We start from the raw sequence: 112,045 nt of genomic DNA on the forward strand, positions 1-112,045 counted from the left end.
CTGTGATGTCTCACTTAATATCTGCAACACTTGGCATTAGAGTTGCTGGTCCCAATTTTGATCATTAAGCAAGGAATACCTGTACTTCTGTATTTCAGAATTCAGTGAATGGTTACACATCCCTGCCAGAGCCCACCCACTCAAAAGTTGAGTATTTTCCACATATACAAAAATACACATTTATTTCAAAACATATACAATAGCAAAAAAAAATTACCAAGATATATTATACAATCTTGAAGCTTTTTGAAGATAAATGCATTACTTTCAATATATTATAATAAAGACACATAGAATAATTATGTAAGCTCTGCCTGCAATGCCATCATCATCACCATCAGCAAAACGTAATGCCATTGGAGAGCATCATTATAAAACAAAAAAGGAAACCAATTAAAATTAATAGCCAAATGGAACACAGCATGGTGATATACGTATAACTTGGACTTTTAAGTTACAAAAAAGGTCAAAAGTCATCCTTTATTTTTTTTTCTCTTGGTAAGGGAAGAAAGTGACTGCAACTACTGAACAGACACTTCATAAACTTTAAGCCATCCTTTCTTGGAGAACAATGGAATGGACCATTGGCTTCAAAATAAGAGTACACTACCAAAGCTATGAAAGCCAAGCCAATCTTACACATTACAGCCAAATCACCATGGACACTAAACATAAATGTACAATGTCCAGAATATACACGTTATTTTTAAAAAGTTACACAGCAAGCACGTGTACAAGTGTTTGCTAGTGTTATACAATCAAGTATTTCTCTTAAAACATTTCATGTGACCTTCCCAGATACCAGGAAATGTCTTTAAAAATTGCAAGAATATAGCTAAGAAAATCATTCCACTCATCCCTCAAATAGCACAAGTTCCCTCAGTTCCCTGATGAGACTACATCCCCTGGGATATTAAAGCCACACCAAGTTAAATTGAAATAACATTCTTTTACATCAGTTGCTCAAACATAGGATTCCTCTGTGAAAAATGTCTGGTCTGTATTCTTGAATTTGGGATCACTGCACAACTTTTTCAGCCATTCCATTTTATTAGCATCGGTTCCTTCTGGTGATTTGGAAAAGCTATTATTTGGAGCCATTTGAAATGAACATTCATCCTCAGCCCTGACTAAGTGTGCATTTTCCAAGTTGATGTCAGCATCTTTGGGATCTCTGCTCAATGAAGATTTATCAGTTTGGGAATTTGCTGCTTGCTGGACTGTAACTCCTGGGAAACATGCGGTTTCATTTAACTTTCTCTCAATGACCCACTGATGGTCAGCCCCCAAATCAACATCTAGCTTGGGTTTATTTTGAGACTGTGGCTTAAGACTGGGTGGTGGTTGTTTAGAAGGAAGAAGCAATGTAGAATTCTCCTCTTCTTCCTCTTCCTTGCTTTGCTCTGCTAAAAGCTCTAAGGCCTTTAGCCGCTTCTCCTGGGCTTCCGTGGGGCAGAAAGGAAGCTGCCCAACTTCCTGAAAAGATCCTCTCCCCATGTGCCCCGCTACAGAATTGTCATCTGTTGCACAAATGTTGCCCGTTGCTGGTTGCCCCTGAGCTAAATTATTCTCAGAAGGAAATGCTGCTGACTCCAAAGTTATTTTCACAGAAGTGTTCTTTTTCTCATCCTGCTTGGAGGCTCTTTCCCTTTTCCGCAGAGTCCAGTTTTTCATGGTGGAAGCACCACTTTTCAACCACGTGCTGGGATGCAGAGTGACCGGGTTTTTATGAGGAAGCCATTCCAGGTTCTCTTTCTTAATAGGTATAAAACTACTGGTTTGATTAATGTTGGCTTGGCTAGAAAAAGTGCTAATTCCGGATCCAAGGTGGATTCCTGAAAAAGGATTAAAATCAGGAGAAACGTCTCCAAATTTCCTTTGTGGCTGAGAGGCACAGTCTAGAGGAGAGGAAGCCTCGGTTGGGGTAAACACCGAATAGTCCGAAAACTGGGAAAAAGCACTATCAAGAGAGCTCATGGAAGACCCTGACGGGGAAGTCCCTGGTGATGACAGGCTAGAACAGCTAGTCCTTGAACAAATATTTAATCTAAGTGGTGGCGGCAGGAGAAGACGGTTAGAAACCTCTTTCTTTTCACTGATATGACTTTCGGGACCATCCTTGCTGCTTACTTCTATCCCCATAACCAAATTCTGATTTATAAGTTTCTGGCCTTCTACTTGGAGAGAACGAAACTGCTCGACGTAGTCTTCATTTGTGTGGGACAGAACAGCATCACAGCTGGCTTTGCGCACAGCACTTTCATGAAACCCACTGAGTGGTGTAAACTTGGAGTCCAGAAGACCAATTGTGGGCTCTGAACAGCGCCTGTGCCTTCGTGAGCTTTTCAGAACATCTGAGATGGCCGTTGACGAATAACCTGATGTGATGGAACACAGAGCCTCATTGCCAGAGTGCTCCCGTGATGAAGATTTCTGATGGAAGCCCACAGAAATGGATACTGGCTGAGACTTGATTGGTAATTTAATCTGAGCATCTCCAGCTTCTGGTGAGTCCAAATCACAGTCGCTCAAAGTCAAAACAGAGTCTCTGCTCCTGTTCTCTTTCCCTCGCTTTTTAAAAAGGTTGTTAAATGTGGGGTCTGTGCAGTCATTTAATTCATTTTCCAAACTATCGTAGGAGGAGTCATTCAGATGAAAAGAAGAGAGATCTGCAAAAATATGAAAACGGGTGTTACCAAATTTCGAGGTTTCCTCAGCCCAATCTAGAGCAAAAATACTGAATAAAGCAACAGTAGGTTTATTTACTATTTTTCAGAGGTCAATACTGGAGCATTTAGAAATTGCAGCTGGTGCAGAGTGCAGCGGCGCAGGCAGTTTTTGGGACCCCAAGAATGGCCCATATAATAGCACTGCTCTGCGAACTGCACTGGCTGCTGGTTTGCTTCTGAGTGCAATTCAAGGTGTCGGTAATTACCTTTAAAGCCCTTCATGGAATGAGTCCAGGCTACCTGGATGACTGTCTCATCTCACTAGGCTTGGCCTGCCCTATCCATGCCAGCACAGGAGGCATGCTGCGGGCCCCATAAGCCCAAGCATTCCGGCTAGTGGGGTCCAGGAAAAGGCCTTCTCTGCCATTGCACCTGCCCTCTTCACTTCCCCCACACACACCCCGAAGAGAGGTCGGCTCCAACCCTCCTGACCTTCCATAAGAGCTTTAAAGACCTGGCTGTGCCAGCTGCTTTGGGGCTTCAACGGAGGGGCTTCACATTGGGGATGGTTGATTGATTAACAAAGATCCCACTCTCTTCCCCTCTCATCTTATTCCCTCCCCCACATGTTTTTAGCTAGGTTGATTTTATAGTATTGTCTTTCTATTATTATAAATTATACAGTGTTATCTTTTAATATTGTAAGCTGCCCAGAGTTACCATGTGGCAAGATAGAGATAGATAGATAGATAGATAGATAGATAGATAGATAGATAGATAGATAGATAGATGATAGATAGATAGATAGATAGATAGATAGATAGATAGATAGATAGATAGATGATAGATAAGCAAGCAAGCAAGCAAGGTTTTCAGTTGCTAAACTAATTTTATCTATTAGAGACATCCTGATATGTGGTCCAGCAGAGTGATGGCTATGAGGAAAGTTATTCATTCACCTTCATGCAACTTGTTCCTACGAGTCTCTTGCATTTTTGACCACACAATGACTAGACCCATAATGTGATCTGAAATATATATTGAAATCCTCATAAAAATGCCATTCAATAACTTGTGAAAACTAGATTAAAAAACTAGAATATCACACTCCACTCCCACTATACTTTTTTGCTTTTTCCCCCCTTTAGTTTATGTTACCTGAACCATCTTCCCGGTTCTCATTTTTGGGCAAAATATCTGCAAAGACAGAAGTAAGTTCTTCTCCAAAGATCCTGCAGCAATTTTCAATGAGAAACTGTACAAGGACAGAAACCTGTGAACGAAAAAGGATATTGAGATTAAGGCATGAAGGTCACCATGGAATTCAAGGTGAGTCAAATAGTTCATTAGAAGACTCCAGCTTGCCTCTGTTGGCCCACCAGGTGGAAGGTTTATTTTCAACTTGTTTTTACTTTTACTCCTTTCAATTAATGTCACAGCATCTTCGGTAACAGCATTATGTGTTAGGAAGAAATGTGCAGTTATGTAAACCTTCCGAATGCCCTTTAATGACAAACCTCACCCTATATATAAAGCATGTTCTTTCAAAGAAAAAAAAACACAAGTGAGATTTCCTTCTAGTCCTGCTGTTCTCTTGGCACTGAGCAGGCTTTTCCCACAGATCCTTTTTCAGCTCAGTATTAGAACATTTTCCTTATTATCTCTTGTCAATTATGTGCTCTCTTATGTCTATGCCAGTTCTTTTCCCTCCCACACAAATCCTCCTATTGCAACCTGTTTGTTCTAGGCTGCCTCCCAATGTAGGGTTGGAATCCGAAAATGTCCTACAATGATAAATGATCACATTGATAAAAGAGGAGAAGTGTAGGAAGATGGCTGCTCTTCATTTGATAGTACCTAAGTACAAATTCTTGTCCATGAATGCCTCCACATTAGCAACTATATAATAATTTCTGTGGGGAAACAGAGTATCACCCGCTTGAGGCAAGCTTAAATATTGAGGCAGATGAATATGGAAAGGCAACCTTAAACCAATTCAGATTGGATGCTTAATACAGGAAAACATCTATGTCTTAACACGCACCAATGCTTGTCAGGAAGACAGAACAGCGTGATGTTGGATGGCAGAAAAAAGTAAGCCCTTTATAGGTTGAGTCATTTTGGAGCCACATCCCACATTACCTTTAACTATGTACAGAGCTGTTGTGATTCAGGGTCAGCCTGTGGGTTCGGCAGTTGGGTCGGACGACTCGGAGGAGGAGGAGGGGGGTGTTGAAGTGCTTGCTGAGGGGGTTGAGGATCTTGCTGATGAGAGCCCTCAGCCAGGCCCCTCCCACCTGGTCACAACGGAGACCCAGCTGTGTGAGCCTGACAGCGTGGATGAAGATGACCCAAAGCTGGCCCTGTTCAAGGACGCCCGACGCAGGAGGCAGTCAATCAGGAGTAAACAGAGGAAGGCAATGGGGCACCTCGGAAGGAGGCAGAGAGAAGCCACACCCTTAACTGTATCAAAGGGGAATGCGTGGGAGGGCTGGTTTGCTGAAGGCAACCGCTTGATTAGTTCCTGTTTCATAGCTCTTGTTTCATGGTTGGTGTCTTGTTTTGCTCTGTTTTATGTTAATAAATTTGGCAGGCTTAATTCCAGCCTCTTGCCGTTTGTAAAGGGGTTGTCCCTGCCTTTTCTGCAGGGCCGGTAGCAGGCTGGTACAGAACAAGAGCTTTCTGTACGAGTGTCAAGGAAGGGATCTAGGTTCACTCAGAAATTGAGATCTACGGGCCTATTTCCCAAGAAAGTAGAGAAGTGTGAATAAATCTGCACACTCCCAACTCTTTTTTTAAAATGGACAATACCTACCCTACTTCCCCTCTTTAGACATGAATTGAGAAGAATTGAGAAGGTGCTGTACTTCCTCTTCTACTGGATCCTTGAAACATCTGAAGTGGCTCCAAGAAAAGAACCTGAAGAATTATTGCTCACCTTCTTGGTGAATTCTCCTTCAATGCCAGGATTTGCAGGAGCCGGAGGCCAGAGCAAGCTGGGTGCAATGCACACTGCTAAATTGAATGCAGTCATCTGGTTGCCTTCAGATTGCTTTTGTATGCTGTGTAATACTCCAAAGAGATAACGCAACAGCACAACATTGGCACTTGGAAGCTGTTCCATTAGTCTAGAAACATAAAATCAACAGAAAAGGTTTCACAACTGACTCTCAAAATTCTCCTTTTTCTTAATCAGTCCTCTCAGTTGTGTGCACACACACACACACACACACACTTTATAGCTTGGCTTCCTCCCCCTGCCCTTGATATTTTCTGAAAAACTGACACAGGAAATTACACAAGCAATGTTACCTGTGGATGGTTTTCATTTTCTCTTCATGGTTTCCTTCATCCATCAAGGAAACCCACTGATCACAGAGCTCAGATGAGAAGATGCTTCCTGGGATGTTGCGAAGGAAATCCTTATTGAAAGAAAAGAGAAGAAAAACACATATATGAGCAATCATTTCAAAGTATACATTTAACCTCCTTAGAGAGGACTGTAAAGCTCTGTGAAGCAGTATATAAGTGCTATTGCTACTTCCCAGAATTTGGACTGCCATTTTTGTCTTTACTAAGCTCTTTACTGGAAAGGGACACGACTTTTATCATTCTCACCTTCTCTCTGCATGCTGTGAAAAGGCCCATCCAGTTAGAGAAAGGAAGCTCTCTGCCACAGCTCCAGTTGTAATAAAAGAAGAGGGGGAAGCTTGCAGAGCAGGTGTGCCAAGGAAAAGGGTTGCCTGAGGAAAGCTTTGCTCTTCAGCATATAAAGAGCAGAGTAACTCAACGTGACACCCTAGAGACTATCCTGAAAATACGACTTGCCACATGAGGGACAGGGAAATATGCTTCCCCCCCTTCTCTTGCTGGGTTTTAGGCACACATGATTCTTTCTTGGACTCCTCATTCTCTTTGGTTATTGCAGAAATAAAAGAACAACAATCGCTTTGATAAAAACAAATGCAAAACAATTATTTTTCTCCAGTTTAATTTTGAACGTATCTGAAATAAAGCCTTTAGAATGTCCATTGGCTTCTCCCGCTTCATCACTTTCCTTCTCATGAACAAATGGTTTTTAAAACCCGGTTTCTAAGGACTTAAATAATATACTTAAAATTTGAGAGTCTACCTGTTCAATCAATTATATGCAGAATGGAGCCCCAGTTTTTCACTGAATTCCAAAGAGAAGTTTCAAATCAAATATTTGGGGGATTCTATGCTTGGGAAGATCAATGTGTTATAGAAATATCTCAGCAATAGACCAATACACATGTTGAACATGCTATATTGTTTGAATTGTTTGTTAATGTTATCTTAAATCTCAATTTCAGGTAGCAGGGTTGGGAAAGACCTCCGTACGGAGTTGTCTACAAGTTTCTTGAATTAATCTTCAGAGTTCTGGATTATTTTTTAAAAAAGGAACAAGATAATCTTCATATCCAGAGAGGAGGCAATTTCAACGATCAGGTAATTGTTACAGAGAGTGAAAGAGTTTCCCCATCTACCTTAAACACAGAGGCTATCACAAACACGGACTCGCAAAGTAGGTGTACATCTTCACCCGAGTCAAGTTTCTCTTTCAGCTCTCTACAGGATTTTGCATTTGCTGAACGTCTGAAAATACCCCGAGTAAAAGGTCCCTCTTGATAGAGAAAGCAAAGCATATCCTATAAAATAAATATATAATCAGTACATGAAACATAAATTGGCAAGTGATTTTAGCAGATGCCATTTTCTGAAAAAGCATCTAACAACAACAACAGTTTTCTCTTCACTTGCCCACTCACACACAGAAGGTTTCAGCAGTGGCCTTTCCCCAAGCTGCCTCTCTCAAGTTGGCCTATGTTTTGACTTCAACAGAAGACTCAACAATTGAGGTACTTGGGGGGGAAAAAACATTCAAGATCTCTGTTATGTTTGCAGTGAGAACACAATTGTAGTTTTACCAGTGCCCCAGTATGGAGGAATATGGATCAGACAAGAGTAAGAGATTTCGCATTAGGGCTTTTGAGTGCTGAATCTGGCCGAATACTAATTAAAAAACCAGACTTCTTAAGAAAAACGTTCTGAAATTATGTTATTAATCAGAGAAATGGCAAAAAGGTTCCAACCAACAACTTTATTGATTAGCCCTTGGGCCATATCAAAGTACAAAGTTCCAGCAACAAACCATCACCAAAACTAGATAAAAGCAATCCGAAATGGAATTTGATAAAATACAATTTAAAATGGAATTAAAATACAATTTAAGTTAAAATAGTAATAAAATGCAAATTTAAGATATAGATAAAATATGGAAACATTATATTTCGGAGTCGCCCTTACAATCTACCCCAATCAGTCCCACATATGCAGATCTTAACTGGATCATTTTGTTCAAATACTGTGCTACGTTGGATGTTATTTTCAAGTTCTGGCCGGACATAAGGTAAGTTATTTTGATATGGGGATCCCAATGGGTCATTCGTTTGGTATATAGACCAAGATACCTGTCTCTCACCCTCTTATACAAACAACAGTCAAATAGGATGTGAGCCAGGTCCTCTACCTCTGCCGCTCCGCAAATGCAGAGACGCTCATTGTACGGTATAGCATGAAATCTCCCATATCTGACCATTGTATCAAGCTGTTCGAATCTCGCTCTCGTAAATATCTCCCTAAGATGTTTTGGGAGTTGTAACTTCAAATAACTGTCCACTTGAAAAGTACATTTGTATTTACTCAGCCATTTCAAGTTACCCACCTTACTAAGGATAGCTATATCAGTTTGTGCTTCTATATCCTTAATTCTTTGGGAGCAAAAAGGTTGAAAATTGCACTATAGTTTACATAACAGATTTCCCCTTTTACACAAGCAGGTTCATCAATCCTTTAGAAACCCCAGAAAAATACTAGCATGAGGCTGACAGTAAGATCTTGCAACATTACAACACTCTCACAAGTCCACAATTATGGAACAATCAGTAGAAATTTGGCAGCACTTATGAAAGAATGTCACCTTAGGCATCTCCAAAGCAATTGGTATTGTCTCCTTCTGCATTCTCATCCCTCATATTTTTATCCTCCCAGCTTAGTCCAGGTACCCACTACCTTGCGCCCCGACAGATAAGGAAATATGATGTCTCTTGATCTTGACCCTACATTTCTGTTGATGAAGCCTAGAATTGCATTTGCCGTTGTTAGGATTTTTTGGTACCCGCGTTGCATTGATGGCTCATGTTCAGCTTGTGATTCACCAACATACCCAGGTCCTTTCCAAATGAACTGCTAACCATATTCATTCTTTTAAGTCTTCCTATCCAAACTGTTTTATAATTTGTTCGAAAAATTTGCCCTGTATCAACATCAATTGGTCTGAGAGGAGTTCTCTCTCCCCACCCCCTTTTAATGATAGGAATATTTATCCTTCTCCTAGTCCTTTGGTATTACACCATTCTTCCAGGACTTCTCAAAGATCACAGAAAGTGATTCTCAGTTGTAATTTCTATTTCCATTCAGTCTGGTCTTGAACACTAAACTGATTCATGGTAACCAGATGTTCCTCAAGCCTCATTTAGGTTCTCAATCCTTCCAAGCGTCAATCCTGTTTAGATTCACTTAAGAAAATTTCCTCTTTCAGGACAATACCAAAGCAAAGTAGGAGTTAAGAAGCTCTGCCTTTTCATTGTCACCTGTTACTGTCTTTTAGCAATGTGTCTTCTCCTTCCTTTTTTTTCTTATTACTATTGACAAAGCCAAAATACATTCTTTTGTCACTCTTCAGTTTCCCTTTGCAACCCTAATTTCCTTTTGCATTTCAACCTTTCTATCTGCGAATATTGGCTATCTGCTCATACACCAATTTTCCATTTCTGAAATGTTCAGCTTGCCTCTTTCCTCCTTCATCTCTCTATCCTTCATTTTTAGCTATTTGTGTTGAGGTATCCATTCTTTTCTTTTTTTTAAGTATTTGGGACTTTGCTAATGGAATAGGTTTCCTGCCTGAGCTGAGGGTTGGAGTAGAAGACCTCCAAGGTCCCTTCCACTATTCTACTGTATTGTGTTGTATTGTATTGTATTGTATGGTACTGTACTTCTATTCTATTCTATTCTATTCTATTCTATTCTATTCTATTCTATTCTATTCTATTCTATGCTATGCTATGCTATGCTATGCTATGCTATGCTATGCTATGCTATGCTAAAATCAATCCTTATACTGATCAAATTTTGCAAGGCAACAACTAAAGTAGAGTTTATTATAATATTTTTAGTTACACTTGACTTATCAGATTTATAAATTACAAGGTTTTTTTTTAAAAAAAACTTTAAATGTGGTATTTTGGAAGGAACCATAAGTTTAGGCATGTTTCATTTTCAAATATAGTAACTGTGGGAGTTGTGGTTTATGCACAAATTCCTGTACCCTTAAGGGGAAGATAAGCACAATGTGTATATATCTGATTTGTATGAAGCAATACCAAATGGTAAATCTTTGAGAGATCTATGTGTACATTAAAACCTGTAAGGTAAATGGCAAATATTTCTTCTGCAACCGTGGTTTGACGCAACAGTTTTAAAATTTACAAACCATGGTTTCAAGAAATGCTGTATTAACTGTGATTATGCAGAAATTGCATTTAGCATGAAGAAAAAATGAATAAGTCACTCTAAAGGGAAGGGAAATCTTGGAAAAAGTTGCTGATGTGTAAATTATCCTTGGCAGATACATGCCAACTTATTCTTTAGCCTTCATTATCTCAACAAAAAAGCCTAAATATAACAGAAGAACATGTTGTAATATTGGTTGCTTATTAAGGTATTAGATGTTATGTACTGGTCTTATATTAGAAGGGACGCGGTGGCTCAGTGGGTTAGGACGCTGAACTTGTCGATGGGAAGGTCGGCAGTTTGGCGGGTCGAATCCCGAGTGCCGCGTAGCAGAGTGAGCGCCTGTTACTCGTCCCAGCTTCTGCCAACCTAGCAGTTCGAAAGCACGTAAAATGCAAGTAGAAAAATAGGGACCACTACGGTGGGAAGGTAACAGCGCTCCGTGCGCCTTTGGCATCTAGTCATGCCGGCCACATGACCACGGAGACGTCCTCGGACAAGCACTGGCTCTTCGGCTATGAAACGGAGATGAGCACCGGCCCTTAGAGTCGGAAACGACTAGCACACATGTGCGGGGGAACCTTTACCTTTACCTTTACCTTTACTGGTCTTATTATAGTACTCCTCATAATTAACAGCACATATTCTCTTATTATGGTCTAAAATATTATGCACAGGTACCAAGTACCTTACATGCTCCACTATCACAGCAATGTCCATGTATTTATCGATTAGTTAACAATGACTTTATATTTTAATGAAACGAACAGGAATCCACAAAGCTTAAATGTGGAAATAAATTTGTTACTTCTATTTTGGATGCCAAATTTTGCTCTAACATCCTGGAAATCAGATGTTTGTTATTTGATATAAATATGGAGTGTGGAATAGGAAGCTATTCCATTATAATCTTATGATAGGAGATACCATAGTACAAATGATTATGCAAAACTGCCCATTAAGAGCAGTGGTGGCGCAGTGGTTAGAATGCAGTATTGCAGGCTAATTCTGCCGACTGCCAGCATTTCGATCTTGACTGGCTCAAGGTTGACTCAGCCTTCCACCCTTCTGAGGACCCAGATTGTTGGGGGGCAGTATGCTGACTCTGTAAACTGCTTAGAAAGGCTGTAAAGCACTGCGGAGCAGTATATAATTCTAAGTGCTATTGCTATTTACAATTTAATTGGTTTCATTCAAAGAGACAAAGTAAAGCTCCAAATCCCTATTGATTGTTCCTTTGCTTCTCCTGCCATAATGCACTTAGAACAGGAGTAGCAATTTATTGCCTGTGAGTGCCAATGTGTCTATAGGGACTTTCCTTGATGTTTACCATACTCTCTGTCCCACCTTTAAAAAAAAGATTGGCATGTCACATACTTACTAGGTGCCACAAGAGATGGCAGAGCATTTGAAGGATCTAATTTGCCATCTACCAACTAATTCCCCAAATCTCATTTCATGACTGGTCATGCTCATAATGGCAAATATGGATAGTTCTCGACCTTTAACCATTCAAAGTTACAATGGCATTGGAAAAAGTGACTTAAGACCGTTTTTCACACTTATGACCATTGTAGCATCCCCATGATCAGTCACTTGGCAACTGACTCAGATTTATGGCAGTTGCAGTGTCCCAGGGTCATGTGATCACCTTTTGCAACCATCTGACAAGCAAAGTCAATGGGGAAACAAGAGTCACTTAACAACCATGTTGCTAACTTAATGGCAAAATTCACTTAACTGTCTTGTTTAGCAACAGAGGTTTTGAGCTCAACTGTGGTCGTAAGATGAAGACTACTTGTATTTTCTCAATGAAGAGATTCACGATTATATATTCTCAATGACCCAAGTGTATTCCAGGACTACTTGTGCACACCTTTGGCTAGACAGTTGCCATCATCTGCTTGGGATGTAAAAGAGACTTACCAAGATAGGTTTGGGCAGATTATCATTCTCACAGAGGGATGAGAGGGAAAGCCCGAACAGCTTCCCCGATTTGGGAGATGTTGGAGATGGCACTAAATGGTCCACTGGAACACCTGTTTCTCGCCAGAAGGCCCAGTTTATAATTGATCTTCTCCTTTTAAATGGCTTTTGGCTTAACTCTAAAGAAAGGCAGGAAGGAAGAAAGTAAGTTTTGCTATTTGCTTATTTTAGAAGAGAAGACTGTTCTTGTTGTGGAAAGTGAACACTATTTGTGGTTAAGGTGTTAGATGAGGCTATACTATGAACAAACTCTATACTTGTGCATTTGATTTTTGTTTTCTAAATAAAGAATTTTCTACTTGGTTGAATTTAATTGTATTAACATGAAGCCCATTTCTCTCTTCAGATTGTTCTGAACTTTGTCTTTATGATGTCTGCAAACCTAACAAGCGTTTCTTCTAGCTATTGTCCCAATCTGTTAATGAAAATATTAGAACACCCATTCTTGTGGTGCCCCACTCAATATCTCCTTCAATCTGAGAAGAAACCATTGATCAGCACTGTTTTAGCATGTTTTAGATTCTCCAGCACTCTGCCATTTTATAATAGGACATCCTATGTTCCTCTGCAATATACAACTGTAAGAGAACAACTGGGATCCACTTATCACAGGAAGAATTGATAATAAACTCAATAGGCATTCCACGTGACCTGGTGGGCTACACCTACAACATTACTGGTTGAGCGGGGGGACACTTGTAAATGGGAAGACTCACCATTTAACTGATGCCCAGTGGCCAGGCGACTTGGCTTGAGAATGAACTGGCACTGAAGCTCACGGGGCAATTGTTCTATTAGGAAGGCTCCCTGAAGATCCAGAGGGCAATCCCCATCCTTTGACCCCTGTGTCTGGGGCAAAGTGTCACGAATGTGGCTCATTTTAATTCCAAAAGGATATTCGTGCCCTGCTCATAAAAGAAGAGATTTTAATTTGCATATGTGTAAAACAAGTAATAGTCTGAAGAACAAGATCTATCGGAATGTCACAATAATATTTATTCTTTAAAAGTGGACTGTAGTCCCTAGAATAAATGTTTCATACTCAATTGATTTTACACTATGTTGTCCCAAAGGTACTTTTTCAAAAGGCAACTGGACTTTGTTTTGCTCGAAGACATTTTGCTTTTCATTCAAGAAGCTTCTTCAGTTCTGGAGTTCAGTTCTTCAGTTCAGCTTCTTGGATGAGAAGCGAAACGTCTTCAAGCAAAACCAAGAAAGTCCAGTTGCCTTTCGGTAAGGCACCTTTGGGACAGCCAGGACCTGGATGACTGAAAATCTCCATAGACATTTACACTATGTTATCTTTATGCTCAATTATCTAGTACTCAGGATTTTCAAAATCCTGTCTTCCCCTACTTTGCTAGCCCAATTTCTGATTCTGTCTGCTAAAAATGGAAAAAGTATGGTGTGGTTTACTTACTGACAGTGCCAGATATGTGGGCACAGGTCAGCCCAAGTGAAGGACTGACATATCCGGTGACTTTAAAGTATATCCACTATTATTTCTTAGAACAGCCATTATTATTTCTCCTACACAGGGCAAATGCAGAGCATTATGTGTCAGTCAAATCATCACTGGGCATTGAAAGCCTAGGCTTTTGTATATCTCAAATGAACAGAAATAACAGAGATTTCTGAGTTTGTAGCCCGAGGCTTGCAAAACGACATCTGGATACCATATGAAAACATGTTATTCTTTTCCTCTCCTTCGTTTTCCTTGATAAGCAGTATATCCCACAGCGTAGGATAAGTTAGTGTGCATCCTTAAAATGGAAAGATTTAAAATGCTTAGGGAAGCCAACTTTTGCTACTCTGGCATTCATAGCAAGTCTCATTGTTTTCAATATAAGATAGAGAAGTCCTTATGGTGAACCAGACAATTGGAAGAGGTATTAGGAAAGGGAGGCAGATCAAATCATTTCAGGGTCAAACCTCAGCATGGGGAACTCTATCTCTGTATTCAAATTATTAGCCTTTTAACTAGTTAAGAAGAAAAACAGTTGAAATATTGAAATATTTATATTATCTTCCTCTCTTGAAGGAAAACATGCACATGTTATTTGAATCTTTTCTCACATACAGCCAGCAGTTAAGTTCAGATTAGTTGGCCCTGGGTTGGTCTTTTACCAGAACTTCCAAGAACCATCAACTTGAGTTAGCTATCCAGGACAAGTATTTAGAACTAAAATACTGAGCAACAGTATACTCCAATTCAGAAAACAGAATCTGTATTCAGTAGCAGAACTGAACTCAGTCCACAATCTTCCAATGCAACACTTTCCTGATGAAGTTGAACACAAATGTGATTTAAAAATTCTTGGCAAACCTTTGCAAATCATCAAAATATCTACTGACATATCATGATCTACACCTCTAAGTCCCAACAACATTTCATAGCCAGGGGCCATACTTCAAAACAAAATTAAAAGCTGCGAGTACAAGTTGCAGATAACATGAAAAATATCACTAAATGAGATTCTGTCCTTTGCAATGAGCATTGGGCTTTATTTTTAAGTAATAAAACAGATTTGTTAAGTCAAGTAGAAGCTTAACTCATTTATTTTGCATCTTATTTACTGAAAAAAATATAGCATTTTTGTAGCTCCCAGCTGTCAAATTTTAGGGTTTTTTAAAAATTCCAACTTTATTTGTCCCACTTGAATCTTTTCAAATGTATCTCAATGATCAGAGGGCCCCTTCAAGTTCTAATTGACTCCTGGGAGGGCTACATGAATATAGCTTATGGAATTATATAGAAAGATCACAGATGTGGTTTGTCACTGATTTCTTTTAGGGTGTGTTGTGACTTCCAAGCTGAGCTTTCAGTCCAACACTCCTTGGAATTCTGCCATTCAAATATTAATCAGGCTTGACCTGTATATCTTCTCAAGTCAGATATGGTTGAAAAGGTTCTGCCACCTGTTCACAGCACATCAAATAGAGTTGCAATATGAAAAATCATGGATACAAAAATGGAGGTTGTTATTATCTTAGATGGTTTAATAAATTGGGGCAGTGTGGTAGCCCAGTGGCTAAGACATTGGGCTTTTTGGTTGGAAAGTCAACAACCCAAGTTCGAGACTCAAGTGCCACATGATAGGGTGAGCTCTCCTCCTCGCCCCAGCTCCAGCCAACCTACCAGTTTGAAACAATGAAAATGCAAGTAGATAAATAGGAAGGTCATGGCGCTCCATGATGTCATGCTGGCCATATGACCACAGCCCTGGCTCAATGGCCTTGAAATGGAGATGGGCACCATCCCATATAGTTGGCAATGGCTAGCAGAGCAAAATCTGCAAGAATTTTTTACTTTTTTTTAATAAATTGGGATTGGTATTTCAACATTAAATTCAAATCCATATTTTTCTTGTTTTAGAATAATCTGTTGTATGCGAATGTGCTTCAGTGAAGCACTGCAAAGGCTAAAACATAAAAAAATGTGTTAAGTCTGTCCGTGGGAGTAATGGCAGACAAGGAACAAAAGGCAAAAAGCAACAATTTGCCTTTCAGTCTACATCTGAGCAACACCCACTGCTGATCAGAACAGAGTTGAGACAAGTACCCTTAGCTTCCTTAAGTTCATGGAATCATACTTTAACACTTAGGGTGGGTTTCAGTAAGAGAAAACTATGTTCCACACTTAAGAGGGGAAGAGGTTTTTTAAAATTCATCTTCTTATAAGGCTGTCAAAATCTGCAAAAATGACAAAGAAAAAGAAAGGAAAAAGAAAAAACTAAATGGAAGGAGGGGTCTAGCCTTTTCTTATAAAAATAGCCAGATTACTAGCAATCTGTAGTTTGTAATGAGGGGGTAAAATGGATTTTAATGGATATTTTCAATAGGTGGTTTATGAAAGCCAGGCCCATCTTTTTGAGCGTAACAAAATAATGTGTTCTGCAGATCAGAATTAGAAATACAGTTCTCAATTGTCTGAGGTCACATCTAAATCTACAATTACAACTAACCCTAGTCACACACCCTCTCAAGAAAATATCAAAGGAAGTTGATAAATTTTTCTGAGAGAATGATATAACCTCAATCATTATCTGTATTGCTTCTGGTTTTAAAAAACTCCAAACCTCATTAAAAATTCCACACTCCACAATAGTCTCTTTTCCTTTACCCTAGCTTAACTAGCTCAATATGCCAAAACCACAACACATTTTTTTTAAAAAAGGAAGTAAAAGTGGGACGCTACAGTAAGTTTTCTGAACTCGCAGCACTCTTTTAAAGAAAAACATACTGTATTTGACAAAATCAGCCAAGAACATGTCATCTTATCTTCGGTAAGTGTGCCAAGAACAATTGCAGATAAGAATCCCATTTGGAACAACTCTGTGTTGCTTTTCTTTTAATGTAATAAAACCATGATTTCTCCACAGGTGTTGTTGCTGATTTGCACAACATCTGAAGCCATTTATCACATTTTACAAACCACAGTGGCTGAATATACATACAACACAGTCAAACCCTAACCATTTAATGGCTTCATGCAATAAGTAAAACCAGTCTCAAATTTTCAAATATGAAATTAAATTCCTGATGAGCCTTCCTGATATTAATAGGCTCCAATGCCCACCAATCCAGCAGAAAGTCAGAGGTTACAGAAATTGCCCCCCCCCAAAACAGAAGGAAATTCCCACTCTTGTTGCAGTTTATTCATTAGTTGAAAATATATTTATTCTTATTGTCTACTTATACAATGCTCACAGTAAAGAGTTTCTAGATGACTTGAAAAATATCCTTAGGCTGTCTTTGAATAACAAAATCTTGAGTAATGTTTAATACTATTTTTTGAGTTTAATCTATTTTATTATATGTTCTCGACTTATATCCATCTATTTCATTACAGTTCGAAATTATAGCAGTTCTGAAAAAAGTGACTTACAACCAGTCCTTATATTTATGGCTGTTGCAGTATCCATATGGTCATGTGATCAAAATTTGGGCACTTGGCAATCAGCAAGTGTTTATGAGAGTTGCAGTGTTCTGAAGTCATCATTTGCAACCTTCCCAACCAGCTTCTAACAACCAAAGTCACTGGGGGAAGCCGAATTTGCTAAATGATTGTATGATTCATTTAACAACTGTGGCAAAAAAGGTTGTTAAGTCTGCATGACTCGCTTAATGATTGCCTTGGTTAGCAATGGAAGGTCCAGTTGGAATTATGGTTGTAGGTTGTTATTTTTTAAGCTGTTATTGACTCTGAAAACCTTGAAGGAACATAATACAAAGCAAATTCTACATCATTAAGCATACCCTTTTCATGTACTTACCAATAAGAGGGTAAGGGGCGTCTTCTTTCCCAGAATTAACCCACAGCTGATAATCCTTCTCAGAACCCTTTAAAAATACAACCCTACATCTGTTAGAATGAACAGAAAGCTGATTTATTTAAAATTATAAATTAAAACATGTGTCCTTAACACAGCTGTTCTAGACTACAGCAGAGGTCACTGACGTTTAACAGAAATCAAATAGCAGAACACTTAAATATTTACACTATTGGCACATCTGTTGTAATATGTGCCCCGACAGAGCTTTTGACAGGCTCTCTACACATTTGGGTAAAAACACTAAAGGCTGTATTTTGACCAGGCGTGACAATTGTATGCAATCTAAGTGCTATGGAGAGGGTTTGACTGCAGCTGCTGTTTCCACATATGGAACTCTACAGACTGTGGTGACATGGCATGACTGTGAACTGAAAAGGAAGGAAATGAAAGGGGAAAGGAGCAAAAAACATAGTCTTTCTTCCATCTTGAAATTTGTTTCCATTCCAATTGATTTCATGCTTCCAGCTCTCCTTTGCAAAGATTTCCAATAAGCTGGAACATGTCAGAAAGCTCTTTTCTAAAAACAGTATGTTCACAAAGCCAAAATTGAACAACACAAAAGAGAGTGAATATGGGGTGCCTTGTGGATTCACTAAGCCACCAGAGAGAAGGAACTACAAAAGAATACACAACTACACTAAAAACCAAACAAACAAACTCCTGTGCCAATAACCAGCAAAGGCTTAATTTATTTTCACCACTGGTATTTCTATACTGTTCTACTACAAAATGGTTCCAAGTTAAACTCCTGATCTGTACCGTTCTACTGGGTTACCCTTCTAGTTTTTAGATCAGAATATGAGAGATTGCAGACAGAAAATTAAACAGTCTCCCTTTGAATGTGTCCCATTTTATTCCTGGGCAAAACAGAATGGAAGTAGAAGACAAAGAGGGTACATTTCTGCTTCATCTTTCCAGGAAACAGCTGATGAAAATATGGATCGGAGTGTTTGGTGCTCACAATAGGAAAGCTTTCAGCCAGTCTCACATTTGAAGCAATGCACCAACAGACTAGCTATCAAAGGGACGCTTGGCCTGTTTGGATCAAAAAAGTCTGTTTCACACACATACACACCCCTGGGATGGCTAACTAACCACTGAAGGATCTTTTATGCTCCCTGCCCTCGGTTGTTTTTTTTTTTGCAGACCTTTCAGTACCAATAATGAAACATCTGCAAAAAAACAACCAAGCATCCCTAATTTTAACCCTGAGCTACAAATATTTTTCTTTATTGGTAACTACTCATTGTCCCAAAGGTGCTTTTTCCAAAAGGCAAATGGACTTTCTTGGTGATTTTTTTTGCAAAAAAAAAAATTCGCTTCTCTTCCAAAGAAGCTTCTTCCGTTCAGTTCAAATAAATAAAAATAAAAAAAACACAAGAAAATCCAGTTGCCTTTTAGAAAAAGCACCTATGGGAGAACTGTGATCAGGACGATTGAGAATCTCCATAGACATCTAACCATCCATTCAGAGTGATCCAGAGTCTTTTTTTTCCATACAAGAAAAATCCACTGTTTTCTTAGCATACCAGAGCGTTCCAGGATCTGAGGTGATATAAGCTACACTGTTTAGGTATTTTTGGCACTGGATAAAACTGTCCTTTGACAAATTGATTACTTGTTTGCAATGGGGAATTCCTAGTAGTTTTTGAGTGGGTGTTCCTAAAATAGAAGCATTATTGGAACTTCATGCAGCTGAAAGTATTGTGTTGTATACTGCCAAAAATGGGGAGGGGGGGTGAGAAAGCATCAAAAGAGGAGAGACAATAGTAATTGGTACTGCAATCAAACCCTCCAATTGCAATGCTGCAATCTCATATGTCTCTTTTAGCCTCCCCATTTATGCTAGTGCAGGGGTAGGCAAACTCGGCTCTTTTATGACTCATGGACTTCAACTCCCAGAATTCCTGAGCCAGGCTGGCTCAGGAATTCTGGGAGTTGAAGTCCATGAGTCATAAAAGAGCCGAGGTTGCCTACCCCTGTGCTAGTGGCTAGAAGGCAGCAATCAGTTGGGGATCAAACAACCCATATCTTCAACAGGTAGGAGACAGCCCCATTCTGCTTAACTTTCCACTATTTTAAGGGGGGGACTATTTTCGAGGAACTATTTTGAAAGTGCAGGCTGGACTGGCTGATGCTTGCTGGTCAATCCACTTTTTCAAGACTTCAGAAACACAGGTTAGGTGTCTAGGAATCTGAGCTATACTTTCAAATTTGTCTGTGGTTATGAGGGGAACTTCCTGACTTAAGGAAATTTGACAGATGTTAATAGGATAGCTGACAGCCAGTCAAATAGTTCCCAAAGTGCAATAGACAAGAAATAGCTCTGGATCAAATGAAGCAAAACACAGGAACGCTAATGAAGGAATTGATCTTCTACTATATTGTTCTATTCAAGGATGCTTTTAAGCAAAGACAGTTCATATCTCTACTTAACAGAGGAGGGGAAAAATTGAATTCAAGCAATATATTTCCTCCTCTGAATTAAGTACTTTCTTTTTCCCAATAACTATTTTTCAAGATGGTCCAACTTGTATAATGCAAAATGATGTTTTTCAGGCATCAGGATTACTTTATAATACTGCAAACATTATTTGCCAACATAAATAAACAAATAAAAAACAAACAGTCAATCTCACATTAATTCCAAGCTGCTGCAGGGCCAAGAGGATCACATCATTTGCTGTGTTCAGGTTAGTAATGGTCAAGGTTTTTGACTGTGAAGAAAAAAAGAAACATTCAAACCTGTATTATTGCTCAAAAGAAAAAGAGCTGAAAATGTCAGCCATAATTTGGGTATGACAACTAACTTATATGTAAGCTTAAAGGATGAAAAACAAAAACCAAAGATAGATGCTCTAACTGCATGTAAACTAGACCTGCATAAAAGATCTTGGCAAAGAGTTCTTTAAATATTGTCTTATTTTGAGATTTTAAATAACAAGGGATTTATTTACACATTGCCTATAGTTGCACCTCATGCCATATTGTGTTACAGCACAAAGTACATGAGCAACAGTGGTTTTAGGGCTGGTAGACGTTTTCTACTCTCTTTACAGAAAAAATAAGGAACATGAAAGTTTTTCCTTTTACCTTCCCTTAAGTAAATGTTTTTGTACGGTCTACTATGACAAAATGCGGTAAGCACCAATGTTTTACTTTTAAAAAATTAATATTATTCCAGGACTTAGCCACCATATTAAGCCTCGTTCCTAGTTTGTGTGACACAAGAAGCTCTAGTTAATTAAAACTTGATTCTGAACTCGTCTAAATTGGTGGGGGTGACTTCTTTCTAGATTCATTAAGTGTATCTTGTAAACACAGCCAATAGGAGTCTCGAATGCTCTTTCAAATACCGTGATCCATAATTTCAATCCCTATCAGAAAGAATCTCTAACTAGTGCAAAAACTTAGCCAGGAGGTCTTAGGAGGGTTATTTAAGCCAGAAACATTCTTTTCTGGAAGAAAGATCATTCTCTTTTAAGTCAAAGTACATATTAAACATTTCACAATTAAGTTCGAAACCAGCCACAAAACTTCCAATTCCAAAAGTCTCCGCGAGTTTCCTTTTCACCGACTGTTCAAAATAGCCTTCTGCCACAGAGATGCAGAAAATTATACAGTACAGTGTCACAGAAGGTAAACTGAAGCAGTATGAACTCAAGTCTATTTTTGCTCCAGGATGCACCTGGATAATTATGACATGAACAAAACAAAGCTAACATTTCTGCAAAGTATTGATATCTGGCACCCAGCAGTAGGTCAGCAAATTTGCATACAGCTTGCCTTTGGTGAGAATGTGATAAAGTAATTTGTGTTGCTTATGTCATCGCTCCCACCACTTAACCCAATCTGCAGATAAAATGAAGCTGATCCCCTGAGATGTCCAGCTGTTCTAACTGGGGGAAAAATAAATCCACATATCATACATATTTTTAAAAAGCCACTCTATTGCCTCCTCACTAGTAGTTCCAATACTATTATATTGCATTTTTAAGAATGACCAGTCCTGGAGAGATATGTGCATCTGTTCTGCATTGTTGTGTCTAACCTTGGTTCTGTGGGTTTCAAACAAGCATATCCCTTGATTAGGAAAGAGTGCTAGCACTACTAGCCACAGTAGTAAATCAAAAATCTGAGGAATCAGACAGAATAGTCAAACAAACAGAAAAGATTGTGAATTCTGTGTACAACTCAAAAAGGCATCATCTGTTTCTTCACAGCTGCTTCTGAAGAAGCAGACAAAACATTTGCGTTGGACACACTCCTCATTCAAACTGGGAGTTAGAAACACTTACATATACGCAATTTCCAATATCCTTTGCAAGAATCTTCAATGGAATACTCTTGGGATAGTCTTTTGCTTTCTCTTCTTTGATTCGACTGTCGAAGCAAGCAAAAATCGAATTAAACTTTGTAAGTAAATTCACAAAACAGAAGTGACAATGCTGTAAACATTAAGGGAAGATTCTTCAGCAAAGCTAGCTAAGAAGCCTGTAGGATACTTCCTTAAATAAATATTATTTCCTTTAAATAGATTATTTTTTCATGCTATGTAACAAAACTGTATTCAATCAAATTTAGTCACCTTATTCATCTCTCAGTCTTTCTCATTTAGGGCTGCATTTCTAAAGACCATAAAATAACCTCATTTAGACTACACTTAGGCACCGCAATGTATCCAGACACATTTCTCAGCATTTCTCAGAAATTTTCCCCCAACTGATTCTTATAATTTTTCAAAAATATAGAAGTTGACATAGTACAAAGGAACCACTATCCTCAAGCATCAACTTCATTTCCAAGAATGAGAATTTCTAAGCATAAACTCCATAATTTTTCTTCCAAAATAAGAATAATGGAAAGAATGTCTAAGCCAGGGGGTCCTCAATCTTGGCAACTTTAAGACTTGTGGACTTCAACTCAGAAGCTGGCTGAGGAATTCTGGGAGTTGAAGTTCACAAGTCTTAAAAGTTGCCAAGGTTGAGGACTCCTGGTCTAAGCTCTTTTTGTTTTATTTTTAAAAAGAAATATGCTTACCTGCCTGAAAAAAGATAGTAAGCTTATGGTAGCACAGAGTAGAGTTGGTGACCAGAAGCATTATGTTAATTGAGTTCTACATAACTGTACTCTGCCCAGATTTTGAAAACTGTTCAAGTTCACATATTCTCAAAATTTCAAATGTGCCCACTAGCTCAAAAATAAGCTGGATATCTCTGAACTACACTCACTAAAATGAGAAACTAAAGTTTGATCTAAATTAGGTAGACAAGATTTTGCAGCAACTGTTTTGAATTCAAACAGGTTAGCTCTGACCTTGCTGGAAGTGTTCCATACTAGAATGTTAGGCAGTGTCAGAATATTTCCAGTAAATTAAAAGCAGCTGTTTCAAATTTAAATCAGGATACTTTGTGCTTGAACCTTTTCAAATACAAATTTTGCACCTGGCTAACTTAGCAATGACTTCCTAATATGAATACAGAAAAAGCAAAGTACCTTTGAAGGGAAGTGAACCACTTCTCTTTTTGCTCGACGGAACTGAAATAATTAAGAACACATTTTTAAACTTTAGCAAATCAGTTCCAAATGGAATCTCTTTACTGTATAAGCCAACTTAGATAACAGTTCAGAATAGGTGAATAGAGTAGCAAATAAACTACCAGAGTAAAATATGCAAATCTGCTAAGCAAGGAGCCAACAGTCCAAGTCTCTTTGAAAACGAAAAGGAAAAGGGAAAAAAAATAACAGTAAACCGAGACTGCAATTTTATTTATACAAAAAGTCCTTCAGGTTTCCATCCAGAACAGAAACTTATTCTGCTACTGAAATGCCACTACAGCTCACACAAAGTGCTTCGTGAGTGGAACATACATTGTAGAAGAACTTTAATCACATTGCCCAGTTTAATTTTAAAATCTGTATTCCTTTGTAATTGATCCCCAGAGACCCTACAAGCTGAAAGCTACAAAGAATCAAAATATATAGAACAGATATTTTGGAGAGTGTAATTAACTTCTATAATTAATTACTATTTTCTGCATTGGTTATGCCACATTTAGAATTTCCTTTTCACAGAGACTCCAACATTTAAAGTTGGACTATTTCAAAGTCAACGTGAGAGTCAGGCAAGAATATCCATTAAAATGTATTTCTTCATTGATACAGGGGATCAAATAACAATCACATTATCATTGTAAATCAGTATCTATTTTCTCAAACTGTGAAATAAACTGAGGTAAATCAAACTGTGAAACCTCTTAGTGTAAATGGATTGTAGATTTTGGGGGAAAAGGAATACAGTAGATATAGTACAGTATGTCACATAGAATGTTTCTGTAGGGACTGACTTTTTTTTCTTACATTCAATCATATCAGGTCTTGGAAACTGACACATCCCTGAAAGTTTTTTGGCAAGGTTTTTCAGAAGTAGTTTGCCACTGTCTCATTCCTAGGGCTGAAAGAGACTGTTTGCCTGACTACCAATTTATTTCAATCTCTGGGTTGTTAAAATCCTAAACCAGGGGTCTTCAAACGTGGCCCTTTTATGACTAGTTTACAAGTCACAAAAGGGCCAAATTGAAGATGCCTATCCTAAACGTTATTAAACCAGAATACCTCCAAAAAGCACCTCCTTCTAATCCATAAATTGCTCTAGAATTTCACTCATACTCTGATGTTCTATTGCAGACATGTCAAACTCGTGACGTCACACAACGTATCGGGATGGTTTTGCCATTGCTGGGAATGGGGTGGGCGCGGCTTCCACGTGACGCATCCGGCCCATGGGCCGGCAGTTTGACACCCCTGTTCTATTGTCTTTTCAGGCCTTTAAAAAGCTTCTATGACAAGTTCTAATTGTTTATAAATAGGTACATCCAATTTCCATGGGTCTCTTCTGCTGCAGATGTGGTGTCTCTAATTATCTTTTCCCATCCATCACAAATAGTCTGGGAGGATAAAGAAACTTTTAAAATTCTGGGAATATGGCAAAATGAGATAGCTTAATCTGAATCAGCATAACTGCATTCTGCTAAAAGCTAAGCCACAATTTGATGCAAACCCTGATCCTCATTCTAAAGTTTCATTCATAAGATGAGGAGTATGGATCCACTTTTCTTTAAACTTAATAACTGAATATTAATGGCTTCAGAATATAGTTTTGACACCCAAGGTAACTCTTAAGCAGTGACTCAGTTGGATAAATGCAAAAAGGTAAAGGGAAAGTTTTCCCTGCCGGTCATGTCCAATTGTAGGGCACAATGCTCATCTCTGTTTCTTGGCCGAGGGAGCCAGTATTGTACAAAGACAATTTCTGTAGTCATGTGGCCAGCATGGCTATACACCGAGGTGCACAGAATGCTGTTATCCTCCCACCAAAAATTATCTACTCACACTGCTAGGTGGGCAGGAGCTGAGGCAAGTAATGGGAGCTCGACCCAGTGCATGGAGCTTGGGTCTTGAACCGAGGCTGTCATCTCTCCAGCTGACAAGCTTAGCATCCTTAACTGCTGAGCCATCGCACCCACGGATATATGCAACGATAGAGAAATCAATAAAAAGAATCTCTTGTACCTGAAACTAGCGACACAGTTGGTTGTGGGCCATCCCAAAACAAAAGATCGATCTGCATTAGTGCTGCTCTCACAGACCTCTTCCAAGCAAGATGCAGTCCACATTTCAGAGAGGCGTGCCTGGCTCTTCAGTTTGAAATGCAACTGGGACCTGCAATTTAAAAAAAGACATATTTTTTTAGATAGAAAAATATAAAGAAAGAAACAAAAAGAAAAACATTGAATGTTATTGCTTGACACATACAAGGCATAGGTGTTTCTCTCTCTCTCTCTCTCTCTCCTCTCTCTCTCTCTCTCTCTCTCACACACACACACTCACACACACTCACACACACACACACACAGAGTGCTACAAAGCATTTCATTTGTTATATTTCAATATCATCCACAACTAGTCTATAGTGATAAGTAATTCATCTGTTAAGTTGGTAACACTACCAATATAGCAGGAAATTAGGGCCCAGGAATCCATATGTGGGATCTCAAACCATTCTGAAAATACACAAATTGGACAAACATACTTCCGACTCTGATGGACAGCTATTATACGTACAATGAAAATATAACTCTAACATTTTAATTTTTATACACTGTTTTATATTTTGTTGTTTTATTGTACACTACCCAGAATCCTTCTTTGAGAGAGGTGAGCAGTTCAGAAATGTTAGACTGAAAGTTCACACAAGCATGGACCCTAGAAATTGTCCCACTTGCCTAGAATACAGTTGGAGGCCATGCTTTAGATGTTGGCTATTGAACAAATGACAGCAGGAATGCTTCTAAAATTTCTAGAACTGTCCTGCCCTAAACTGGCCACTGGTCTTTTAGGAAAGACTGAAATTCTTTTTACCAAAGTATGTTTCATTATGTTTATTGTAGCTTCCTTCTTTAAATTCCAGTTAAACCCTTCTTATTTTGGAGGGTTTTTTTAACTAATATTAGCAGACCATAAAGAGACAAGTACAATCTGAAAAGAAAATCAAATTATTTATCCTTAGAGGTATGGGCATTTTCAAAATTTGTTTAAGCTATAGCATAGACCTACCATCAACCACTTGCAGCTCTTTAGGTCTCAAATATGGATGCCTTTAAACTTTTAAGGATTTCAGAGGACTGGCTTATATTTATAATGCTCTATTTTTCTAAAAAAACATCTACTTGTAAGTAGATTTTTTTTTGCCCTGGAGAAATTGGCAGCAGCCCAAATGTCCACAGATGCAAACACAGTTCTGCACAAAATTCACTGGCAGCTGCTGTCTGCATGATGTCCACAGAAATAAAGGAAGACTCAAATTCTTTTCTTCTATTACACAATTCCCCTAAGTTCCATTCTGGCAATTCCAAATCAATTGTTTTTGGATTAGAAATTCTCTGGGGAGGAGGGAGGAGTGAACTGATGTAAAATCCTGTGCCAATACCTCAATAAGGCTTTACAGATATATATGTATATATTATTAAGGGACGCGGTGGCTCAGTGGGTTAGGACGCTGAGCTTGTCGATCAGAAGGTCGGCAGTTTGGCGGGTCGAATCCCGAGTGCCGCGTAGCAGAGTGAGCGCCTGTTACTCGTCCCAGCTTCTGCCAACTTAGCAGTTCGAAAGCACGTAAAAATGCAAGTAGAAAAATAGGGACCGCTCCGGTGGGAAGGTAACAGCGTTCCGTGCGCCTTTGGCGTCTAGTCATGCCGGCCACATGACCACGGAGACGTCCTCGGACAAGCGCTGGCTCTTCGGCTTTGAAACGGAGATGAGCACCGGCCCCTAGAGTCAGAAACGACTAGCACGCATGTGCGGGGGAACCTTTACCTTTACTATATATATTATTATTATTATTAATTTTATTTGTATACCGCCCTTCTCCCGAAGGACTCAGGGCGGTGAACAGGGCAGTACATGTTAAAAGACAAAATACAAAAATTAAAAGAGATTAAACAAAATGCCCACAACTCTTACAATAAGTTAAAACACATTTAAAAAAGTAGGTTAAAACACATTAATAAAACCCAACCCCATCCCATCAGGCCAGGCCAGCTTGTTCGAAGAGGTAAGTCTTTCGATCGCGCCGGAAGGAGCGGAGGTTGGGCACCATCCGGAGCTCAACCGGAAGATGGTTCCATAAATCCGGCGTGCCCACAGAGAACGCCCTCCCCCTGGGGGCCACCAGTCAGCATTCTTTGACCGGTGGCACCCTGAGGAGGCCCTCTCTGTATATATATACTTAATCCCATTTATATCCCGCCCTTCTCCGAAGACTCAGGGCGGCTTACAATTTTAAGCACAAACCAATGTGCTTAGCAATAGCCTTCATTCTATGTATTTACCTGCTTATTAGGGCTTTCGCCCCCCCCCCCAAGCGGCATTATTATAAAGTCAGCTTATTGCCCCCAACAATCTGGGTCCTCATTTTACCTACCTCGGAAGGATGGAAGGCTGAGTCAACCTTGAGCCTGGTGGGATGCGAACCTGCACTAATTGCAGGCAGCTGGTGTTACTTAAGGAGGCATTAGCCTACTGCTCCACCAAGGCTCCACCAAGGCTGTTTACTCTGTGCCTCACTGATTTGTGTAGAAACTTAGGTGAGATGGGCGGTGTAGATATGTGACAAATAAACAAACCAATGAATAAATGTCCTTTTTATACAGTTCCATGAATCAGCACATTACAGGTAATCCTTGACTTACAACCACAACTGAGCCCAAAATTTCTGTTGCTGAGTGAGACATTTGTTTACGATCTTTTTTGCCATAGTTAAGTCAATTTCAAGAAATAGAAATAGAATTCTTTATTGGCCAAGAGTGACTGGACACATAAGGAATTTATCTCCAGTGCCATAACCCAGTTGTTAAGTGAATCTGGCTTCCCCATTGACAGAAGGTCTCAAAAGGTGATCATGTGGCCTTGGGACACAGCAATGGTCACAATATGAACCGGGTGCCAAGAGTCTGAATTTTGATCACATGATCACGAGGATGCTGCAAAAGTCATAACTATGAAACACAGTCGTAAGTCACATTTTTCAGTGCCATGGTAACTTTGAATGATCACTAAACAAAGTGCCGTAAGTCGAGGACTACCTGTACACATTCTGATAGGACAAAAAGCGATTTTCAAGTCCAAATAAGCACTGATGGAGCACCTTCTACAATTATGGAATAAGAGAAATACAATTTTCTTGCAATCTCTCAAGGATTTAATCCCTTTTTAGAAAAATAAAGGGTGAAAATTCCAACGAGGTGCATGCACTCAAATAAGTAGGGATTAAAAGCAGGGGATCTATGAAATAGGTAGAAAAGATATGCGAACTGCCAAGTTTTGCCTCATGGAGCTGTCTTGACTCCAATTATTGGCATGCCTATCTCTGAGAACGCGGGAAAGCCCCCCCCCCCCGCCTTCCATTGACTACAGTCTAAAATGTGGAAACAGACTATTTTCCTCCTTCCAAGGTTCCCACAGTGATCAATTCACATAACATGGCAGTTCTAATGCAGAACCCAGAAGTGGCCTCTCACTTCATGAAGTTGTACTAAAAGGGAGCTTTGTTGAAACCTTGATTAAAATATACCATTTAAGACTTCACACTAGCTTATTATGAGGGCTGAGGTTAGCAAGGCTGGAGTCAAGACCAGAGAAGACCAACACATTAAGCATGTCCTCTGCGTTCCATCCTGGAAAATTAGCAGCCAAAAATCCATTTTCGCCAAAGATGAAGACTTAGGATTTAAACTCTGAACACGACACATTCATATATCCATGTATTTCTATATTCTATAGATATTGTTCACCTGCATAGATATGACTACTGCAATAACAATTAAGCAGTCACTGAGCACAGGGGTCAAACAGCTTGAGAATTATGAACGAAGCTTCATGCTTCCATCAAGTCTGATGCCTATGAATTAAAAATTTGGTGTCATTGTGTATACTTCCATTTTCACAAGGCCAAGGGAGGCTCATTTGCCTTTAAGGGAGAAAAGGTAGAACAATGGATTGTCTATCCCCTCCTGGAGGCTGCATGGAAGATTTCGAAAGGCCTGCACGATGTCTTACCTAGTAAATTGACTATAGGTGGTCCTCCACTTACAATCATTCATTTAATGACCATTTAAATTTACAACTGTAATAAAAAAGGGCTATGCCACTGTTCCTCACACATGATCAAAATTTATATGCAATTGACAACTGGCACGACAAATGCAGCTTTCCAGGGTCATGTGATCACCTTCCGTAACCCTCCCAGCCAGCTTTCATTAATGGGGAAAGGCAGATTTACTCAACAACCGTGGCAAAAAAAAAGGTTGTAAAGTCAGGTGCGATTCACTTAACCACAGCCTTGCTTAACAACAGAAATGCTGGTCCCAATTGTGGCTGCAACTTGAGGACTACCTATACCTCTCAGAATTGGAAGATCTGATGTGAAAGTAGATTCACCTAAAAAAAAGAACTTTAATATTCATGTAAAATGTTCCAAGGGAGAAAGAAGGCAACATAATGTTTATTAGCATGCAAATCAGAGAAAATACCAGTTCTTAAAATAAGAACTGTGAAGAAAAAAAATGTCTGCCTGGAAAGATCATCCAGTCCTATTAACATAACATTTTTTTTCACAAAGTAATTTATTAATACTTTATTAGCAAAGCGTGTGAAGGACAGGACTCTTATGCTCAGTGCTTTGTTGTACATAACCAGTTATTGCTTTAGGACATAATTACATGTCATTAGACATCAGTGGCTGATATATTTTTTTTCCGCTGAGGGAAAAGCAGTTTTAGGAGTAGCACTGGAACAAAAAAAAAGAAAACCCTCTGCTCAAATGAGATTGGAGTTCACTTATGGAAAGTAAAACTGCAACAGGCAAAATAAGCAGATACATAAATCAGTTCTTATTTAATTTGAAAAAAAAACAAAACCCTGGCCCTCACACTGATTCTATCTCAGGAACAGGTTTCCTGGAAGTGCAGTGTTTTGTAAGCATGTACATAATGTTTTGTATTCCTTGTGTTTCTGAATTAACAGTGTTTTGAAGATGTTCCTAAACACAACAGAGCCTGAACAAGCTGTTTGTGGGCAATCAAGCTTGACACCGATCTTAGATTATTCATCTGACCATTCACTATTAAATCAAAGTTATGAACTAGAACTGACATATCAGCCTTATTGTACTGCCGTGTTTATAGCCATAGACAAAACTAAGCGACAATTCATGTGCAGTTATGCATAAAAACTATGAAGGAAAAGCCATAACGAAAAATCTTTCTTTGCCAAAGAATCAAGAGTGGTAGGCTGAATGAGTATCTTTGAACTTGTGGCCATGCTTGTGGCCTGACAGATTACATCCCAGAGTTCTGAAAGAGCTGGCAGATGTTATCTCAGAACCATTGCACCACATCTTTCAAAAATCCTGGTGCACTGGGGAAGTACTTGAGGATTGGAAAAGGGCTGATGTGGTCCCCATCTTCAAGAAAGGGGGGGGGAATGGACTCAGGAAACACAGACCAATCAGTTTAACATCAATACCTAGGAAGATCCTAGAAAAGTTAATCAAAAAAACAGATCTGCGAACAACTAGAAGCAAAGTTATAACTAGGAACCAGCACAGGTTTGTTAAAAACAGATCATGCCAAACCAACCTTATTACATTCTTCGACAAAGTGACTAAACTAGTAGATCAGCGAAATGCTGTGGACGTAGTATACTTAGACTTCAGTAAGGCATTTGATAAAGCAGACCACAATCTATTCCTTGGTAAGCTAGAAAAAGCTGGAATAGATAATATCACCACCAGAGGGATCTGCAGCTAGCTGGCAAACCGTACTCAAAGAGTAGTCCTCAACAGCACTACATCCACATGGAGAGAAATAAGCAGTGGAGTACCACAAGGTTCAGTCTTAGGCCCAGTACTCTTTAATATCTTCATCAATGACTTAGATGAGAGAACTGAAGGGGAGCCCATCAAATTTGCAGATGACACCAAACCGGCAGGAGTAGCCAGCTCCCCAGAAGACAAACTTAGGATCCAAAAAGATCTTGACAAACTTGAACAATGGGCCCTATCCAACAAAATGAGTTTCAATGTGGAGAAAAGCAAGGTTTTACATTCAAGCAGGAAAAATCAAAGGTACAAGTACAGATTGGGCAAGACCTGCATTAAAAACAGTAACTGTGAGATGGACCTTGGAGTCCTAGTGGATGATCACTTAACCATGAGCCAGCAATGTGCAGCAGCAGCCAAAAAAGCCAATACAATACAGAGACATAGAATCAAGATCACGCGAGGTAATAGTCCCACTTTACAGTATAAAACCCTAGTAAGACCACACCTGGAATACTGCAGCCAATTTTGGTCACCATATCACAAAAAAGATGTTGAGAGTTTGGAAAAAAATCAGAGAAGAGCAACTAAGATGATCAAAGGCCTGGAGACTAAAACATTTGAAGAACGGCTGCAGGACTTGGGTTTGGCTAGTGTACAGAAAAGAAGAAATAGGCGAGACATGATAGCAGTATTCCAAGTACTTGAGGGGCTGCCACAAAGAAGAGGGGGTCATGTTATTTACCAAAGCACCAGAGGGCAGGACAAAAAACAATGGCTGGAAACTGATCAAAGAGAAAATCAACCTGGAATTAAGGAGAAACTTCCTGACAGTGAGGACAATTAACCAGTGGAACAGCTTGCCTCCAGAAATCGTGGGTGCTCCATCACTGGGGATTTTTAAGAAGAGGCTAGAGTCACTTGTCTGAGATGGTATAGGTTCTCCTCTTGAGCAGGGGGCTGGACTAGAAGACCTCCAAGATAGTTCTATTCTATTCTTTATGAAAAAGCAATTATGTAAACAGTTGAAGACAGAATAGAATCTTTCCATTATTATTTGGGGGATAAGCTAGTAATTAATCTACTTGTAAGCTTTATATAAACATCTGGAGGGCCACTGTTAAAAAAAATACAGGACAGACGCATGCAACCCTCCAGCATACTGAATTAGAGCCTTGGTGGAGCAGTGGGCTAATGCCTCCTTAAGTAACACCAGCTGCCTGCAATTAGTGCAGGTTCGAGTCCCACCAGGCTCAAGGTTGACTCAGCCTTCCATCCTTCCGAGGTAGGTAAAATGAGGACCCAGATTGTTGGGGGCAATAAGCTGACTTTGTAATAATGCCGCTTGGGGGGGGCGAAAGCCCTAATAAGCAGGCATATACATAGAATGAAGGCTATTGCTAAGCACATTGATTTGTGCTTTAGATTGTAAGCCACCCTGAGTCTTCGGAGAAGGGCAGGATATAAATGGGATTTTAAAAAAAAATTATATGTAAGAATATTTGAATGTTGTATACTTTCCCAGTGATAATCTCAGTTGACAAAAAAAAGTCAATAACAATCTCTCAACATCTTCCCCTCTGGTTTCAATGGTAGATAGTCAATCTAGATGTTAAAGCTTCTTGGGTTTCTCAATTAATCTAACATATCTGCTTAGCGAATACCTAGTTACCTTTATAAAAGTCTGGGGAGGGGGACCTTCTCTGAAAGGATGGAGAGGAGGTTTGAGCAAACAATGCTCCAAATGACATGTGACCCCCTTAAACACAGTTAAACATGTAACCTGATGTCACTGATGAGACATCTCTTCTGAAGCCCTGAAAATATTTGTAATCGTACAGATAAATGCTAAATCTAAGTTCTTAGCAGAACATAGCTAGACTGACTCTCTGTGCAAACCATAAAAGGATATTTCCATTTCCAGTAACTTAAGACTGTATAAGGCCATACAACAGCAAGAGAAGAATTGGTTTCTTTTTTCATTAAGCTTCAATTTTCATTAAGCTTCAATTCATTAAGCCCTAATAAGCAGGCATATACATAGAATGAAGGCTACTGCTAAGCTTGTAAGCCGCCTTGAGTCTTCGGAGAAGGGCGGGATATAAATGGAATTAAAATAAAAATAAAAAATAAATAAATTTATAGTAGTTACTATTTTGAAGAAGCATTCTCAAAGATCACGTTAGACACAGATAAATGAAGCTTCACATTCAACTACTTAATAGCACTAGCATCACTGAGTTTTAAAGCCAAACAAAGTAGAAGGAAACAGAATGGTAACAGGCACTGGAATCCTCTGGGTTCCCAATCCCCTGTAAGTTAATTTCACCCGGCTTGATTATTACCTTGTGAGGAAGCAAAAACATGTCACAGCATTCAGTCTTTCTGCCCTCATCACAAAACAAATGGGGCTACTCTCTTTTCCAGATGAGCACTAGTAATGGCTAGTAATGAAAACCCACACAGAATTACAAAGGCTATTAACTTTTGCTAACTAGCCTCCCGACGTTCTGCTTGCATCTAATGTCCTGTTGTAGAGTTAAAAGAAATCTAAACGTCAGTAAGCAAAGCAAAGGAATGGTGAACCTTTCACCAACTCCACAATATAAAATATAGTAAGAGGTGCTGACTGTTATCAAGAGGACGTACTCTACAAGGAAACTTACTTGGATTTAGCAACCACAAGGATATCAGTGAAGAGGAACAGGTGTCGCTCCTGAGTTTGCAGACCTGTCTTCAGTTGCACATGTCCTTCCAAAAGGAATGCTCGAGCTGGAGAAAGGAAGGACTGCACCAGCGGACATGCCTCCGGACTGATTGGGGAGAAGCAGCCTTCCCTGTTATAAAATCAAAAGGAACAATCTATGAGTCAAACTGAAGTCTGATTTTTTTAAAGAATATAATGCTCTTATCCACGGTTGGTCTTCTACAGAACTTCACTAATTCACATGCATTTATTATTGGCATTTATAACATCTAGGGAGAAAGGTTATTATAGTCAGTCCTTAATTTTACAGCCTAATGGGGAGGAGCTCCATTAAACCAAATGTGTGTTAAATATGAATACATGGATATTTGACATCGGCGCGTGGTAAGACAAATGGATTATTTATGCATACCTAAAATGGCAAAGCGCAGAGGTTTCACGTCTGCTAAACTGGGGTCCATAAAACTGAGCGTTAAGTGTAAGCCCAATCCCAAGCTGTCTGTGTATGCTGTTACGAATTATGGAAGCACAAATGGAACTTGAAATCTAACCAAAGATTTTACACTCTCAATATTAGCTGCTGGAGGGTTAGGGTTAGCTGGATTTCACTAATTTCTTCCAGTTTTCTTCTTCCCCAAAATTATGCAGAAAACTCCCTCAAAGCAAGCCAGATTCTAATCTAACTTTGATTTGGCTATTGCTACAATATAAGACATATAAAAATCAAGCGTTATCATCAGAACAAGCCAGTTTTATATATCTTTCCTTTTCTTGCTTTGCATCTGACTATTACACATTGCTTCCAGACCCCTTAAACCTCCCTTGCCTGCTCCTGATTGTTGGAATGACAGCAATGGGAACAGCTGGCCACCCAAGGACCCTTTCAGGATCTGGGTAGAGAGGCTCATGCTGAGTTTGGCTGCTTCCTAGCTTCACCATTTCAGTGTTTGTTATAACCCTTGCTGAGTGCAGCTGGAATATTCAGGGGGTCTAATAATATTGCTGACTTGGGAAACCCTGACAGCTGGTGCTGGAAGGACATGAACTTCATTCAGCATGAGTATGACTCACATCCACTGGCAGAAAAGCAACTATCTGCAGCCGCCTTGCAAGTCAGCAATAATCCAGACTTATCATCTTGTCTCTGCTTTGTAAAGAACACAGTACTTTATTATTCCATAATTCTTACAAATGTTTGAATATCTATTGGCTGTTTCCACTAATAAACAAATGGAAATAAATGACTGCGAGATACTACTGTAGATCAGTATCTACTTTCCACACTAGATACAGTACTGAAATTAAGTAAAATAATCAGATTGGTATGGAAAGTGAAGTCATTAAACTTTGCTTTGGATCCAGTTTCTAAGAATTGCTAAGAGTGGATGTGATCCTGCCACCTACATGCCATAAACCCTTTCTAGTCTCCTCCAAGTAGAGAATAAGGATCTTGGGAATCAACAAATACTGCCACTTGATTTTACTCTCTTCTCAAAATCATAACATGAATTAAGAGCAGAGACAGTTATAATAGATGATCAGAATTTGCTTAGGCAAAACAAGAAAGCTTCTAAATGGCCCATATATTTCTACAAGAAAGTATGACTAAAACAACCTGTATTAAGAACTTTACAAATTCTGAATCTGGTTCATGTCATGGGACGAGTTGCAACATTTATAAGGAGTGGTTGCTGGAACTGGGTATGTCTAGTAGTCTAATGAAGAGAAGGATGAGGGGTGACATGATAGCAGTGTTCCAATATCTCAAGGGCTGCCACAAAAAAGAGAGAGTCAAGCTATTCTCCAAAGCACCTGAAGGCAGGACAAGAAGCAACAGATGGAAACTAACCAAAGAGAGAAGCAACCTAGAACTAAGGAGAAATTTCCTGACAGTTAGAACAATTAATCAATGGAACAACCAGCCTCCAGAAGCTGTGAATGATCCAACACTGGAAATTTTTAAGAAGAGACTGGACAGTCTGAAATGGTATAGGGTTTCCTGCCTGAGCACAGGGTTGGACTAGATGACCTCCAAGGTCTCTTCTAATTTCATCATCATCATCATCGATCATTGCACAGTCAGCCAGATGTTCAGACTGGATTTTGCATTTTTGTCTACCTGTCAAGTCCTTACCAAGGACCTGGGATAGGCAGATGTGGATGTTTGATGGTATTACAGATATCGTCGCAGGATGGAAGCAGTTCCTAGTAAGGCTGCCTTTTGTAATTGACTAATGGTGAATTTGTCAATGCCAATGGTGTTCAAGTGGTGCTCCAGTTGTTTTGGGATTGCACCCAAGGCGCCTATTACTATTGGTACTACCCTTGCTTCCCTTTGCTACACTCTTTCTATTTCTATTTGTAGTCTTTGTATTTTGTTATCTTCTCCAGTTCTTTCTCATCTATTCAGCTGTCTCCAGGCACTGCCATGTCCACTATCCAGACTTTTTTGTCTTTCTTATCGACAATTGTTAAGTCTGGGGTGTTATGTTGCAGGTGCTTGTCTGTTTGAATTCTGAAGTCCCAGAGCAGTTTAATTTTATCATTTTGTATGACTTTCTCTATTTTACGATCCCACCAGTTCTTGCTTACAGGCAAATGATATTTCTTGGAGATCTTCCAATGCACCATTGTTGCTACTTTGTCATGTCGCTGCTTGTAGTCAGTCTGTGTGATCTTCTTGCAGCAGCTTACCAGGTGGTCCACTGTTTCTTCAGCTTCTTTGCATAGGCGGCACTTACTGTCTGTGGCTGTCTTCTCAATTTTGGCTTTGTATACATCATCATCATCATCATCATCATCATCATCATCATTATTATTATTATTATTATTATTATTATTATTATTATTATTATTATTATTATTATTATTATTGTATGCTTCTTGTGCCTTGAAATTCAATCACTAAAGCACTGCAAAGATCTATCGAGACACATTCTGAGGAACACTCATGTTCCTTGGATACTTAATAAATAGATGTATTTAATTATTATTGATACTTTCATATCCAGACTTTCTTCTGGGAGCTTAAGATAGTATAGGTGGAGGACTCCCCTCACTTCAACTGAACTAAAGAAATGTCTAGACCGGAGGATCAGTAAGCTACTGGTCTGATGGGGATTTGAAATCAAATCTCCTAAATCCCAGCTCAAAACCTTAACCACCGCACCATGTTTACGCTAATAATGATCTCTTTTCTTGAAAAATATGTTTCTCATTATACATGACACTCCCCTGCTGTATGCAGATATAAAGGTATGTAAAGTTTGCTTTAGGTTATAGTTTACATACGTCAATATGTAGGCCAGCAAGCTTGGACAGTATCCTGCATATGCTAAATGTGCCGCCTTATATCATATCACAGAATCTACAGTTTCATCACAGATGTTTAAAGATTCCTTGACAGAACAAGGCTCTATTCAGAAGTAAAGTTCACATTTTCAATCAGCACATATTAGCGTGGCTTTTCCAGTTAGTCCTGCCCTCTGCTGTTCATAATGCAAAATTTTCCTGGATTATGATTCAAAAGCATTCCCTAACCTAGACATCTGTTCTATTTACAATGATGGCAGTAATTTGATTTACTGAACTTGTATTTAATTTAACTTATTAAACTTGTATCCCTTTCGACTCTCAATGATTCTGGGTGGCTAAGGACCACACTAATGGGCATATCCCGTTACATGCCAATTGAAGCTGAAAATGTCTTTTTTTTTTCAACCAGCCTGAAGGCAGGGCTTAACGAAAACTGCAGACTTGCTTGAATCCTGTAGTTCAAAATCTGCAGTAGAAAACTGAAAGAGGTAGAAACACTATCCTCCACTACAGCTAAAATCAATGTAAAAATACCCTTACCCATAGCCCCCATATAAACTGCTTCTTAGGTAATTTTATTCTCGTATATACAATTTAAGTTTGTTTATTCTGCATTGGGGGTCTTTAATTCAATCTTACATTTCTGCCCTTGGTTGTCCATCTGTCTGACCATCCATCCCATCCATCAGTCCGTCCATCCATCCGTCCATCCGTCCATCCATCCATCCATCCATCCATCCATCCATCCATCCATCCATCCATCCTGTTTAGAGTTAAAACCTTATTCTGTGTGAGAGCTAAAGACATTTTAGACTTAAAGCTAATTCCAGTGCTTTGAATTGATGCCTTCTTGCCAGAATCAAAATCGCATTCATGACTCAGAAAAAGGGTGTGGCCATCACCACCCTCAGGTCTTCTTGTTCAGAAAACACCAATTTTTTTTGACAGATTATTCCCCATACAAAAATTAGATTGTAATACCCCAAGCTAATCATTCTCAAATAGCCCTACTGACTTCTTTTGAGAACAAGCAGCCTCTTACTTCAGAAACAGGAAGTATCCTTAAATAACCCTTATTATGGCTTCTATTTTTTTATTCTACTGCTTCATTTGTGTTGTATCAGGGCCATTCAGTTCAGATTATTAAAACCAAGGTTTATGAAAAAGCATTCACGATTCTTTTTACTGTACACTTTTTAGTTGTTCAATATATACTGCTCAAAAAAATAAAGGGAACACAAGATAAGACATCCTACTATAAAATACAGTACATTGTGTTGTTTAAGTGTTCCCTTTATTTTTTTTGAGCAGTATATTTAAGTATTTTTAGATTTGGCTTGACAAATTCTTCCTTCCAGTATTAAGCAGAAGTTATACATTATGACCAGCCCTTTCTTCTGGTACAGCAGAGCACTGGATATGTGATAAATTGACTCAATGCTGAAAGGCTCAAAAAGGTGGAAATAACGCCCTTCCCTTCTGCCTTCAAGCAGGCTCTCTCATATAATCCCCTTTATACAAAGGAGGTGCCACAGAAAACCAGATTGCCCCTTTATAATTCCTCAAGGAACAATAGAGAGGTGGACTCAGTCTAGTTAATTCCTGATTTGTTGGCTGGATCTAGAACATCATATATGAAGTCCTGTCCTTGACTGAGCAAAGCAACAATCATTCTTTCCAAGCCTTTCAATAAAATCAAAGTTAAACATTCAGAAAAAAATGAACAACATGAACAAATATGAAAGGCAATATGAAAGTCCAACCACATTGACCTAAAAATAGCTCCAACTTTCCTTTATACAATTAATACTTGTTGAAACCCAAGAACATAACCAAGGAGATGAGTAACTACTTTTATTAATTGATTGTTGTTGTTGTTGTTAGCTGCGAAGTCGTGTCCGACCCATCGCGACCCTATGGACAACATTCCTCCAGGCCTTTCTGTCCTCTACCATCTTCTGGAGTCCATTTAAGCTCACGCCTACTGCTTCAGTGACTCCATCCAGCCACCTCATTCTCTGTCGTCCCCTTCTTCTATTGCCCTCGATCTTTCCCAGCATTAGGCTTTTCTCCAGTGAGTCCTTCCTTCTCATTAGGTGGCCAAAGTATTTGAGTTTTAGCTTCAGGATCTGGCCTTCTAAAGAGCAGTCAGGATTGATCTCCTCTAGGACTGACCGGTTTGATCGCCTTGCAGTCCAAGGGACTCGCAGGAGTCTTCTCCAGCACCATAGTTCAAAGGCCTCAATTCTTTGGCGCTCAGCCTTTCTTATGGTCCAACTTTCACTGCCATACATTGCAACTGGGAAGACCATAGCCTTGACTATACGCACTTTTGTTGACAGGGTGATGTCTCTGCTTTTTAGTGTGCTGTCTAGATTTGTCATGGCTTTCCTCCCCAGGAGCAAGCGTCTTTTAATTTCTTGGCTACAGTCCCCATCTGCAGTGATCTTGGAGCCCAGGAAAATAAAATCTGTCACTACCTCCATTTCTTCCCCATCTATTTGCCAGGAATTGAGAGGGCCAGATGCCATGATCTTGGTTTTCTTAATGTTAAGTTTCAACCCAAGTTTTGCACTCTCCTTCTTCACCCGCAACAAGAGGCTCTTTAGTTCTTCTTCGCTTTCTGCCATTAGAGTGGTATCATCTGCGTATCTTAGGTTGTTGATATTTCTTCCGGCAATCTTAATTCCAACTTTTGATTCATCTAGCCCTGCCTTTCTCATGATGTGCTCTGCATATAAGTTAAATAGGCAGGGCGACAGTATACAGCCTTGCCGGACTCCTTTCCCAATTTTGAACCAATCAGTGGTTCCATGTCCAGTTCTCACTGTTGCTTCTTGACCCGCATATAGGTTTCTCAAGAGACAAATAAGATGGTCTGGTACTCCCATCTCTTTAAGAACTTGCCACAGTTTGTTATGATCCACACAATCAAAGGCTTTAGCATAGTCAATGAAGCAGAAGTAGATGTTTTTCTGGAACTCCCTAGCTTTCTCCATGATCCAGCGTATGTTGGCAATTTGATCTCTAGTTCCTCTGCCTCTTCGAAATCCTGCCTGTACTTCTGGTAGTTCTCGATCCACATACTGCTGAAGTCTAGCTTGTAGGATTTTAAGCATGACTTTACTAGCATGAGAAATGAGTGCAATGGTGCGATAGTTTGAACATTCTTTGGCACTGCCTTTCTTTGGATTAATTGATTACATGCCATCAAGTCACTGTTGATTCTTAGTGACCACAAACAGATTTTCTCCATGATGATCTGTCCCTAACCTGTCTTTCTGGACCTGCAACGAGTCCATTTATCTTGCTGTTGATCATCCTTGTCTACTCTTTCTTTCTGCCTTTCTCAGCATTAGAGTCTTTCCCAGAGTTCTTTGCATAATGTGTCTGAAGTAGGATAGTTTGAGCCTGGTCTTTGTGCCTTGATGGAGAGGTCTGGGTTGATTTGTTCACTGATCCTCTTCTTTAGTTTCTTAGCTATCCATGATTCTCAGGAATCTTCTCCAATACCAAATTCAAACATGTCAATATTCTTCCTAGCCAGCTTCTCAGAAAGTCCAAAAGTTCTCTTCCATAGAGTGTTACAGAGAATTCCATGGCTTGCATAGGTATGATCTTCGTAGGTATAGACACATCATAGTATCTGAATATTTTTTTCCCAATTTTTCCCCCAAAGGTTTAGCTAGGCTGAATAAATGAATTTTATCTGAAATTCTGTGGGCATGATTGTTCTCTTCCTCATTTGCCCTATATCAGGGCTTTTCAACCAGTGGTACGGGTACCACCTGTGGTACATTGGCACCTGGCAGGTGGTACGCGATCATCCTAGAAAATTGGTAGCGGGGGAGGCGAATGAGCTGAACTGGTGGCAGCACCGCATAATCCTAAGCAAGAGATGGCTGGAGCTAGGCGACTGGTGGTACTCGGATGTTGCCATATCCTAAAAGTGGTACAATGGGTGAAAAGGTTGAAAAGCCCTGCCCTATATAACTCTTTTAGCAATAATCCCCTTTATTACACCCAAACATTTGTCTTAGAACACATGTTTTACAAGGGATTGTTTTTAAAAAACTTTTGCCACATGCAAGATGTAACTACCCTTTTCAGGATTGGCAGAAGATTACTGAAGTTCTGTTTTTCTGGGCTTTAGGAATCAAAGAATCAAGAGAGAAGTCCTAAACAGAAAGCCTAAGAACCCCCCCAGCTGAACAGACTAAGGAGTGTCAGAAATTCCAGACTGATAGCAGCTTATTGTAATTATCTTTTATAGGGGTACTACTGAAAAAAGGGTTCTGCTAGACAGATTTTAAATTATTCCCTCTTCCAGTTTGTAATATCTTAATACATAACCATTCAGACTTCACACCATGTCTGAAGAAGGTAAGACAACTTGAGGAAAAGGCAACTGAGGCCAGAGACACAATTGTTGGCTGTAAAGGTGAGCAGAGAAGCAGGTAGGTGGTGATGTTCTGTGGGCAACAGGAAAGGAGACTCATAAGAAGCAGTAGTTGGAGGAGCAGCACGCTCAAGAAATACGCAGGCCAAGACCCAAAATATTAGGATATGTGGCTGCTTTTTCTGTTGTTTGCAAATAAGGAAATTCCCCAGGCATCCATGGGATTTCTTTGGGAGATAGCTTTGCGGGTTCTAGACGTCATTAAGGAATTTTGGTGTCAAAACCTAAAAAGGCCTGAAAAAACTAACTGAATATATCTTAATGCAAAGGAATAAGTTAAAAAAGTCCTAGACCTAGGGAAGGGGTAGGCAACCTTGGCCCTTTTATGACTTGTGGACTTCAACTCCCAGAATTCCTCAGCCTACCCCTGGTCTAGGGATTAAGGCATCAGCCATAAAAGAGCCAAGGTTCCCTACCCCGGACCTAGGACATTGCCCAGGAACTTTTAGAAACAGCCAGAGGAAGCTGGGAAAAACATTATAGTATCCTGTTATTACTGCCTAGTTATAGGGATGCGGTGGCTCAGTGGGTTAGGACGCTGAGCTTGTCGATCAGAAGGTCGGCAGTTTGGCGGATCGAATCCCGAGTGCCGCATAACAGAGTGAGCACCTGTTACTCGTCCCAGCTTCTGCCAACCTAGCAGTTTGAAAGCACGTAAAAATGCAAGTAGAAAAATAGGGACCACTACGGTGGGAAGGTAAAAGCACTCCGTGCACCTTTGGCATTTAGTCATGCCAGCCACATGACCACGGAGATGTCCTCGGACAAGCACTGGCTCTTCGGCTTTGAGATGAGCACCGGCCCCTATAGTTGGAAACGACTAGCACACGTGTGCGGGGGAACCTTTACCTTTTAAAGAAAGCAAACTACACCAAACTCCTAGACTTTTAAGACTTTATATGAAAGTTTGTATTGTATTATGTATTGTATTGGATTATGGTTTATGCTCAGATGTTCTACAGTTTTATGTTGCCAATGTTACTGAAAGTGTGTGTAAAATAAAACAATTACTAAAAATATTTTCCAAATAAATAATGGAAAAGGGATTGAGATGGACTCATAAGAAAACATATTTTCTTAAAGCCAAACAATTTAGCATGTACAGAGAATATGTTTACTAGTCAAGAATCTGCATGCTTTTTTAAAAAAAAAGCCCTAAATTCAGCCAAATTAAGTCAGTAATATCAATGGTCTTAAACAACCAAAACCTTTCTTTCTTACTGTTTCATTCAATCTTGCTCTCTCATTTATTATTTGCACAAGTGGCAGTTTTCATCCTAATGTAATAATTAGTATCTGAATCCCAAAATTAAAGATGGACATATGCTGCAGCTTTTGATGTAATCTACTCCTATTGCTCCTATCCAAACCATTCTGTCAAGTATACTATTTTTTTTTGTAATACAGAAAGCAAAACTGCCAGATTCCAGTATTAAGCCAACACCCATGTATTAAAGATTGTTTTACTATAATCTGGTCACAGGGAGAGAAGGAAAACGAAGAAGCGTAGAAAATAAAGCATGCAATTGATTTTTAAAAAACATTGTGTCTTCTGCACTTATATACTCTCTTCAAGAGAAGAAAAGCTTAGGTCTTTGACCACCCAAAGGATCGCAATTCTGATAACTTTCAATCTGAATCCCAAAATTAAAGATGGACATATGCTGTAGCTTTTGATGTAATCTACTCCTATTGCTCCTATCCAAACCATTCTGTCAAGTAAACTATTTTTTTTTGTAATACAGAAAGCAAAACTGCCAGATTCCAGTATTAAGCCAACACCCATGTATTAAAGATTGTTCTACTATAATCTGGTCACAGGGAGAGAAGGAAAACGAAGAAGAAGCGTAGAAAATAAAGCATGCAATTGATTTTTAAAAAACATTGTGTCTTCTGCACTTATATACTCTCTTCAAGAGAAGAAAAGCTTAGGTCTTTGACCACCCAAAGGATCGCAATTCTGATAACTTTCAATAATAACCCTGTATTGATGAGTGGAGAGCCACCATTTCAAGGTCGTGAATGCTGCAAAGTTTCGGCCTTGAATGCTTTTAATGAAAGAATTCTGGGATCCATTTATGGCAGTGTGCCTGCATGATTAGGCAAGGCAGTCCAAATGCTGAATTGCATTAAAAGCTTGGAAAGCAGTAGAGCTCTTGCCAATAAATGCATTAATTATTCCTTTTTATTTTTGTGAAGGAGGAAAGGGAATACATGTTTAGGCCCAGTTGGAGGAAGGCAGGATGAGGCTCTCAGCCATAGGCCAGAATAGACAAGTCATGATTGACTGGTAGCTCTCTGGGAGTTCTACACACAATAAACATGGCTGTGTTGATGGATCTGAAAGTAGTCAAAATAGTCCTCTAAATCTTGAGTATTTTTTTTACGCTGAATTCAGAAGGGTTGAGAGTCTAATTGTCTGGAAGAGCCTTGAATACCATAAACTCAAGACAAGTAAAAGAAGCTCAAGCAGAAAAAGATTATTTATTATTTCAACATTATTCAGCTTTATCTAGTCCACAGGAAATACTGAGAAGCAGCAGAAATATGCAATCTTCTTCTGCAAAATATTAAACAGATCCAGGTAGGGAGCAAAACTGGATGCAAACCCTTTAAGCCACTCCACAATCACAAATATCAGTGATTCATAAACAAAAGACATCATGAAAGAAATTAACTGTGGAAAAATGAAGTAGGCTGGTCGTAAACAAGGAGTATGAATTAATAAATTATTAAGTACATCACCTTTTAATGAACCACTCCTAAAATTTAATAAGTATGCAACTGCTAGGTTATGCTTTTCAACAGCAGCTGCGGCTTGAAACTGAACCAAGGATTTCTTAGCACTTGAAAGTTTACCGCAGCACCTGGAAATAACCCAGAATCCAGGCACACGATTTGATTCCACGGCAACGTGGCTTTCAGCCAATAAAAAAAAAATCACTCAGAGAAACCAGATCGTATGATGTCATTGTTTTTACTGATAATTTTTACTGATAATTTTGGTCTTATGTATGACTTTGTCCTTATTTCTGGGATTAAATCAATCTGGTAGGACCATTTAGAAGTTAGACAGCATGAGGTGGCCTTTTACAAGAAACAGTCATAAAGCACCAATATATCAAAATGTTCCTTCCCATCTTTCTATCTGCTCATCCAGAAAAATGACCCTTTGGGCACATTTACAAAGAAAAGCACTTGGCACCCATTTTTATTTTTCCAAGGAACCTTATAGGTTCCAAGACCCTTCTTAGAAATAAAGATGACATCAATAGTGCTTTACAACATGACAGCTCTGTTTCCTAAATAAGCAATTATTTAAAAGATTTTTTTAAAAAATGAATGGATCAAGGAAATTGTCGATGTATGTATATATATTTCCCATCATGTGTTCACAGAACAAGGATTTCCACACAATAAATCTTCATGGTAAAGCAGCTGTTCTTATTAAATTCATTCCTTTGCAGTCTTGTTGTCATCTAATATCCTGACCTTTGACTTGAATACCGGCTTATTTAAGTTACTCTGAAAGCATTTTCGCAACTGTCATGCAATTCCAAGAATTAGTTGCTTAATGGTCAGTATAAAAAAATCTAAAATGAAATACTGAAAACAAAATTTCAAAAAGATGTTGTCTGAGAAGTGATCGTAATGAAAGCATTAAATAGCAAAGAAAACGTCCATGCTATGTATGGAGTGAGAATAAACACTGTGATCAAGGACATTAAAACAGAAGCTAATTGTGCAATAGAGCCCCTCCATATTTCTAAATAGAATAGAGCTAGAGGGGACCTTGGAGGTCTTCTAGTCCAGCCCCCTGCTCAAGCAGGAGAATCTACACTGTCTCAGACAGGTGAATGTCTAGTCTCTTCTTTAAAATCTCCAGTGATGAGTGCCCATGATTTCTGGGAGTAAGCTGTTCCACTGGTTGATTGTCCTCACTGTCAGGAGTGAGGACAAATAAATATCATGTTCATATTATGTGCACTAATGTGTTTATTTTCATCCTGGAATTTTAATATCTATCACCAGATGGACCAATATGAAGAAAAATGAACACATTATTAATCTAATGACATACTGCCAAACCAAAACATCAGTGGTAGTTCTACACCCACCTTTGTAAAACTGCAGGTCTCTTGGAAATTGGATTTATAATCCACAAAAAATGGAGAATAATGCATTGAAATGGGACAAAGAGACTGCTAAAAAGAGGAACAAGAACAGGACAAGACTAATGAGTCACTAGTGCATTTTTAAAAGAAGGAAACATTATTAATGACTAACCTGAACTATTTGGCAGTAATATTTCTTACAAGTAGTTCTCAACTTACAATCATTTATTTAATGACTGTTCAAAGTTACAATTGTGCTGAAAAAAGTGAACTATAACGTTATAGCATCTTTGTATTTACAACCATTACAGCATCCCTGTAGCCACATGATCAAAATTTAGGCACTCAGCAACTGGCATATATTTACAATGGTTGCAGCATCCCAAGGTCAGCGATTGCCATTTTCAACTTTTCCAGAGGGCTTCCAACAAGCACTCAGTGAGAGAGGCCAGATTCGCTTAACATCTACATGATTCGCTTAATGACTGCAGAGATTTGCTTAACGATTCCAGAAAATAAGGTCGCAAAATTGGGTACAACTCACTTAAATACATCACTTAGTGATACAAATTTCAATCCCAATTGTGGTCCTAAGTCAAGGAGTACTCTATATCAGCTAAAAACATGCCTATTATTTCCATATAGTAAATAAAAATATAGCTATAATTTTAAGAAAGTCATTATTTCTCCTCCCTCAATATGATTGCAATATTGCCATCACAACCAACCTTTTTATGTTGAAAAAAGAAGACCCTCTTAAAGAACATTAAACTAAGGAAAGTTTTAGGAAACTAGAAATCCATAACATATTGATCCTGTTTGAAGAAGCTCTTTAAAAAAGAAAAGAAAAAAAGTGCTGACTCCCTTGCAGACTTTGAAAGTGTCCTTTGGGAAGATTTTCATTTTCTATATAAACTTTCAGAAATAAGGAAGTGAGTAACATCAGTGGACACACAAAAAGCTCAGTGTTTGCCAAGTCTCGGCGTTATCAGAAACCTTCTCTAAAATGAAGTGCAGTTTGGTCCATCAAATATAAAGCTGATCTATTTGCTGATAGCTTCATCCAGGCAGACACCTAACCCACACAGATGATCAATAAACAAAGCCCAGCAAACAAGCAAACAGATAAGGGTCATTGTACACCAGCTGTCACAATGGATTCAATCAGAGCACAAGTATATCAAGATCAGATATTGGTATGCTGTAGGAAGGTCAAAGAGAACCTAAACTAGCAAGAAAAATATGGAATGAGCATGAATGGGCCATTATATATAATCTTTTTAATTGTTTTTAATTTTTGTACTTCTTGTTTTAATTACCCTGTTAACCGCCCTGAGTCCTTCGGGAAAGGGCGGTATACAAATCCAATTAAATAAATAAATAAATATTTATCTAAGTGTTAGTGCACGATCATTTTAAATCAGGAAAGAAGTGTGTACTCATGAGAAAACATGGATTCATAAGCCCTTGATGTACAATAAAACAAAATGTTCTCTTATTGTTAGACAAACCATACTCTACCAACAATCCCAAGAACTACATTTGATTACAGTATCAATACAATACAAGCTACAAGATAGTATCCTAATGCACAGATTTAGGCTCCAGTTAATGACTAGCCAGGTTTTGTCTAGCACAAGTCAGTACACAAAAGAGGATTTCATGCCTGGTTCTGAAGGTGTTTGCCCAACACCTTCATCTGGCTAGTGAAATCATTCTGCTAGCCACATCATTTTGACAAAGTCCAGGATATTATTCAGGGGCCTCTCTTATAAGAAATAGGTCCACTCCGTGGCTTATGACTACTAAAATAGAACTAATAGATTTCACCTCCAGCAACCATGCCTGGATCATTTGTCATACCGCTAGGGGCTGCATTTGAGGAAGGGGAGAAGCATCTCCCCCTCCCCAGGTTTACATGCTCCAGGGGAAGAAGCAGGAGTGTTGGCTGCAACAGGCCGCAATACGTAGAAGTCAGAATTTCTCCTTCTTTGGCTGCTTGCAGATGTGGGGACTTCAGCTCCCAGAATCCCCAGCCAGCGTTGCCTGCAGAAGTAAGTCCACAAGATCTTCAGGTGGCCAATGCTGCAAAAAGCCAGCAGATCTGGGCTGTAATCTGCCAACGGCCGCTAGACGGCCGCATTCTGGTCCCTTTTTGTCGCCCCCTAATGGCAGCTCTGGCCCCAGAAGGGCTTCCTCGCCTGCAGGTCAGTTAATATGTTCTTCCATGCAACAGCTGTTGATTTAGTTTTCAAAGTACTGTACAGGAACTGGGCCACACAGGGGAGAGGATGCCCAGGCTGAAGTGGCGGCAGCAGGTGAGGGAATAAAAGGGGAACTTATCGACTAAGCTGGCAGGAATAGATGATAGGCTCAAGATAAGTTTAAAGAAAAACCAAAAGTACATATATACATTGGGAGAAACCAGGCTTAATAGCAGTAACTGTGAGAAGGATCTTGAAGTCTTAGTGGACAATCAATTAAATATGAGTTAACAGTGTGCGGCGGCCAAAAAAGCCAATGCAATCCTAAGTTTTGAGAAGAGCAAGTAAGATGATCCAAGGCCTGGAGACTAAAACATATGAAGAACGGCTGCAGGACTTGGGTTTGGCTAATCTAAAGAAAAGAAGAAATAGGGGTGACATGATAGCAGCAGTCCAGTATTTAAGGGGCTGCCACAAAGAAGAGGGGGTCAAATTATTCTCCAAAGCACCAGAGGGCAGGACAAGAAACAATGGTTGGAAACTGATCAAAGAGAGAAGAAACTTGGAATTAAGGAGAAACTTCCTAACAGTGAGGATAATTAAACAGTGGAACACCTTGCCTCCAGAAATCGTGGGTGCTCCATCACTGGAGGTTTTTAAAAAGAGTCTGGACAGTTATTTGTCTGAGATGGTATAGGTCCGTGGTGGCGAATCTATGGCATGGGTGCCACAGATGGCACACAAAGCCCTCTCTGTGGGCACATGTGCCGTCGCCCCAGTCCTAGGCCTTCAGCTGGGTTTTATAAAACTTTTTCGCTTTAGGCCTCCGCCGCTGTGTACAAAAAAAGGGATCAATCAATCAATTTAAACTTCTCGTGGGAAAAAAAGTTCTCGCAAAGTTGGAATTAATTGATTGAACTTTTTAGTCCCGCCCAGTTTGCTGTTAGCACTGCAGCCACGCCAACCCAATGGGCCACGCCCATCCAATTGGCAACACACACCCAAAGGGCCACACCCACTCTGCACCCAATGATATATAAGTGGTTTTTGGGTTGCAGTTTGGGCACTCGGTCTCTAAAAAGTTCGCCATAACTGGTATAGGTTCTCCTGCTTGAGCAGGGGGCTGGACGAGAAGACCTCCAAGGTTCTGCTCCGTTCCGTTCCGTTCCATTCCATTCCATTCCATACTGGAAGCTAGTAAATAAATATCCTAATGCAACTAATTTATTATTTCCTATGCATTTATTTACAGTAAAGGAAATAGTGAATCCCCTCAAACACAGTGAATCTAGGGAGATTCTCAGTTGTCTAGGTCACAGTTGTCCCAAAGGTACTTTTTCAAGAGGCAATTGGACTTTCTTGTTTTTCTTTGAAGATGTTTCGCTCAGAGATGAAGAAGCTTCTTGGATCAGAATCAAAACATCTTCAAAGAAAAGCAAGAAAGTCCAGTTGCTTCTTGAAAAAGCACCTTTGGGACGCCAGTCACATGTTCACTATAATAAGGCTTTCTATTGTGACAATTAGCGAACCTCCTCATTCAGCAACAGGTTATCTGTCTTTGAAGCAATCATCCCACCTATCAATATGAACCAGTTCCCAACAGGTAACAACTCGCAGGCAGATAAGCAGGTAGACTAACTGCTATTAGCATACATTACTTTTTGTTCTCCTAAATAAATTTTTGCATGGAAGTAGCTAGTTATAACCCCCTAAATGCCATAGGATAGAGAGCTAGAAACAAAAATACAAAAGGAAGGGTTGCTGCTTGCATAGCTTCAACTTATAACCATCCATTTAATGACTGTTCTAAGTTACAATGGCACTGAAAGTGATTTATGGCTGGTCTTTGCACTTAGGACGGTTGCAGCGTCCCCAGTCTCATGATCAAAATTTGGGCACTTTGCAACTGGCACACATTTATGACAGTTGCAACGTCCTGAGGTCATGTGATCTCCATTTGTGACCAAGAAAAGCCAATGGGGGAAGTCAGATTTGCTTAACAACTGTGTGATTCACTTAACAACTGCATTGATTCGCTTAAAAACCATAGCAAAAAAGTCATAAAATTGGACGTAACTCATTTAAGAACTCCCTTACTCAGCATTGAAAATTTCAGGTTCCTATTCTGGGTCATAAGTCAAGGACTACCTCTATGTCCTGCTTGCATTTAGAGGATCTCACTAAGCAAACACACGCCAAAGAAATCATTATTTTAAAGGCCCACGGAAACCTGATGCCTATTTGGAGCACAACCTCATCCCAAATGCAAATTCTACTTTCTTTCATGCAAACAACTAAACTCTGAAAGAGAAGATATTATTTTTTTTTTATTTATAACACTTACACCTTTTCTAACTGAATACATTTCAGACAGCTTACTTAGTGAACTTATTTGTATTTTTGGCATCCCTATGAGAGAACAGCAGGTGTATTATACTGCTAGAAACTCGAGGAGCCTCAAAGGAATCAAAACATTTCCAGAAGCTTTTGAGAAAGAAAAGTTACCAGCTGAAGCTTCTGTTTTTAAGAAAATGAATCACATTTTCCTTTTGACAGTGGAGAAACTGAGATGAGAAGAAAACAGCTGAAGATAAGCAAAAGAGGAAATAAATGACTAATACGATAATTATACCTACATTTATCTGAAAAAAATATATCAAAACATGCACAATGAATTGGAGGAAAGGACCCTGCTTTATTTTAATATATCTATATTTCCCTGAATTGCAATTCTATTTTAATATTTGGAGAAACAATGCCAGCAAAGAGGCAAGTTGACCAGTTCTCTTTGAAAGCTTCAGTCCACTGTTTGAATGTGTGCAGTTAATATAATCAGTGGTGAATCATCACAGATCATTCCTCTTATCAATTCAGGCAATTAACCAACAACAGGAGACCAAGTGGTAGATGGCAATCATATCCTTTGTCTTGGCTTTCACTGAAGGAATCGGAGACAAGAACCAGGAACTAGAAAAATCCTAGGAGATACAGAAAGAAAAGATTTCTGCTTTCTCAGCACTGTCACCATGGCTTCCTAAATTCAAAACAACATCTAATTCCCAGCTTTAAGTTACAGGAAAAATATTTTTTAAAAATGCTTGCATTCCCATGCTTATGTCTATACACGTTCTGTACTAAGACATTATTATTATTTCTGGTCCTATCTAGATCTTACTCATCCGCAACTGATTCTGCTTAAACCAAACCTGTTAAATTACCCATCAGATATTAAGGATAGAATCTCTACACGTCATGCACATTTGCAAATCCATGAACTGGATGGTTGCAACCCACTTATGACTGAACTTATTTAATGTGTTCTTTTTCCCCCAGATGTATTAATCTGAACCTTAACAGCTGTGAGCTGTGCAAATTATGGCACATATGTTAAAGGGCAGAGGGGGAAAATGCTTTAATCAAAAAGCCATCTACTTTTTCCCATGGTCCAACCATGAAAATATTACTGTGTTTCCCCAAAAATAAGACCGGGTCTCTTTTTTTTTGCCTCCAAAAGAGGCACCAGGTCTTATTTTCAGGGAGGTGTCTTTTATACTCACCTCCGGCACCGGCAGTCCTGCCTAGCTAGTCCACTTCTTCTGTGGCCAAAGGAGCAGCTTCATTCTGGCCTGCATTTCACAATCAGGCCTTTCTGCAAGACTTCTGCAGCCAAGAACCAAGATTCAATTCATAGCCCGTTTCTTGGCTGCAGAGGTCTTGCAGAACTGAGCGAGGGATTGAATCCATAGCTTGGTTCTCGGCTGTAGTGGCCTTCCAGAAAGGCCTGTGATTGAGAAATGCAGGCCTGGCTGCTGAAGATGCTGCCGGCGAGGAGAGGCCTGGCAGAAAGATAAGTGGATGTGGGGCGCGTGGGACAGATTCACACCCCACCCTAGCTTGATTTTTAGGTGTGTGCCTCACCCCAAAATTAGGGCTTATTTTGCGGTAGGGCTTACTTTCAGGGAAACACGGTATGTTAGAGCAAGATTTCAACTGAAATCATTAAAAGCTAACATTTCCATACCAGTACTGTTCCACAAATAACCAAATTTTGTTACATCATAATTATTTACTTTTTTGTTTTCTCATCTTCATCTTTCTCTTTGAATTAAAAAAAGGGGGGAATTCACAACAAGCCAATCTAAAGACCATAATCTTATCACAGAAGCTAAGTCTGAATTCAAGGGCTGGATGAACAACTCATTTATTAGTATTAGTATTGCTTCAGTTCTCTTATTAAGCCATCTGTATTAAACATTTTATCCAGTGGTGGGATTCAAATTTGTGAACAATCAGTTCTCTGTGTGGATGCTGCTTCCAGAAGTCCATTCTGGGCCTGGGCAACAAAAAATTAGCTACCGTTCGCAACAGAGATATATTGTGGAATGGAGAAGATGGATTGAATATACCGTATATACTTGAGTATAAGCCGACTCGAGTATAAGCCGAGACCCCCAATTTCACCCCCAAAAACTGGGAAAAGTTGTTGACTCGAGTATAAGCCAATCCGCCGTTCTGCAAGCCTCCGCCGCCGGAGGCTGGATCCGCGCTCTGCAAGCCTCTGCCGCCAGCAGAGGCTCGATCCACCATTTTGCAAGCCTGAATACACAGGAATACCCTGTGTGGCCGCGGCTCTCGGGGAAGCCCTGGCTGTCCGCTTCCTCGCTCCACGCTGCCATTCAGGGCCCGCGCGTTCCCCGGGCAAATCGTGGCGCCCAGCAGGCGAGGAAACGCCCGCTCCAGTCGCCCCCCCTTCCCTCAGGAGACGCGAAGCAAGTGACCGCCCGGAGCTTACCGAGGACTTGCGCGCGGCCGAGGCTTCGGTGCTTCCAGGATCGTGCGCACCTCTCCCAAGCCGCCGCCGTCCGGAGACCTGCCGAAGTTTGGGGAGGTTTGGGGAGGTGCGCGCGCACCTCCCCAAACCTCCCCAAACATCGGCAGGTCTCCGTTCCTCCGCGCAGACCTGCCGACGTTTGGGGAGGTTTGGGTGCCTCCCCAAACCTCCCCAAACGTCGGCAGGTCTCCGTTCCTCCTGCCGACGTTTGGGGAGGTTTGGGCACCTCCCCAAACCTCCCCAGGTCTCCGTTCCTCCGCGCAGACCTGCCGACGTTTGGGGAGGTTTGGGCGCCTCCCCAAACCTCCCCAGGTCTCCGTTCCTCCTGCCGACGTTTGGGGAGGATTGGGCACCTCCCCAAACCTCCCCAGGTCTCCGTTCCTCCGCGCAGACCTGCCGACGTTTGGGGAGGTTTGGGCGCCTCCCCAAACCTCCCCAGGTCTCCATTCCTCCTGCCGACGTTTGGGGAGGTTTGGGCGCCTCCCCAAACCTCCCCAGGTCTCCGTTCCTCCGCGCAGACCTGCCGACGTTTGGGGAGGTTTGGGCGCCTCCCCAAACCTCCCCAGGTCTCCGTTCCTCCTGCCGACGTTTGGGGAGGTTTGGGGAGGCGCCCAAACCTCCCCAAACGTCGGCAGGTCTGCGCGGAGGAACGGAGACCTGGGGAGGCGCCCAAACCTCCCCAAACGTCGGCAGGAGGAACGGAGACCTGGGGAGGTTTGGGGAGGCGCCCAAACCTCCCCAAACGTCGGCAGGTCTGCGCGGAGGAACGGAGACCTGGGGAGGTTTGGGGAGGTGCCCAAACCTCCCCAAACGTCGGCAGGAGGAACGGAGACCTGCCGACGTTTGGGGAGGTTTGGGGAGGCGCCCAAACGTCGGCAGGAGGAACGGAGACCTGCCGACGTTTGGGGAGGTTTGGGGAGGCGCCCAAACCTCCCCAAACGTCGGCAGGTCTCCGTTCCTCCGCGCCCTGCCTGCCTGCTTCTTTCCGCTGCGGAAAGAAGCAGGCAGGCAGGGCGCGGAGGAACGGAGACCTGCCGACGTTTGGGGAGGTTTGGGGAGGTGCGCGCGCACCTCCCCAAACCTCCCCAAACTTCGGCAGGTCTCGGACGGCGGTGGCTTGGGAGAGGTGCGCGCGATCCCGGAAGCACCAAAGCCTCGGCCGCGCACAAGTCCTCGGTAAGTTTTTTTGTTGACTGGAGTATAAGCCGAAGTGGAATTTTTCAGCCCAAAAAGTGGGCTGAAAAATTCGGCTTATACTCAAGTATATACGGTATTCAGAATAAATATGGGACTAAAAAGTTTCATTTAGCATTTGAATAAGTAGTGGTTTTATATGATGTATTATTAGTTATTTGTTATCTGTTAGTAATATAATTATGACTATGGAGAGTTAAAGTGCGATAGAATTTATTGTCTTATTTTTATTGTTAGCATATTCTAGCTTATGTTTGTATCACTATACCCTGTATTCAGCTCTGGAAAGTTGGGGAGGGGGGAGGGGAGGGGAGGGTTGGGGAGAGGGGAGGGGGAGGAGGGAGTTTTTTTTGTATTTAAAAATGTATTGTAAAACTTTTCAATAAAAAAAAATTAGCTACCGGTTCTCCTGAAGTGGTGCGAACTGGCTGAATCCCACCACCGATATGATCCTGTATATTGTGCTATGTGATTTTCTTTCAGTAGTCCTTACACCAAGATGACAAAGTCAAGTTCATTTTGAAAAAACGATATCATTCTATAAAGCAGATGGCAGCCTTCACTTTTTTATTTCATTGCCTAATTTTTAGATTCACGGAACAATTTCTCTAAAAAGAAACCTTCTGAACATGATTAATTCAAGATTTGTTTGATGAAATGTGACTTATACATGTAACTAACTGGATCTTAGCAACCAAAGTTCTCATTATTAGTAGACTTCAAAGTGCTGATTAGTCAATGCCATCTGTCTACTTAATTTGCACTCAGAGTCCTTACATGGTTCTGAATAATTCAAAGAGGCTTGCCCACCCTCTATAAGGAAAGCAGAATGTATCAAAAGTATTTACTAGTTTTATTTGTACAGCACTCAAGGCTGCAAGAATATATGATCAAATTTCACCAGAGATATCATATACTTCACCTAATATTGTACACATACTGGCTCCTATGTTCATCACTGAAGTTTTTGGAGCAATGCTTGGGCATTACGAATTTGCATCTGTGCAACTATAACATGAATTATAAAATGTATTTTAACAACACAGGTTTCTGGCTAAGGATACTTTTTTGCACAAAGAGGAAATGAACAAAAAGTGGCATCATAGAACCAACTTGTACCATCTCCCTGGGTGCATACACTTTAAAAGGCCACCTTTTCTTCTTTGTTTGCCATGTATAAAGTTAGGTAAAGTTTCCCCCACACATGCGTGCTAGTCGTTTCCAACTCTAGGGGCCGGTGCTCATCTCCGTTTCAAAGCCGAAGAGCCAGCGCTTGTCCGAGGACGACTCCATGGTCATGTGGCCGGCATGACTAGACGCCAAAGGCACACAGAACGCTGTTACTTTCCCACCGTAGTGGTCCCTATTTTTCTACTTGCATTTTTACGTGTTTTCGAACTGCTAGGTTGGCAGAAGCTGGGACGAGTAACAGGCGCTCACTCTGTTACACGGCACTCGGGATTCGACCTGCCAAACTGCCGACCTTCTGATTGACAAGCTCAGCGTCCTAACCCACTGATTGTAGAAAGTGTATTTCTGCTGAAATTTTGGCTGACCTACTGTTTCTTCTCTTTCTGTATGAAATAGTTATCAATGTTTTCTTTGTATGACTCTGGGCAGCATATTTGTATTAAAATATAAATTAGAACAAGGACAACAAAAAACAAAATGGTGAGCTTTCAAACTGAGTAAAGCCACGTATTCTCTTACACAAAACATTTCACAAAGGGGCCACCCAGCCAGCCACTTGGAGAGAAGACCAATTTTAAGAGGCCCTTTGAACAAGGTTAAGGTAGAAACCCTAGAGGTCTCTGGGGAGAAGCTGGGCAGGCACTGTTATGGAGAAGGGCCACTTCTTGCATCCCATCAGCTTTGAAAGCCTGGCAGATCAGAAGAAGCCGTCCTTGAAATGAGATTTAAAAAGAAACAAGAAGTATACAGATTTGAAGAGAAATATATGAGAAAGGCTGAAATACTTCAAAGTACAAGGAAGAACAAAGGAAATCTGAAGCAGTAAAAGTGAGGAAGTTAATTTATCAGGTTTATTATCAAGTGCCTTTTATTCAGGAGCTCAAGACAGTGTATAGAGTCATCCTTCTTCCCATTTCTCCCACAACAGCCGCTCTGTGAAATAGGTTGGACTGGGAGAACATGATTAGCCCAATGTCACTTGCTTCTATGCTGAGGAAAGGGGTTGAACTTGATTCTAGATATCTCCAGTTCAAGAATCATATAACTGTTGAGTTGGCTTCCTTTGCCAAGTCTTACTTGCTTTCCTATCACTTGCTCAGTCCACCTCCTAATGATTACACCATACTTTTTATTGCACAGTGATTGATAACCAATAAACATAAGCTGTTATCTCCCCCCAGGCAACAATTAAATATATGAATGATTTTAAAAAATGATAGATATGGAGCCAAGGCTTAGACTCAGCAGATCATTACCTCTGAGACAGACACAAAATTAGTCTAGTAAATAAACTGAGGATTTGGGGTCTAAAAATTGGTACTGGGCATTATACTGAATGGAATAATGTTAGGGAAAAATCACAGAATATGGTCAGGAGTGTGAAATTGGAAGAGGTTGGCACAAAGGCACTTGAGATGGAGAAGAGAAGAGAGAACAACTGGTGCTTGGATTCAAGAACAATTACAATTACTTTCAGGCAAAGTTTATAAATGTTAAGTTCTGCTCTCCTAAGGAATCAGAACAAAAGCAACTACAGGTAATCCTCAACTTATGACCACAATTAGGATCAGAATTTCCATTGCTAAGCAAGGCAGTTGTTAAATCGCACCTGATTTTATGACCTCCTTTACTATGGTCTTTTTTTATGAGAACTCAGCTGGAAAGGGTGCAAGTGAGAGGGATGCTGCAACAGATCTAAATGTGAGGACCGATAATAAGTTACTTTTTCCAGGATTATTCTAACTTCGAACACTTGCTAAACAAATGGTTGTCCATCAGCAATGAAATCTCAGAGGGCTTCTAAACAGCTTGATTTAATTTATTTAGGCAAATAAACTCTTAAAAACAAGATGTAGCAATTGCCTCTAAGTGGTTAACCTGTTAAGAAAGTGACAATGTTAGGAATTCTGCAATGTTAGGAATTCTTCAGTTTAGACTACAATCAAACAGAGATTTGTCACAGACTGGATTTTTTTTCCATCAAACTCCCTTAACATGGAGCAGACATGTCAAACACAAGGCCCGGGGGCCGGATCCGGCCCGCAAAGTGGTTTCATGTGGCCCGCGAAGCCATCCTGGAAACAGTGAGGGAACAGCCCCCACTGCCTTGGCCCTGGTCCAGAGACCCTCCTTCTGCCAGAGACCCTCAGATCTGTCCCACTCCTGCCCAGGCCCCCATAGGTACCCTTGATGCGAACGATGTAGAGCTGGCCATGCCCACCCAGTAGGCCATATGCACTCTAGCCACGCCCACCCAGTAGGCCACGCCCACCCTGGCCATACGCACCCGGCCCCTTGAGGGCAACCGCAATGCTGATGTGGCCCTCAATAAAATTGAGATTGACACCCCTGACATAGAGTATAACATAAACAGTAACAATTTATACCCTTTTCTACCACAAGATTTTCCAAGATACAGTGGGAATTTTAAACTAAAATGTTGAGGCAAAGATTATGAAAAATAAAGCAATATATACAAGAGAGGCAGCACATCTGGCAATTTCTAACACATCTATTCAAAAATGTCAATTGAATTCAATGATGCGTGAGGAGTTAAAAATAATAATAATCACATTGTGACCTGTGACATTTCCAGATCAATAAATATGTCCTGGTTGTTGTTTGGATATGTTCCTTTGAAAAGTTGCAAAAGAAAGTTTTCAGTGAAGGTGAAAAATTATACTCATATATTATACTCATGTAACACCCAATAGAAAATGTACAGATAGAGAAAAAGGAACTGAAGCTTCATTCTTTTAAGGACAGCCAATCCTCTTTTGAAATTTTATCATCAGCAGGATCTCTTCAAGTGCTATGACAGCCGGATTCCAAGAAGGAAAACATTCTGTTAACAATGGAAAATCTTTTACTAGTCCAAGCGTTTTCTGAATTTGAAGAGAAAAATGCAGATGTTTTGTGAACATATCAAACTTAATGTTACTTTATTAATGAGTTTCAAGTTATTTTTAATTTATTTACTTTAGGGACAGCCATAGGGCCATTATCCAGAACATATTTTTAATTCAAATCACTCTTTTTTTGTTTTATTTATTAATTTAAAATATTTACATAACCACCCATCTTATAATGAACTCTGGGTGGCTCCCAACAGTTATAAAAAGCATCACTATACAATTATACAATTTCATAATTAATATATATATTATTATTATTATTAAAAGCACAAATGATAAAAACCTCTCATTGGTCTCACCTATCCCAGTGCTTGGGGGTGGGAGGGGAGAGACTGGATCTTAAGTCCTTTTCAGAAGGCTAGGAAGATGGGACTTGCCAAACCTCTCGGGAAGGATGTTTCATGGTACAGGGTCTGTCATAGAAAAGGCACACTTCCTAGCTCCCATAGAGAGCACTCGGAGCATAGCAATAGTATTGCATTTAGGCTTATATACGCCCCATAGCACTTTATAGCACTCTCTGGGCAGTTTACTATGTTGAAGTATTATTTGCATATTGCCCTCAACAATCTGGGGTCCTCATTTTACCGACCTTGGAAGGATGGAAGGCTGAGTCAACCTTGAGCCCCATCAGGATTGAACTTCAGGCTGTGAACAGAGTTTGCCTGCAATACTGCACTTAACCAATGTGCCACCAGGGCTCCTGACTAGAGCATCCTTATCTTATCTTACATGGTAGGAGAGCTAATGCCTTTAGGGAAAGATGGTCTCGTAGATAACCCAGCTCTGTACCATGTAGGTTTTTAAAGGTACTAACAAGCACCTTGAATTGCACCTGGAAGGAAATTGGAAGCTCACGCAACAGAAGCATAACATTGATAAAACGTGGGTTCCCTATTATTCTACATGCCAACACATTCTGGACCAGCTGTAGCTTCCATATGGCAATAATCCAAAAGGGAAGTGATCAAGGCATTCCCCACCATATTCCCCGCATAATAAATCCCTCTCTTATACACCTACACAAACAGACACACAAAGGGAGAAGTTTAAGTTCCCTTAAAGAATTAGCTATTTCCTCTGCAGATCTTGATCAGATTCTCAGCTGCTTTTTAAATAAAAGAGGCAACTTAATCATCCCTCAAATGTTACCAAAAAATATTATTTCTGTAACACCTGTCTGCAGTAATCAGATTTTGACATCATTAGTTTGCTGGTTAGTTCAGTTGCAACAGAACAACCTTCCTCAACCCGGTGTCTACCTCCAATATGTCATAACTCCCACAATTCCCACTGGCTGAAGATTCTGATTCTTGTCATTCTAGTATCTTATTACTCTTAGCAACCACAAAGATAGATTTTTTCCCCTGAGGCTGTGTATCCCCAATATGGCTATTCAGGTACTACAAAGTTTGTAACATCACCCTTGTAATCGAGTCTATCTACCTTGCTACTGGTCACTCTCTTCTTCTCTTCTCTTCTCTTCATTTCGCTTCCCTTCCTTTCCCTTCCCTTCCCTTCCCATCTTTCCCAGCATTACAGATTTCTCCAGAGTGTTAGATCTTCAAATTATGTGTCCAAAATATGATCAATGGAGCCTGGTCGCTTGTGCCTTAGTGAGAACTTTGGGTTACTTTGTTCAATGATCCATTAATTTGGTTTTGGCTGTCCATGGTATTCTCCTGGGTCTCCTGCGAAGATTTCTGAGTCTTCTCCCAAATCAAAATTCAAAAGTGTTAATATTCTATCTTGCTTCTTTAAAGTCCATCTTTTGTTTCCATAGACATAGAGCATCACAGGAAATACCGCTGCTTGCATGATTCTGAACATTGTTGGAAGAGATACTTCACAGAATTTAAGCTTTCATAGCTACTCTACCAAGTACTAGTCTGTGACATATTTCTTGATTGTTGTTTCCCTCAGTGTAAACAGATGATCCTAAAAGACAGAAACTACCACTATATCAATATGTTCATTGTCAATTCTAAGGCTGGTTGCTATACCTGTTATCATTAGTTTGGTCTTCTTTATAGTTCCATTTTTTTCACTTTGCCCCTTCACTTTCAATACGCACTAGAACTTCAGATCCTTTTGCATTTTCAACTATCAGAGTAGTGTTATCAGCAAACTGCAGGTTATTGATATTTCTTTCTCCAACCTTAAAATCACAATCGCCTTCTTCCAATACAGCTTTCCTCAATATATATTTCACAAATAGGTTGAATAAACAAGGGGAACACATAGGTGGTGGAAAGAAAGAGAAGAAGGCAACAACCAACAGCAGGGTGGATGGACTCATTTAAAGCAGCAACTAATGCACTGTTGAAAGACCTTAAGGACTATCCTGGAGAAAATCTATGTGGTTACTACAGTTCAACACCCAACTTCATGGCACATACTGTAATTAATCAGTCAAAAAGGCAAAACTAACTATAGTTTGCATAAGGTCAATTAACAGCCATCACTTGTCTTATTTCTTCTAATTCACCAATGGGTTTGGGTTCAGAAAAAAATGCACAGTTTGGGTCACAAGACCACCTGTGATTTCCTCTGGAACCTTCCTAAAAATTGCCATCAGTTTCTAACTTGTGATGTGATGGGAAAGGAGAATCATCCAGTACTTGGGAAATAAATATGCCAACAGCTGGAGAATAAGCTGGAGAAACACTGGTGCCAAGAGATTATATGTCTAAAGTAATACACCATATCCTGTAAAATAGGCATTATGCACACTTCAAACTGCAAAATGAATGACCCTGGCTTTCAACCACAACTTTCATTCATAGCAGAAACCAAAATGAGCCATATTCCTATTATTTCATAAATTAAATACTACTTTGTAACAAGGTGGGATTTCTTTTTTCTCTTGATAATAACGAGGTCTAAAATAAATACATACACACATAAACAAACACACACATGCATAATCCAACTCCATAGAAACTTCAATAATATGCATTCTATGCAATAGGCAATAGGATTCAATTGCTACCAAGATGTAAAATGGGTAACAGTTTGCATCCCACACACATTCTCTTAAATCATTTGAAGAGAAAGATATCAATCAGTTGAAGGACACATATCAATTACTATGTTGCCAATGAGTATATACCATTTCATCAATCAAGGTAATCATCATATGCAACATATGAAGAAATGTAATGGTTAAGGTGTTGGATTAGGAGCAGAGACAGATAGGTTGATGAAACACCAAGCAGGGACATCATCCAACAGGATGATGGCCCTCAGCCATGGAAGCTTGTTGAATGATTTGAGGGCAGCCTCAAATCATTTGGCAGTTTCTCAGCCTAATGCACCTCCCAGGCTTCTTGTTGTATGGAAAAATAGGACAAGCAAGAAGTGTGTACACTGCCGTTGACTCCTAAATGAAAGGTGGAATATAAATCTTGTCAACAAATACAGTACAATCTCCTCATTTTTGTGAGAAAGATTTTCTCCGATACCTCTTTACAATAATATTCTTCCTTAATACAAAATTAATTACTCCAACTGGTCAGAAAATCAGTTACAAAAATGTACATAGTGCAAAACCAGCACACAGATGTTTCTGTTGTACAGAAATGCCAAATGGGAACCAGTCTTGAACAAGACAAAGAAAGTAAAAAGGCTGTGAAATGGACAAAAAAACCGGTGGGATGTCCAAGCACTTTCATTCACAATCAGGAAAACTAGAGAGTATTTGGCAACTTGCAACCAGCTTAGATGCCGAGGGCGAAATGCCGTATGTTATTAAAAATCCCTGGTAACTAAACCTTCTCAAAAGTTTACAATCTAAATTCAGAAAGGAGGAAAACACAACAAAAGTTTGCAAATTGTGAATGCTTTCTTGTTCCATTAAAATGGGAAGATAGTCTATGCCTGATTGGTAGGATTCTTTCCACAGCTCCAACCGGGTGGGCCAAAACTTTCAAACATTTTTTGGACTGTTTTACAGAAGTTGAAAATACCCTCAGCGCCTGTTAATTTTCCCTTCCCCAAGTTGGGCTTATTTGCCCTGGTAGGGATATTAGGGTACAGAAAAAGTCCAAAAACTGTGAACTTGTTTGTATTTTTTTACATCAACAGCTCTATCCACCTGTGAATTCCAAACAGAAAAATGCAGCTTCAGGCAAAAAAGAAAAGAAAAGAAAAAAGTTTGCTCATCTATACATTAATAAAAGAATCACCATCTTGAATCTTAAATGGTAGAACCAGTTTTACAACTTAAAGCATATGTCTAAAATGATGTTCACATTTTGAGAGTGCAGTTAACCGGAGCTACACATAACTTGAACACTTCCACCAAAACAGCATATCCATAACCCCACTTCTCATAGCAGCTTAATCAAATGCATACTATATGTTGATTATTTGGCAGTGTGGGGAGACCATGTTAAAGGACTGAGTTGTTTATAGTGGCTTGGAGGGCCTTTTTGGGATCTGGCAAGTTTCACTGGTTCAATGAGATTGGATATCAGACAGGCAGGAGTAGCCCAGATTATCCCCTTCTTTGCTAGTTTGATGTTTAAAAAGTACTATTTTCAACACTGTAGTAATGTATGCAACTGCCTGAATTTTCAAGCTAATAGATTCCACATGTCAAACTAAGTTCCATGTTCCACAAATGAAATATAAATTTCCTGGGTATCTATAAGATAAAGCTGTGGCCTAGTCTTTGGAGGTCAAACGAAACCTCAAATTGAAATGCTAAAACACCCAATAGCTACCAAAAGATTAAATCAAAAAACCAGAGCACATTTAAAAGCATGATCTTGATTTATGTTTAGCACTTTAAATTATATTTTGATTGTTCCACTGTACAGAAATTAACCTCCACAGATTAATCTCTTTTTGTTTACCCTTCTGAATTTGATTGCTGTGACATAAGTACAGTACATGGACAATGACCTAAATTCCACCTAAACCAGGCACAGTAGATAGATAAATACAGTTGGCATTATCTTCTATAAGCATCATATTGTTCACTCGAAAGGCAATTCTTCCACTTTGCTAAGCCTCATGGTCAAAATCTATTTTGATTGGAGACTATGGGGTAGCCACAGCTGTATTTCTCTACTGCTCTAAATCCGTTAATGTCTTTCTATTCATCCGTTAAAATCCTGATGATGAAAGCCAGGCTTTCAACAGAAAGTATAAGGCTATTCATGCTACTAACTGTACAATAGTTAGCATGGTAGACAACATGCTTCTGAAAACAAGTTTGGACTTGATTGGGATTATTAAAATGTCCTTCCCTTGGGCACATGACAGGCCATTGTGAAACAGAAAGCTGGACTATATCGACTTTTGATCTGATAGATATTTTATTTTAAAAATGGATAAATCAGTACAGACTCATTTAATAATAATAATAATAAGTTGGAAGGGACCTTGAAGGTCATCTAGTCCAACCCCCTGCTAAGGCAGGAAACCCTATACCATTTCAGACAAATGGCTGTCCAGTCTCTTCTTAAAAACTTCCAGTGTTGGAGCATTCACCACTTCTGGAGGCAGGTTGTTCCACTGGTTAGTTGTTCTAACTGTCAGGAAGTTTCTCCTTAGTTCTAGGTTGCTTCTCTCCTTGACTAGTTTCCATCCATTGCTTCTTGTCCTGCTTTCAGGTGCTTTCGAGAATAGCTTGGCTCCCTCTTCTTTGTGGCGGCCCCTGAGATATTGGAACACTGCTATCATGTCACCCTTCACCCTTCTCTGCATTAAACTACACATACCCAATTCCAGCAACTGTTCCCTATATGTTTTAGCCTCTAGTCCCCCAATCATCTTTGTTGCTCTTCTCTGTACTCTTTCTAGAGTCTCGACATCTTTTTTACATCGTGGTGACCAAAACTGGATGCAGTATTCCAGGTGTGGCCTTACCAAGGCATTGTAAAGTGGTAATAGTACTTCACGTGATTTACTTCTGTCACCTTTCATTCAATGCAGATTATTTATATAATTTATTTCTGCTAGAAGTGGGGAACATTTATGGCCTTCCAAACATCCCAAAAGAACAATTCCAAAAGCTTTCAAGCAACATAGCCAATGGTAAGTAATACCGAGAATTATATATAGTTCAGCAAGTCTGGAATCCTGTAGGATCTGCTTCCCTGCATCAGAAGATAAGTTTATATTAATATATTTATATAATCATGGGAAAACTAAACTTTGTTCCACACTCATCTGAGGAAAAACTATTGTAGCAAACCCAGCTCATGAATGTCATGAGACTAAAAGAAGCACATTGCTCACCTTTAGTATCTCCAAATACTAATACTAGATTATTAGTAACCAAAGAGAGAAGCAACCTAGAACTAGGGAGAAATTTCCTGACAGAACAATTAATCAGTGGAACAACCTGCCTCCAAAAGCTGTGAATAATAATAATAATAATAATAATAATAATAATAATAATAACAACAACAACAACAATAACAACAACAACAACAACAACAACAATAATGCTCCAACACTGAAGTTTTTAAGAAGAGACTGGACAGCCATTTGTCTGAAATGGTATAGGGTTTCCTGCCTGAGCAGGGGTTTGGACTAGATGACCTCCAAGGTCCCTTCCAACTTCCTTGTTGTTGTTGTTGTTGTTGTTGTTATAGATAAACCACTCTCAAGGCATTAAGAGGAAATTGTATATTCTAGAATACACTAGATACTAAGATGACATTATTCGTACTTTGGAAATGATTTGAAACTACCACCAAACTGTTATGGGGAATATGGTAAAAGTTAAATAAGATGTTTGATCAGTTTTACAGTATGGATCTTTGTAAGATGATTCGTTCATACAAACAAACAATCAAGACTTGGGGTAATCTCTTCACAATATTTTATTGTGACCTACAAAAGCTACCAGAGATAAGCACATTTATTTATCTCATTTATCGCAAGTCTTTGTTGAGTAGTTTGCATATCCAGTGAAATGCAATATCTGGCTTTATCAATGTTAATCACGTGAAATTTTATGCATCACTGCTTTATTGTAGCCAAGAGTAAAATCTCACAAGAGATTTTAATCACATACATTCAATTTTTGCTCCCCAAAGTATGTTTAGTTTCTTAGTATGTATATATTTTTGAGTTATACAAATTATTTCAGTTAATTTTTCAGATTTTCCAGAGTAATCTTTTATAGATTGGAAGACAAAAAACAGCTACAAGATTTTACAGCAGTTTCTTATCATATGCTAACTAATTTCAACTGCTGAGAAAATAGAAAGGCAGGCAGAAATTCTGTTCTTCTCACAATAAAAATTATTATGGGAATTTGGGGCTTTGGAATTATTATTTTTTACTGGAAAATAAGTCTCATATAATTAGAATCACCCATGTAGAAATTCACCAGTTCATTGTAATGAATAAGGAATAAAATATTTGGCGCAATATGGGTACAATATGATGAATCATATTAATTCAATTAAGAGCTGTAAAAATATAAACCACATCCTGTTTACATAACGATAAAGTCAGTTATTAATTGGATGTACATTAGGACATAATTTTTTAAATAATACAAAATCCCAGCTGTAATTTGTGTTTCTTGAGATTCATTTTTCAGTTCTCCTTTGAAATTATTCTATAAAGTCTACAAACATTTGAAAAGACTCTTCTGGAATCACACTGCCTACTTCTGATGCACGGGAATTTTTAAATGTCTACCTTTGCCCCTTTCAGATATTCTAGCTTGCTATTATCATAAAAAGGATAATTTGCAAGTAGAACTTTTTCTTCACTATTTTTATTTAGAGGTATAATATGGGTAGTTATTAAAATTATTTTTGCTCAAAATGCATACAATTCTGCACTGCAGTTTATTAATATATAGGGTGTAACAAAAATCAAGCTTTATGCAGAGTTTATTATATAAAATTCATTAAATTGCCAAATGGTTGCCACTGTCTTCTGAACAATTCTTAATTTTTTGATGCCTGGCTTTTGAGAAAAATCCTCAGTAAGTCCATGTTGGTTTTTGATTAATTATCATCTTATTACAAAGACAAACAAACAGAAAACTCTTTAAGGTTTTGAAAAAGGAAAAAAATAATTGCACCCAAATCATTAAAAGGCATGAGGGAAAGTCTTCTTTGAATTGAACTTGATTCAGGATGACTTCATAATCATATTCTTAGTGTTTGCGTGAAAACAATACAGAAGCAGTTTGCAACTGCTGCTTCTAGGATGTTTTCAGAGTTCCCTATCTAGCCTACAGCCCTGAAATTTCTCAGAATTCTCCCATCCAATTACAGATAATCCTCAACTTACAATAGTTCATTTAGTGATGGTGCAAAGTTACAGCGTCGCTGAAAAAAGTGACGTATGACATTTTTCACACTTATGACCATTGCAGCGTCTCCATGGTCGCATGTTCAAAATTCAGATATTTGGCAACTGACTCATATTTATGATAGTTGCAGTGTCCCAGGATCATGTGATCACCTTTTGTGACCTTGTGACAAGCAAAGTCAATGGGGAAGCCAGATCCACTTAAGAACCGTGTTACTAATTTAACAACTGCAGTGATTCTCATAACAACTGCGCAAGAAAGGTTGTAAAATGGAGCAAAACTCACTTAACAAATGTCTTGCTTAGCAACATAAATTTTGGGCTCAATTGTCTTCCTGGACTGTTAGGCACATTGTGAAATGTGTTTTTAGGCTGTCTTGCAAAATACTTGAAACAATTCATGCACATGAAGCAGGGAATTTTACCCATTATATTTTGTGCTTTCTGTCTCAGGCAAAGCAAGGGCCATTTTCATTCATAAATACTACTGCTTTAAAACTGACCTATTTATTTATTGAACAAATATGCAACTTGAATGATTGCTATATCCAAAGCAAGAAAGAGGTTTGAGGGTGAAGGAAACCCAGAATAATATTCAACAGCAGAATAAAGCCCAAGATCAAATGGTAAAAAGCCATGACAAACAAGATCTCTTCTTCTCCAAGAGCTGGAAAGTCATGAGAACTACATGCCAGATAAGACTTCCAGAAAAGGTATTTCAGAAAACATGGTGCTGCTGCTAATCTCCATCCAGTCAGCTTCCAAAATAATATCCAAAAAAGGATTTCTGAAGACAGCTTGAGTAAATGGGCAGAACAAGGAAAAGGCATAATTCCCTATAGCTTTATCCTGAAGCTTTTAAACTAATCGTTTCAAAATCAGTATTTTGATTCTGGCTTCTGAAGCAGCAGCCACTTTCAGTCTCAATCGTTTTGAGACAACATCTGAGGTCAATTTCAATTCACAGCAATGTTACAGGAAAAATCTATCTACTGAGAAATATCTTATGACACAATCCTTCCTGGATTACAATATTTCAACCAGCAGTTTTCATTTTCTGCCTTGAATGCTGCTTTATAGGTGCAGGTTAGCCTGAGGAATGGGATAGAAACATCCACAATTCAAATCACACAGGATGACAGCACCAAATACACTTGCATGTCCTGACCCTTTGATCAGTTGGGATCAAAAGCAACATGGACATTGCACATAGCTGGGTTCCTAGATCAGTGACACATTCCAAGCTTTGGCTGAGAGAGCCAAAAAGGAAATTTTAAGAATTTGTGCCAAGTGACATTAACAGAAGAAAAATGGAACTAGAGAGGCTACGAGTGGATAAACACCGTAGGAAAAATGGAAAGCAAAGGCTACCTCGATCTCACAGTTCACTACCTTAAAACAAGGAAACGCTGCTTATTTGTCATGTGAATGACAAAGGAATGCACTTTTTCTTCAAAGCCTTTTCACTTCCCCGTGGCTGAAAAATGTTAATATCTCTCTCCACTTTGGGCTGAATGACAAACATCTAACAGGGAAGAGCAGACCTTTTGCCTGATCACTAAATGACAAAAGGACTTTCCATTTTCCATATAGAGAGCTGAAATAAGGTGTTTTCTCAGGTGTGCAGGTCATATCCTTGTTTATTCTGGGACTGCTCCATAATAGCGATGGTGTTTGCCCTCATAACTATGAGGTTAGATAGTTTTAATTCTCCCTCGGTAGAACGCTCTGCAGGGTCTATCTATGACTTGCAGCTGAAGATACAATAGCACAATTACTCAGTACGATAATGTTACACATTCAACTCTTGCAAAACAGTTGTAGGGCACTGATACATTTTCAAAGGCTTAAATTCTGAAGGGCAATAGCTGTGCTGGTCTTGCACATTTTTAGAAATGAAGTTCTCAATCTCATCTCTCTGCGTACCGTTGTTAACTTGTTATTAAGGAGATCAATTTCTCCATATTCTCCATTTTCAGTTTTATTTGAGAAGGGTAGATTAAGCGAAAATATGAGCTGTTAGATCAAGCATTCAGTTAGGGATGTAAAATGGAAAACAGCCAAGGGAATGACTTTCATCATTATATGTAAGCAATCTTCAAAAATAAGTACTTGACTTAGAACCATTTGTTTAACAATTGTTGGAAGTCATGATGGCGCTGAAGTCCTCACACTTACAACCATTGGAGTGTCCCCGTGTGACATGATCAAAATTTGGGTGATTGGCCACTGGCATATATTTATAACACTTGCAGCATCCCAGGGTCATGTGGAGAACCATTTGCAATTTTCTCAGGGGGCTTTTGACAACTAAAGTCAATGTTGGTTAATGATCACATGATTCATTTAATGACCATGGTTATTTGCTTAACAATTGTGTCAAAAAGCTCATAAAATTGGGCATGACTCACTTAATGGCTTCAACAGAGACAGAAGTTCTTGTCCCAATTGTGGTCATAAGTCGAGGACTACTGTAACTGTAAGTATCCATCTGTTGTGGATAGATAAGAGCAACATTTCTCTTCAATCAAGTTTGACTCCATGGCATGACCAAGTCATCTTGGCAAAAATAGTGCAGTGCTTAGTCCCAGACATAATCTGGGATGCCTTCTCCACTTCCCAGACTAACTACAGCCTTCAATTCCTGGACATCTCCTATCCACATACATTCAACTATGAACACCACTTCACTTTTCATACTTGTTTCAATCATTGATGAAAAACAATTACAATCTTCCTTTAGAGATTTTTTAAAATCTGGCTTCAGCCCTTATTTTACTGGTGAATTCACACCATGTTAATCCAAATTTGTTTTACTTGTGGTGCACTGAACAAGCCACAGTTTGCAAACCACAATGACTTAGCATGATGTGTGATCCCAATCTGGTAAATGAGCATATTTGGGTAAGCAGCACCAACAATATCACTATATTTATCAATAGTGGTATTGTTGGTGTTGCTTACCGAAATATTTTAGGTTTAATTGTTTTAAATATTCTAATAAAAGAAAACCTCTCACTTTAATTAAAAGGCTTCATAGTATTCCCTCTTCTACAGTAATGTTCAATCACTAAAGCCAACTTTTTTCTCTTTCAAATTATCTTCCAATACAAGAAAATATATGTAGCTCATGGTTGAATTATGGAATCCTTGGTGCTCTTTGACCTTGGTTGTTTTCCTGCAGACATTCCATTACCCAACTTGGTAACATCTTCAGTGTAGCACAAGCTCAGAAAAAAACAATCAAGCTCAGAGTAACAAAGATTCCACACACATATTCCCCTTCTATTAGAGCAGAAACAACCACTCACCTCCATCTCTGTAGACCATTTTACATGTTTTCTACATGAACACTTCTCCCCTCAGAACTCTAAAAAAAAATACATTTCTCCTTGGGAAAAGTATTTTTATAGAAGCTGCAACAATATTGGCTTATTTTATCAATTGCTTCTCACTTCAAAAATTATGTTGTTTTCCTAGTCAAATTCCTTAAAAAAAGCTTCCTAGGAAAAAATGCTTTCATTAAACAAACATCAATATACCTTTCACTTTTTTTGAAGAGTGGGAGCAAGATTTGACTCCTAGCACCAGTCCAGTGCTCCCTTTCACTAGGCCCCAGTCTCTAGTCCTAGGTGTTTTCATTGGCCAATTTAGGCAACTGCAGATGACAAATTCAATCTTGGATTTTGTGCTTGGTGTTGTAGAGCTTGACAGTGCAACTGTCTAGGTCATTGCACAGAGAACACAGATGCTCCATTGATTCCAAAAAAGCTAAACAGGTCCAGACCTGATAAGTAGTTAAAAGGGAAAACCCCTGGGAAATCCTAGAGCTTTAAAACAGATTAGGAAACTTTATAAAATATTAGAAGGCGATAAGCTGGTCACGTCTACACTGTTGTCTAGAAAATGTCACCATGAACAAATTCATCTTGGGATTCATCTTGTTCTTTTGCTTCTCAATTCCATCATCCCAAATAAGATCTTAAACATAATGTAATCTGGAAACTTTGGTCAAAAATTATAAAACAAATCATCAACAAGCCACTAATTGCTGCTATATCCATAGCCCAAAGTAGCAATTAATCCCAGGAAACAAGGACAGTTTAGTCGTCTGAATTTGGCATGCCTTCCCTCTGATAATTATTTTGAAGTACTGATAACTAATTGGACATATAAAATAGGAAAAAATTCATCAAAAGTTTGCTGGCTTGAAAACAGCAAACCTGTTGCATTGATTAGAAAAGGTTTTTTAGGCTGAAACACATCCAGGTCTTCTAGAAAAGACGAACAGCAGTAAAGTGTATGGGCAACATCTCTAGAAACCTAAAGGTGATAATGGAAGTGTGATCATTTTTTTTTTGTTCTCCCATGTGGAGACAAAAACTTATGCACATTAAAAATACAAATGAATGCAAAGGATTAGCCAAAGCTCTTCTTCCTTTAGAAAACAGCCCATAGGGCATGTTTTTACGAAACACTGTCTACTAGAATTGGACAGTTAAGTTCTTCTGATAATTTATATTTACTAAATCTTTTATTATCTCTCAGTCACATAACTCAGATGATCCAAATTAAACCCTTGAGAACACAAAGTACAATTCTTTAAGGTACATACTGTATTTCCATATTAGAGCTAAACTGACTGCATTACCAGATAACATATGTGATCACTGTTATCTAGGAATATTTAGCATTTGGTGCAGAGTTGGAAAATAACATGTCAAAATCATTTAATGTAATTTAGACAAGAGGAGGATTTCCATGAAACATGTAGCTTTGGTATTGTTCATCATGGATGGAAGAAATACCTTAAAAACCACATCTTTCCATATGTGCCTGCAAAGCTAAAATTAGAATTATGAATAGGATTCTAATAGATTTTAAAGCAAAACTAATTGTCAGGCACAAAAGATCAGGTCCACATGTGAAATTCCAATAAAACTGATTTATTGCTACTTATGCCTGTGAACAGGAATATTCTCAACTAAGAGTTAGCACCTGCTAGGTGTTAGATAAGGATCAATGGAATTCAAGGGGGGTGGGGTTGGACTTAGTCTGCCTGTGGCTATCTAGAGATTCTAGGTTGATTCCTCTTTTAACTCCATCACCTGGTTCTGCCATTCCTTTTCCTACATTAATAGAACACAAAAATTCCTCTTGCTATGTATTATCTATCAACTTTATGATGGTCATCTCCATTTTAAAAAGTACCCAAAACCTGCAAATTATATAAAAGTTCAAAAATAGGTTATAATTTAAGGAACACTAACTTTATATAGATGTTAGATAGGAGCAGGCGGAGAGTACAGCCCTGAAGCATCATACAAATCAAGGGTACCAACCTCCCTTCTGCCAATACCAACTGGTACTGCCCTTGGAGAAAGGACCCGGCTTTCCTGAGCTGGTCCAGAAGGTGCCATGCATGAGGGTTCTGAAAGTTGCTGAGAAACCAAGAAGGGTCAAGAATGGATACACCATTCTCATTCCAGTCCTGCCAGAGGTCATCCACAAATGTAATAAATACCATCTTGGTAATATATTCTCTCTTGAAATGCAACCATAAAGCTACAGATAATCTCCTTCCTTCCTTCAAGCCTTCTGGAGTTGGAAACTGATCACCTCCTCAGCACCTCCTTCTTAAAATGGCCAGGCTGGACTCTTGGTGGAAATTGTCCAGTTCCAGTGAGTCCAGCAATGTCTTCCGGGGGGGGGGAGACAACTGCCTCTTTTAAGTTGGGTGGAACCACTATCTTTCACAGAGAACCATTCAGCAGCAAATGGACACAACCACATGTCACCTCCCAGGAGACTTTGATCAAGTAGCAGGGACATGGATCTAAAACACAAGGGGCCAATCTCACAGTTCCAAGAATCCTGTCCAAATTAATAATGCCCACATGTTCAAACTTTTCCCAGATAAGTGTGGAGGATAAGGTCTTAATTTGAAGATGGTCGGTCACATCTTCACCAAATAAGCTCTCTCCATCAGTAGCCAATATCTACTAGAATGAACAGAGAACCCACAGAAAGCTATACTAATCTTTAGCTCCTTAGATTTGAAGTCAAAAATTTTATCCAGTTCTAACATTTTTGTTCTGCTCAGAAGTGGAAAGTAATACAATATGATTTCATGCTTTATGCAAACAAGGGTCTCTTGGGCTCATTGTTCACTAGTCTCAATTTCAATAATATCTCTCCATAGAAAAGCAAAAAAAAGATGTTTTGTTTCAGACAAATCTAAAACACTGCATGAACTCACACAGAGACACTTCCCACACAATAAAATTTCAGAGGTAAACAAGTAAATGATAGCTGTATTTTCCATATTCACGAATATCTTCCTCAATAAATTTTTAGTGGAGCTAAATGCAAGATCTGTTTTTTTAAAAGGCAGACCATAAGTGAGCAGATGCTGATTGATGTTACCATTTTCAACATATGTCTAGTGTGAACTTGGTAACAGTATTTTCAGCGTAAGTATTATTTATGGAAAAAGCCATGCCAACACCATTATCCGATATGTAAAATTATGACAGAAAAAGGGGAATTGAAGAAATATCTTGCCCTCATATAATCATGACAATAAACAAACAGAAAATAGAACAGGATTTTTTAGAGATCAAACTGATTTGTAAATGATAGGAAGTGATCGGACACCATTATTAATGTTCTATTTTTGCTACAATTTGCGATTCAGATTGGACTAGGATCATATTAAATATAAGAACACTAATGAATCCAGTTAGACTGAAATGATTAACAGATAACAATCAGGAATCTGCACCCTTTCATACTAACAAATGTTATTAAAAGGTGTAAGACTTTGTGAACTGTACGCTCACTTCATCAGATGCTCAAATACCTTTTAATAAAATTTATTAGTCTGAAAAATGCTACGAGACTCCTGATGTTTGCCTACCACAGACTAACACAGCTCTCCTCCTGCACAATTTTAGACAGAATGGGTTGATATCACTAATACTTTCACTTTCTATCATCACTTGGTTTATGGGTCTCAGCCAAGAGGATTTAGCTGGTTTAAAACTAGGTTTTCATTTTATTTACAACTCAGAACAATTTAATCAATGGAACAATCTGCCTCCAGAAGTTGTGAATGGTCCAATACTGCAAGTTTTTAAGAACAGACTGGACAGCCACTTGTCTGAAATGGTATAGGATTTCCTGCCTGAGCAGGGGGTTGGACTAGATGACCTCCAAGATCCCTTCCAGCTTTTCATCATCATCATCGTTGTTGTTGTTGTTATTATTATTATTTATTAGTTTTGCAAAGAAAAATAAGAATGAGACCTCAAAGAAGTATCATTTCTAGGAACAAAGGAAGGATAGGGCCAAAAGAGGAGGTAGACAAACTTACAAACTTCTAACCCTACTTCTGGATCAAGGGAGAAGGAGATAGTCACTAAGGAATGCCCTGACTCTGTTTCAGAAATAATTATGAAACTAGTTTTTGAGAGATTCACAACTAATGAGTATCACAGGTTGATCTATACAAATGCACAATAGGAGCTTGATTGTATCATCCTTCCTGAATAAAGAAACAGATTGCATTACAGATTTCACTCTTATACAAGTTTTTTAGTAAAGCTGAAAACTACTTTAGATTTACAAAACAACTGTGCAGAAATAAATCATAGCAAACTAGAATGACTAAAGGCTCACAGTAGTTGTCAGAAATAGTTCAACTCAATTCAGCAATAGCTGTTTTGCAAAGCATGAAGCGCACAATTATAAGCCAGGTTTCTAGACCAATAAATATACATATATACATATACATACACATACATACATACATACATACATACATACATACATACACACCAAAAATGCTACATTAAAATATTCAGTCTCATTTCCCTGAACATTTAAATATTATTAAAATAGTTACTGTGTTTTAACTGTTTAAATCAGAAGCCTATGGCCAACATTACATTTTGATGTGATTTTCATGCAGCAGCAAAAATGGTACATCAGAATTGCCTATAAAAGGCCGTGAAAATATAAATATGCCAGCTTTTCCAAGTATTTCCTAACCAAACTCTCATTAAGGTCAATAAATACAGTGATGAATCAGCTGTTAAAATAGGATATTCATATAAAACCTCTGCAGATATAAGAGGCAGCTGGAAAGGAGTTTTGTAGTCATTAATCAAATACTCATAAGACATTGGAGTGACTATTAACATTAGCATTTGGTACCAAAAGAAAACTGTAATCTATTTGAACTTGAACTCAGTATTTTGTTTAAAAATAGTGAATAAGTATTAAAAGAGCTTTTACAACAAAACATTGAAGGTGTTAAAGATACCACTCATTGTTCCTTCAGGAGAAAAAAAAAGCAAGCCACAAGAGTTAAGCATTTTCAGAACATACAGAATAGAAAATCCAAACACCGTTTGTTTGATTATTAATGAAGAAGAATGATTCTTGTTAACAGAGAAGCAATTTTGAGAAGGAGAGAGAAGCAACTGAATGGAGCCCCACATGTTGATTTAAATGAGCTAGTTGTGTTTGCTTGCAACTTTGCCAATGTCTTGAATAGCTGAAATTCCAATAAATTATAAGAGTAGGAGAGATTAGTTACAAATTTAGCCTTAGAAATTTATCAGATAATAATTAAACACAAAGAGGTGGGAAATATCAGTTAATCTTGAGGTGGCCAACATAAAGCACTTTAAGAAAAAAGGTTGCAGAAAATGCTGTACAAACATCTCAGTAATTTTATCATCTGTTAACCATTTTACAGTGAAATGCAGTTTTGCAGAAGTTGTTGCCAAGCACTACATCTTGCAAACTGTCCAATGAAACTATCCTTGCAATGAATTCTGGAATTATCATACCAAAGATTTATTACAAAGCAGCTTTTTAATTCATATTTCTTACTATTCTGGATAAACCCATGGTGCATTCATTTCATGCAGTTGAAAATTAATGTCAAAATATCCAGATCTGCATTTTGGGAGAATTAGCTAAACCTATAACAATAGTCTACATAAGAAGCAAAGAAATGCTATGTTGGCTAAAAATTACTCCTAAATTAATAACTTTACTATAGTTGTCCAAGTAAAGATTTTGCTGTAAATCATTTTCCCACAAATTCATGGTGATTTGTTATTGATCTGTAAAATATTAAGAAAATAGTCTTTTTTCTGTAAGGAGAAATGTCACCTGAGAAGACAACCTAAATTAGAAACATTAGTGAAAACAAATATTAAGAGTGAAATCAATGCATAAAATCCAGTGCCTTTAGCTTAAACCAGAATCAACTCAACTACAGATTTCTTAACTAAAATTGTATCATTATTAAAATCTTTATAACATTTGATGCGCACATCTAAACTTTTGTGGAAATTGGAGGTGATTTAGAGTAAAAAGAATAAGGCTTTGTTTTCCATCCACACCATCCAGTTTATGGCTGCTGGAAAACAGCTGATCAAAAAAGCCAGAATTTGGATATAAAACCATAGTTAAAACAAGCCAAGATTTGTAAATAAACCATCTTGATTTCAAACTCTGCTTTACTGGCAGAAATAAAGCACTGTATGTCTTTTTTGGGATTGAACTTTCCATCATGCCAACTCTAGAAAGAAACAATTTCATTACTGCTTTGCAAAATACAGACACTCTTTGCAACACTCACAAACCAGGGAACTTCAAGACACAAAGTCCTTTTTCTGGGTCTGGGAGGGTTTGTCTAAGGCTACAACAAAGATGGAATTTTGGGGGGAGTCTATTTTTCTACAAACATTGGTTTCTTCACCATACCTCCAAGTTGCCCAAGGCAAGAACATTCTAAACATCAATCTGTTTACAGTTTATCCTCCAGGTACTAGTTTAGCCTGTATGGTACAGTTACTCATCAAAACCACACTATGATGAAAATGGAGCCAGAAGGAATAAGAGTCCACCTTACCTGGCACTTGTTCTGGCTTTATTCAGAGCTTTGCTGAGAACTAGGGATGGTGCTGACTGTCGTCTTTGGGCCAAGCTCTTCATTTTCTGCTAAAACATCAAAACAAAATTAAACATGAGCATTTTAAAATTTTATTTTATTATTAAACTTCTATGCAGCCTATCTCACGGAGGCGACTCTAGGAGACATTTTTATAATATGGAAGGAAAAATCTAAAAATACAAAGAAACAAAATTGGTTCCATTTGAAGATCATTTAGGACAGACAAGTAGAAAACTTTTCTCAGTCCTAAGAACAGAGAAGGAGAATTCTTTAGAATACTACAAATTATCTAGATCAGGAGCAAAAGGTGCAGTCCATGGTACTCCCACTGTCTTCTTCATTAACCTATTTTTCCACTGGGGTGGCCTTTATATTTTATCCTCCAAAATTTCAATTCTGCTTCACCCATTTTAAAATTGCAGCTCTTGCAGGAACGGCACTGTCTTAATAATCTGCTTCTGGATCCAGTTCAAGGGTGTCTAGGACAAATTGCCACAGCCAACTTATTGCGGCCAGCTCACCGCAGCCAGCTCACTGCGGTCAACACTACAGTAAGACAACTCGCAGTGGGACAAGACTTACATCAATATTGAAAAAATGGTGGAACAGAATGAAATGTGAATGACAAAAAATAAAATAGTTTTTTTAATTATTTTAAATAACTGAATTGTTGAATTGTCCCATGGAGAGTTGTCCCACAGCGAGTTGGCTGCAATGAGTTGTCCTGCAGCAAGTTGGCCATGGCAAGTTGGCAGCAGAGAATTGACCATGGAAAGTTGGCTGCAGCAAGTTGCCTCATTCCGAATTTAAGGTGCTCTACCCTCTGGCCAAAAAGGAGTACATGATTGTGGATTCCACTCCCCAGGAAGACAGGAGGACTGGGGCAGCAGAGGCAGGATTTCTCAGTCAAGGTCCATTCATTCTGGGACAGCCTGCCAATCTAAGACAAGAAGGTTTCCTCCCTACAGTATTGCCAGTCAGAAGGGCTAGCAAGACAACTTTGTGAAGGTATTAAAGAATGGGGCACAGATGACCAGGAAATGGCTGGTTTTAAGAGTCTACTTGAGTGTATATAGTAGTAGAATACCTAAGATTTTTTACAATATGTTGATTTTATGAAATTTGGATTTGTCCATTTTACAATTTTACTGTTTCACTTTCAGCCTTAGATGGAGGTACTAAATAAATGATGATACAGTACGCAATATACAAGCAATAAACTATAATTAAACTTATTTTAATTAACAACACATCACATTCTTTTTAGTTTTCCTCAGGAAGATTATGCTTGTTATAACTTGGCTGCTCTTAATTTAATTTAATTAAGGGCAGTTCAATTTCATACTTGGGCCAATTCAACCATTAACAGAATCAGCAGCACACATTGCATCAGTTGAAACAAGGTCCCCCAGTGGATTTGTTTTTTAGTATAGGCAAGAGAGCTAATGGTTGCACCTAATAACTGCTTACAAAAGCTGCAAATGGCTTTTAGCTGGAAGAACTTCTCAAAAAATTAAACTCAAATGACAAATATTAAAAGGGAAGTATAAAAGGTAGATTAAAATTTTCCAATTTTCCAATTCAGACACTGCAGATTTGGTTGCTATTCTGAAGGTTTTACCTCAGGACACTATATAAGATAATGTAATAAACTTGTATTTATTTTGTGATGTTTTTATTGTTTTTAATTATTTTAACTGTTTTATAGTTTTAGAATGGCAAAAAAAACCCTCCCCCCAAGTGACTTGGCTGAGATGAGTGGCTGTAGAAACTGAATCAATAAATAATAAAATTAACTAACTAAATATTGATGGCACTTTCTGTAAAACAGGCATGTAAAAGAATACATCCTCAAAGAGATTCTCATGCAATAGGTTTCACTCATTATATTGGCTAGTGAACTAAAAACATTGACAAGCTATTTTTAGAAGAAGTATTTATAACACAGATGGCAAGCAGCATGTTTAGATGCAGAATAAGGATAAGTTAAATTTATATATGTTTCATCTAATTATAAAACATAAGAAGTATAGGTTTATGACTCTAATGGAGTTTGCCCATTATGGTCCTAAGTCTTGAGGGTGGTAAAGTGGGCCATCACACGACTGGCCCAATTTTACAACCTTGTTTTTGCAGCAGTCATTACACAAATCATCATCATCTTCAAGTGAATCCGCAGTTATTAAGCAAACACTGCAGTCATTAAGCAAATGCATTAATCATTTTTGCCTAAAACCAGAAGTAAACACTGTTTTTCAGCAAAACAGTGTAAATCGTGGTCACATGAACACGGGACACTGAAAACTGTACCTAGAGCTGACTGCCAAGTGCTAAAAATGAGTTCACATGACTGTAAGAGAGGGGCTGTCCAAACTTTAAAACTGATTCATAAGTACCTTTTGGAGGGTTTATCATAACTTCAAATGACAGCTAAACAACCGGTCATAAATTGACAGCTATTTGTATGCTTCCTTTCTTTCAATCAATCAATCCAACTTAGCCCCTTATTGATTTTCAATATTCAAATATGCCTCAAGTTTGATGGATGCTACACAGCTTCCTGTCCTACCTGCAACATTGGAATGATGGGCTATGTTGATAGGAAATAGATATTTTAAAGATAAGTTGATGTTTTTACACATACACACAAATTCCAGGCTATAGCACGAACTCATTTTACTGCAGCCTCTCATTCCTGGGTGGAAATACAAAGCTGTACTATAAATCTAAAGCTCTGCCATTATTTTTGTGGACAACTTGCATTTCTGCCAAGGAAGAACAAAAATAGAAGAAATCAAGAAGTTTCATTTTTAAACAAATGGATTATTATTTCTCCAGACTTAGTCGACATCTATTTACAGTGTTCAGTCACAAAATCGTGTCTTGTGTCCTAAATGAAAAGAAAAATTTCACAATGTTGTGACAGACAACATTCCAGGCAACTATTTAAGAAATTTCTGAATTAGGATTAATCCCCACCCCAAAATAGATTTGCACTATAATTTTCTATAGGACTTGTGTAATAGTTAATAGAAAGATATAGAAATAGAAAATAGTTGGAAGAAATTAAATCTGATGAAATAATACACATTTTTAACAAGACGTTTTTAACTATTGCCATTTCCATTAAAGTCTAGAAAGACATGCAAATTAAAAAAAGGAACACACACTAGAAATGGGATCTACATTCCCTTTTGTCTTTAATATCTTAACAAAGAATGCCCAACACCTTCCATTTTCCCTCACAATTGTAAGAACTGGAAAACACTTGAAGTGGCATACATGTGTATGTGTGCATGCATCTGTGTGTGTTTCTCCCCTGCACCAACACTCATAAGCAAGAATTGTTTACTAGGTTTCAATCCGGCTTTAAAATAATCATAGCCACTAAGATATAATCCACTAGTTCCAGTGTTTGCAATGTCCAAAACGTCTATCATGGTCATCTAGAGTTCTTCAAAACTACAGTATAACTTGTTATTCTATCAGACTAAGGTTTTTGTTTGTTTGTTTTAAACCACTTTGGTCTTGGTATGTTTAAAAAAACATCTCCTCCAGTAGGATTTAATGCCAAGATTACTTTACAGAATTTCAGCACAAATCATCTTCTTTAAAAAAATTCCAGCCATTCAATCAAGAACTTACATAAGTGCACACAAATGTACATAAATAAATCAAGCAGATTAATGCTTAACAGAATGTGCCCATCCTCTTTTCCAGTAGGATTAAAAAAAATTGACCTGTGTTACACATCCTATGCTTGCTCAGCACAGGTAAATCTAAACAAAATGCCAATTTCTGATGTCCACTCAGCTATCTCACTACCATGGAGAACAGCTTGGTCTTGATTACTATTATTCAGCAATGTACTCTCAAGATCATAGAATTATTACAAAACTAAATTTACCTTTTTGCCTAACATAAAACTCTAAATAAATTGAGTGACTTTGGATTAATTACTGGATGTAATTATGAAGCGTGGAAACAGAATTACAACAATGGTAAAGATACAAAATTCTAAACATCTTCCCTTTAAAGTAAGTCTATGCTTCATTCACATCACAGCAAACAACCATGTTTAACATACAACATCCGGATGATATATGACCCATTTCAATGTCACCCAGGAATTAGCAATCTACACGCTGCAGTACAGTGAAACCATAACTGGACCAATTGGGGGAGGAGGTGTTCATTACTGTTAAATACCAAATTACTTCATTTACATTAATTATGTCATTATGCAATTGCTATAAGGGATGTCATTTGCATAATAAAGTTATTATGCAACTGATGCAAACTGATGCAAATGATTCATGTAAAGTTAACATACTCAAATTAAGGCTTTATTGTATTAACGTAATCACAACATGTATGGTCAGATACTGTAAATTAAACAAATCAGGGTGAAAAATTTACCATATCACACCCTACCCTGCAGAAGATATGAACACAGACATACAAATTCCTATTGTATGAACATAGTTTGTGAATGGAAAAAAGAAAGAAGCAATATTTGCTCAAATTCAACAAAATGTGGACATTTTTACCATGTCTTAAAATCTGGTAAGTTGGATATGAACCAGAAAAAAATGCCTATGGGCCAAATATGTTTTTAGATCACCAGCTAGTTATTCACACTCTCGATCATGGGTGTCCAATTTCTTGGCTTGCCTTAAGTGAAGAGGAATTGTTTTAGGCCGCATATAAAACATATACCGTAATTAATGTATACACTAAAAATCACATATTAAATGTTTATGATCTTGTGGGGCCACATTACTAGCTGTATAGGCCCACATGTGACCCATGGGCTGGACATGCCTGCTCTAGATAAATGGAAGTTATCCAATTAATTTTGGGGATAGCAAAACAACTGCCAACTTTTTTAAAAAAGCTAAAGGCCTAAACCATACTCATTTTCTTCACTGATCTTCCTTACAACTTGGGTTGTTTGTACTCATCTTTAACACTTCATATGTATCATCAGAATGAAGGCTACTGCTAAGCTTGTAAGCCGCCCTGAGTCTTCGGAGAAGGGCGGGATATAAATGGAATTAAAATAAAAAAAAATAAAGAAAATAGCCTAACATTATATTTTGGATGGAAGGGACCCAGAACCTGGCAACTAAAGATATTTTATTTATATTTTTTATGTTCTTATAGTTTTTCTGATCATTTATTCATAAAAATCAAATATAATTTTATTTGCTTTGTACCTTTTACCTTTTCAGGAAAACAATGAAGCAGAAAACATTTAAAATTTCATTCTGATCTCTAAACCCAACTAAACTATAGGTTACACTTTTCGGACTAGTAATTTTGGGCATCACAGTCATATTCACATGAAGGATATCATATGGAGAAAGGTATCCCTCACTAAAATAGATAGGAACTTTAAAAAAAACATGTCACTAAATGTGTAGGAAATTACACACAGAGATCACCTTGCTATCCTAATTATTTTGATCATGGGAAATTGAAACATGTCTGCACTGCAAATCAAAGCCACTTTAATCATACAGAATCTTGGTGAAATAGGCAGCATATAAATTTAATAAATAAATAAATACAGAGTACCCACTTGTAAAAAATTAGACCTTGTAGTTCACTCTGTGAAGACACCTAAAAACAACCAATTTCATTTTTTACATTTCTGGACAGAAATTTTTCTTTCTGAAAGAAAGAAAAAGAAATGCCTTCCAAATCTTCAAACACATTTGACATATTATGATCTTAATATACTAATTCTCTATTCAATCGAGATCATAAAACTGGAAGGAACAGCTGAGAAATTATTTAATTGAAAAGACTGGCCAGCACATGCTGCTTTCAGGATCAAAGAATAAAATCCAATTGTGAGTACACTTCAATTCAATTTCAAACGGCTATTATTTAATTTAATTTAATTTATTAATATTTCTATACCGCCCTTCTCCCGAAGGACTCAGGGCGGTGAACAGGGCAAGAATAAAAAACACAGAATTACAAAAGTTAAAAAATGATTAAATACATGCCCACTAAAAAACAATTAATACATAATAAAACCCCAATAAAATACAATAAAAACCCCACCAATCCCCCATCAGGCCAGGCCGGCTTGTTCGAACAAGCATGTTTTTAGATCGTGGTGAAAGGAGCGAAGATCAGGCGCCGTCCGGAGCTCAACCGGTAACTGATTCCATAGTTCCGGGGCACCCACAGAGAAGGATCTCCCCCTGGGGGCCACCAATCGACATTCTCTGACCGGTGGCACCCTGAGGAGGCCCTCTCTGTGGGAACGCACAGGGCGGAGGGAAGTTGATGCCGGCAGCAGGTGTTCCCTAAGGTACTCTGGACCCCTGCCATGTAGGGCTTTAAACACCATTACTAGTACCTTGAATCTCACCCGGAAGACAACTGGTAACCAATGCAGCTCACGGAGCAGAGGTGTAACATGGGAGTATCGGGAGACTCCCAACACAACTCTCGCGGCTGCATTCTGTACCAGTTGGAGCCTCCGGGTGGTCCTCAAGGGAAGCCCCATGTAGAGAGCGTTGCAGTAGTCTAGACGAGAGGTCACGAGCGCGTGAGTGACCGTGCATAAATCATCCCGGCTTAGATAGGGCCGCAACTGGCGCACCAGGCGAACCTGGGCGAAAGCCCCCCTAGTTACAGCCACTATGTGATCTTCCAAGGTGAGCCGTGAATCTAGGAGGACTCCCAAGTTGCGAGCCCTATCTACGGGGGGTAATAGTTCACCCCCCATAGAGAGAGATGGGATATCCGAATAGACCCGGGATGAAGGTATGCAAAGCCACTCAGTCTTGTCGGGGTTGAGTTGAAGTCTGTTCCTCCCCATCCAGACCCAAACCGCCTCCAGGCAGCGGGACATCACGTTGAGGGCATCACTGGGGTGGTTTGGGGTCGAAAGAAAAAGCTGAGTATCATCAGCGTACTGATGATACCCAACTCCAAAACCACGAATGATCTCACCCAGCGGTTTCATATAGATGTTGAACAGGAGAGGCGAGAGGACCGACCCCTGAGGAACTCCACAAACGAGAGACCTCGCGGTCGACCTCTGCCCTCCTGTCAACACCGACTGCGAACGTCCCTGGAGATAGGAGGAGAACCACTGTAAGACCGTACCTCCCACTCCCAATCCCCTGAGATGCCGCAGCAAGATACCATGGTCGATGGTATCGAAAGCCGCTGAGAGGTCTAATAGGACTAGAACAGAGGAATGTCCCCTGTCCCGAGCCCTCCAGAGATCATTCACCAGCGCGACCAATGCCGTCTCTGTGCTGTACCCGGGCCTGAAACCCGATTGGTACGGGTCTAGATAATCCGCTTCATCCAGGACCAGAGGGAGCTGATGCGCCGATAGGAGATTCAAGGTGCTGGTGATGACCTATAAAGCCCTAAATGGCATGGGCCCGGATTATCTTAGGGAGCACCTGCTGCCAGCATCAACTTCCCATCGTCCTGTGCACTCCCATAGGGAGGGCCTCCTTAGGGTGCCGCCGGTCAGGGAATGCCAGCGGATGATCCCCAGAGGGAGGGCATTCTCTGTGGGCGTGCCTGCCCTTTGGAATGATTTACCTGTGGAACTCCGGACTGCCCCCAACCTGTGCTCATTTCGCCGGGACCTGAAAACCTGGCTTTTCGATCTATCTGGCCTGGACTGAGGGGTTTTTAGTTTCAAGTTTTTAACATTGTTTTATTGTTGGGCTATTAATTAATTTAATTCTTTTTAATTCTATTTTTTATCTTAATTTTATATTGTCTTTTAAATATGGCCCTGTAAAACGCCCTGAGTCCTTCGGGAATAGGGCGGTATAGAAAACTAATTAAATAAAAATAAATAATTAAATAAATAAATAAGGAAAGAGATTGAGGAAACCACCTGGAATAGTTAAAAGTATTATGTTACTATATCGAGAATGTGAAATTATGCCAAAGAAAGAATGAAAAAAGGATGCCCAGTGGAATGATGAAGTAGAGAAATAGTAGCGGAAGAAAAAAAAATGCCAAGAATGGGAATTTGCTGTAAAAATATAAGGAGCTAAAAATATTGTATATTCAGTACAGAGACAAAAAGTTAATTGTAACGAATGTACACAAAGTGAGCATGAAATAGTTGGGGTTAAAAGAAGCAGAGAAAACGCATAGCAATTTTGCTTTGAAATAAATATATATATCCTTTGTGGAAGTACAGTAGGTTAAGAGGGCTAAATAAGGAGCATCCTGCACACTGTCTGGAATTAAATTGAAGAAATGAAATAGATGGGGATGAAATTCAAGTGAGAGAATGCAAGAAGAATTATTTCAGAGAAGTATATGGAAATGATAGTGATATGTTGAAGAAGGGAACTGAAATAAATGCTACAAATGTTAGCATCCAAGCATACTGAACATTCTATTTAATACCTAAGACTAATTTGACTGCTTAGTAAAGGGTTTGGCATACATCAGGGAATAAAATAAGGGTGAGTGATGTCCCTTTAGTTATTTATTACAGCAAAAATACTTGTAGTAAATAGAGTTGGGGATGTGGTCGCTATAACTATATCTCCTGTCTTTTTTTTTCTTTATTCATGCTTTAATTTGTCTGCTTATTTTTTTTTACTCCCTTTCCATACTCTGCACACAGGTGTTCCTTTACTTACAACCATTTGTTCAGTGATTGTTTGAAGTTACAACAGCACTGAAAAAGGGACTTATGACTGTTTTTCAAATGACCGTTGCAGCTTCCCTGTGGTTACATGATCAAAATCCAGGCGCTTGGTAACTGGCATGTATTTATAGATTGCAGTGTCCTGGGGTCATGTGATATTCAGTTAACAACCGTGTTACTAACTTAACAAGTGCAGTGATTCACTTAACAACTGTCTTACTTAGCAACAGAAAATGGGGCTGAATTGTGACTGTAAGTTGAGGGCTACCTGTATTGCCACTTTCCCAAAAAGATGTTAGCAAGATGGAACATGGGGCCACAAAACCATTATCAACATCACCATCATTCAAAATCTATACACGGTATTAGCATTCTTAGGTCAACAAAAACATGGTAACAAAGGATACAGGCTTCCAAATGCTCTCAAACTCTTTATCAAAGCAAATACAGAGTCTGAATAAGGAGAATGAAGAAGTGACCATTTTGAAGCCATAAAGTTGATATTTAGACATTGTCTGATGGAGATCTGTAGCCATCTAGTTCTGCTAAGGCAGGGGTGTCAAACTTGCAACGTCACGTGACATTGTGACGTATCGCGACTTTTCTTCCATTGCTGGCAATGGGGTGGGCGTGGTTTCGCCATGGTGCATCCGGCCCATGGGCCAGCAGTTTGACACCCCTGTACTAAAGTCTGTGGTAATTTCATGTTACTTTTTAAGCTGTCGTTGAAGTATTGGTGAAATGAAAAAGCAAATTCATAACAATTATTTTTGAAACAATATTTATTGGAAGCAGCTTTTTCCATTCCCAACCCAAGGCCCTTTAGATATGTTGGACCAAAGCTCCTACGATCCCCAGATGGAAATCATCAGACACCAATGTTTAGCAATAATATATTATCTGATAGTTTCTGACAGATACAATCATATGATGTCAGAATAACAAAAACAGTGATAAAAATGAGTTAAATCGTTCAGGACATCAACAAATTCAAGGGATTCTATAGACTAGCTCTAGGAACCATTTTCATCTTCCTAATAAACTCATGTAAGATCTTCTAATTTCAATAGAGCTTACATTTAAACTCTGCAGCTTTAAAGTCAGGGTATCATACCTATTTAATCCCTTTCCAGCATTACATAGTCTGGATAGAAAGCTGGGGTAATATTCCTTTACAAACTATATTAATAAGTGAATACAGCTTAAATCCCAGGCCCCATAAGAAGTTCTGTAATATAACAATTCAATATACAATGGCTGAATATATGACTTAAAAGGCATTCAAGGTAGTCACCTAATGCAAGGCTTTTCAACCAATGGTACATTGGCACCTGGCAGGTGGTACGCAACCATCCTAGAAAAGTGGTAGTGGGGGAGGGGAATGAGCTAAACCGGTGGTAGCACTGCACAAGCCTGAATGAGAGATGGCTGGAGCTGCAGGGCTGTCAGGGCTCAGTGGAAACGCCAGAATCAGCACCAGGCTCCAGCTGGAGCTCAGCGCTGATCCTGGCACTTCTGAGACCAGAAGCACCAATCGGCTGGAATGTTGCAGCATCCCAGGGTCTTGTGATTTACATTCAGATGCATGGCAACTGATTCATATTTATGACGGTCACAGTGTCCCAGGGTCATGTGAAGTGACCAAAACCTGCTGCAACCACCCAGTAGGCGGGGGGGGGGGGAATAAAAACCAAACACCCTCCCCCACCCCATCCCCACTGCCAATCCTCAGCAGAAATGCTCACAACAATGAAAACCTCGGACAAGAGGAAGAGCGCCGCCAGGCAGGCAGGCAGGCAGGCGTCTTGCTCGGCTGTGGCTTCAGGGGCACTTTTTCCAATGGTACTGTAACTTCAAACAGTCACTAAGCGAACTGTTGAAAGTTGAGGACTACCTGTACTTCATCACTTTTTTCCTTTTGGGGGGGGTTAGGGTCATCAAGTATTTGACACCTTGCTAGGTGACTGGTGGTACTCGGATGTTGCCATATCCTAAAAGTGGCACAATGGGTGAAAAAGATGAAAAGCCCTGACCTAATGCAAAAGCCAGATACCCAAAGGCACAGCATTTTAAAACAAAGGGTTCATGTAAAAAAATGATTTATGAACAGGAACAGCTTGTCATACCAAGAGCAATGTTCACAAGTGGCTTTTCTGGCAGGTATCCCGATACAAGACAAGCAGAAATTCACGCAGCTCTTAAGATAATAATCTGTTGTTTGTATTAAACTTTTATTCACCTTTTGAACTTCTGCCTGCTATGCAACTACAAAACAGACGCACAGAAATGCTACCAGAGGACTTTGTTCTGTTCATACCTTGTTCATACAACTGCATTGTACTTAACATGCTTTTTTGGCTTTCACTTGGTGTGCGAATCTAGCTACTGTAGGTTTGCAAGGCAAATAAATCATGATTTATTACTTATCCTACTCAAATAATATCACAATTGGCTGATTTGCACAAGAATCACGGAGTTTGCAGCCAACAATCCTACATTTCTGAAAAGTACAGTATGCTATCTTTGAAAAGCACTAAGTTGAAGAAAACTGGCACAAACAATAACTCTTCCCTTAATTTAACATAATACAACAAATATGCTAGCTAGTCAGTGGATTACTGTGTGAGAAGAGAACCTTCAGAGGACAACAGGATGGGACAAGCAGCTTTAGGCCGTACCTGATAATGACTTTTCCAAAATATCCCGTCTCTCTCTTTAGTGATTTGCTTTTATTGCTGAAAATCAATTTGAAATTTGATAAAATTAAATTAAAATACTAAAAGGTTGGACTGAGAGAGGGCGAGTGGTCTAAAGTCACCTAATAAACTTCTGTGGCTGAAGTTAGGTTATAACCTGGATCTGTCTATTCCTATTCCAACATTTTAATCAATATCACATAGCTCTCATATCCAGCACCCCAATCAGTTATATATTAAGTTCTGCTGGATATTATGCAGAGTTGACAAGTATTGCATCTTTAAGCAATGAATAAAATGTTCTCAAGTATTTTGGAGGGTTTTCCAGGAAGTAGAGTTTTAACACAGAAAAAAGCTATAGTACTGTATAGATAGTCTTTGATTTATGACCATAATTGAGCCCAAACTTTCCATTGCTAAAGCAATTAAGTGGGTTTTGTTCCATTTTACAACCTTTTTTGCCACAGATGTTAAGCAAATCACTACAGTTGTTAAATGAATCATGTGGCTGTCAATGATCTGGCTTTTCCCACTGACCTTGCTTGTTGGAAGCTGGCTGGGAAAGTTACAAATGATGATCACATGGAATCCCGGGACATTGCAACTATCATAAATACATGCCAGTTCCAAGTACTCCAATTTTGATCACGTGGCCATGGGAATGCTGCAATGATCATGGGAGTGAAAACTGGTCATAAGTCCCTTTTCTCAGTGCTGTTGTAACTTTGAATGGCCACCAAATGAATGGTTGTAAGTTGATGACTAACTGTATACAACCACAGTCTCCAACCTTTCCGGCTTTGCGGACCAATGGTGTGTTTGTGTGTGTGTGTGTGTGTGTGTGTGTGTGAAAAAGAGAGAGAGAGAGAGGGAGGATGGTTCTGCGCATGCAGCGGGCAAGTGCGCACATGAAGCTCCATTTGCACAAGCAGTGGGCATGCGCACCTGCCACTCACAGAAATGGAGTTGCATGGATGCGCTTATACCCTCCTGCAGTGTGTGCAACTGGAACTGCGCATGCTTCCACAGCCCGGTTCTGAACAGGCCATGGCCTGGCAATTTTGGGGTTGGGGACCTCTGGTATACAATACATATGCAACTGAACAATCCTCTAAGAATATTGACTGTGCAATCTTACTTACGCACTTGCAGAAGCTAAGTTAATGAGACTTACGCACCCTAATAGGAAGGGGTCTTGTTAGTCATGACACTCCAGTGGTCGAAGAGAATTCTAGTCCTGAAAACCTTATGCTCCAGCAAATTTGTTAAGCCTTTTGGATGTCCTGAACGTTTTTCTATCTTCCAGTTCAACAGACCTTTATTCTGGTGAGGATAAACCAAAATGATTTCTTGTTGAAATGAAACATTCAATTGAATGCCAAACTGAAGAACATTTCAGATGCTCAATGTCCTTGATTCTAGTGAGCTGTTTATTAGTACACCAGTCTCACATTGGGCTTGAGGGCTGACATCCAAGAGAGAAACTACATATATGGTATTCCCATTTTTCTCTTCCCAATGTGATCAAGACTGGAAATATTTATGATGTGCTCTATAATAACCCAGGCAGGCTTTAAAATCCCAATAAGCATTTGGCAGCCCGCTGTACTAATTCTCTAAGGAGAATGTGCTGGCCGGGATTTAATGACATTTTAATGCAAACCCTGCAAATAGGAGATTTCCTTCTTAGCTTGCTTCCTCCCTTACTCTTCATTCTATTTATTCTGGAATGGTCTCTATCGGGAGCAGAGTTTAAAAAACTGGGGAGAAAGAAGAAGATGCTGAAGTATTCAGGATCCCAATGTATCACTGACTCATAAATCACACTTTTTTTTGCTAGATTTCTTACACTGTGGGAAGCCCACACACATAAAAAAGGAGGAATTTTGTGCAACAGTACACAAGCATTACAACATCATCTTAAAACTTGGAGTATCCTAATTACTAAAGTAATGGTTTCCAACATCAATGATCACTTTATTGCTTATCTCATCTTAACACAAAATTCCCCTGCCTGAAGCAGAATTCAAATGTTCCTTTTCCTACTAGATTCTGCAATCCTTTATTTTCAAAATCATGCTGAACCATTCAGATAACAATTCTAGCCTTTCTCACATTGCTGTCTGAAACTGGTCACTCACCCTTGTTTGTACTATTTTGCTTTGCTACAGATTCTGCTGAAATTTCCTGTATTCAAATTTTCTAAGTGTGGACACTGAAGCTTGAAGCTTTAGTTCTTAAACTGGGGCAGGCAGGTTTCAGGTTTGGAAAATCTTTTTTCCCCTTTTTTAGAGAATACCAAGACATCCATGCTCTGAATCCAAGTGCAAGCTAAAGAACATGCTCAGCCAAAATTCTGTGATGAGTCCCAAAATGAGTCCATAAGTCTTCTTTTTTGGGGGAAAAATCCTGATTCTCTAGTAACATCACTCTACCTGAGGCATTGTTATGGCTACCAAATTCATGATCAGTGGTAGGGAGACCTATTAGTTTATTAGCTATTACTATTGTAGGAGCAATGCAATCAACTGAAATTTTACCCATCTACTGTAAATCACTCAAACCTCTATCCATCTATGTCCCACTTTTGTTAGACACATCCTTGAGTTCACAATACACTCCATCTGTAGTCTATACACTCCATCTGTAATCTCAGGAACTCAAGTCTCAGCAACTCAAGACATCATCATCTAGAGTGAGTGACTTTGGAGTCAGAAAACTGGTGATCTGAAAATAGCTTTTTTAAAAAGAACTCATTTATCTATGTTCCAATTGTAAAAAAAAATGCAATCAATAAATCTGATAGGAGCCCACAGAACAGACTGTATAACTAGTAGGGTCTCAGACCCACTTCTACTTTTCCAGAGAAAAAGTCATCCAAATTTCATAAATGGATGGCACCATCTACAGACACAGGTCTGTAGAAGACAGCAGGTCTCTAAGGGACAACACATTCATTGTCTTGGATGCCAAGGTAAAAACATGTACAAAAACGTGCAGGGGGGGGGATCAAAAGAATGACTCGCTCCAAATGTAAGAATCACTAGCCACTATAAACAACTCAGCTATATACTATGAAAACAAAACTCATTCTTTGAGTTTGCATCCTTAAAAAATCAAGGCGAGCACCTTCCATGCTTAAAAGAAAGATTGTGGAAGGCTTGGGAGAATCTTAAAGTTTAGAGAAATAGAACAACAAGAACAAGAATTGCGTAAGTGCTGGGAACAATCCAGTCTGAATTGAATATTACAAGTGGCCACAGAATTTATTTATATCCCACTTCTATTATTTCATAAATAATTCAGGGCAGCAAACATATATATTACTCCTTCATCCTACCAGTTTACCAGCAAACAACAACCCTCTGAGATGGATAGAGCTGAAAAGAGTGTGACTGGCCCAAAGTTACTCAGCCAGTTTTCATGGCTAAGACAGGGTTACAACTCAAGGTCTCCCAGTTTCAAGCCTGGAGCTTTAACCATTAGACCAAACTGGCAAAGAGAAGGAAAAATGCAGTATCTAGAACAGGGGTAGGCAACCTTGGCTCTTTTATGACTCAAGGTTGCCTACTCCTGATCTAGAACAACACAAGGCTGGCCAGCAAGCCAGTCCTGAACAAGATTTTTCAACATTACAATATTTTGTTAATTCTCTACACACCACTCTAGTAAACTGTTTTGAAATGCAACATGATATATTCCTAAATCAAGTAAAACTGAAAAGCAGCTCCTGGTCCAGCGTGTGTCATAGTCTAGCACCGTGGTGGCGAACCTATGGCACGCATGCCACAGGTGGCACGCAGAGCCCTCTCTGTGGGCACGCACGCTGTCACCCCAGTCCTAGGCCTTCAGCTGGGTTTTATAAAACCTTTTCGCTTTAGGCCTCTGCCGCCGTGTGCAAAAAAAAAAAGTTCAATCAATCAATTTCAATTTCTTAGGGGAAAAAAAAAAGATCTCGCAAAGTTGGAATTGACTGATGGAACTTTTTAGTCCCACCCAGTCTGCCGTTACCACTGCAGCCACGCCCAGCCAATGGGCCACGCCCACCTGGCACCCAACAATACATAAGTGGGTTTTGGGTTGCAGTTTGGGCACTTGGTCTCTAAAAGGTTCGCCATCACTGGTCTAGCTGCTGTCAGGGGAAAACAAATATAGAAAGAGAAGATAACATCCTGATGTCCTGTTTGTACGTCTCTAGAATTCCTTGGCTGTTGGAATCTAGTACAAAAGAGACTACACACAGAGAGAGACGGTCCAAATAACTCATAGTGATACACTTATTGGTTGCCTTGAGGTCAGAGCTCTCACCCCTGTCTCTTTCCTCCCCCCTGCAATCTAATTTGGGAATACCAACACCAGCCTCCCTCACGTAAAGTTATTTTAAAGGCAGGAGGAAAATATAGAAAGCACTAAGGGCCTCTCATTACCGTCACCCCATGCCTGTGAATTCAGCAGTTAAGTCTCATTGTTCAAGTTCCTACCCAGGACAGCAGCCTAGAAGAAAAAAACTCAGAATTAAGATAGGCAGGAGAGCTTTCAGGGGAGAAAACCACTCAAAAGAGAGGCTAACCTTTCTTGAATTTGCACCTCTTCCACTGAAAAAGCACAGAGGGGGGGAGAGACGGCTGCTGTTATTCCAAAGGCGATGCCAGCAGAGCCCCTGGTCCCTGGGATGAAACCATCTTCAAGGTAATGGACCGCGGATCTTACACACACACACACATACACAAACCCCACTCAGAAAGGTAATATTTGTAAGCCACGAGCGCGCTCCCGGCGCAGCTGCAAGAGCGCATCGTCACTCGGCGCGCTGGCCTCCATCCTTCCCCGGTCAAGTGCAGCCATCCACGAGCCAAGGGAACCCGGGTAGGGGAAGTCAAACCCGCCTGCGGGAAAGAAGGTTGCGCGCGAGGGGGGGGGCGGGAAATAACGCACCTCCCCTTCCAACCCTTCTGATGCTTTCAAAAGAGGCGGCGTATTGCGGGCACAACCGCGCCAGAGAGATCGGGGCTCAGCTGTGGGCGGGCGGGCGAGCTCCTCCGAGTCACGACTCACAGTGACTGACCTACGGCTGCAAGTCCTCGGAGGAGAACGAACACCGCCGCCGGACCTGCCCGCTTTCCCCCGAGGCGACGCCGACAGCAGGCTAGGGCAGGGGAAAGGTTCTCGGGCAGACCCGGGATGGCGACCTTCCTAGGGTGGCGTTCGCACGTTTTATTTCGCCCCCTTGCGAGACACGGAGCTAACCGACTGCATTCAGGAAAAGGGGGATAAGCGGCGGGGAGGGAAACCTAAAAAGGGGAAGGCAGAACGGGAAGAGGAAGGGGGGGGGACACGAGCAACACCTGGGGAATCAAAAAAAAAAAGGCCACCTTTTTCTTTAACAGATTGCAGCGCCAGCCTTTATCAAAGGGAATCCCGCTGATCTCGGTGGGGCTTGCTCCCAAGTAAACCCGCCACGGCTTCCAGGTTCTGGGCTGCAGGACGACCAGCCTAGGCGTGGGAAAAGGTTGCAATTAAACTGGCTTGACTTCCGAGGAAAGGAGCAACGGAGGGTCATCCACCTGCAAGGATCGGGCAGGGAAGGAAGGAAGGAAGGAAGGAAGGAAGGAAGGAAGGAAGGAAGGAAGGAAGGAAGGAAGGAAGGAAGGAAACAAACCGCGCAAGCCTGCCTCCCTGCCCCATTTGCCTAAGGAGGGAGCCGGCTTTCCATTCCTCCCGGTCGGCGATTCTGCATTGGGGAACACGACGTCGGAGCTCTCACCTTCTTGCCCTCCGAAGCGGCGGAGCGCCGATTCCCCCCGGTCAGGGAGGAAGAGCGCCCCTGACCGATGTGATCCTGTTGCGGGGACATCGCTTCCATTAGATTCCCCTTGATCGCCGCGCTGCTCAAACAGCCCAAAGCAAGCCTGAGGTCATCCCAGGCTGGTCCTCTATCTTGGGCAAAAGGCGGCAGCCCTTCCCGGAGCCTCTCCGGATGGCTCTCATGGAAAATGAAGGCAGCAGCGCAACCAAGAAGCGCGCAAAAAGCGCCGCCGCCTCCACCACAGCAACAGCCAGCGCCAAGAGCGGATTCAGCGCAACGAGAAGCAAAGCGAGTGCGGCAGACAGCGGCACGGCTGGCCCCGCCCACCCCGAGGCCAACACTACCCAAGTTTTGCGGCGAGGCTCCACCCAGAAATGGAAGCTGAGGCACAAGCCCCACCCCTTCTCCTGCGGAGGGGAATCTAGCCCAGCCGGCATGCTTTGTAGCCCCGCCTCTTATTTTAATCACACCGTTAGCCCCGCCCACAAGCGAGACTGCAGAATTCCGAGGTGGGGGGGTGGGCGCGGCCGTCAGTTTGAGTTTTGTTTTCCAGAGGAAATGAAGGGGTGTTATTTTAATATTCATATGATTACATTTTTATCCCTGATTATCGAGTATTTGGACTTCCTGGACTGCGACCCAAGTCCTTTGCAAATTAAAAAAAACTATTCTTTCTTATCGTTTGATCTCAATATTACTAAAACAGCCGCTCTCCCATAATCCCTTCCTCCTCCGCCTCCTAACGGGGCACGTTTTTTAAATTAATATATTTTTGTACCGTAGATCGAATTGATTAAGAAGGAACCTCAATCGTGTTTCATCTGGAATCAATCAAAACAGTAAAAATATTTAGTCAAGACTCCTTGAAATTGCTAAGGGCACAAGGAGAAAAGTTCGTTGAAACGTTGGCAACCCCGATGGAGAAACTGAAGTGGAGAAAGCAACCAGGAACAAGCCAGATCTTGTATCAGTTTCCTGAGAAGGCCGTTTAACTCGGGTCACTGGGTCTTACTCCAAACAAATACACAGTATGCTTTGAATCGCAGATCTGCTCCAGTCTAAGACAGGAGAGAAAAAAGATGCTTCCAGGCAAAGCATTTATTAAATGCCTTGCCACATCCATACAATCTTATAATAATAGGTCTGGAATTGTATTTCCAGGCAAAGCTTTTATAAATTTTACTCTTCCTCTGCTTGGCATTTTATGACAGATGCAAATATGTCATACACGGTAACCCATACTTTCTTACCATTACTTCAGCTATTTTCTTTAAAAAGAAAGAAGAAACAGCTCAGCTACTTTTAATTTTGAATTAAAGCCCTGAGAAAAAATGGCTACATCCATGTCCACAAGCTAAAACCCAATCACATTATAATACGGCTTAGTATAATGTGGAGAATTGACCACAGATATTACTTTGATGGTGCTAGGAAGCATTAGGCTAGAATTGAGGGGTGTCCTCGGGATATGGTCAAAACAGTCAAAATGATGCCCACAACATTAAATTGAATTTCTGCACATTTTGCAATACAGATAAAAAGTTGAAATTTGATCACACCATTGCAGCCTCCATCTTGACTATTTTAACTATGCGGTGCTGGAAATCACCTGGATTTGATTGCTTTATGAAATTGTTTCTCGCAACACATTGAACTGTGAACTAGATAGATTTATAAGCGTGGTTAGCAAGTTTGTGATTCTTCTGGGAGATACCTGTATGTGCTTTGTACCTAAGGTAGGACTAAAACTTCAAAGTCTCCTGCTTACTTGCTTGATGCCTTAACCGCAATGCCAAACTGACTCCTGTCTCTGTGTATGTATATGTATAATTCCTGTCTAGCCTACAGCTTTGAGATTTCTCAAATATATAGCCTAAAATCATATATCTCAACAGAATGCAGTGAGTGTTTAAGGTAAAATAAAGAAGTTGCCACAAAAGCAAATAAAATGGAAAAATATATTGACCAGATTTACATATAATGCAGTTTATTTTGTTCAGATAAAATTTGATGTGCAAATCTAGCCATTGTGGCTTGCAAGTCATGGTTTCTTGCTTGTGAGTCAGGTAAACCCATCTAACTATAGTTTATTCAATAAACCATGGTTAAATAAATTGTAATTATGAGTCAGTCAAACTTGGGTAGTCATAACAAATTTGAATAAATAAAGTCATAAAGTTCCTTTCACCGATGACACATCAGAATTTATATGTTAGTATGCAAAATAAACTTAGTCTGCCATTCCTGGTATTTTTCATGGAAATACTTCAAAACTATTGATTAGAACTTTTGGTTTAAAGCTGTCATTTTTTTAAAAAAATCCTCATTCACACTATTAGAACAAATAAAGAGGTGATGATGCTGATGCTGTATGAAGATTGTTGGCTGGATTGTTAGTTTTGCAGTGTGATACTGCATTCTGCAGAATTACAGAAAATAAGGGGCATCTGTTAAGCTCCCCAAGACTTGTGATATGAGGAGAGAGAAAATGCTTTTTTAAAATAAGAAACATCTGTAATGCTGTGTGGGGGAACTAGAAAGAGAAGTAGAGCCAGAAATGTTAAGTTTATATTCTTGTTTGTCTTATCTTTCTCATTCAAGCTCATTGCTGATTTAAGGGAATATTAGATCTCATTTAAAGCAATTTTAGCTGAGTTTTCAAGTTAAACATTCTCATACTGAGACAACAGGCAGATTGTGCATACCTTTGTACTCCTTGCTATTACTCTTATTGTGTGTATTTTAGCCTATCTTTCAACTTGGAAGAAACTCAATTTTTTTCACATAAATTTTATGAAATCAAAGAGAACACTCCCCTGTAAATCATGCTGAACTTGTAGTTCTCTAAAAAGACGATAGGATAACCAAGTGACATCCATCTAATACCTTCTGCACAATGTTTTTGGACATACATAAGTGTTTTCTACTGTGATAACCAAATTTATGCTGCTTATCAAGTGTTTTATACCCACCAGGTGGATTTTGAAATAGGGATTACATAATTTTAAAATGCAAGCACATTAAAATGACCAGAAGTTCCAAAAAAAATGATGTAGCTATTAAGGCAGAGGTCTTCAAACTTGGCCCTTTTATGACTTGTGGACAGGCATGCTGGCTGAAGAATTCTGGGAGTTGAAGTCCACAAGTCATAAAATGGCCAGGTTTGAAGACCCCTGTATTAAGATGTCGAACTAGGAACAGGATCTCAAGCTCTAGTTTACCAGCAGCTCTGGAAACTCACTGAGTGACTTTTTAATTAAATTAAATTAATTTTCTGTCAGCCCAACCTATCTCACTACTTTGTTGTTGTTGTTGGGAAAAATAGCTCCATATTGATTTTAAACACAAGTGTGTATTCTATGGCAATGTGTGGTTTTGTTCCACCAACATGGTTGCATGTCACAAAAATAGTGATAAAGTTTTTTAAACTCCTAAATATTGTAATCTGTACCTGACCACATCCCTTCCACAGAATTGAAAAACTTGTACTTTAGGGGGGGGGGAAATAACCTCCAGTATCTATCTACAATTTTTCTGCACAATTTGCTTACTTAAAAATAAGTTTTAATGAAGTCATTTTCTGATAGCTGTAAGTAGAATTGCAGTTCCTTTCCTAGACTTTTGCTAATATGTTTCTAGCCCTGATTAGCAAGTACTTAATTATTTTTCCTTGTCAATTGTTTTAATGGATTTGTAAAAAATATTGTAATCTTGCACTCTAAGATTAAAAAGGTAGATGTGTAAAACAATAATTAAAACAGTGCTTTCAAAATCTTTTTGTAGAATTGTTAACAATAGAGATTTGAGGGAACTATTTAAACTATTTAAAATTTGATTTAAGGAGCCTTTACATAATCTTAGAACTACGTTCAGGTTGTATTTTGAATATCAGTATAAAATGGGTTTCAGAATCCCTCTAATATATCCTTCTGAACCTTGGCAACTTTAAGATAGATGGATGTCATCTGCCAGAATTCTCCTACATGCTGGCTGGGGATTTCTGGAAGTTGAAGTCCACCCATCTTAAGAGTTGCTAAGGTTATAAAAAAAGGTTGGATATAACAGTTCTCAGTTAAACCCAAGTTGCTGCTGTGATGATTATGATAAGGTATGTTTCATGAACCATTTTGTTATAATTATTGTAAAACAAGATTCAAGAAACCTTACAATCTTCATCACAAAAACCAGGCTTATTTTTGCTGGTCAGCTCTAAAAAGGAGGGGATTATGACAAAAGTTGTTGACATTGCAAAATCTGTGCCTTAATTACAAATATTAGAAGTTGCTGAATAATCTTTGTCGTTAGTAATTAGAATTTAGAAATACTTTTCTTCTTTTTTTAATGATAGAAATGAGCACTGGATTGCATATTGACCCCAGGGTGAATGGAAGCTGAATTTAGGGTAATATTGCTCAAAGGTGGTTTGTATTTTACTTGAAAGGTTGTTTTGAATTAAAAAATCTGATTTTCGGTAGGTCTTTACAAACAAACATCTAAATCCTTGCTTAGTTGTATGAGCACCAACAAGTCAACAAAGAAAATGTTTGCTTTTTAATTTTTAAAAAATGGAAATAGTGCTTTTTGGCAGCAGTATATAATGCAAATTATGCTGGGTGTATTGAATTATCTATATTTAAATCAGTAGGACTTACATACCGTATTTTCCGGTGTATAAGACGACTGGGCGTATAAGACGACCCCCAACTTTTGAGATGATTTTCATGGGTTAAAGTCTTATAAGCCGGAAAATACGGGTAAGTAGGAAGTCAGGGCTGCTTCTCAATTAGGTGAAGGTGTCGCGGCCCACGGGCGCGACATTCAGCGGGGCCCCTCTTCGCAGCACGGCGCACGGGCCTCGCCCGTCTCCCCACGGACGCGCCTTCCTCACTACGGGAGCCACTCCCGCCATCCCCGCACGCCACTGATGCAGGCCCACCTCGACTTGTCGTGAGCCAGCCTTCTCCCACGCGTCGGCTGCATCTCCCAACCGTCCGACGCCGCCTTAGAGATTGCCCAGCAGCTGGCCAGCGCGTGCATGCGCAGGATGCCTCTGCCGGGACTCACCCGATGCCGGTGGGCTCCGCGGCGTCCTTGCCCGGGACCGGGCCCGTCCGGGTCGCAGCGACCCTGGACGCAATGTGGGACGGGTCATTTAGCGGCGACAGTCTGGCTGAGCGGCGGCTTCAGAATGCGGTGATAGAGGCTGCGCCCGTTACACCTACTAGCCTGGCTGGGAACGCGGCGTCGTCAGAGCCCGTGAAGGCTGAAGAGGGGTCCATGGACTGGGGCTGGGAGGGGGCCATGCACGGGTGGGTGATGGGCGTGGTGGGAGGAATGGCGGGCCACGAGGAGGTGGTCCCGGGGTACAATGGAAGTTTACCTGGCGAGCGGAAGATGCCGGGAGGCAGGGGTGAGGCAGGAGGCATTGTCAGGGAAGGGTGGGGTGGAAAAAGGGAGTGGGCGGGTGTAGGCGTGTATTTATTTATTTATTTATTTGTTTGTTTGTTTGTTTGTTTTCTATACCGCCCTTCTCCTGGAGGACTCAGGGCGGTGTACAGAGCAATAAAGTAAGAATACAATAAAGCAATAAAGTGAGAAAATTTTAAAACCCAAATCCATCAGGCCAGGCCGGCTTGTTGGAATAGATAAGTTTTTGATCACGCCGGAAGGAGCGAAGGTCGGGGGCCATCTGGATTTCAGCTGGTAAGCGGTTCCAAAGGATTGGTGCACCCACCGAGAATGCTCTCCCCCTGGGGGTCACCAGCCGACATTCTCTGACCGGTGGCACCCTGAGGAGGCCCTCTCTGTGGGAGCGCACAGGACGGAGGGATGTTGATGTGTATGGGTGGGGTGGGCGGTTTATTTATGAGGAGGCCGTCTTTCGCCATTCTCGAGCGCTGGATTTGTCCGTTTCCACTAACATCTCTGCTCCCGAGGATTTACTATTTTCCGGCGTATAAGGCGACTGGGCGTATAAGACGACCCCCAACTTTTGAGAAGATTTTCATGCGTTAAAAAGTCGTCTTATACGCCAGAAAATACGGTATGTCACTTAATGCTCATTTAGTTAAATATTTTTGAAGTTTTTATTTCTATTTTTTCACTACTAAAAACTATGCCAAAGCTAGGTATAATTCCCTGAAGGGAAAAAGTAGTTTTAAATAATTATTATTCGGTAAAATTGTAGCAATGTTCCAAATTTAACTATGATATTGAAATTTAACTATGATATTATGTCTATGTTCATAAAACATACCAAATCACAAGCCCACTAACCATAGTTTAACTTCTGGTGTTATGCAAAATCCATTAGCATGATGGATTCATTTGCTGCAAATGCAGAAAATAAGATTAATTTAACATGGCTGTGTAAAAAAGGGGTCTTTTGTTTTCACAAAAGGCAGATATCCAGCTTGCGAGTCCTAATTTGTCATTTGCTTGAGCCACTAATTAGAGGCAGGTGCAGAATAGCAGTGAAGAAGCAGTGAAATCTATTCCCTTCCACTTTCTATAAACTGTATATTGTTCATTGTGCTAATTCACGGGCTTTATGCAGTATATTAATAACTCATAAATTTCCTTAATGAATTAAGGTACTTGGTTAGGTTCACCTACATAGTGAATTATAAATTAACCACACTTGCTGAGTCCATACAGCAGACTGAGAAAAACTAGTCAATTGCATATTTTATGCTTAATGTTGTTTAAATCTACTCTAACTCAAGGTTTGTTTATAGACTACACTACACCTTCAATACTTAAAAAGCAAATGTCTTTTTAAGACATTAACAGAAGACATTAATTTAATAGAACTCAGAATAATTGCAGATGGAATATGAGCCAATAAATAATGTAGGCAAAAATTAGGAGTTTTACTTCCAAATCATGAAAAGTAATTGTTTCATATCATTTGATCAGACTGATTTAAATAGTCTGTCCAATTCTTTGGCTCAATACTTTAAGAAATATTCAGAGAAACTGAAACAGATCAAGTAATAAGTTTACAGGATGCATAATATATGATCAAAGGAATAGAAATTAAGTTTCATGAAGATACATTTGAAAGAGTCAGACCTGCTTAGTGTTGGAAAAGATGACTAAGTAATGCAGGGATATCTTCCACAGAGATAGTAGCTGCAATTTTGTGATTACAGATCAGTTGTACATGCAATGCCATCATTTTTATTGTATAAGTTCCCCCAACCTGATAGACACCCATGGATAGTAGATATTGTATTTGAAAGGATGTCACAGACCCATTCTCTTTTGTTAAGTGTGAGTATGGAATAAAGGAATGTGAAAATATAGAAAGATGGATTCACATTCAATGTTACAAAAGCTTGTTAGTAATAAGATTAGTTTAACAGTGGAGCAATCATCCATGGAAGTGGTGAGCTCCCTTTTATTGGATTTGGTGAAATACATACGGTACTAGATAAACATCAGACTAGGATGCTTTCATTTTGATTTCTACTGTACAATGGGATTGACCTTTTGGCTAAAATGGCCAATTTTGTCTTTATGATTCTATTAAGCCACAGTTGGCTGGGTTTGTTTAACATTATAACATAAATCATAATTTGTAAACCATACTGCCTGGATTCACACAATATACTAAATCAAACAACATTTTGATCTAGCATGTGTGAATCTAGTCATTGTGATGTACCCAATTGGTTAAAGAAACATGGCTTAGCATGGTGTGTGATCCTTATATGGAGGCTTATGTCTGCATACAACAGATCTCTGGAGGTTTGTACTTGATTGATATAAGCAGACAGAGACCTATCAGAGATAGAACTGGACATTATGAAGCTCAATAAGTGGTTCTCAGTCAAGTTTACCAATAGAAGAGACTACATGTAGCTGTAGGTTGAATGTGGGGGTCTTGGGTGCTCTTTGAAGTTGGTGTTTTTATGCAGATGTTTCATTGCCTGGCTAGGTAACATCCTCATGTTAGAGGCAAGGAGGTTTGCTCTCTGTTTATGTAATGTAGCTTGCCTTATCATTGGTGGGGGTGTTATTTTTTTCTTGGAGTTTCCTTGGTTAGGTTGTTTTTCTGAGTTGGTAATTCCTTGATTAGGGTATTGTTTTCTACATGATCATTTGGTGCTAATTTTGGTGTTAATTCCTGCTTATGAGTCACATTTGCTCTATTATTTTGTTCTTTTAAATTCAGAGACATTTTTTAAAATAAAACTGAATGAGTTTGAGTTTTGGACAACAGCATCACCACCAGATGAATTCGTAACTGGCTTACCAGCCATACTCAGCGTGTGGTCCTCAATGGAACTGCATCTACATGGAGGGAAGTGTGTAGAGGGGTGCCTGAGAGCTCTGTTCTGGGCCCAGTGCTCTTCAACATTTTCATCAACGATTTGGATGAGGGGATAGATGGGGAACTCATCCAATTTGCAGACGACACGAAGCTGGCAGTAATAGCCAACACTCCAGAAGATAGGTTTAACATACAGAAGGATCTTGACAGACTTGAACATTGGGTGCTATCTAACAAAATGAAATTCAGTGGTGAAAAAAGTAAGGCAAGAAATTTAGGCAAGAAAAACCAAATGCACAGGTATAGTATAGGTTGCTCAATAGTAGCAACTGTGAGAGGGATCTTGGAGTCCTAACGGACAATCACTTAAATATGAGCTAGCAGCGTGCTGCAGCTGCCAAAAAAGCCAACACAGTGCTAGGCTGCATTAACAGAGGGATAGAATCAAAATCACGTGAAGTATTAATACTACTTTACAATGCCTTGGTAAGGCCACACTTGGAATACTGCATCCAGTTTTGGTCACCACGATGTAAAAAAGGTGTTGACTCTAGAAAGAGTACAGACAAGAGCAACAAAGATGATTGGGGGACTGGAGGCTAAAACATATAAGGAACGGTTGCTGGAATTGGGTATGTGTAGTTTAACGAAGAGAAGGGTGAGGGGTGACATGATAGCAGTGTTCCAATATCTCAGGGGCTGCCACAAAGAAGAGGGAGTCGAGCTATTCTCCAAAGCGCCTGAAGGCAGGACAAGAAGCAATGGATGGAAACTAATCAAGGAGAGAAGCAACCTAGAACTAAGGAGAAACTTCCTGACAGATCAATTAATTAGTGGAACAACCTGCCTCCAGAAGTTGTGAATGCTCCAACACTGGAAGTTTTTAAGAAGAGACTGGACAGCCATTTGTCTGAAATGGTATAGGGTTTCCTGCCTGAGCAGGGGGTTGGACTAGATGACCTCCAAAGTCCCTTCCAACTACTACTACTACTACTAATTATTATTATTATTATTATTATTATTATTATTATTATTATTATTATTATTATTATTATTATTATTATTATTATTATTATTATTATTATTATTATTATTATGTTCTAGAAAAGATTTGGAAGTCTCAGGAGCTGAAGCTTCTTTGAGGGTGAAACAAACATGGCATAATTATAGAGATGCTACAAGTTAAAAGCAAGTTCACATATTTGACTTTTCTCCAAGCTCAGTTGGATTTAATACCAGAGGAACTGAGAATCATACACCATGAGAACAGAAGTAACTAAATACTCCTTTTGATGTTCTTCTGAAACTTCATTATGTATAAGAAATTCACACAAGGTTAAGTGAACCGCAAGCTCCAGGTGTTACATATTCACACCCTGTTCGATTTCTGGAATTGGTCTCAACTTTGAGGGTGTGCCCATAACATATTTTGTCACTTTTTTTTTTTTGCTTTTTGTGTTGAACCAGAATCAGCGTTCTTTACCTCATGCTTTCCTCTCCAGGAAATGTAGAGCTCCATTTTGATTTTATTTCATTATGGTGATTATTCACGCATAGCAAACCACACTTCTCTATATAAGGGAGTAGATGAGAGATTAGAGCTCTGTTTCTACAACTTGAAATTGTATGGGTTTCAACTCCCAGAATTCCCAAGTCAGTGTGGAACTGCGTAGGGAAAATACATTGGTGCACCTTTAAACAATGGTGAAGCATACTACTTATTACTTATGTTCTAACAGGGAGAGGAAGCTGAACTAACTTCCAGCAACCCTAACTATCAGTGCTCTACTATAGGTCACAGTTATGAAGACCATCTTTCCCCATGCTTACCCTTTAGTTGCTGATGGAAAATTCTGGTAGCTGTAGTTACTACATAGTCAAAGAACAGCAAGTTGGGAACACTCATCTAAGACAACCCACTTATTAATTCTTTGTGACATCTTGAAAGACATTCCTTTGCATGCAGGCCTTGCCAATTATGTGGAAAAAGACTAAAAAAATATAGATGAGGATTACTCATAATTGTGAACCACAGTTGGTTTAGCCACAAACAAATGGAATAAACAGGGAATAAACTAGGTTAAATTTCATACAGGATATCCTAAATTAGAAACACATTAAACCACAGCCTACTGTTTATAAATCATATTGCTGGGTATTCATGCTACCGGTATATATATTTGGTTCGGGATTAGAATATTGTGTGAACCCAACCATTATTTAAAATACTGTGATATGTGAATCCAGCCAAACTCATAAACCAAGGATTCAAATAAATTTAATATACTGTGTAATGCTTCCCACTGACTTGGAATAAAATATTGTCACTTTTGTACATCTTTATTGGCTTTTACTGCTCAATTACTTTCCCTCTTTAATCAAGAAAGCCAACAGAATGCTGTGTGCAACAGCTTTGCAACTACTAGACATGAATCAGAGGAAACAGGACTTGACAAACTGTGCCTCCTAGAAGTTTCAGAACATATAGTGCTTCAACTCAGCTGAGAGAATAGGCACAGTGTACACATCCTAGGAACACAAGGACAGCCTTGTAAGTACGTAAAGGCAGATCCTAGTAGAAAATGTCACACCTTGCTTCTGTGAGCCTTGTGGAATACAAGCCAACAGAAGCCACCAAGAATTGCACAGCATGGAGAAAACAGTAGCAAACAGTCCCAGTAAAGGATTAAGGATTTAAATAATGGTTTATTTTGTACCTGAATCAGAGTTTTTCCTAACATTCGTATGACATGTGCCTGATCGCAGTCTGAAAACCAGGTTAAAACATTGGTTCCAAATTAGCAGACTGATATTCCTGTTTATGTAGGATTTGTGTGTGTGTGTGTGTGTGTGTGTGTGTGTGTGTGTGTTCCTGATCTTTCTCTTCTCTCTCTATTCATAAGGATGGAATGCTGGACCCACTGCAGATTCATTAAAGGCAGAACTGTCTGAAGTTGCAGTCACAAGGACATTTTCTAAAGACTCAGTCCTCGTGAACATTTTGAAATTCACTTTTGAATAAATAAATTTAAGATTACAGCCTGATAGGTAGTCCTAAGCATATTGATTCAGCAATAGATTGCCCCGAATCCAATGAGACTTATTCTCTATCCATTAGGCTTAGGATGCACAATAAATCTGGGAATCCTCTATTATCGGAGGATTAGCAGGTTGCTGTGAAGCCATTGAATCCACTTACACTTTAGTACTGTACATAAAAACTGGATTCTGGTTTCCCAAGCAGAACAATCTCTTGAGGTTATTTGTTCCAGTGCTCTTATTTTAGGATGATATTCCTAATATCCAATCAGAATCTGATTTTTATTACGGAAGGCTATGATTCGGTGTCCTGAACTTTGCAACAATAATAAACAAGTCATGCCTTTGTTTGTTTGAACGCCTCAGATGTTTAAGGAATGTTACTATGTGCCTCCTGAGTCATCTTTATTCAAGGTTAAACATACACAGTTCTTTCAATCTCTCCCTACAGATCTTAATTTCCACTCCACTGATAATCTTTTCCCTGCCTTTATCTTAATCCCCTGTAGTATCCAAAACTGGATTAGGTACCTCAGGTGATGTATGCCCAATACAGCTCTTCATTAGGAAATTTTCTATTTCTAGTGATTTAGCCTAAAGCTGCAGTTGCATTTTTTTAAAGTCACATCACATTGCTGACATGTTCAATTTGTGATCGATTAAAATGCCAAGATCCTTTTACAAATACTATTATCACACTGCTTTTCACTTTGATATGTGCATTGTGTTTGGGTTTGTTTTTTTTAATTTCCTAAATGGACAAGTTTGCAAAGCTTGTGGTTGCTTAGTAAACTCTGTTAAAGACAGTGGAAACTGGCTTTTACCAAACCTGAGAGTCTATTTGTAAGACTGGGAGTTTTATCTTCCAGCACTGGGGAAGACAGCTGGGTGGCTGCAACTTCTTCAGCAGGGCTCATTGGGGTAAAAGCAATATCTTAAATATTTTCTAAGGAAACACAAAGTCATCATAGAAGAGATGGGTTTTCCAGCCATCACCAATGAAGGAGCTGTTACATCCTTCTCACAATTAGAATCTGAAATTGTTCAACAATACTGATCAGACCTAAGTAAAGGAATTTCAGTTCCCTCAACACAAACTTAATGGATGGCACATTTTGCTGGCTAAGGGCTGAACTTGGCCCTTCACTGAGGTATCAAGAGGATTTACAAAAACTATTTTTTAATTTAAAAATGTTTACATTTTATTGTAGTTAATTTAAGTATTCTCAGTGCATGTAATGTTTTCTCCCTTCTATCACAATACGTTATAGAGTGAAAACTACATCTCGGAGTCTGGTCATTTTGACCCTTTTGCCTTCTCCTCTAGTTTCAATCCTCCCCTTCCCCAACAAGAAGGGAAGGAATTGGTTTAAACATTATGTTAAGTCTAGGGCAAAGGTATGCAACCTTGGCTCTTTTATGACTTGTGGACTTCAACTCTGGGAGTTGAAGTCCATGAGTCATAAAAGAGCCAAGGTTTCCTACCCCTGGTCTAGGTTCTATCACAGTGATGGCGAACCTTTTAGAAACCAAGTGCCCAAACTGCAACCCAAAACCCACGTATGTATCGTCGGGTGCCAGGTGGGCATGGCCCATTGGGTGGGCGTGGCCCATTGGGTGGCCGTGGCTGCGGTGGTAACGGCAGACTGGGTGGGACTAAAAAGTTCAATCAATCAATTCCAACTTTGCGAGATCTTTTTTTCCCCCCTCGATTAGTTGAAATTGATTGAACATTTCTCTCTCTTTCTTTTTGCACACAGCGGCAGAGGCCTAAAGCAAAAAGGTTTTATAAAACCTAGCTGAAGGCCTAGGACTGGGGTGACGGTATGCGTGCCCACAGAAAGTGCTCTGCGTGCCACCTGTGGCACGCGTGCCATAGGTTCGCCACCACGGGGCTATCAGATCTATGCTACAAAAGTCCAGTTAGCCACTAGACAGCAGCAAAGAGTTGGATATTTTATTGTTCTCATTTGCATATTTGGGGCCCAGGTCTCATAGTTACAGCTAGGCCTCGACTGACAACAATTTATTGACCGAAGTCACAACGGTGCTGAACAAAAGCGACTTTATGACCATTTTTCACACAACCATTGCAGCATCCCAACTGTCACATGATCAAAATTTAGATGCTTGGCAACTGATTCATATTTGTGAATCACGTGATCACCTTTTGTGACCTTCTGACAAGCAAAGTCAACGGGGAGACCAGATTCACTTAAAAACCGTGTTACTAATTTAACTGCAGTGATTCACCAACTGTGGCAAGAAAGGCTGTAAAATGGAGCAAAACTCACTTAACAACTATCTCCCTTAGCAACAGAAATGTTGGGGTCAATTGTGGTCATAGGTTGAGGACTACTTGGATATGTTAGCACTTTGCAAATGAAACCAATAACTCTGCTCAGTTATTATTGGCTTATAGCAGGGGTGTCAAATTGCCGGCCCAGAGGCTGGACACATCATCCGAAAGCCGTGCCCACCCCACTGCCGGCAATAGCAAAACTGTCCTAATATGTTGCGCGACCTCAAATAACGTCGCAAGTTTGACATGTCTGGCTTACAGTGTTTGGGAACCCAGGCATTATGGCCATTCTTTCATCTTCCTGTCCCATGAGATCCAACAGGAGGGACATGTTGCAGGTCCTGTTGGCCAAGGTGTTTAGTTTGGTGTGACCCAGGAGAAGACCCTTTTCTATGTGCCTCCAATCCTCTGGAACGTATCCAACCCCAGCCACCCCAAAGTGAGATTGGCCCAAGCCATTGGACCTAGGGGTGCCATGGAAGTATTAAATGGCTATATTATATTAGGTTTAGAATGTTTTCTCCCCTGTCTTTTTGTTATTATAATTTTTGATTGTATTTTAATGATTTTGTTTTAATAATGTTAATTGTTTGGCTTTATTTTTCTTTCTTTCTGTGTGCTGCCCAGAACCACAAGGTTGAGATAGGCAGCTATATAAATTTAATAAATCAATAAATTGGGGTGTATGACTTAGCACAATATGTGAATTTAGCCAATTGTGACTTCTTTAAGAAACCATATTTTCTTTTTTCTTTTTTTAAAAAGTGACTTTATTCTATGCTCACTGAAGCTTGCCAGTCTTCATTTTATCTTGTTCCCTTGGATAGGAGATTGCTAAAAAAAATGTTATATATGCTACAAGCTTTTAAATTCCTGAATCCTACTTCTTACGTATGGGGATGTTGCAATCATAACCTTATATAGCCAGCAGCCATAAAATGTCACTTAATCACCAATTCTTGGTACGTCTTTAGTTCAGATCCACTTAGTTACATAATTGCTCACTGGAACTAATTTGCATCCCCAATTCAATAGAAAAAAATCACTTTAAAGGGATTTATTTAAATAATGTCAAGAAGAACATTGTCCTTTCTCAGACAAGAGGTTCTTTCAGGTGAAGATTTTAGTGTGCAATTGCCCTGCCTCTTTTACTGATCATTATACAAACTGGAAGGAGAGTCTGGAAGAGACGAATTCTGCTTCTAACTACCTGCTTCCAAACATGTTTCTGTTTCTGTCTTCACGTACGTGTGTTTTAGATTGTGATGTTAGGAGAATTCCATCCTAGAGTCCCAAAGCATCTTTAGATCTTCTATATTCCTCTTTTTAGCACCATAAAGAGATTAAATCCAGCACAAAGCTGCTAAACACATACACTGAGCTGTGGTAAGAGAACTAACATGAGTCAGAAACTAGAGATGAACTAAGGGCCTGACTCACCTTTATGTGGTGACATCACTTGGGGAAAGGGGTTGTTTGTTAACAAAAACCAAACTAAACAAAGGTTCTGGGTTACATTGGTACATCTTCCTTGATAGCCATGTATGGTATAACAGCAAATGTGCTGGATGATGGAGGTCAAAGACCCCATCAACTATGGAACCTTTCTAGGTGATTTTGAGCCAGCCATTCATTGTCACAGAGTTGTTGTCATAGAAAAAAAATGGAGCGGGGAGTGTTATGTATACTGCCTTCACCTAATAGGTAAAAGTGAGATGTAAATCTAAAAAGTAAGGGACTAGATTTTGTCTCAAATGCTCAGAAAGTTAAAATCGGTCAACGCAGACTAGCATTTTCCAGATAGCTTGGACTTTCAATTATTATTCATAGCTGCCATGCCTGTTGGGGTGATAGAAATTGTAGTCTAACAATTCTGGAGAGTACCAGGCTAGATCAGGGCAATCTTACGTTCTTGGGAACCACAGTTAACAAAGAGTTTGGTCTGCCTATTTTGAGAAGAGAAATGTTTGGATTTTTCTTTACAATAATGCTAAGTCTATTTAACAGCCTGCCTCACATTTGTCATAAGTTTCCTGCCCCAAAAAAGGAAGAAGCTTCACCACATTTTGCTAATTTCTTTGTCAAAAGTCTGCAATTTGTTATGAGAGGTTTCAGGGCCTCAAAGCAGGGTTGTGACCTGCATATGGTCCCTGGGGCCACAGATTGATTATTTCTGAACTGGATGGGTTAATAATGAAATTCAATGCAAAACCATTTTTTATGCTCCTAAGAATGAGTCAGGTTAACATTTGAAAGGAGGATATATTGAAATATAGCAGTTAGTGGGACAGGGAAGCAGAGGCCACTGCCATCCTTTGCTGGTTTCTTCCATGTGATAGGAAAAAGAACATTGTATATTATCAGACTTAAAAAGCATTTTTAATAGATAAAAATAACCAAACTCCTCAAGAAGATTAATTTTGAGGTAATAGCCCTTTCTTTGTACTTACTGCTTAACCAAATTCTTTCTCCAGTTGTTATAATGCTTCAAGTAGAGTTCAAGTAGAGTGAACATGTATACTTTGGTGCTTTATGTTTTGTATCACATTACCAAGAGACTTGGGCTTAAGACTCCAGTTTAGGCTCCATTTTGTTTTGGAGAAAGGTGGCACAGCAGGAGAAGTCAGAGACAATCAGGAACAAGAGAGACTTGATTACTTTGTTTGCTTGCATGTATAATTGGATTAAGAAGAGGTGCCTGATTAAATTTCAGGAAGTGAAATCGTGCATTGCCTATCAAATTAAGAGCCACCACCCTGCCAATAAAGCCACAAAAGCAATCTTTTACATTGGCCAATTTAGAGCAGTCTTGGGGGAAAATAACCCAATTGTGAAGCATTAGCACATCTGTCTAGGTCACCAAAGTTCATGGCAATTTGACAATACTTTTCTGACAACCTTTTATTTCTAGACTCTAGGTTTTTTTGTGTGTAATCAAATAATTCATCCAGGTTCTTGTTGACTAATTGGGATACACCTAATTTTTCTGTGTCTATCCTGAATATAACCCAAAGTCATCAAGTCTTGAGATTTTGTCTTGAAAGCTATAACTACTATTTTTTTCCTTTGCCAACATTTGCTTCTGTCAGCTCTGCCCTTTGATTTTGTTTTAAGAAAATGACTTAGCTTTCATTTGGATTTTCTGTGACTGATACCTATACAATCAATACAGTACTTGTATATTCTTCATTAATCATTTGTCAAATGAATCATGCACCGAAAAATGAAGGATATGAGACACAAGAGAAAAATTAAGTCCAAAAAGCTAGGTACAGACTTAAAATCAAATTCAATACAATAGAAATTTACCTGATAGTTCTGTTTCACATTTTGTCTGTATAGTTATTTATCTTTGCTTGCAGACCAGGAATTTTAGAAACTCACTAACAGTGCCAAATAAGCACATACCAATTGCTGTAACAGCTTCAAGCTGGTAAAATAAGAGAATGCGTGTAGATTTTAAAAATCCAATCATTCAAACCCAGGTGTTTCAACCTGCTGGTCTTTGAATGGGGAAATGGCTACTAACTGTAGAAAACAGCAATAATAATAAAGTTGGAAGGGACCTTGGAGGTCATCTAGTCCAACCCCCTGCTCAGGCAGGAAACCCTATACCAGGGGTCTTCAAACTCGGCCCTTTTATGACTCATGGACTTCAACTCCCAGAATTCCTCAGCCAGCATGCCTGGCTGAGAAATTCTGGGAGTTGAAGTCCATGAGTCATAAAAGGGCCGAGTTTGAAGACCCATGCCCTATACCATTTCAGACAAATGGCTGTCCAGTCTCTTCTTAAAAACTTCCAGTGTTGGAGCATTCACAACTTCTGGAGGCAGGTTGTTCCACTGATTAATTGTTCTAACTGTCAGGAAATTTCTCCTTAGTTCTAGGCTGCTTCTCTCCTTGACTAGTTTCCATCCGTTGCTTCTTGTCCTGCCTTCAGGTGCTTTAGAGAGTAGCTTGACTCCCCCTTCTTTGTGGCAGCCCCTGAGATATTGGAACACTGCTATCATGTCACCCCTCACCCTTCTCTTCATTAAACTAGACATACCCAATTCCAGCAACTGTTCTTTATATGTTTTAGCCTCCAGTGCCCTAATCATCTTTGCTGCTCTACTCTGTACTCTTTCTAAAATCTCAACATCTGTTTTACATCATGGTGACCAAAACTGGATGCAGTATTCCAAGTGAGGCCTTACAAAGGCATTGTAAAGTGGTATTAATGCTTCACATGATCTTGATTCTATCCCTCTGTTAATGCAGCCTAGCACTGTGTTGGCTTTTTTGGCAGCTGCAGCACGCTGCTAGCTCATATTTAAATGATTGTCCACTAGGACTCCAAGATCCCTCTCACAGTTGCTACTATTGAGCAACCTATACTATACCTGTGCATTTGGTTTTTCTTGCCTAAATGTGGAACCTTACTTTTTTCACCATTGAATTTCATTTTGTAAGATAGCACCCAATGTTCAAGTCAAGATCCTTCTGTATCTTAAGTCTATCTTCTAGAGTGTTGGCTATTACTACCAGCTTGGTGTCATCTGCAAATTGGATGAGTTCCCCATCTATCCCCTCATCCAAATCATTGATGAAAATGTTGAAGAGCACTGGGCCCAGAACAGAACCCTCGGGCACCCCTCTACACACTTCCCTCCATGTAGATGCAGTTCCATTGAGGACCACATGCTGAGTACGGCCGGTCAGCCAGCTACGAATCCATCTGGTGGTGATGCTGTCTTACTGAATCAGAAACAAATTGATAATAGGGTCTTTGCAAATTTGGTCACCATCTTTAGCTGCATCATCTCCCAGTTGATTTTCCCACAGAGCCTAAACATCCATGGCTATTTGATGTTCTCACCAGAGCACTAAGATGTGACAAAAGACCATAAGAAGCAATGTACAATCCCTGTTATGTGTTGGTACTGTACAGTCTTGAATCATAGAAGGAGGGAGCTACAGAATAACTCATTTCTGCCCACAGCATGTAGAAGCTCCACCTAAATCTAGTTGCAGCTCATATTTTGAGTGAATGTAAGTTACTTGTCTTAACACTGCAATTTAATGTAGGAAAAAAGAGGGGCCATCTCAAAAGTCAAGCTCACGCTAG

The 112,045-nt window shown here is 39.5% G+C and overlaps 2 protein-coding genes across 2 annotated transcripts in view; one reads left to right on the forward strand and one right to left on the reverse strand.

The window, feature by feature from the left end:
• Positions 1-963: 963 nt before the first annotated feature.
• Positions 964-93,376, reverse strand: ARHGAP20 (Rho GTPase activating protein 20; the record flags this gene model as incomplete). The annotated part of the gene is made up of 15 exons (XM_081326543.1): positions 964-2,669; positions 3,828-3,942; positions 5,608-5,797; positions 5,982-6,091; positions 7,178-7,339; positions 12,189-12,367; positions 12,965-13,153; positions 17,525-17,591; positions 20,224-20,301; positions 21,883-21,967; positions 23,081-23,122; positions 25,157-25,306; positions 33,629-33,799; positions 76,117-76,205; positions 93,278-93,376. 15 exons carry the CDS (start codon positions 93,374-93,376, stop codon positions 964-966), a joined length of 3,432 nt encoding a protein of 1,143 aa, XP_081182669.1.
• Positions 93,377-98,386: 5,010 nt separating this feature from the next.
• The window catches only part of RNF17 (ring finger protein 17), a gene marked incomplete at its 5' end in the record, with an annotated part of 180,213 nt that continues 166,554 nt past the window's right edge, over positions 98,387-112,045 (forward strand). The window contains one exon of the mRNA XM_081327716.1: positions 98,387-98,628. Coding sequence (XP_081183842.1) covers positions 98,387-98,628 — 242 coding nt within the window. The remainder of the gene's footprint in view (positions 98,629-112,045) is intronic.

This window comes from Vipera berus, assembly GCF_964194415.1.
Source record: "Vipera berus genome assembly, chromosome: 4".
Lineage (NCBI taxonomy): Eukaryota > Metazoa > Chordata > Lepidosauria > Squamata > Viperidae > Vipera > Vipera berus.